The sequence below is a fragment of the Lampetra fluviatilis genome, chromosome 36, assembly GCF_964198595.1.
Source record: "Lampetra fluviatilis chromosome 36, kcLamFluv1.1, whole genome shotgun sequence".
In the NCBI taxonomy this organism is placed as follows: domain Eukaryota; kingdom Metazoa; phylum Chordata; class Hyperoartia; order Petromyzontiformes; family Petromyzontidae; genus Lampetra; species Lampetra fluviatilis.
In genome coordinates this window covers 1,801,668-1,945,846 of record NC_136310.1, presented here as the reverse complement: position 1 = coordinate 1,945,846, position 144,179 = coordinate 1,801,668, and the positions used below count along the sequence as shown (strand labels likewise).

At 48.8% G+C, this 144,179-nt stretch overlaps 3 protein-coding genes across 5 annotated transcripts in view; all 3 read left to right on the top strand.

Moving 5' to 3' along the window:
* Positions 1–11,521, top strand: part of LOC144945020 (membrane metallo-endopeptidase-like 1) — a 98,942-nt gene extending 87,421 nt beyond the window's left edge. For 2 of the 3 annotated variants that reach the window (XM_078873185.1, XM_078873184.1), the window contains 4 exons: positions 4,026–4,091; positions 5,260–5,355; positions 8,814–8,890; positions 9,472–11,520. In XM_078873185.1, coding sequence (XP_078729311.1) covers positions 4,026–4,091; positions 5,260–5,355; positions 8,814–8,890; positions 9,472–9,571 — 339 coding nt within the window. In that variant the 3' untranslated portion in view covers positions 9,572–11,520. Of the gene's footprint in view, positions 1–4,025; positions 4,092–5,259; positions 5,356–8,813; positions 8,891–9,471 lie in introns of all 3 variants that reach the window. The other variant, XM_078873183.1, reaches the window with a different exon arrangement.
* A 21,849-nt stretch (positions 11,522–33,370) lies between these two features.
* LOC144945023 (neprilysin-like) lies at positions 33,371–61,504 on the top strand. The gene is made up of 22 exons (XM_078873187.1): positions 33,371–33,531; positions 34,676–34,747; positions 37,826–37,987; positions 39,479–39,559; positions 39,967–40,062; positions 41,035–41,153; positions 41,752–41,820; positions 43,271–43,405; positions 44,936–45,025; positions 46,987–47,120; positions 49,124–49,217; positions 49,595–49,723; positions 50,673–50,771; positions 51,311–51,394; positions 52,764–52,867; positions 54,034–54,092; positions 55,234–55,353; positions 56,000–56,133; positions 57,140–57,205; positions 58,611–58,706; positions 59,096–59,172; positions 59,888–61,504. Exons 1-22 carry the CDS (start codon positions 33,429–33,431, stop codon positions 59,985–59,987), a joined length of 2,223 nt encoding a protein of 740 aa, XP_078729313.1. The 5' UTR covers positions 33,371–33,428; the 3' UTR covers positions 59,988–61,504.
* A 16,721-nt stretch (positions 61,505–78,225) lies between these two features.
* HPS3 (HPS3 biogenesis of lysosomal organelles complex 2 subunit 1) lies at positions 78,226–139,199 on the top strand. The gene is given in 19 exon segments (XM_078873186.1): positions 78,226–78,256; positions 78,259–78,672; positions 81,883–82,178; positions 82,706–82,891; positions 83,545–83,722; positions 84,343–84,496; positions 85,092–85,174; positions 85,872–86,067; positions 89,874–89,955; positions 91,094–91,239; positions 93,245–93,344; positions 94,074–94,258; positions 106,125–106,287; positions 107,392–107,661; positions 108,537–108,746; positions 109,272–109,484; positions 116,674–116,787; positions 134,868–135,174; positions 135,701–139,199. Coding segments are annotated over 19 exon segments (3,459 nt in total). The 3' UTR covers positions 135,832–139,199.
* The last annotated feature ends 4,980 nt before the right edge of the window (positions 139,200–144,179 follow it).

Below are 144,179 nucleotides of genomic sequence, written 5' to 3'. Positions count from 1 at the left end.
ACGCTTGAAAATACATGAGGTCAGCATGAAGGTCGTTGAAAGTTAAAATCTGAGGCAAAGTTTGCAATTTAGTGTTTTTATATTGAAAGACGTTAGTCGTGGGATTTGTAATTTTTTTGGCGGAGGTTATTTTGGGATTGAGAGTGAGCAGAATAAAAAGAAACATCCACACTATTTATGTACGTGATAGAAAAAAAATCATACATTTTCCCATCTGTGAGTCAGTCTGTTAATCACAGCGCTTGAGTTATTTTAACAGGGTTGATTAAAGTCGTTCTCCTCGTAAGGAACCAAGGAGCTGCGATCTTTGATGATGAGCAACGTATGAAATATGACCTTTGACCTATGTAAAAAAATAATACGGTTGAATACTTTTACCTTGTTAATCCTGCATAGCTTTATACGTTTAGACTTTCTTGATTTGAGAGTTGGGATAGATTTATAAAACGAAGAAACATCTAGGAACTCTGTGAGGAAGCAATCGAGCCTTTGCAGGAAACTTTTTAAAAGATCATCATCACCATCCAGTACGCTTCTGCCCAAAGTCTCATCTCATCGCTACATCTCCCCCAATCGTCATCCTCTGCACCTCCGATTAGCGCCGGTGGGTATGTGCAGTGTGACAAGTTCAACATACATACGTACTACCGGGCGCGTTCTTTCATTTGTCTTAAATTCATTCACCGTTATCGTCCATTGGGCCAGGATTCCTACCAGTGATGTGACCTGCCCATGGCCCCACTTGGGCCTTGGCTTATAGTTAAGGTACACGTGGGAAACACGTTCATCGATAGGAATGTCATTTGGGTGCCTTCACATTATCAGATAATGTGAACGCAATAACCTTTTGATACGTTGATTTATTCCCCCCCCCCCACACCAACAACAACACAATTGGACATCTCTGAAACGAGCTGTAATCATGAACGCATGAAAGTGCAGTGTTTTGGCCGTCGGTTCGAAGTGCTGATTTAATAAGCTGCTGAATCCAGGCTGCCACCAATTACGAGAACCAAATCCCCGCAAGCGCGAGTCGGGTCCAGCAGTGCTGTGTTCAGCTCGTGTTCGATATCAAGCCAGCAGAATGCATTCTAGATTGTACGCTGGAAGCTATATTTGCAAAATTTAGCTCGGCCTTTATGTTATTTCAAACACTGTTGGGTAAAAGAGTCGCTGAAGTCGGTTATATTTGGAAACAATTTTTTTTTTGCCGTGAACAGACTTCCCTCCTCTTGCGGCACGTCTGTCCAACATGGAAGAGTAGGCCAAGCGCCCTCTAGAGGGGCTGTAATGAGCTCGTTCTAGCGGGGGGGGACGGGGAGGCTTTCGCCAGTAGTGGTTTTAGGAGAAAGAAATTGCAGGGCTGCACCTTTACCTTGTATAGTGAGGTGATGTTTGTTAAACAACTGAATGTAAATTATCTCTAAGTAAGCTTAGTATGATTTTGTAAGGCGCTCGCAGTACAGTGGCATTAAAGTACGTTGTCTGAATCCGTTAAAACAGCCTAATGTGCGAATACGATTCCAGTCAACGTAAACAAACACTGAGCGAATCGTTGAAGTGTTGTTTCGAATGATTCCTTCCGATGCGGTCACTGAAACGTCACGTTAAGCACGCGCCACGTCACGGAGTGTATCGCCGCGTTTACACAACCGGTGTGGGGCAGAAGCGGATATCAGTGGACCCGGAAAGAATGACAGTCGCTTGGTCAATGTGGTGACTCAGGTCACTCACGCAAACGAGACTCCTTTGCTGGTCTCTTGACTTCTCGCCCGGGAGTAAAACAAAAAAACAACGTCAACTTGAAACTTGGTCCTGCTTTACAGCAAGTGTAACATTGCACGTCAGATAATGTTTAAGATAAGGAGTGCGGTTATTGAAAGTGGTGGTGTAGTCATGGTCGTGGTGGTGTAGTCTCACACACAGAACCATCGACTCGCATAGAGACCCGCTGAGAGGCTGAAATGTTCTGGCAGTGGCTTCATCGTCATGGCTTTCTGCACCAGATGATGCTGGGAAAACCAGAACAGGTGGCAACCCTGCTCAGAGCCCGACTGTGTTCTTATACATGCTTCTAAGCACTATACTCTTTGTTTTTTTCGATAAAGTCACGTAGGTGAAAATAAAAATTAAATAAAAATGAAATAAAAATGAAAACAACAAAAAATGAAAACAATTAAATGTATTTGTTTTCATTTTTATTTAATTTTTATTTTCACCTACGTGACTTTACCGATTAAACCCAAAGAGTATGGAGCCTTGCAGTCACACAAACTTCAAATCTAGAATCTTCCAAGCACTGTTTACAAGTTCACAGTTTCGTGTGTATTTAACCACAACCCACGCAAGACTTCAATTAAACAAATTCCGTTTTCTCGGCGGAGGCGTTAATCCAGCAGTGGTTTGACCACGACTGATGGTGAGGAGGACTTGATCCTCTTAAGGTATTCACATGCAGTGCTCATCCTGCTTAAACTTCACAGGAACAGAATGTCTGGTGACGTTTTCAGTTGGATGACTGCCAATTCCCAGTATGTGTGTTTGTTTGTGTTGTACTTTACTTCATTTGTAAGAAAATACTGTCACTTTTAAACACTGAATAATGCATTCAGGCATGCATTGTGGCAAGCGTGCCCTGCGTGGGCTGACGTTTATTTTAATTCACGAGGATACAAATGTAATATTTATATGTATAAAGAAGGAAAGTACAAGTTGTTAAACGTCTCTCGCCTGTTAATGTAAACGTCGATGACTGTCAGTCTGGTTTTCGAGTTAAAGTGAATTTTTTTGCGGCTATTTTGAAGTCAAATAACGTCAACGTAACATTTCCCGTGAAAATAATGACCTTCAATTAATGATCATGTTCGCAAAATTTTGTCAAATATTCAAATTTATCTGCAGTGATGTTCACGGTTTACAAACTGGTCTTGCAATCCAGCGGTCTCTGCCGGTCCGAATCGGTCTCCTGGTGCGGCGGTTGACGCAATCGACAGGTCTGACCATCGTGGAAGAGTAGGCCAAATCACCGCAACGTCATGGGCTTCCCCGAGGGCCGCTCGTCGTCGAGGGCACAGTGGCGCGCAAGCGAGCGGCCGCGGGGCTAAGCCATGACCCTTGACCAGGCATTGAATTCGTTCTGTCGGGCCGCGTCCCTGGCATGTGTGGACGCTTCGTTGGCGAGAGGCGACCGCTGCTTCGTTAGATGTTGGCTCCTCAGCTCCGCCGTGTGTCCCACTCAAGCCACGGCTGAGAGGCAACGCGGAGACTTCAGATGATAATTAACATCCACGCCGATGCACTCTGCCGGTACGGTGGTGCTGGTGGTGGCGGCTGCCGCTAACCGCTGCACTACCACTCCACACTAAACGCTGCACAACCTCTGCGTGGCACATCTGTGTCGTGATGTGCGCGGCCACCACGTCGTAATTCACTTGTGTCCCTCTAGAAGTGAAGTGCGCGTTCGCGGCACGTGCCTTCCTGGACTGCACCGCGCGATGTTGTCGTCGCTTGTGCGTTTTCGTGGCAAGTTGGCACAGGCGGTGCATCTGCCAGTCATCTCAGTCAGTCGACCCATGGACACCTGGGTCTGTGGCGTGACCTCCTTCCAGCGGGCATTCGACACTTCACGTGGCCTTAAAGTGCACATAGCCTGGCACAAGCGCCGTGGTGATGTCGCCGCCACTCAGTGGCGAATGGCGTTTGTTGTTGTTGTTGGAGTGGAAGTGTAGCGGTTAGCGCACTGCGCTACGAACCCGGCAACACGAATTCGAACCGTAGGTTGACTCCGCGTCAAATGAGGACCTGGTGCGGTGTAGTAAACATCGCCACTCGGGAGACAAAGGCGGCCGGGCGTGGTGAACGCCAGCCGTCGTGTGCCTTTAATAGGCGCTCGCAAACAGCACTTGCCCAGACAGTCTGTTAAGGCTTATCCAGGAGTGGGTGGGTGTTTAGGCGGGATCTTTGTCTTTGTGTGTGTGTGTGCGCGCGTGTGGTATATGTAATGCGCGTGCGTTTGACTCCTCCAGCTCAGCGGAGTGAAGACTCTGGGAGAAAACATTGCGGACAACGGCGGCGTTCGCCATGCCTACTGGGTAATGAGAGACATTCCTCGCGCTGTCAGTCGACCGATGATTAATTTAAATGATGCCGTGGAAGGAAATGAGTGGTTAGAATAAAACATGTAAGAGCTGGCGCGGCTGTGCTCAGGCGGTTGGGGGGGTCAGCTCAGGCAGTTCTCCTGTGGAGAGAGTATTCCGACTTGGATAATGATCATCATGCTTTATGGCATTTACCGAGTTCCCTGCCTCGCGAATTATAAATGCACCTTTAAAAAATGCAAAAGGTCATCAACATGCTCAGGTTGTACGGCGTGCGATGTCGCGGATAATCTCGCCGCATTGTTGAGCGGGCGTGATTCGGACGATCGCAGTGTGGAGTATGCTCAATGCCACCGCTTCCGTGAAGCAGTGTGCATGCACATCACTCGTATGCACGTACAATGATGATTTGGATGTGTATATTATCTTCATACAGCGCCATCTCAAAATGCTCTGTCTAAACACTTCAAAAGGCAAATGAAGTTGCCCAATGGTAGAGCGAATTCATAATCCCAGTTTGGTGGTTGAACTCGGCCCATCATCATCATTCTAAGATCGATAAAACTAGTACCACTTTGCACATAAGCCAACAGTGGTTGTCCTATGGATGAACGCACCCCCACCATAGAAATGTGGAATTTCCACCGCTGGTTTGGCAGGGCTGTGCTCAGTCGATGAGCACCACGCATTAAAGCTGCCGGCAGGTGACATGCGTACGGCTACAGCGCGCGTGCGTGTGTACGTGTATGTGTGTATGTGTGTACGTGTGTATGGGTGTACGTGTGTATGGGTGTACGTGTGTATGTGTGTACGTGTGTATGTGTGTACGTGTGTATGGGTGTACGTATGTATGTGTGCGGTAGTGTAGCGGTTAGCGCGCTGCGCTACGAACCTGGCGACCCGGGTTCGATTCCCGCTCACGACCAACACCAGTGGCGATTATCTGAACCGGTCCTGGGCCTCCCCTAGGTCGACTCAGCCTCAATTGAATTCCTAGTGTGCTGTGTAAACATCGCCACTGGGGTGACAAAAGTCGACCGGGCGTGTGCCTTCCTGGGTGCTACTCACTAACAGCACTTGCCCCAACGGTCTGTTAAGGCTATACGGGAGGGGGGGAGGGGATGTTTGTCTTTGTGTGTTGTCGGCTGCTCCTGTATCGCAGGCATACAGACGCTGGGTCGAGGAGCACGGGGAAGAGGCGCGCCTCCCCGGGCTCGCGCTGAATCACAAACAGCTCTTCTTCCTCAACTTCGCCCAGGTACGCGGACGTCACCCGGGGCTCATGCGCAGGAGGTGCTCGTCGCCTCTCTAGATGGAGCGTCTTGAATGTTTGTCTGTAGCCCTGCGTGCGATAGCGTCGAGTGCAGTATTAGAGCAATCAGCAGGCCTAATTACCTGGCCTGGTATACAGGAGGTCGTGGGTTTGATCCCGACCCTGACGGCCGTATATTTGGAGTTTTAGTGTTCTCCCCATGGTAGTGTGGATTTTTATCCAGGTCCTCCAGTTGAACTATCATTTGTGCTCCTTTTGGTAAAGTCACGTAGAAAGAAAATTAATTAAATAATAGAATACGACGTTTCGATTGCAACACAAGCAATCGTCATCAGGTAGAACTAAATTTGAGAGAGAGACAAAACACAGACACGGGGACACACAGACAGACACACAAGCAGAGAGAGACAACACAGAGACTCACAGTGGGCCTTATCTGGTAAAATAAAAAATAGTTCAGCAATTTAGTTTACAACTATCCTTAACTGTCCCCCCACCCTTCCTCCAATCCAATCCAATTTGATCACGGTCGCTTACATACGGTGCGAACGAAATTCGACACACGCACATACTTGTGTGGCAGAGTTCACGGTCAAAAAATTGCGGAGTTGTAAAAAGATCGGGTAAAACCACATTGCAGCAACATTGCCCCCCTACCGGGAGATTAGATAAATAATCGCGCATGCAACGTTGTGTGTGGATACCAAATGTACTCATTATTATTACTACTACAATTGCTTACTCAGGAAAATCCTCTCCGAGTTCAAAGACTCCTTTCCAGGAGGGTACTGCGAAGGTTTTTGCTCAGTACAAGGCGATGTTGATTTGTGTAAATCCCAATTTCAGTCACTTATTAATTGGCACTGGAATGTGTGTCCAATTCCAATTACATTGTGGCTTTGTTTATTTTTTTAAACAATGGAAGGGAACTGGAAAACCCGGAGAAAACCCATTGCCATACAGGGGGAGAGAACATCCAAACTCCACACAGAAAGGTTTCCTGAGTCAGGATTCCAACCCAGGCCCTTCTTGCTGTAACGCGCAAGCGTTACCATTGCTCCACCCTGCGCCCACATAATTGCTGAGAATCATGATAATAACCCTAACCTTGACCGCCACTTTTTCAATCGCCTATTTTCTACCCATTATCCTTGCTTCCTGGGCCTCAAAACCCATTTTTTTTACACAGCAGCTCTTTTTTTTACAGAGCAGCTGTTTTTTTTTCTTCTTATCGCACCATCGTGCTGATAAACTCAAATCGCCGTTCAAGTAGCAACAAAACGACAGAGTGAACTGCACTGGCCAGTAGAGGGCGTGTGACCTCCTGACAATTTGGGGTTCAAGGCATTATAATTCAGTCACGATCTTCCTCAGAAAAAATTAAAGGCACATTTTAATTTATTTATTTTAATTTACTTTACTATTTTATTTTTTAACCAGGTAAGGACCACTGAGCTAAATAGCCATTTTTCTCGAAACGACCAGGCCACAAATGAGAGCTCAACGAAGTGGCTTATCATCATGTGGAAATGTATTGCAGCAGCAAAATACTCTAAAACTCATGTGTCTCAATGTGGAGGGAATAACTGGAGGACCCGGAGAAAAATTCACACGACCACGGGGAGAGAGACACGCAAACTCCAAATATACAGCAGGCGTCAGGGTCGGGATCGAACCCATAACCTTCTCTACACCAGGCGAGGTAGTTAACATCTCCTAGCCACCATGATGATGATGAGCGAGAAAACACGCAAACTCCAAATATACAGCAGCAGGCGTCAGGGTCGGGATCGGGATCGGGATCGAACCCACGACCTCCTGTATATCAGGCGAGGTAGTTAACACCTCGCCACCACATTCGCGACTAAACGTCCGCTTTCAACGCCTCCACAGTTGTCGTGTCCACAGTTGTATCCACCGTTGTGTCCACCCATCAAAACACAATTGCGAACGAATCCGCGTGCAAAATCTTTGCCGCAAACGCTGCATGGAGCCCTCGCCGTGCATTCATCCTCCCAGCCGCTCCACCACACCCCCACCCATCACCAACTCCCGTCACACTCAGTGGAGAAGCACGGTGGTAAAGATGTCCAGAGTCGATTCGAAAATAGGTGCTCATTAAAGCGTGGCTAAAATGTCCACTTACAAATTGTTGACACTCAAAAATATCTATGAAGTATGTGGTTGTGTTTTAAGAAAAATCGCAGAGTGGCAGCGAATGTTACAGGAATTATACAATCTCAGAAGGCCGTGTGGCCGACGTTTTGTATTTATTACGTGGAGGGACAGATGTGTCACGGAGGCTTATCATTTAGCTTATTCTTGTGTTTTACACTTAACTTATTTTGTTGGTTAAACGTGTTGGTTAAACGTGTGTATGCATAGAGGGTGTTCTGACAGCCGCTCGAATGAGTTCAAGCAATAGAATGTTGATCGAGTTTCTCTTTGAAAAACAGGCTTATGTAATGTAGTGGCCTTCGACCTCTCAGTTATTTGCTTATCGTTATATATTTTTGTCTGCTTATTGTTCGCATATGTGGGGATAATCTCCATCTGTTCCATTCGTATGGGAGAGAGTATTGCGTGGGGTTTCTCCGGGAACTGCAGCTTCCTCCCAGATGTGTGAACACTCATTGATTGGCCGATAACGCCTGAATAAAGAGAGGGGCTGCAGAGCTTGGGAAATCGTTGGCAGCACCGCCTGGCCGTTGCCTTCCAGCTTGTTCGTGGCTTCTTCTCTCGCTTCCGAGTCTTTCTCTATCGTTAGTTCGAGAGCGAGCGGACACTGTGCAGTGCGTTACAAGTTGAATTTATCATTCGCATTTTTATCATCATCATCATGTTTTTACGCTCGTGTTGCGCGTTTTCATTCACGACCACTGTTAAAGTAAAAATTGTAATAACGTAAGCAATTCCGATAAGTTACAGTGGCTTACTGAATGTACGAACAAAAAATGCGTTGGACAGAGATGGCAACACTGTGTACTTGGGTGACTCCGCTGCTTCTCGTGGTTGCTCTCTCCAATGCGCTTCCGGGTCGCACCGCGTGTTGTCCGGCGCGATGTCCGACGTTTAATTCCACGTGCCGGGAGCATCTTCACTGTTCCTGTATATATGTACGTTGAACTTCTTTCGCACCGTACGTAGCAAACCGTTCTCTTCGGAGGTGCGGGGGGAAGGACAACAAACTGAACACAAAAAGCGGTCCTGAAGAATGAGTGTTTCTATTTCGATAACTTCAAAGTGCATAGCTCCAGTGGCTTCCTAACATCTAATGTAGGAAGTAAGAGCGTTCCAGACGGCCGCAGAAGAAGCCGTCCACAGCGAGTGAACCTTCGTTGTCACTTGAAAGCAAACTAATCGATTAATTAAATAAGCTAAGCTAAAATTAATACACCAATTGTGTGCAAATGGCTTGCTCATCTTTCACTCACCGCTCCCAGGTTTGGTGTGGGTTGCATCGGCCAGAGTTTGCGAGCAGCATGATAAAGGCAGATGTCCACAGTCCGGGCTTGTTCAGGTGAGCAAAAAAAAAGTGTGTGCATGTATCTTTCAGGTATTGATAGTACAGTTCTTTGCAAAGTGTACTATTATGCTGTATTCTATGATTTAAAAAAACAAAAAAAGGTCAAAACTACTGACCCCACAGATGCAGGCCATGAAAATCTGTCATATTTCACTTGACCTGACATACCTGCGCCGAGAAGAATCGTCTACGGTAATACTTGCCCCTAACCACGGCCCCCTAACCCTAAACCATAACTTTAAACCACAAATTCTATCCCTTGCTCCGAAAGCCCAAACACTAAAACCCAACCCGACATAATTCACCCTCAACGATGATTAAAGAAGCGTCAAACCCAACATATTTCATCGGCAGAAACCCAAGGGGGCTCAGAGATTGGATGAGACCCTTTGTCTACGATTGGATAAACATAGGTGGGGACAATGGTGCCACGTACACAGTTTGTTTCCCATGCATTTACCTGGGATGGTAGTAGTCACTTCCTAAACAGAAATATAGACTGTGTGCTATTCAGCCGCTTGTTTTTTTTTGTAATATATGTACGTGTTTTCTTTTCTTTTTTCTCACCTTTCCAGAGTCATTGGGACCTTGCAAAACTTTCAGGAATTTTCCGACGCCTTTCAGTGCAAGCACGGCGATTACATGCACCCAGCTCAAAAATGCCGCGTTTGGTGACAAGGCAAGATAAAGATGCCCTGTATAGCCTCAACAGACTTTTGGGGGAAACGCTATTGGCGGGCACCTATGAAGGCCAGCATCGGCACACGAGGGGTGGGTGGCCAGCACTGCACCCGGTGGCGATGTTTACACACCGCACTGGGTACTCATTTGTGGCTGAGTCGACCTAGGGGAGGCCCAAGACCAGTTCACATAATTTCCACATGCATTGCTTTTTTGATCGTGAGCTGGAATCGAACTCGGGTCGCTGGGTTCGTTGCGCAGTGCGTTAACCACTGTGGGGTTAGTGGTCTGGTGACCAGACCCCACACACACACTGTGTAAAAATAAAACAAGTAGTTGTTTTATTTTGCAATGATTGAGCAATATGTTGTTTTCGTGTATGTGTCAGTATCTTTCCAGAATTACTTTCCTTTAAACGTTGTCACATCCAGCAAACAACTTGAAACTGTGGAACAGTAACTGCACATTCCCGGGCAATTGAAAAAAAATGTATATATTATGTGCCCAACGTTTGCTTAAGTTATTGTCGAACACCTGCTACTCCGATTGTATATACAATACATATATATGTACCAGCAATGATGTACGATCCTCACCCTTTAGATCTCGTTAATAATAATAATAGCAAAGATAATCAAAACTCCAGTGCCTTTTAACAAAGTTAAAGTTGGTTCCTGTTCAGGTGACATAGGGCGACTCTCGTACGAATATGTAAACGGTCAGGAACAGATTTCAAATGCAATGGTGTGATCCATGAGACAGGTTTTTTTTTCGGTCGCGAAAGGCCTACGTGTTAAGCAATGGTGTGACTTCACGGGAAAGCTAGACTATGGTACGGGCTCGTTTTACTTGCGCGCCATATGCACGCACCCTCTGTCTTATTAGCATCGGTGTGTACACGCATCGTTACTTTGCTCCATGGGGAACGGTTGTGTCCTGAATACTTGTATGCACTGCTTTGAATGTGCAGTCTTGCAACGTGAGCAACGTATGTACATGGCTAACTTTGTTGAACTTCTTTCGCACCGTACGTAAGCAACCGCGCTAATCAGAGGTGCAGGGGAAGGACAACAAACTTAACACAAAAAGCAGTTGTAAAGGAATGAGTTTCAATTCCAGATTTTAAAGTGCATAGCTCCAGTGATGTCCTACTATTGGTTGGCTACGTATGGTGCAAAATAAGTTCAACACACATATATAACTCTTTCTTGCGAGCATATGTAGTTGTTGCCGTACATTATATTTTCATACTCAATTTTGTAAATGTAAACCAAGACAAATTTAACACGAGGATTTCACCGCAAGCATCTCGGGATTACGGTGTGACTACCCATGACCGCGTTTCAAAAGAGAAAATTAGATGGCATTAAAAGTATAACAATAATCGCGCCTGCTCGTGTCAGTGTGTTAGCCCTGAGCATTCCTGGCAATATGTGTTTCACGAACAGCGAGGCCTGTGTTGTAACGGCGAATAACAAGACGCATCAAATGAAACGGCGATTACCTTGAATGAGAATTGGCGTCGCTGCTCACTTCCTTTGGCACCACTGGGGCAGGGGTGGACATTTCGCATTACTACACCGGGAGTGAATATTTCCACAGAATGTTAACTTGTGACTTCTCACAAAGTGGTTACCCATTCTAGCTTCATTGGGTCGACGCTCGAGCGAGATTTGAACTCGGTGAGTTGGAGGGATGACGCAATCACCCAACATCGTGTCGATGGGTGCACGTTGGACGAGCGCACAGATCACGACGCGGCTCTCAATGACACCGCCGTACGCCCACGTCGCTGAAAAGTACAATTAAGAAAACAAATATTCCACGGCTTCTTCAGGAACTGAGGGCGGAACGTCGAACAGCAACTCTCGGCACAACGCGAAAACTCACCGGAGGAGAGCCGCAAGGCACGACTGCTAAAAACCAACACCATGAGGTCTAACGAGATCAGGCACAATCGTGTCGATACAGGATTAGGTAGGATTTGAGTTCCCGTAATGCAGACGCTACTGATTGAACTTTGACCGCAACTGTGTCAATGTTGGCAATGAAACGGGCGTGGAGATGCGTTTCTCTGCACGATCGTCGAAGCGTGTTCATCCGCGACGGGGGCGTTCGTCGCCCCCTTGAATCGCCGCGACAGGCTGCAATCAGCGGCGCGAGTGTCTGCGCACGCGAATGCTCGCACCCATTTGGGCAACTTCCAGTGGCTCTGTGTGGGCGGCGAGGGGAGACACGCTTTGTGTTCACCTGGGGATATTTACACGAGCGAGTAGAGGGGGAGCGGCTAATCATCTGCGGCGCGGTGAATGTCAAAATAAAAAAGGCCGGCTACATTTGCGCAATGTTTGCCACAATTATCGGAGATCAAAAGGCCTTCAATTTCATAGGAACTTCGTGTAGCCTGGCTGAAAAAAAATATATTAATGCTCAATTCCAAATCTTATCCACGGCACCTCTCTGGCCTCCCTGTGCCATATGAAGAAGGACCATTACCTGAAACGTCACCTATTATATACTTTTAGCATTTTCGGCCACAGTGTTGTTGCTGAATGTGTTGCGTGTATTTGTGGTTATGCACTACTGTCAATGTCGGTGGCGCCAAATAATTTGTATCTAACAGAGAGAACCCTGCATAGTTTTAAGGGGGTGTGGTGGGAGTAATGCTCATTCAGGCTCTGGTTGATTGGTGGAGAATAAACAAAGTAATGTCAATGTTGAGTGGTTGCAGAAAGCCCTCTACTTGCATTGGCATGCACACTGTGCATGCTCAAGTAAAATAAGAATGGTTTGTTTGTCATAGTGCTGCCCTCCTTTACGCCGGGACACATCGGAGCGCTTCACACGCGATGGGGAACTGGCATCGCAGCTCGAATATACGACAGGGCACCCTCAGGGTCAGCTGTCCATGTGCAGCACTGACTGAATCAGCGCCTGGCCTGCAAGCTGGGCGCTCATCTGTCAGTAGGGCGAAGGGTGTTGAAGGGGGGGGGGGGGGTTGCTGCTGTTTGTATTTCCAAGCGAATAATGTTCCGGTTGTTGCTGAATTTGGACCATGATGCTGGCACGCAATGGCCCGCTCGATGTGGTCCAAATGCCCGCGTTTCCGTGACCACTCGGAAGGGTGATGCCGACTCGGATCGCGAACCCGGGGCTTGTCAGCCCCGGCTCACGTGAGGAAGGGGCCCAATTTGGGGCCAGGCCGATGCCACGTCTGGGTTTGGAAAGTTAGGGCCGGGAGGGGAGCAGTGGACCTGGCCGTTTGGGTGCCCTGAAACAGAAATGTGTTACATGTTGAGGCACAGATCCCCAGGGCCGCGTTGCTGACCCTGAAACACAAACGGAGGTCATTCCTGGCCCGCCAAGCTGGGTTGCCAATGATGGGGTGAATGTCACACAGCAAGACTAGGATACCACTGGATATGTGCCACAGCCTCGTGTGAGACTCATCTTCAGTGCTTCTGTTCCTGATGTATATCTCATCAGGAAAATCACATGTGTCGGTGTTGGGAGTTACGTAATTACAGTGATTAGTAGGTGTGGGTGTATGCATCGATTAATCTGTAAATATTGATCCTGTAGGTAACTAAACATGTGTCATTGTGCCTGTGAATATTTATATTTAAATGGGGTTATGTCATGCCTCCAGCTACTAAAGGAGCTCCCACTCATCAGTATCCAAAAAAAACAAATCCTCAACAGCATTAGAACCTCTGAATCATTAATATCATTCTGTGGTTCTTTCGGTAAAGCCACGTAGAAATAAATGAAATAAGAATAGAATATGACGTTTCCATTGCAACACAAGCATCCTTCATCAGGTACAAATGAATGAGAAAACAACCATAGTAAACTTGGAAATATAATGCAATACAACACAGAGAGTCGGCCAACAAAACAGTCAACACCCCACCTGGTTGGTTAAGTTCTTCCAAAGATTAATACATTTGTTGTATTGCATTATATTTATAATTTGACTATGTTTGTTTTATTTTGATTTAAAGCTTTCGTGACTGCAGGGATTCATATTCTTGGTTCTTTCGGTAAAGTCACGTAGAAGGGAAATAATAAAAGAATACAAATATAAAACAATTTATATATTTTTTATTGTTTTATCTTTCTATTACTTTATTATTTCCCTTCTACGTGACTTTACCGAAAGAACCAAGAAAATGTTGGTTTTCTCATTCATTTGTACCTGATGATGGTTGCTTGTGTTGCAATCGAAACGTCGTATTCTATTATTTAATTTAATTTATTTCTCCGTGACTTTACCGAAAGAACCAAAGACTAATTCCTGCAGTCACGAAAGCTTCGAATCTAGTTCCATCCCTATCATTTTCATCCCTGGGGTCAAATATTTACACCCTCCGTAATCTCGGTGACGATTGTAACTGCGTTGCGTGAAAATATACCCTTTCTAAAAAATAAAAAACCCCACCTCAAACTCACGGTCCCATCTACTGGGCATCCTCGCTGACATGCCACAACACCCTGAGTTCCTCCTCACCGCCTCGTGCCACAGTTGAGCCTTGTGTGACCTTCTCGCTACCCACACGACCTCTGCGTGAGCCGCGCGTCACGGTGTCGCACAGCGTTGGAGTGCCGTACTCGCAAGGCGTAGCAGTCAAAGATGCAACAACGTCTCACGGCCGCAGCGTCATTCTCTCGTCGTGGCTCTGGCCGTGACTTTTCAGCGCGGTTGATAAGGTTTTTTTTTTAATTTTTACCTTCCTCAAATGTACGTGCGTAACCCTCATCGCAAGATAATGTCTCGATTTATTGGACGGTAACAGCAAAACACCTGGCGTTGCTGATGCGATGCAACGTTTCCCTGTAAATGGTTGAGCTTTTAAAATTTTCATCGCCAATGTTGATTGCGTCACAAGCCATCGCTCATTGTTGAAGTCGTTTTTTTTACTTTCTCATTGATTCCAAAGGTTGCTTTAGCCACAATATCCATTTTAAAGTAACAGATTGGTTAGAAAAAAAACCAGACGAGGGAGTGTTTGTACTCGACCTCTTCGAAGTTGTTATGGTCAGTGTGGAAGAGTAGGCCAAAATATGTCCAAAATTTGGTTCTCTTAATCTCCCTCTAGCGAGGGCAATCATTTAAGCAGTCGAAATAGCAGGGCTGCACCTTTACCTGCATATAAGTTTACTGAATGTATGTGTGTCGAACTTCTTTCGCACCATACGTAGCCAACCGTGCTGATCGGAGGTGCGGGAGAAGATCCTAAACAAAAACGAAGTTTTTTAAAAATCTAGATTAAAAAGTGCATAGCTCCGGTGGCTTCCTAATATCAGAAGGAAGAGCGTTCCAGACGGCCGCAGAAGCTCATCTGAAAGCGCGCGATGCAGTGACCGTCTTTGTTCGATGGCCAGCCAAAAGCCGCTGCTGTGGCAAGGATGAGCGGAGTTCGTGCGATGGTTTGTGCTCATTGACGAGATCAAACTGTTACTGAAGAAAACTCTCTGATGCCATCGATTGAACAGTTTTATAGATAGCCCCTGTAAAGTCAATTTTCAATTAAAAATAGCTACAATTTGCTCATTTTGATCAGGTATATCATTGCATAGACAATATATATTATGACGTAATGTTACAATACAGCAGGAACTTTTATGTGTGTGTTGTTTAGCTTTGTTGGGATCTTTTTACTACACGTTTCATAATGCAGTTGTAAATCATGAAAAGGGAGAAAATTGACTTCTAAAACTTCGATCGCCGGGGAAATCTATCACAAGAAAACCACGAACCAAACCGCCACAAACTCCACATTCTCTCGGTGCCGTTGTCCACGTGTTCGCATTGTCCAGGACAAATCCCAGGCCGACGATTGCCTTTTGTTCTTACTCAACCTCGCCACTGCAGAGAATGCTAACGCTCGTGGCACATAGCAAGTAGGCACCCGGTTCGATTCCTGCCTGCGGGCGCCTCCTTTCTCCGCGTGGTGTTTGTGCGTTCTCTTCCTGTTCTGCGTGGTTTTCCTCCAGGCTGTCCGGTTTCCTGTCATGGTTACTACGCCTGTTGTTGCGTACGATGGCGAAATGTTCCGGAGCTAAATGCTGGTCACGACGAGAGGGCTTCAGAAGAGAGGGAGTCAGTCGTGGAGCTTTTCTGCTTCTCCTCCGCCTTTGAAGGAGTGCCGACTACAGAGGTTCGCTACGTGGCCCACAGTGTGTGCTGCATGGCCACTACCCCAATAACTAAAAACATACAATTTAGTTGGTCTCCTGAAAATCAACGTCTTCCGACTCAGCGTGGCATTCCTGAGTGAATAAGTAATTGTGATTACTGTGGTTTGATTGTAAAAGTGATCTGTGTTTCATTAAGTGCCATTCTGTTTGCTGACACACGTTCGCCAGGGAAGTATGGTCCGTTCTCCTTCAGCGATGCGGTAATAGTTGCGTTCCTGAAGAACACAGCGGTATGGAAAAATCGCGTCATGATAAATAATATTGGGGGTAAATCACAGTCCGCGATAACACGTGAGATGCGTACGCAGGCTGAACAAAGATTTCAGGCGCAGTTGTAGCATCTGGAAACATCCAGCAGCATCCCAATGCCTTGTGTAATGCTACGCCGAGGCAGCCGTACAACGACTTATTCCTTCCAGCAATACGTAGTTCCGTTCGCTCGATGGCGTTGTATCCAATTCGCATCTGCATTATAACAAAAATGTGTTCCCTAATACATTCATCGCGTTATATCCAATTCGCGTCGTGAAAACCGCACGTGTTATAGGAGACCAGACTGTACTCAAACGATTCGGTATTTTCTGAACAGCGTTAGAGCCTGGTTGATGAGTCTATTAAGTCAATTAATTTAGCAACAAAAGTGAGTCATTATTTATTTTTTGTGGAATCGATTATTTTGGGTCCCTTTAACAAATGGCGAGTCCCACCACGCTGCCCCTCCCTGAAGGCGGGAAATCCCCTGAAAAGCCACGCCCAGCGTGACGCGACTGATGACCTTTATGATGGTGTCAACAGTTCCGCCCATCACCTCCCGTCCAGCGGCACACGTGAGAACAGAGGTGAAACCTATTTTTCCAGCCATTTTTGTGTAATCCGAGTTGAACAAACCAAATCAGAAGATTAACTGAACACATTCCTGCGGAGGGAGCTGGTAGGAACGTTGGGTTGCTCGGTCAATGGCCAGGGTGAGGGCGGGCACAAGCCAGCGTGAGTAGGTTAAACGTTGAGTTTTTAAAGGGCACCACGGGGTGACCAGCCTTTCCCTACCCAGCCCCACCCCTCCCACCCCCCACCCAGCCCCACCCTCCCCACCCAGCCCCTCCCCACCCTCCCCACCCAGCCCCTCCCCACCCTCTCCTCTCCACCGAGCCCCACCCCTCCCATTTTTAGATGCACGACGGACGGACACAATAATCCCCTGTGGGTTGGTGGAACCAGGTGGTTCCTACCAGTATTAATTTAATAATAAGAGAGCTCAGCTCTAAACAATGCCCTTCTCCGCACACATTTTGTGAACACGTATCCATGATTAAAAAAAATGGACTCAGTGAGAACGTCTTCTTTGAAGTCGTAAAAAAACACATTTTAAGAGGCAATCGTTTATTTTGATAGCGCAAGAAAAATCTTTCAAACCATTGCACTGTTTTCCGATTTTTAGAGGTCTTAAATGCTTATTTCACGAAGCCATAAAATGCCTAAGTTCAAAGGTCAATTGATACTGCCACCATTATCTCTTGATGACGTCAAGACGGCTTATCACTAGTCACACATTTGAGCCACTAAGACATTTTTGCAAAGAATGTGTGTGCAATATACTTTATAGGCGGCGTGGAAGCTGACTGGTTCAACTTTGTAATCTAGAAGAGCAATTGTGAATTAAGTTATTGTTAAAATTCGTTCATATATTTGGGGCCCTGTTCTCACGTAACCGGTCTGTGGAACATTGCAGAGTTATGAAATGTCCATGGAAGGGAGGATGCCACTCACGTATTACACGCCTGACTTTGCTGATGAAGCCCACGAGGTTTAAAACCGGTCCAGAGTATGCTTGCTTTAACACAGGCTGCGGGATAAGATCGGTTTTGAAATCTTTACTTTGTTCAACCACCACACTGTAGATCAAAGCTCTTCTCTTTCTGCTTCGACCCTCGCACTACTCCACTTGGGAATTCATTCCCATTGGCTATTTTCCCCCCAAAGCTCTAACAATAATAATGAAAGTAACCTTGTTCAATTCAAGAGACGCCTTACACCATAATCTTTTACAACGTTGATGGTTGCTCTTTGCTGCTGGCCTTCAGACATTTTGGGCCTTTGGGCACATCGTTCAGCAGTCATATTAAACAAAAGTTATTATATAAGTGCAGGTGTTACACCACTATCACTGAATTCTTCAAAACCTGCCATGCCAGGAGAAGATCGTATTGTACCGGTGACCTCTGGGTAGCAAGCCCAGCGTGCTAACCATTGCGCCACTGCAGCATCTGTCTGGACGTGGTGATCCATGCCGGTATTTCAATCGTGTGGGAGGGTGTTGGTGGATCGAACGGGCATGGTCTGCCTACCCTGCAAGGGATCCCCTCGCTCACTTAAGACACTCGATCAGCATGGGGCCGTAGTAGCGCCCTCCTCAACGCCCACAGATCTGCCACAACTGTCTAAGCGCCTTCAATCGAGGTTCCAGAATTTCTACTAAACTGAATACAATTTGAATTTTACCAGGTAAGGTCCATTGAGCGATATACCTGTTTTTTTCAGAAGTGATCCTGGCCACAAATGATAGCTCAATTAAGCGGCATTACCATGTTTAAATTTCTAGCAGCCAAATACTCTTAAACGCATGTTGATTCTAAATGTGGAGGGAAAAACCGGAGGACTCGGAGAAAAGTCCACACGACCACGGGGTGAGAGAGACACGCAAATTCCAAATGTACAGCAGTTGTCAGCGTCAGGATCGAACCTACAACCCCCTGCATACCAGGCGAGGGAGTTAACATCTCCTAGCCACCGCCGTGTCTCGACCTACAGCCACAACAGCCGGGTTGTATATGTAATGACGACTTGGATGCACTTGTCTTGAGATTGTTTCTTTATTAAGGAGCCACGTGCTCACACTCCACAGGCAGAGGACCCCACTGCAACAGCCCCCAGTCTCCCGCGCATCTCCCTGATATACGGTCCGAGGCCACGCCCCCATTCCCGAACCTTCTCGCTGGTTCTAGACACTCGCTCTACCAGCAGACTCCAACGTCCTCTTCGGTCACCTGGCCACGCTCCAATTCTCGATCATTCCCGCAGCCACCAGTCCACTCGTACTGCGGGCTGACTCCCCTGGTATTACCTCCCGTGGCCACTAGTCAATTCGCACTGTAGGCTGACTCCCCTGTTATTACTTCCCGTGGCCACTAGTCAATTCGCACTGTAGGCCGACTCTACTGCCATTACGTATGTATGTACGTATGTATGTTGAAATTCTTTCGCACCGTATATAACCAACCATGTCAATCGGAGGTGCGGGTGGTGTCTGGGTTGACCTGGGAGCCAATTCCCGTCACTACCCCCCAGGTCTTGTGCAATGCGGGGGGGTGGCAGTGCAGGCGATGGCCGATTCATGACAGCGGAGGAAGAGTCTTTTTGATCAACCAGCTTGGATTGTTTACTCCGTGTTGTTCTCCCATGCGCATCGGTCTGTTTTACCGCATCGCCAATTATTGTGAAATTATAGCAATTAGGTCGATCAGACATAAAAATGCCAATGTTTCCCAACAAGATAAGTTTAAGCAGGCAAGCCCCCCACTGAACCAGTTTGGACTTATCCGAGTCTCGTCAGCAGGGTGTGTCCCGCGCCTTCGTTTATCACGGTTGGCTACGTACGGCGCGAAAGAAGTTCAACCAATACATACGTTCAATTAAGCAAATGTTGGTTTGCCCGGTGCTTTTTTAAAGGCACAATTTGCTCCACAACTAACATCAGGGCCGTTCAGCGAGTGCAGTACAACAAAATCATACACACGTAATCTACACCAGCTCGACAAATTTCGTATACTCGTCTCAGAAATGCCCCACGGCAGGGAGACCATAATGCAGTTCTGTAAAATGCGACTTGGGGAGCTGGAGTTATCCATGATGTAACATATTATTGAATGCAAAGGCAGTGATGATTTAATGCAACATTTGTACTCTGGCTTTAGTGAGCAACATGGTACGTGCAGTATGTGTTTGTACAGTTAAGCTCTTTTGAAGAGAGCCTGACACTAATTATGGGATTTAACGTTCGGCGATTTATCACAGAATGGGGGGGGGGGGGTCGGTGATTGGCACCGACAATTTGGAATAAACTCCGCGGAGTAGACTCACGACAAGAATAGGTTGTGGCTTTGAGGATTATCAGCATTCTCTTGGGGCGGGCACGTTAGAGACGCATTGGCTGAGCAGTGATAATGAGTTGGATTTGAGTGTTCACGCCCAGTCAGGAATTTCTATTGTGCCCGTTTAAAAGTTGTCGCCTATGGCCTAGGACAGGGGTCGGCAACCTACGGCTCCGGAGCCGCATGCGGCTCTTTACGGGCTGCTTCTTGACGATATGTACGTATGTACATAGATGCATTGCGGCTCTTGAAATACTGAATTTTGTACCGAATTGGAAAGAAATGGCTCTTCTTGTTATTTTGGTTGCCGACCCCTGGCCTAGGAAGACCGTTCAGGGGCGATGGTGTCCGCTGTCGTACGCGCGTGCTCAACCGGATTGTTTGAATCGTTTGTGTTTGTGTGTGTGTCTACATTTGATTTTACGCTTTCGTGACCGCAGGAATTCTTTCGATAAATTAAATAAATTAAATAATATTATTTAATTCGTTTTCTTTCCACGTGACTTTACCGAAAGAACCAAAGAGTATGCCTCCATTATTTCGCGGCGCACGTAACCAACCGTGCTAATCAGAGGTGCGGAATCAATGTTTGTTTGGTAAAGTAAACCCATTTTTTTCCACTCTACAAACAAACCATGCCGGGGCCGTGCTGAGCCAGACTTTTTATTTGCCCCCCCCCCATCCCTCTTTCAGTCTATAAATTCCTCGTGAGATGACATAAGATATATAGGCATGAGGTAGAGATGGAACGAGACGAGAGCAGAGAGTTGCTAGCAAGATTAATTATTATCGTACAGTCAAAACAAGTCTTGCTATGGCTCTGTATGCTTACAACGATCTGCATTCGAGAGACGACTGTTTGGGACGTTCCAGTCCATTCTTTTTCATCACATCACGAATGCGATTCCCCTCGACCTTCTCGGCCCCCTCCCCCCCCCCCAATCGTTTGCCGCGTTTGCTTTATAACGGAGAGCCACCGGTGCCTCCGGATTACCCCAGGCCATTTCCGTTTCCTCCGGCATGCAAAACCGTTTGTTACAAAGGAATTATCCGAACGTGCCAAATGCAAGAAACCCCTCTGAAAGTAAAACAAAAACTAGCAACACAATTTTTAGACTTCATCATTGTTGTCGCTGTCGTCCTGAAATGTCACAGTCTTGAGCTTGATGCATATTAAAGAAACGCTCTTTCCCCCCTTTCTACTTGATTTAATTTCAAAACCACTTTTATTCGAACAAGACACACCTATGAGAGAAAAGGGGATAATTGGAAAACCAGAGACTGATGCCAGCGTGAAGTATGCACTTGAGTTTAATCATGAGTGACTCCGAAAAAGTTAATCTAATTTACAACAGCTGTTCTTCTTTTGCCATCAAATTAATAGCAGGTTTAGCATTTTTGATGGGGTGCCACAAGCGGTTAAAATGAACCCTGGGGATTACTCATGCGTGCTGATGGCAATAGAGCGATAGTTCGGTTTGATGGAGCATTTCCGCCCACCCCGTGTCATCCGAGTCATTTCCTCTATCATGTGCTTGTGTATCTGCCCCCGTATATTTAATATTTTATTTCACAAAATGTAATTATGGTAATTAGTGCACTAAGCGATAACCACCCGTAATAGAATATGGACATGCTGATTACCAAACCACCATAAATGTGCTCAGCCTCGTGAAATAGTAGAAGCTCATCGGGTGTTGAGCCTGGTTAGTACTTTGTATGGGTGACTACTTGGGCTGCTTGCCAGGTGTTATAGGCATCGGGCTGCGAGGAGATGTCAGTGCTTGAGTGTCACGCCCATGTAATATGTGGGGGTGGTGGTTTATTTTATGTTCCCCTCTGGGTACTCTGGTTTCTTCCCACATCAGGTCAAGCACCCAGGAGTGAAATTGACCAAATATCCCAGCGCAGGCCCCGCATGGGCATTTTCATCAACATTCCAACATACCTCCAACAAGAATACTTTACAAGGAGAGGCGGGGCCGTTTTTTTATTTCTTATAATAGAACACTAACAACCTAACGTACGCATGTCAGATGCAATAGGCGTTCGTGCGTAAGCCTGGGCCCTCCCTGTTTTAGTATGAACCGAAAATGCGTCAGTTCTTAGAAATGACAAGACAAAGGTAACTATTAACACCCTTGACCCCAGCAATCTAAACACCATCACAGGTGGAAAGATACAGATGCTTTTAGGTGTGTACGCGCGTGTGGGGAGTGGGAGCCGAGCGGTAAGCGTGCCGCATTACGAACTCGGTCACCTGGGTTCGATCCCCAACCAATGCCAACACCGGCGACGATTATCTGAACCGATCCTGGGCCTCCCCTAGGTCGACTCAGCTTCAAATTAGTACCTGGTGTAGTGTGTAAACATCAAAACCCGGCGGCCGGGTTTGGTGCTAGTCACCCACTCTTCGTGTACCGTGCCGGTCTTCATAGGTGCTGCTCGCTAACAGTACTTGCCCCAACAATCTGGTAAGGCTAGACGGGCGATCTTTATCTTTGGAGCGGTAATATGGGGCATTTATCTCAAAGCACTCCCAATCATCACGCCTACGGTTCATTGCTTAACCAAGCATATCGTCAGCAGCAACGGGTGTCTGAATTCGTGTTGGACGGAAATGACGCAGGCCACGCGTATTGTGGCTTTAATACCCTCATTGTGTAGACGTCATCGGTGCCATCTCCCGTGCAGTGCGTTGTGACTATGCCCAGGGCATGTTTAATCATTATGCTCGTGAGCTTCGTCATTGAGAAGTCAGGTTCTGTTTTTGTTGCGGAATGCTTTGACCACAGATATGAAGTGGAAGTAGCTGGAGAGTCGTCACAGTTTCACTGGTGCGATGTTGTTGTTGTTTCAGCCAATCTCGCAAATTGCAATGTTATTCCATGACGCATTTTTTTTCTCGCGCGAAACTTGACGATGATGCAAAGAGGGCGCTTGGCCGTTTTGAAGGCCACTCGCAGCATGAAAGGAAGTTTGGAAATATTGATATTTGCAATACATAATTTTTTTATTGCCTATAAATAACTCTTGCAGTGGTTGATTACATCATTGTGTTCGTTCCATGACAACTCACAGTATTGTCCTGGTAAACGCTGAGCCAAAAATACATTTCAAATATTTAAAGCGGATTGAAATGCGCGTGAAAGTCAGTGATCCCCCAAAAAATACACATACTGTTTGATAATTAAGGTCCGTCCATCACAGTGTAACAGCCGTCAATATGCAGTTAGACGAAGGCCCTCCCCATGACCACATTTCACCGCCGCAATTTTCAGGATTCACAGCTGATGTGCTGTGGACCGCAGCCCTGATGGACTCAGTGGCAGAGTCACTGCACTCCAGCCTGGTCCGAGGGGCACGTGCACACAGCTGCGACGAGCTCTGTGCAGATGCAAGGGAATGCTTTTAGCTCTGGAGCTCGGCGCTCACCCCAACACCGCTCAACATCTTATCGCCGCGGTGCCGAGATGTTGTCTACCTCGCCTGGTATACAGGGGCGCGTGGGTTCGCTCCCGACCCAGACGCCTGCTGTATATTTGGAGTTTGCATGTCTCTCTCCCTGTGGTCGCGTGGATATTTGCAAGGGCCCTCCGGTTTTCCCTTCACATTTAGAAAACATGTGTTTAGAGTATTTAGCTGCTTTAAAATTCCACCTGATAAGCCACTTCGTTGAGGTAGCATTTGTGGCACGGTCGAATCTGAAAAGAGCTCGATAGCTCAGTGGGGCTTTACATGGTAATATATAAAATAGTTGAATTTTCATAATAAAGGTTTTTGGGTTAGAGCGCGTTATTTATAAATGTGTCGTAACCCTCCGCCTATTATTTGTTTTTTCCTTTTAAGGTCACAGTATTATTGACACATGTGTTGGCGTTTTTTTGTTATTTGTGCCTTCACGCCACTCTCAATGCAGCGGTATTACCAAGTCATTTGCTCTGCGCGGGCTGCATAGGAGTGGTGGGATGCCACTCGCCAATCCTCTTAGCCATGGCCGAGCATCGCTGGGTTAGTTGCGCAGTGCCCCAACCACTGTGCCACTGCTCCACCACACTACTCGTGGATTTGTATACAGTAATGGATCATTTATATAGGTTTAGGTAATTTGTGTGCAGTAGGTGAAAACAATTCATTTCGCCTTGGCTTCGTGCTTCACATTTTGAGCCCCGTTTGTCGGGAGTAACTCGCACTGTCCGCGGCATCGGCGTGGGTTCTACGGGCAGGGTAGAAGGAGGAGGTGGGCCAGGGGGTCGTGGCGGCGTCCACGCGATGCACAAATTCGGCTCAACGTCGTGGCACGCGGGTGACGTCACCACGCACAGATGAGCGCGATGACGTCAACACCGCGCACGTTACAATCCACGTGGCAGCCAGTCAGCTAGAAAGCCAGCCAGCAAAACTTTTTTAGTTTTGATAACGTACTTTAGTTTATTATAGTACGATACTTAAACTCGTAGTATGTTCTCTGGGTGCCACTATAACGCACCATGAAAGCCGCAGTGCAAAAATGTGTATAACACATTGGCATGCATGGAAGGCATGTGAGTGTGACGTCCACCGATGAGATAGAGCGATGAAATCGCCTCGAGTACAGGTGCTAGGTAGATTATTACATCGCAGATTTCCCAAGAGATGGCAATGGCTTGGAGAGGCCTTCATCCAGCAGTGGATTTGTATTGATGATGGTGATGCATGTATAGATGCTTCATAGCGTGAAAGTATAAGCACTTTGTCAAATATGTATCTTCTCATCACTAATGAAATGGAGTTACAACTGGTTTTATATGAACATTCAAATTATTCTAAGGTATTGATTGAGGGCCCTTCACGTAATAAAGGCACGTGTAAGGAATGCCCTTAAACGCGAGGTCTCCTTCTTGAGTTAATTTAAAATGAACTGAGATAACAAAACAAAATGTTGATTCTGATTTGTGGCAATGTCACGAACATTTGCCTCGTTCCAACATCGGCCTCCATACGTCGCTATGCACTTATACCAACGTGAACCAGGGACAGCATCTCATTAAGTTGAAAGCCTCTGAACAATGTCACCATTTGCGAACCTCCTCCTGTACAGGGAGTGTGTCATTTTAAAATGTTCACCCAAAATAGGCCATCCTTCAACTGGCTGAGCGGATTAAATATAAGTGTGCCAGATCTAGCCTGTGTTTGTCGTATGGGACACCACCGTTCACTGACAATATTTGACGCGTTCAAAGTTAACATACGGATCAATTTTAGTTTGTCTACATTCCTCGTGGATGTGTTATCAGCTGGGTGGTACTGGAAGGCAACGTTAATGTGATACAGGGCAGGTGGCCAGGAAGCTCAGAGGTCAGAACATTAGGTGAACACCGCCGAAATCTTGGATTCGGACACGCATTTCACCCGTCCGTGATTCTCAGTCGTGTGTTCTCAGATGCTTTGAGTTGATTGTTTCAGCCTCGTCAACCTATGATTTTACAACAAAACATTCCCAGTGTATTAAATACGGCGATTGACTGAAATTCGGTTAAATGTCAACTCTTGAGGATTGCAAAAGAAGAGTGCTTGCAGGACTCTGCAGTAGTTCGATGATACCTCCGTCTGCGTTCTCTCTAACACGTGACGCACCTCTGCCCGGGGATTCCGAATGGACGATTCTCCCTCTCGTCATATCACTCGGAGTAAAGACCCGACGATGGGACAGCCATTGTTTCTCTTCGGGCCACCCCAACGATATCGAGAAGCACTCTCAACCGCGTCCCAGCAACGCGTGGAAGAAGTTGCGGATATTTCCTACACAAATGGAAGATCACGGACTCACCATACTGCGAATACGGTGAGATTGTCCTCCCCCCCCGCACCTCTGATGAGCACGGCTGGCTACGTGCGGTGCGAGAGACTTTCAGCAAACATGCACACGAGGTGCAAAGCCACCACCAGCTCTAACACTTGAATGCCCAACACACCCACGTGCACTCCGGTGGAGCAAGCAGACTCCACTCACCTACCCCGAATACCGTTGAATGGCGTACAGTAATCCCTTGTTATTCACGAACTTTCTATCCGCGATTTTGGCCATCCGAGAGAGGGAGAAAGAAAGACAGTGATGAGATAAAGTGACGAGAGAGAACGTGATGAGGGAGAAGGTAATAATATAAATAGATGACAGAGATAGACGGAGAGATGACTTCACGAAGTTTTAGAAGCATCTGCAGACGTTGAGCATGCGATATTCGTCGTCCAATATCATTATCCGCAAAATGTTCCTTTCACGAGCATCTCCGGAACTTATCCCACGCGAATCACGAGGGAGTACTGTGCAATTTTGCCAACATCAAATTATGAAAAATAGAGAAAAGATTTTACCCTTTCTTGCAATAAAAAAGGTCTCAAGATGTTCAAACACCAAACGGATTCCTTTTTGCAAGGAATCAGCTGCACACTCCGAGCTGTGTATGCTCTGATAGTGCATTGTCCTTGTGCTGTTCATCTTTTCGCGTCGTTCTGTGGTCTGACACTGGTGGTGAGACTAGGCCGTGAAGAAGGCTGCTGTCTCTGGTGTAGGCCAATCGGTTTCAAACACCATGCCCAAATCTAATTATCAGAGCACGAGTGTTTGCATGTTCACCACAAGGACGGGTGGTTAATGCAGACTTGATTCCTTGCGAAAGGTTTCTATTTCATGTTTGAACATCTTCACGCAACTGTTTTATTGCCGGGAGGGGTAAGCCTATCCTTGTTTTTCAGTACTGTAACAAAATGTAAAATACAACTTTAGCCCTCTTGTTTGTGTTTCAAACGCCGCACGAAAGAGAGAGACGACAAATTGGGCAACAGACGGAAGATTGTCGTGATGACGAAAAAAATGATGTTGAGTCGGAGGCGAAATGCAGCAAAGCGGCGAAGATAAATAGATTACGTCACCCACACTCCGTCGTCCTCAGAATGAGCCCCAAACAACGCTTGCGACTCAAGCTATGATTAATGTGCCGAGGGCTTCACTGGCAAGACTTCCCCAGGTGTGTTTGTGCTGCCAGACACAACTTGTTCTTTACATCTGGGCCACCGAAGCGTGGTTATCATAACCAGTATTTTATGCGTAAGAGGGCCGAACAGTTACTTCATAATGTGGGTCGGTATTTGTTTGCCTTCTATTGAGCTGAAGGACCCCGAGTTTAGTTATATAACTATTTGAATCGCCACTATTGCCTGCCATGTTTTAGACAAATTTGAATCCAAGTTGTCAATATTCAGGGTCAAATACATAGATTGTATGTATGTATGTAAAGAGGGAGTCGTGACGCAGCAATTAGTACGCAGTGTTGTGATTCCGGTGGCTTGAGTTTGATTTCTGTCCTTGGCTAATTTCAAGAGTGAGTTTAATCAGAAGCAGTCCTGCCCATCATCCCTCCACAGCCCACACTGGTCAGCGTTACTTCACTGGACACCTGTGAAAAGAGCTTTATAGCTCATTAGATTTATACCGAATAAAAATTCTGATTTTGTATTGTTATTACTATTTTTGATGTTAATTTCTGAGATTTTTATTTGAGAGCCTTTCAGTGAGCAGTACATCACCTTGTTTTCGTGAATGATGCAAGAAGACGACCTGACAGAACTACTACTGAATTTCCTTCAGTACAAGGCCACTGGCACCAACGATGTTATTGCACCTTTCTTGTACGTTTCAAAGTCTGCGTTAATCGCGTGGCAATCAACCCAACACGTTTTCGCGGATCTGGATATAAACCGCATTAAGTGATGAGGCACTGCATGTTGAAATTGCTCGGGATTGTTTATTGTACTTGAATCAATGCTGCAAAAAATATGCAATTCCCACAAGGCCGTGTTGCCGCTGGGTTGCAGAAAAATGCTTTTTTTTTATTAAAAAGTCATTGTTTTATCTAGGGGCCCAGATATACGAAGGAGGCGTATTGTCTGCTTATCTATTTTCTCGCGTACATTCTGCACAACGACGCAAATGATAATTTCGTGCTGCAAATTAATTGGCAAAATATCTAACAATCACTGTGAAAAATGAAGAAAATTGCGTGCGGTCATTGGCAACCGATCCACCGCCGGCCACGCTTGGGAATTCCGTCTCACCAGTGGTGGCCAAAAAAGCCCACATCCTCGGCCATCTCAGCCACGCTTGGCTCAGCGTCCCCTTACACCGCTGAAGCTCTCTCCGTGCGCGGTGGAGAGCATCAAAAGTTTACCTGGCAGCGTCCCCCTACTTGCTATGCTGCACGCACGCTCCTCACCGGGAGTGAGGCTGCTCAGGAGACAAACGCCCCGGCAGCATTAGGATGCGGTGAGCGTCAGGAGCGCAGGTGCAACTGTCCCACTCCGGGGTGCGGAGTTCACCGCGCTTCAAGCGCCCGTGGCGGATGGGGTTGCGTTGCGGCTCTAATCGCACTCTAAGAATAGCCGCGAGCCGTCGTCCTGATAGCGGCAGCAGCGGCAGCTCCATGCGTCCCCGTCCGGAGAAGTCTCACCCCCTCCCCCCACCCCGAGGCTGTGAAAGAACCCCCCGAGGCAACTCGCTACGAGAAGGAGCATTCCGCCTGTGATGTTTAACGGTCCAACGCCATCAGCGATTGCAAAGGAGCAGCAGCTTCGTGAACGTAATGACATCGATGATCGTCCATAATAACACGCTGACCTCCTTCTACATTTCTATGTTGGGTGTGTTTTTTGTTTCCTTATTATAAATTTGAGTAATACATTTACAGTTTGTGTTGTAAATCCAACGCTGTCCGCCACCGGAGGTTGTTAACCATACTTCACCACGCCGGTAGGTGCATTGGTGAAATGGCCGAGCCCGAGATGTGTTCAGATAGAGCACGCAGCTGTTGTTAGCCATGGCTGGGAATCGATCGTAGGTTTCCAGGTTCATAACGCAGCGTGCTAGCCACTACACCACCGCTCCTGCCCAATCTCTCTTACAATGTCAGGAATCTCAGCGTGCCTTGGATGTCCAAATGACAATCGCCATTGTTGTGCATAATCTGCAGACAGCTTTGTGATGGCTGCAAGTCCAAAGCAGCTGAGATCGAAGCATATTTCTATTTTCGAGAACAGCAACAAGTCTATTGTTTTCCAGTTTCATGATTATTAGCACTCATCAGTGCGTTTATTCCTTACAAATATAGCAGTACTGCTGTTGTATTAATGTCTGATCCCGGTCAGAGCATTGGTACAATGAGAACTACTGTCGTGGTAAGTCAACAGTGGTCGTTCTGTGGATGCGCTGGCCTCGCCATCAGAACGTGGAATTGTGTACCAATGGGCCTCAAGGAGTGCCGACAGAGATAAGAGCTGCGCGGGGTCACCACTCGGCGTACGCGCGCTGAATTCACAAGGTCACTCGCCTCGTCCTGGTCAGCCCGCCAGAGTACAGCACTTCCCAGTTGGCATCTTGCTTCAAAATTCCTTGCTTTGAATGTACGCGAATTTACGCATGCATGTATGTATGTATTTACAGACAAGGCAGTGGACCAGAGATATCAGTCATTCCACTGCTCTCCTTCTACACACATTGCTTTTCATTGTTTCAGTTCTCTGGGTAACATTACTTCGCAAGATCACGATAGATGCCCGCGGCGTGGCCTTCGCAAGCAGCCGCCATCATCCAGCAGTGGATTGAGCATGGCTGCTGCTGCTTATGATGATGGCAGCGATTTAAATAAACCTATTCAAAGTTGCAGCTCTGTATCACAACTACATCCCCGATGAGTCTGAAGAGGCGTACGCGATACGGTGGCCTGACCACAGAACGATGAGCCAACCTATTGCACCGACTCACCTGCTTGGCTGCGGCTGTTTTGTTGCAGTGCTTGTTACACACACACATGCCATGACACGCGTGTTAGCAAACAGCTAGGAAAGCACCAAGCCCCATTAACAGTGGGCTACACTTCAATGAGCAAAGCAACCCGATGTCTGTGTCACACAAAGCACTGCGCACTACACGGGCGCACACCTACGGACGGATTCGGTCATGGTTTTGTACCGTGTCGTGTTTACAGATCGAGTTTTGTGTGTGTTTTTTTTTTCTTCCTGTGCCGAGCCAATTCTCAATGTCAACGTGACACATTCGAATTGCAGCGGAAGAGCGAGGTGTAAAGAGAACGTTGGAGCAGGCTGAAAGGTAATGTTTTTAGCGACTGATTGCTGTTCGTTTCAGGTTCCGTTGTAAAATGTTTTCTAAAGGAATGCCGAGTCCTACCCAGACGTATAGTGGGGGGAGGGGGGAGAAATATATTCGCGAATGGCGTTCGTGTGCTTTGACATTAAAATGTGCGCTGGCTTCTACTGCGAGCGGTGCAATGACACGATCCAGACCTTGCAAATGAAGGGCCTGTCTTGCTGAAAAGGGCATTCATATCCCGCTCCCTCTTCATCCAAGGCTGGTTTCAAGAGGTTAAGGTACCCACATTTTACCCCACCACCACCAGCGAGTCATCAATACCCTTGCTGTCTAATGAAAGCGGCGATGTCACTTACTCGCGCATTCATGCTCATAAGTCTAGCCTTCTCGCGGTAACAATTTACGCGTGATTGACATGCTGCCGATATTTACCCGAGCCGCGGTGTAATGGTCAGCAGCATGGACTTGCAGTCCAGGGGTCACCGGTTCGCTCTCTCGCGCGGCAGTTGAAGTAATGATGGAAGATTCCTAAATCTCTGAGCCTCTGTCCACTCAGGAGTATAGATGGTGTACGCCACACTTGCCTGGGTCAGCAGGGAAGAGTAGGCATAACACCCTCGAGATGAGCTCTCGAGAGTGCCCTCCATTGAGAGTCCCATCGGCCAGCAGCTGCTCAAGCGATCAATTGCAGGGCTGCGCCTTTACCATCATTACATATTTACTAAAACCGATTAAACCACGTTTGCGGTATATTCTAATATTCTAAGCCAAGCTTTCTTGTTGTGACACGTCAGCATACTCGACATGCAAAACCCACGCAGCAAACGGACAGAATGCGTGTCACGCTCCCCGCTTAAAGCACGCCGTTGACGTAAACATAGTGATTGCTGTCCTTTATCTATCCACTGCTGCTTTGGGTCCTCCAGCTTGCCATGTGGGTCATGGAGAGTTGGGGAGGGGGGGTTGCCATATTTCACCACCCTGGTCAGTGAGAGATGGTGAAGTGGAGGGGCCCAAATCGCCGCCCGGCTATCAGAAAATTTGTTTCATAATCAGAATATTTATTGAAATTGCAGGAGAATTCCGATGAGCTCTAAAGCTCTTTTTCACAGATGTTAGTAGGTGCGGGTAAGATCGTTACAACAACGAACAGCATACAAACATCGTAGCAAATAGCTAATGTCGCGCGAACAGCGGTGTGAGCCGTGGCCTAAAATGGAACTCGGATTCGCCAAGTTTGCTGACCACCCCCCGCCACTCCCTCCCCTCCGCCACCCGCCCCCCCACCCCCCCATACATTTCCCCATAAAAATATAATATTGTTGAGCATTTCTGTGTCAAAGTTAAGAATTGGCCACGAGCATGTGACGAGAGGCACACAAAGCAGCCCCTCACGTTTCACAATCGGCTCTTTTGACCGAGAAACACTTCAACAGGCAAGCGTTGGTGATTCATCCTGAGATAAGATGACAACAGAGAAGCAGCAGCAGCAGTAGCTATTTCACCACGAGAATTGTCGAACGGCGATGTCACTCCACCTCGTGTTACATTGAAGGTGGGGGGGGAGCGGGAGTAGGAAAAGGGTGCACTTACAAAACAACATAAATTGCCGCCCGTTTGACAAGAGGAAGTGAACCGCGGGAGTGCAGTGGAAAGGTTGCGATATCCTGCACACCGCCACCGATTTGGCCAAACGCCGCGTGTCGGGCAGCGCAGGAACGAGTGCCGGTGGAGGTAAGGTTGGAACACCGGCGCGGCTTTGTTGACTCGACGGAGGGAGCCGCGCGCGCGCGAGAGAGAGACAGAGAGAGAGAGGAGGGATTTTGCGGGTTGCCGGTTTTGACGGAGCGTTGGAGGGAAGATGTGGGCGTTTTGGAAAATGACGAAAGTGCGTGTCGCACACAGGAAGGTGATCTCACGCTGCCCACCGTGAAGTGAACTTCGATCAGACCCGGCCTTATAAAGTTGGCCACGCAGCAGCCCAAAGTGCTTAAAGACTCCCTCCCAAACGGTACGGGCAGGTGATCTCGATAAGGTGAGTTGATTCTCTGTGTGTGTGTGTGTTTGGGTGGGTTTTTTTTTTGGTACAGAGATTCAGAACAACAAGGCAGCAATGTGGTGTGCAGGCATGTTCCAATTGGGAGAGAAGCGTTATTCATTGTCTCGCACACGTGAATATCTTGTTTCCACTTGTACACGTTGTTCAATGTTGAGACTAATATACTCTCGTAAATCATAATTATATTCTGGGTATTCTGTAAAAAAAATACATATTTTATTAACCAAGCACCACAAAAACAGGCGTGTGGTTACAGTTGGCTTTTTATAATTAGTTTTGTTCATGCAATGGACAACCCCTTTTTGTAACAGTTCACCCAAAAAGCGCGTAGATCATTTACTTTATTTTACAAACAATTTTGGTCCGACGTAAATCAGTGTGGGATTAGTAGGTTTGTACCTCGCCATCTTTATCATAACGTGCTAATCATTCTCATAGTGCTCATTTGATAATTTAGAAAACATTTTTTAGATATAAATTCACGCAATTTTTTTCTCCATTCACCCTTTTACCGAAGCATAGAACAATTTCCAACCCGAAAAAAAACACCGCTGCCCTAACCCCCAAATCACAGGCCGCACGCATCCGTAATTACGACGATGGCTGGCATATGCCTGGGATGGCTGGTCTTTTACAAATCACGAGAGGGGTGTTTGTGATCGGAGAGGCACGAGGGAGGGTGAAGATCCGCACATATTGTTCGAGGTGGGAGTATAATTTATACTTTACATAGCACGATTATAGCGTGCAATAGATATACTCAATTGAACGTTCAATATGCATTTTCTCGATCCGGTCACGGTTTCATATCTAGTATTAAAACACAGATTTCGTTCAATGTGTAAACAATTAAAATTGTACGCAAATATAGCTAACGGCTCATCATTATTCCAGCTAAACGGTTAACCATTCACACGTTGCTCTCAACTAAATAAACAGGCAATGCTCGACGGGATTTCTAAGCGGTTCCACTTACACAGATCAATCATTCATCCCTTTAGCCTGCGCCTAAGAAATGTTATTCAAATTAACGAAAAAAAAAGAAACGTCAAAACGTGAGAGCCCAAGCGGCTTGGACCCTGTGTTTTAGACACACGGCTGTAGCAAAAAAAAGTGCAAGGAGGGCACCTGGACACTTTGAATAACATTGGAATGTGTGAGCGACCTTCGATTTGTGGTTTTTGTTTGTCGCGTGTTCACGCGCGCGTCCGTACTCCAAACTCGCGTGGTTTGCTCGCAGTGCTCGGTCTCGCGTAAAGGTCAAGACAAGGGGTTAAAGGGCAGCGATCGTGAGCAGCAAGCATGTCCAAGAAGAGGGCTGACCCCAAGGTGATCGGCCTGTCCGTCACCGTGGGACTTCTGGCCATCGCCCTGATCGTGTTCATCGTCCTCTTTGCCACCAAGGGTTCGTTGCTTTCATGACCTTTCGCACTCACACTCGCGCGGGCATCCCCCCCCCCACCATCGCGCCCCCGCCGCCGCCCTGCTCACCCCTGCGTCGCGCATCGAACGGGCTGATTGCTGCCCCGGGGGACACGGTCCGGTAAACGTCCCCCCCCCCCCACCCGGGGATTGTGTGGAAGCAATGGAGAGAGCGTCCGCCGGGTGCCCCCCGTGGACGCACACGCACGGCAGTGGAACACCGTAGTAGGAAGGGCACAACAGGAAAATGAAGGAGTGCTCGATTTTGTTTCTGCGATGTTTTTTCGCCCAGCGCCAACACGTTTGTTTTATTTGCCACACCAATGACCCCGTTAGGCCAGCTGCGCCCGGATGTTTTACGAAGGGAGATCCCCGTGGTGCCGTGATCACAGCAACACACAAAAGACACAAACACTCGAACGAGGGTTTCGCTCGCCCTACGCGGAGTTCGGTTTGTGCGATTTGGCGCATATGCGGGCACACCTATTTCTACTCAAATTTCGCAATGCGCGGTTAGAATTCACTCATATGCTGCAACGCGGACAGACGTGAGATATTGTTTCTTCTACTCTGCAGGCAGCTTTCTCCACGCGCGGTTTCGCTTTTGGACCATTTTTTTGGAATGCATCTACTACTCCCACCGCATAGAGCGAGGGAAACGTGTACAGGGCCCTTAAGGAGCGTTTCATCATGAACAAACGGGTTTGTTTCATGGTCGTAAATGAAAGGAGCGCGAATAAGTAAATGAAAACTGTGCAAATATAGCATGAGAGCAAGAGGCACCAGAGAACGTGAGGTGCAGGTGCAAGTAAGCTCGGTATTTGAGTGTAACAGCGAAGTAAACGCACGTTCATTGAAAAGGACAGTTAAAACAGACTCCCAGGCAACATTGTGTATCCATTATTGATTTGAAGCTTCCGTGACTGCAGCAATCCATACACTTTGGTTATTTCGGTAAAGTCACGTAGGTGGCTTTACAGAAAGAATCAGAGTATTATGCATCCAATATTAGTTCCTTCAAATTAGGTCTGCACGCCTGCAAGATTAACAGTCTTACCGAATACTTCATCATCATCGATGTATCGTTTGCATCAATATTGCGTGTTTTTTTTGTGCGTTTGCTGCAGAGACGTCAACTGCAGAGCCGTCAACTCCCCCGGCTCTGAGCGTCTGCACGAGCCCAGACTGCACCGTCTCAGGTGAGTTTGCGACGGCCTTCTTGTGCCCCAGGCCCTACGCCTGCGTTGATAATAATATAATAATAGTTACATTTATAACGCGCGCAAATTTGCAGACGTAGTGGCCGCAACTCAGAGGCGCGGAGCCAAGCTCAGAGTCGCTCGAAAGCATGATTGTAGAGGTGAGTTTTTAAGTCTCTCTTGAAGGAGGCGATTGAGGTGATGCTGCGAATGTGCAGAGGGATAGCGTTCCAGAACTGTTGGGGCTGCCACCGAGAAGCGGCGCATAGACGTGACCATCCTTGATCTTGGTATCAAGAGGAGGTCGTGAGTCGCGCTGCGCAGGCATCAGCGTTAACTTATCACTCTTTCTCACCCTCGCCTTGTGGCAAGAGCGTGCTACCCGCCCGCACCCCACTTGTCCCCGATCAGAATTTCCGTTCGCCCAAAGTGATGAGACAAACAGATCCCAATGCGCATTCCTTGAAATACAGTAGAGGCAAGCCGCTCGCCACAATGGAAGGACCCGTTTACTGGCCTCCAACCACCAGTGCGCATTGTTACACATGGACGTATTGCTGTGGATTTTGAATTGTGCTCCAAAGTACAATTCGGTCCCATTTCATATCGCGTTTGAATTCTCGATTGTTTTATTCAGGGGGGACGAGTGGAGGGGGGGTGCAGTTTGTTTTGCATCCAGCAGCTCTGGAGTATTAAATTCAGAATCAGAATCTTTATCGAGACTGGCGGAATCCGATGAACTATGACGCTCTTTTTCACAGATGTCCAGTAGTGGGGCACACGGTCAGAAAGTTCCAACGAGTGGCGCGCCCCGCAGACAATCCTCCCACGTGATTGTATTTATCAGCCGGATGCATTGATGACGAAGCAAACGTTCAATAAATGAGAAGTTACAGAGAGATAAAAAAGAAATGTGTTTGCGTGGCGTTAACGCGATCCTGTCAGGTGCAAAAATGACATGGGGATTATTTGAATGATTTCTAAATAGTTTTTTTGGTGCTAGATCATGGTAGGTGTAATGGAAAATCGAGCAATACACTTAAAATGTCAATTCGAACTCTTCCAGACATGCACAGGACGAGGTTCGTGAGAGTTACAGAGTGCTCCCTGGTTGACAGACGGACGGAACTAATGCGTGGACACTTTCATCCTTTGTTCGGAAGAGTGAACAAGTGGAGCCGTGTTTTAGTCAGATGTTGATCAGAAGTGCCCGGAATGAAAAAGCGATGTTGAGTGAGCTGTTGTCAAACTATCGTCAGTGCCTGCACCTTGCCTCGTATTTATTTGAAACCAGCTAAGGGCCACACTGAGCTATGAGCAGTTTTTTTAGTGGGCACACATGATGGCCCATTAAAGTGACTTCTTCATCATCATCATCAGTTATGGGACTTTAATGTTGCAGCCACATAATCTCGTCAGATTCAGATTATAATAATTTCACAGCCCTTTGTCAATCCACTGTTGGATGAAGGAAAACCATCCACCCAAATCCCATGTCGGCCATAATAATTAGTTGACCAAACTTCACAATGCTGTGGGATGCCATGTCGCACACCCGCATTGCGATACGCTCAGTCGAGGGACGATGTCGCACACCCACATTGTGGCACGCTCGATCGAGGGACGATGTCGCACACCCACATTGTGGCACGCTCGATCGAGGGACGATGTCGCACACCCACATTGTGGCACGCTCGATCGAGGGACGATGTCGCACACCCACATTGTGGCACGCTCGATCGAGGGACGATGTCGCACACCCACATTGTGGTACGCTCCGTCGAGGGACGATGTCACTGAGTGCGGTTGTTCTTATGTAACTCGTGACAAGTACAATTCTGTGTGTGTCACTATTCGTCGTTCTGAAGCAAGTGGCAATTACCCTCCCAGCGTGATTGCTGTTAGTTTTGTCTGTCCACATGACTACGCATGTAGCCGTCCACGTTGTTGATGACACAATCCATTCACTGCTCACTTGACAGCCACAAACGAGAGTTAATATTTGCTCTCATTGGGTTCTTAAAATTCAACGCGATTTCCTTCGCAAACGAGCATTCACGCCGCGCTCATCGCCTCTTTGCAGCCCTGAGCCAGGGGTGACGATTCCACATTCCTATGACGGGGGATGAGTCTATCCACAGGACAACCACTGTTGACTTCCCCACTGTGGTACTCATTTTATCGACGCCCAGAGGGATGATGGTCTGAATCAACCCCCATCCAGTATTTTAACTCAGAACCGTACGATTGATTGCGAGCCGCTCACTCGACTGCTGGCAATTGGGCTCCCAGTTGCTTATCCATCAAATGATGGAGTGATTGATGTTGCAAGCTTTAGCGATATATATTGATCAAGAGTCTCCTCTTGTGTGTGTGTGTGTTATATATATATGGGGAGCGGTAGTGTAGTGGTTATCGTGCTGTGCTACGAACCTGGCGACCTGAGTTCGAATCCCACTCACGGCCACAACCAGTGACGATTATCTGAACCGTCCTGGGCCTCCCTAAGTTGATGCGGTGTGTAGTAAACATCGCCACTGGGGAGACAAAGGTGGCCGTGCATGGTGTTGGCCATCCACCACCTTGTGTGCCACTCTGGTCTTGCCCTAACAGCATGTTAAGGCTACACGGGGGATATTTCTCTTTGTTATGTTTCGACATCTTTAAGTTGATGGTGAGCCCGCTTGCCACTGCCGTGACGGAGCGTGGTGGGGCTTGGCTGTTGGGATTCCACCAATGGCTGCCAACACTTTGGGCCACTCTAAGAAGTGGCTCCGCCTGCTGCTTATTAAACGCCTAACGAGCACGCGACAGTATTCACACGAGTCAGCCATTCCGGGCCGCGGTGGTATTTGTGAAAATGTAGCCAATATTTATTTTTGTTATTCCAAATGACGGGGAAAAAATTAAAGTAGCATTCACAATGCTCTCCTGGGATGCATCGCACGCCAGTTGTGGCTCATTGCTGAGCAGCGGATGGCTTTGGGATGATGATGATTTTAATGATGATGATGATAATGACGATTATTTTCACACCGATAATGATGCTGATGGTGGTGATGATTCTCGTTTTCTTAGCGGCACGAATTCTGGAGAACATGGACCCGAGCGCGGACCCCTGCAAGGATTTCTACAAGTACGCTTGCGGAGGATGGCTCAAAAAGAACATCATCCCAGAAACCAGCTCTCGTTACGGTGTCTTTGACATCCTGAGAGATGAATTGGAAGTTGTCCTGAAAGGTAAAAAAACGATCGCCAAGCGGTGTTCAAACTGTGCGTGTTACACGGCCGCTGCTCCTAACCCGCTTGCTCAAAGATTGTCCGCAGTAGTGGGTGGCGTGAGCTCTGGAGAAGGCACAGTTTCACTACCACAGCTCACTGTGGCAAATTAGACTAAGTCCTAGTCACTTGAGTTTTCACCGGGGCATGCAACATCAACTCGAGATGCTCAACGCGCAGCCCAAACCATAACGACCTCGCTCGAAGCGACCGTTGATTAATTTATTGTGTCCAAATACACTAACAAAAATATGTTTTTATTATTTTACCAGGTAAGGCCAACTGAGCTACATAGATCTTTTTTAGAAGCGACCGGGCCACAAATGATAAGCTCAACGAAGTGGCTTATCATCACGTGGAAATGTATAGCAGCCAAATACTCGAAACGCATGTTTCTAAATATGGAGGGAAAAACCGAAGGACCGGGAGAAAAATCCACAAGACCACAGGGAGAGAGAGACACGCAACCTCCAACTATACAGCAGGCGTCAGTGTCGGGACCGAACCCACAACCTCCTGTATACCAGGCGACGTAGTTAACATCTCTGTCTCCTGTTGCCTGGGTGAAAGGTGGTGAGGCTATGATCCTTACCCAATCCTTGCCAGCTGACTCAAAAGCTCAATAAATTAAACTAAATGTACGGATTAGAATGTATATCCCGTTCATGTAAAACGTAGGTGGTGATTCTCAGTTGACGAAAATCCCTACAATGTGGCATCTACACCACTGCTTCAAGCATTGCGTTTTAGTACTCTGCTTGGAGAGTTTAATCAAGGAAGAGAACACGTCTTCTCAAGATAAAACATTTTTACCAGTCTTTCAATAGCATTTTTATTTCGGCAAATATTTATTCATCTAAACGTTACAGTTGTATGATGATTATTATTATAAGATGCACTTTCCTCGCTCGCCCCTCTGTATATTTCATGCAAAAGTCGGGGTTGGTCGGTGTGTGTGTGTGATCAGATTTGTATTTGTGGGGAGCGGTGGCGCAGCGGTTAGCGTGCTGCACTTACGAACCCGACCACCCAAATTCAATTACCCGCTCCATGGCCAACATCAGTGACTAATATCTGGACCCCTTCTCAGGCCTCCCCTGGGCTGACTCGGCCATACATGAATACCCGGTGTGGTGTGTAAACATCGCCAATGGGGAGACAAAGGTGATCAGGCGTGGTGCTGGCCACCCACCCCCTCGTGTGTTGTCCCGGCCTTCATAGATGATCGCTAACAGCACTTGCCCCGACAGTCTGTTAAACGCTATATGGGCGATCTTTGTCTTTGAATTGTTTTACCAGACTTGTGTGACCTTATTGGCATTGAGTATATGCTTGGCATGCGTCCTCGCATTGTAAAGTCCGGATAATAAGGCAACACATTCTGTTTAATTATTCTGGCTGACCGTTAAAATATCACAGTTCACGTGACTTGGTGGATGTCTGCTCTGACAGCTGTTCTGGAGAAGTCTGATGATACAGCACGTGATGCTTTCAAGAAATCAAGGACACTCTACGCCTCTTGCATCGATCAAGGTGAAAGCTCGATGTGATTCCCTCTTCCATACAATGGGAATACTTTGTAGCCTTGTGATACATCAAGAGGCACGTGTTAATATCAAGGCTCCGTAGATAATATAAGAATGGTGGTGGACGGTCGGCTGGGGTGGTCAGCTGTCTCTTGAGTTTGAACTTAAACTTGGACTCCATAAGTCTTCAGGCGATTGGTCAAGGGAAGGAGTTACAGACAGTGAGGACAGCAGAGGAGAAGGAGTGACCTCCCACTTGGTATTATTTTACGACGAGGAGAATGAGCGACGAGCTAACCTTGGTCTGAGAGGCATGAATGAGACGCAATAATGGCAGAGTTTGCATCGATAAATGCCGCAGCGTTCCTTGCGGTGAACAAAATAAATGAAGATGCCCTTGTCTGTGTGTGGCAGAAAAAATCGAAGCCCTCAATTCCCAGCCACTGCTCGAACTTCTTGGAAATGTGAATGAATGGCCGATCGCAACCGTGGACTGGAATACGACCCAAGGTAATGTGGACGTCACTTCCTCTCGGGCGCGTGCCACACGAGGCATACCTTCACAGCGGACTGGCACATGGCTGTTAGCGCGCTGCACTATTAATGAACCCCACGTTCTGAGTTCGATTCTCGGCAACAGCTCACGCCAGTTACTGAGCGATATATGAACCGGTTGAGGGCTCTCAATTCACCACCAACCCCACACCAGCAAGGGGTGGTGAAGTATGGTCAACGGATGTTGCCTAGAGGGAGACGTCATCCAGCAGTGGATTGACACAGGGGTGCAAATTATTGAAAATATAAGTTGTGTGCTGTACTAGTAACGAATTGGCATGTTATGTTTACGTGAAAAACCTTAATTGTCTGTGTCGGGTGGTGGCGGGTTTAACGACACATTTATATATTTACACAATCTAACCCAAAAAAGTCGTTTTGCTTGTTTAATAGTGTATGCTCTTACAATTACTCTTCAAAAATGTACCTCTTGCAAATCAATCGAATGGATTACGGTCAAAAGGCACTTAACAAACACGTGGTTGCCCCCTCCCTCCCCCCCCGACTAGAACTGAGTAAACGGATTTGACCTTCGCTAAACGCCTGGGTAGCTTGTCGTTAAGATACCGTATCTCATTCGCGGCGGAGCCCAGATACGACGTGCGCGTTGGAATTTAGACTCGGAAAAAAAAATCTGCTGAGCTCTGGACGATGCCGCGTGTGATCGAGTGGACGCTGAACCATTTCGAAACGCAGGACGCTTACAGTGTTGTGCAGCAATTAAATTAAATAAACGTCTAATGTCATGTACGTGTCCCTTTTTGGAAGTTCACACGCGTAGTGTTTGCTGACGAACGTGTTGAGTGTACATTCGTCAGGCATGCTCGAACACCACTGCCAACGCAGGAGCACCAGCATTTCCAGCACAAGATATGTTTTTCTACAGTCGGGATTGTTTGGGATTTTTATTTTTCTCACACCCCACAGGACCCACGTGGATCTTGGAGAAAAACCTTGCAAATCTGGCCAAGAAGTACAGGGTGCGACCGATCGTCAACACCTACGTCGGGATCGATGACAAAAACTCAACCTCCTACATCATCCACGTGAGTGACGCACGCATGCGTGTGTGTGTGTGTGTGGGAGGAGTTGTGGTGCTGCAGTGGTGGCCGCATTTGCGCTAATAACCCAGCAAACCGATTTCAATTCCCGTTCACAACCAACGCCAGTGACTCAGCCTCGAATGAGTACCTGGTGCAGTGTGTAATTATCTCCACTATGGAGACAAAGGCGGCCGGGCGTGGTGCTGGCCACCCGACCCCCGAGTGTGCCATTCCAGCCTTCATTGGTGCTCGCTAACAGCACTTGCCCCAACAGTCTGCTAAGGCTACACTGGGGATCTTTGCCTTTGGCGCGAGAGCATAGTGCTCGACGCGTTACCATTCAAGCCATTCCACAGCTGATGTACAGGCAGATATGTGAACAAGTCAGATATGTGAACGTCTGCAGAACATTCCAATTACAGCTACTGCACTGGGTGCACGTGCAGGCAGTTAATTGGTCAGGGTGGATAAGTCACTGTCGGATATGCGACCTTGTAATGTATTTTCTTTTGAGCCCGAAGCATTATATGATGAATGTGGTGTGTGTCGTGTGTGTGTGCGTGGTGTGACACGAACTTTCTCTTCGCATTGCTCATTCCAGATCGACCAGCCAGGCTTTGGTCTGCCCTCCAGAGACTATTACTTCTCACCGACAGCAAGCTACGTCAAGGTACAACTTACAGCAAAAAGAACAAAGCCAACAAAGCCCTCTCGACCTCGCCCGGCGCGTCTTTTGGAGTCGCTTCGCACGCCGTTTGCCGCGACGTCCGACGTTTCGCTCAACGTGCCTGGAGCTTCGTTCTGGGGGAACCGTGGATTCATGTCTCCGTGAATCCGCGTCAGAGAAACCATACGGCAGCCCCCTTCCCCCGCACCTCCGATTAGCACGGTTGGCAACGTACAATGCAATACAACTTCTGAAGGCCTCGCTAAACTCTGTGATCGCTACGAGTCCATTACGCTGCCCTCCGTGCCATCTATTTCCAGGGAACTCATCGCGGGGTCAGTGTGCTCGGCTCGCAATTGAAAGTTGGTCCCAAGATTAAATTCGATTGGTGGTCCACTTAGTCCATCAATTCGCATTTGCTTGGCGTGGTGCTGCAAAGTGGGACACGAGTTAACTTTGAGAGAAACAAAAGTCACGTGCAGACAGTTCTCTAAGCAACTGGAGGTGTCTGTCGGAGGGAGGCAACTGGGGAAACATGTCAGAGTTTCTACGCCGAGTGCTGCGATTGGTCAGGACCGTTTACGAGTGTTCGGCATGTGGGAAGGGAGCAGAGTAACCAGAGAAAAGTCCATGCTCATAGCAGGGAGATAACTCGAAGCTCCACACAGATGGATCCAAGCCCATTGCTGTACTGCCAATCCACTTGCCACCTAGCAACGCAGGCCTGCCACACCTTTGTGTTTCTAAGCAGTCTCCCATCCAAGTAGTAACCAGGCCAGGCTTATGCCCCTTTAGCTTGCACAATCGGCGCAGGCTGTATTGGTAATAGGCATTTGGTCATCCAGACCCTGACGCCTGCTGCTGTATATTTGGAGTTTGCATGTTCTCCCCGTGGTCACGTGGATCTTTTTCCAGATCATCCGGTTTCCCCCTCCACATTTAAAAACATGCGTTTAGAGTATTCAACTGCTATCATTTCCACGCGATAAGCCACTTCGTTGAGCTATCATTTGTGATAGCTAGATCGCTTCTGAAAAAAGAGCTATTTAGCTCAGTGGGGTTTACCTGGTAAGATAAAAAATTGTTTATTTTTATAGCTTATTGTAATCACGCTGACCTGACCTCGACTGTTAGACAATACCGAATTGCGGACCGGTGCTGCATACACCGTGTGCCTCACAGCGATGGCTTCTGCTAGGCGGGGTTCCCTAGCCTAGACCACTCCAGGTCAATGGAATTGTTGATATGAGATAATGTGATAAGGCGCGTTGAGATGCTGGGGAATTTTCTTGGCCTGCGAATGCGAATCGTCGCGTGACATCAACGACGTCAATGACATTTCGACAAGGATTTTGCACCTAACTCTGATTTCATCATCATCATCATCGTGATTGTGCACATTTATGATTATAAATATGATTATGAATAATAATGATCGCGTTTTGATGTTTAGGCTCGGGAGGCATACAAAGATTTCATCGTGTCGATCGCCAACATCGTGCGGAGAGACAAGGCGATTCCTGACGATGATGTGTTCGTGCGGGAACAAATGGAGGGGCTCTTCAACTTCGAGAAAAAACTGGCCGAAGTAAGTTTGCGTCAACTTGCAAATCAGGCGGTCCCGATTGTTTTTACCGCCTTGTTCCTTTACGTAAGTGGTTCTTAACCTGGGTTGCACGCACCACCCTGGGGGTGCCAGATGCCCTCTCAGAGGGCCAAAGGGGTGCAGGGCTGCAAGGAAGGTTAAGAAGCACGGCTCTGCGTCAACAGGATGCGTCTCATCTGTGAGCGCAAAACGGGTCTGTGGCAACGGTGTGTTGAACAAAATACACGTTACCCCGACTACACTAGACCTCGACTACGCGTTACCCTGACAACACGTTACTGTGATTACGCGTTACCCCGACCGCGACGGTTAAGGGACGAGTTTGCGATGCCGTGCGCTTAAATATTTTTTTGTCATTTTGAGTTTGCCCCGTAAACTTGAGCTCTCGTTAAAGGAGGCAAATTTTATTTCGTTTTGTTGACTTTGTCTTGAGAATGTAAACACTGCGGTTCTTGCTGGTGGGGAAGAAAGTGAGAATCAAAGGCCACCACCGGTGAGACGAAACGTGCCCTGATTGTTGACGCACTTGTGTGCACGCTGGTAGTGGATTATTTCAATGGCTTTCTCATTTTCTCTGCGTGTTCAACATCAACGCAATCTCCTTCTGGTCGTGTAGAAAATGGCAACTTTTTTCCGAGCGTGGATCAAGTCTGTGCAGCCAGCCAAGAACATCATCGGATGCGGGATTTACCATTATAAGTGCGATGATATCCGTGTATGCCAATTGGCTCGTTGAACGTGTCCTCCGTTAAATTGTGCAAACCAATGAAGGAACCCCAGCATAAATTGGTTGTCAGATAAGAGGACCGGAGACTACATTTTTAAAATAGATATAATTTGTAATTTTCTTTTAAAAATTTATTTTCCCGAGTATTATTCCAATTGGGCTGTTGGTGCCAACGTCGTGACACGGATGAGCAACTCCGTGCTTGAGAATCGCCCGTGGAAGGAGCTGTCGCAGAACTACTTCTGATATCCCTTCACATTCGCCTCTCTCTATCAACACATTAGGGTTGCACTTTCTCGAATGGTCTGTTACAGGAAAACAATTTTGCGGAATAACGGCTAAACCGATTTTTTTACTTTTTGTCACGATTAACAATTAAGGTAACAAACCAACATTTTAGCGAATGTTTTTTTGTTGTTGTGCGTGCAGTTATTGATGACGGGGTTTGGTAGATATCAACTAAAATCCTTCATAGCCCGGTTTTTATTCATGGGCGTCTGAAACTTCACGACAAAACTCAGCTCTGATCCCCGGACCATCTGTTCACCTTGTTTACAGATCATTTCACGTCCACAGACACACACTGGTACTGAGCGCACACAAATACCATATATGTAAAATCTGACACTTAAAAAAAATTTACATTTGGCAACCATGGTCTTAACGATCGTGTGACTCCTGAATGACCGATAACTCCATCGCGTAGCCCTGTGTGTCAATGTATCGGAGTGAATTTCTCATAATAGCAATCATAATAATGATGTGTGCCTGTTTTGTTTCACTAGGCATCTACCCCAGATGAGAACAGGACCGATATCACATTGCTCTACCACAAGATGAGTATATCAGAGCTCAGCACCAACTACAGCATTGGCGTAAGTAGTACGGAGCCCCACGATGTAAACTGGCTTTGCACTCCACGCGTGGTCATCATATACCCGCTGCTGTGGTGCAACCTCCAGTGGTACGCACTGGACTTGCAGCACCAAAGGTTGCCACTTCAATTCCATCTCCTCCCACTGCTGCCTGCAGTTGAAACAACTGACAGCGCCTCACCCACCTTGCCACCCACCCACCGTGCCCCCCCCTACTCACCTCCGTCCACCCGGCAGTATATATTTTTTTTAACCACAGTCAGTTGATCGGCAGGCCATGTCTGGTGGGGTAAAGTGTGGGCACTCCCACATCTTCAAAGGTGTCTGTGGCCAGCGTGGGTCGAGGGGTTAAAAGAAGATAATCTCAGGAGGGTCCTTTCTCATCACGGATGTAGCGTCTCACGGCCACAAGAAGGTGAATTGCTTAGACCACCGCTGACGATTCAGATTGAACGTCTTTAGAATTAGACTTCAAGCAATTCAGAAGTTTCGGCAGAGACAACCCTGAGAGCAAAACCAGTCAATCAACTGTAATGTAATTAGGCGGGTTAGAAATGCGTCCCTTTTTTGTGATCCGATTTTCGTGTTATTGGCATCGACTTGGCTGTGGTTGCAACGCATTTTAACTTTCTCACTCTTGTCGAACATCATTGCAATTTACGTCAGTCACTCGTTCAGACAGTCAGTCATTGTCGTCTATGGGTAAGTGAAATACTACATGATTAACTGGGAAATAATTATGCATTGATTTAAATATGCTCATAGTTAAAATATATATGCGCGAGCTGTATAGATATCCAGCAAAAGGGACATTGTCGTTCAAGCACTCAACTCACGGTCAGAAGATTATGAGATCAGTTTGGTCAAAAGTCGACTTGGCCAATCATTACTTTACGCATATTATAATATGTACCACTTACACTGCAGCTTAAGCGCTGACAAAGGAGATTAACGCCACCTAAGTTCTTGTTTCAGTACAGATACACTTCAGTTTGACTTTGTGCCATTGTATAGCCTTGCTAATTTTAGAACGCAAAGCCAAAACCGCAAACATTTGAAGTTACTCCAGTTCCCAAAAAGTCACGAGATACACGAGATATCGTGGGATTCCGAAATCTCAAACATAATTTCTCTACATCTGAATAGCTGTAAACAACAATTAATTCCTACCGCCTGAAACTGACATTTCTGACTTTAAATTTGTATTTTTTCTTATATGTATACATACCGGGAAAATCCCTTGCGATGGAAACATTTCATTTGCAAGGGTTGGCCCAGGGTGTCAAATGACACACGCATAGCAAACGCGTAACTGGAACGTGTATGCACGAACGTCTGATGGTCTGCCAACGTATTACGACGTACGTTTACGTGGCAAAGAAGTGTACACACGGAGAGTCGAGAAGAGGGGATGCGGCAGCCAGCGTGGCGCTTGCCCATCGCAGCGCAGTCGCCCGCACACACAGATAAACGCAGCGCGCCACCAGTTCGTACAGAAGGTCCTCTCGCAGGCGTGTGTGTGTTGCACTTCTTTCACACCGCGGTACGTAGCCAACCGTGCTCAACGGAGGTAATGGGGGAAGTACAACAGACTAAACACAGAAGGCAGTTGTAAAGAAACGAGTTTGTCAATCTAGATGATTTAAGAGTGTATAGCTTCAATGGCTTCCTAATATCGGAAGGAAAAGCGTTCCAGACGCCCGCAGAAGCGCATCTGCAAGTGTGGTTAAATTAAGCATTTAAATAAATCGAGACTCGTGGCATATTTTAGGTTTTATGAGAGACTTGCTAAAATTCCCCAATCCTTCATTACCCTGATTGCTTTTGCATGGAGCCTAAATTCCCCAAAGTTGCCTGGTGGTTCATGTGCAACAACTTTACGTTGCATACTTATTTTCTACTTTGATTGAAGGTTGACTATATGTATTATAATGTCGCAACTTACTCTTTGATACTTTCAGAATTTTTCCTGGCTCGCCTACATGAAAGAAATGTTTATTGGTATCAAAGATATTGGTAATGCCGAAAACATCGTGGTCTATGCACCCGAATACCTGATCAAACTGAAAACCATCCTGGAAGACGAATCACCGAGGTAATTACATCTCATATTTACGCAATATAACTTGATCGTGTTATCGTTTGCCTGCGTGATGTGCACACGACAATCTTGCAACCTTACTTGATTTCTGTTAACGATACAACACACTCTTGATTTGAAGCTTTCGTCACTGCAGGAATCCATACTCTTTGCTTCTTTCCGTAAAGTCACGTAGGTAGGAAAATAAAATAAAAAATAATGTATCACGACGTTTCGATCGCAACACAAGCGGTCGTCCTCTGGCGAAAAAACAATCCAGCAGTGGAACTGCTGAACCAGCGAGAGAGCTGTTACAACAAGAGGTTATTTACGTGGCGATGGGCAAGCACGTCAGTTGTGTTAATGGGAGAGATTAGGGAGAGAGAGATTAGGGAGATGAATTAGCATGAAATGAGCTTTCGTCGCCGCATAAGAGTATCGTCCCCGCATATGCGCACAACAGCAGTGTTAATGGGAGATTAGCACTATGTTGATGGGAGAGATTAGGCAGGGAGATTAGGGGGATTAGCAAGTTAAAGTCATGTCAATGTGTAACACAAGCTGCGGTGCTGCCAACTGCGCTGTGAGAGGCAAGCGCGTCAACGCAAGAGAACCACCGAAACGGTGGTCACGCCAGTGAGATACAAAGCCCATCACACAGCCAGAACCATGGATACATCGAGGCTAAGGGAGCAGAGGTGGCCATGTTAGTGAGACCCCAGCCCGTTAATGCAGAGGCACCTAACAGGGCAATGCAACTCAGAGAGTCGGAGACAACAGCCAAACGGCAGGGAAAAAGGAAGCACCACAGCAACTTACGACTTTGCTTGGTTAATAACGTCCTTCCAGTGATTGCTCAGCTTATACCCATCTTCTCGGATGAAATTGTCTATGTGTTTATATATCTGGATGGCTTCATGAACAAATCTTTGATGGTAGCCCGAATGTTTGCAGAGTACCTTGGTCTTGGAAAAAACAATATCGTGCGAGCCCACAGCGTTATAACAATGATCAGCCACTGCAGAGGTATTGCTTCTGCCGTGTTCCAAATCTGCCTTGTGTTCGCGAACACGGTCCGAGACATGTCGTTTGGTTTCCCCAATGTCACTACTGCCGCAGACACAACTTAGTTTGTAGACAGCCGGGTATCGTTCTGCGGTCTCGTTTCGCGAACCGGTCGCCCTAATTTTGTTCAACGTTCTTCGTCAGTTTCCACGTCTCCGAGCCGCAAAGTCAACGCGCAGCATGCCAGGGTTAAACACGTCAGCTGGTTGGCTTATCGCAATCAAATTCAAGCCTTCCCAGGAGCACTCCGATCGGCTCTCATCAGCCTCTTTGTTTTCGAGGTTAACAACAATGACAATCACGTGGCTTTGTAAACACGTCCACGTCCAACGGCATCTCAAGATGCCGAACGCAGCGTAGGCAACAACACTGAGAAGTGGGTGAGGGCAGTGAGGCATCGACGAGTGAGAGAGATCACAGGGCTACACGATGGGGTCCTAGACGCCTACATAAGGTCCAGGGGCTGCGTTATATAATCATAACTTAGAGCCCTTTTGTCAATCCACAGCTGGATGAATGCCTCCCCAAACGTCACACCGTGTTGGTCATGGGAGTTGCCTGAACATAATTCACCGCGCTAAGTCGGTGCCGGGTTGGTGAAGGGGTGGGGAGGAGGGCAGAACCGGTTTTGATATCACTCGCCACCGATGTTACTTAGCCATGGGCAGGAGTCAAACTTGGTTGGCTGGGTTCATAGCGCTGTGTATTAACCGCTGTGCCATTGCCTCCACCCTTAGCATTGTACATCTATATTCAAAACTGAAATGGGCTCTGAATAGAAACTTTAAGTGGCTTCCATTGAGTTTTCCCCATCCTCCACCAAATCCTCTTGATGTATCACCGCGGCCTTCTGGTTTTCCTCCTGTCACTGAGAAGGTCGATGGGCAAGTATGGTGTAGGCACTTATTGATTGTTGATGATTATGGTTGCTTTTGTTTGTGTGTTTGGTTTAGCACGATTCAAAACTACATCGTCTGGATGCTCACCGTGGAACACGTAGAATCCCTCAGTCAAAAGTTCAAGGATGCCAGAGCTGAATTTCGCAAGGTACTTCGCATTGGTGTGACGATGTATTTTAAGCTTGCGATGAAAGCATGCATACATATTTACGTGCATGATATCGCATGTATCAATACATGGGGCAAGCTATGGCAAGAATTATCAAGCCGCTAAAAGTGACGCCTCAATTCCAAGTGAACGCAGCTGGACTTGTATATGTGTGTCACTACGTCTATGCCTAGTGAGTGTTTGTATGTTTATATATATATGTTGAACTTATTTTGCACCATGCTTATCAAAGGTGTGGGGGAAGGACAACAAACTAAACACAAAAAGCAGTTCTAAAGAATGTACGTTCCATCTAGAGATGGAGGACCGGGGCCCTGTGAGTTGCAGGTGACCCATTCCCTGCCTCTCTCTCTTAGGCTCTGTACGGAACAACGTCGGACAAGGCTCGCTGGAGGAGCTGCAGCAGCTACGTCAACAACATCCTCTCCAACGCTGTGGGAGCTCTCTACGTGGAGGAAGCATTCGCTGGAGACAGCAAAAAAGTGGTGAGTAGTAGTAGTACTAGTAGTATGCGTTATTTGTGTTTCATATTCGAGTAGAAGGGCAGCTACCGTGGGGACGATGGTTTCCACACTCGACCTCGAATCCAGAGGTCGCCGGTTAGATTCAGTGTCCCAGCAGCGTAGGTGGGTACACCACACCAGGTTTATGTGGGGTGGTGGGGTGAAGTATGGGTGCCCCCCTCCCCCCCACTCTTTTCCAGGATGTTTAGCTAGCGTGGAAGAGTAGGCCAAGTGCCCTCTGGAGGAGCAAATCCAACCAATGGCTGCTTTAATTAACTAAATGCCCATTAGAGAAATATTAAACGCGATGGTCCATAGGCGGAGGAGTTAAAACGTTCAACTCCGCTGTCGTTCTTGGCCATCGGTCCGGGCTTCTGTTCTTTCGTGTGATGGCGATGCGTTCAGGAGCTCAATGTCAATGTCGAGGTCTGCTCGCCATGGCGAGAGGGCTGCAGGAGAGAGTTTGTGTATTCTCGCTTATTCCTCTTTCATTGAAAGAGCGCAGACGACAGTGGTTCACTAAAAAAATGGTCGATCGTTTTGGTTGCATAGCCACAATCGCACTGTGGCCTGTCTTTACTTTTCCATTCATGAAGGAGATGTGCGCATCAGACTGTTGACGTTCTGATGTGGTTGATGGTTTCCACCACCACCACCACCACCACGGCTAGTATCTTGGAGGTGGGAGGAATGTCAAAGCCAGGAGGTGCATCCGATGTTTTGGATGTCGAACGAGGTGTTTATTGCCGGACGGCCAAATTCGTTGTTCCCCCTCTGTTCGCCGGCATTATTCTGGAATCTGGGAGAGATTCTAGGAGGGTGACAGCACGATCTCAGTGGTGTGACCGACCTGGGTAAACAATGGGTGTCGACTTATGCACCGCCACTCCTCCTGCTTGCCCGTCTAATGCCCGTCGTTCATTGCTCAAAGGTGCAAGAGCTTGTGAAGTGGATTCGCGAAGTGTTCATTGCAAATCTGGACGAAATTACCTGGATGGACGAGGCGACAAAGGGAAGGGCACGCGACAAGGTGAGCGACGCTTGTCACAGTCGCCGGCACGCCGCCGGTGAACCTCGGAGTGGGTAAATTATCGGATGATATATTGTTGCATTCGAAAACACAACTTTGATTGAAGACCAATGCCAGAGAAATATATGTGTTTGCTATTAAACCGGTCGGATGACTCAGTGGTCAAACAACTGGCTTCACCATCGGAAGTTCCACGAGTTCAAATCTCGGTTGGCGGTTGAATCAGCCCATCATCTTTCTGGTCGATAAAATAAAGTAACCACCTTGTGGGGAGGTCAACGCTGGTTGTCGTCCTATAGATGGACTTAGCCCCGTGAGAGGAAGGTGTAATTTCCACCACTGGCTCCGAGCTGTGAAGAGGAGAGGAGCAACCACCTCATTGCTCATTTGAGCAGAAAATCACTTTGGCTTTTGAGTTAAAGCCGTATTTATTTAGATTATTTTATTTTTATAATGACATCATTAAGCATATTCAACCTCTGTGCACGTGATTACCATCGGATGGCCAAGAGATAATCTAAGTTATTGTTCTATTGCAGGCTCTTGCTATCGTCGATCGGATCGGATATCCCGAGTTCATCGTGGACAAAGACGATCCCAAAATCGACCAAGAATACGATGAAGTGAGTCGAGTACATCAACTGTGCCTCCTGACAACATCGGATCGCGTGTGTTCGCCACGTTACCACGGCCCCATTCACTCGGTGCCGATCACACCGTTACGGGGTGCGAGGGCACGTAGTGTGGCATTGCAAGGGTTAAAAGATCGCGAGGTCAAAGTGTCGCGTGAGGAAGAGGCAGGTGCGCGCACAGCCACGCGTCAGAGGTCGAGGAGTGCCCCCTTAGCGAGTGGTTGTTCCTTAAATTTACTGCGCCGCAGGTTTAGTGTTGCGCTGTACTGTACTACGATTGTGCAAAAAAAAATCTACGCAACTACTGGGCCAGGCGGCTCAGTGGCAGGGTTCTAATCCTGACTCGGGCCCGTCGCTTTTCTGGTTACCTTGTTTAATAAGCAGCAAGCGGAGCCACTCTTAGAGTGGCCCAAAGTGTTGGTAGCCAGTGGTGGAATTCCAACCGCCAAGCCCCATGGCAGTGGCAAACGGGCAAACCATCAACTTGTCTATATATAACAAAGACAAATATCCCCCGTGTAGCCTTAACAGACTGTTGGGGCAAGTGCTGTAAGCAAGTAGCACCTATGAAGGCTGCAAAAGCGCACGAGGGGGTGTGCCGCCAGCAGCACGCCCGGCTGCCTTTGTCTCCCTAGCGGCTGCGTTTACACGCTGCACCAGGTACTCATTTGAGGCTGAGTTGACCTAGGGGAGGCCCATCACCGGTTCAGATAATCGCCACTGGTGTTGGCCGTGAGTGGGACTCGAACTTGGGTCTCCGAGTTCGTAGCGCAGCGCGCTACCCGCTACATCACCCATACAGGCAACTCCATATCAATATCTGTTGCTACAGTGTGCACATCAATCACGCCATCACGTGATGTATAAGCAACTGAGATCCCAATGGCCAGGTACACTCTTAGTTGGCCAGCGGTTCGCAATTGGTTGTTTAAGAGTTCAAATCTTGGCTTGCGGTTGACTCAGCCCATCATCTCTTCTGGGGGTCAATAAAACGAGTGCCATTTGTGGGAAGTAACACTTGCACTGCTATGGATAGACTCTCCCCCGACATAGGAATAAGGAATTAACTCAGGGCTGTAAACGCGAGATTTCTCCAGACTCGGTGCATCTCCTACTGTTCGTGCCGCTCCCTTGCGACCGAAGGTTCCATCATCGGCATTATGTCACCTTGGGATCTAAAATATGATTTTTATTGTCCAAAATGTCGTGGGTGTCTTTTAGCCACATCGCAACATTGCCGGGACGTCACGACACTCACCCACAGTGCCCATGGTAAGAGGGCAGGGGGGGAGGGGGGGTTGGAAGGTTATGCGTGTGGAGGTAATTATCGATATGCTTTGTTTGTGTTCTGATGTTGTAGCTGGCGTACACCACCGATAAGTACTTTGCGAACACGCTGGCATCACTGGCGTTCGACTCTAAAAGAAGACTCGCAAGAATCAACACCGCAGTGGACAAGAATGAGTGAGGGCTTTTTTAAATTCATCACGCTCACGGAATATTCTTCACCTGCACATGTGAAACACTGTGATCGGTGAAATGTGGAGGTGCAGTCCCGCAGTTGCTTCCTCACTTTACTGCTGGCACAAGGGAGGTAACTCTCGAGAATCTCTCTCAAGGATACTTTGGTCTACACTTCCATGCTGGCCAAATGTGCTGGAAGAGGTGGGTGTACCCACCACTTCCACCACGCACGAACCTGTCCATCGACGGAAGTGTGTACCGATCTAAAGTGCTGGCTGGACAAGAGGCCGGGCGATTTAAGTCAATTGCCCATTGTGTCAACTACCGCACCGGGAGGTCGAACCGGCGGCGTCTGGCTTGAGGAGCTTCCTCTCGTAGAGGCCCTTCTGCCAGCGGCTGTGTGAGCGAGCAGTTTGCATGGCCGCACCTTTACCTTGACCTCGTTCTATTAGACACTTCAAGTATGAAATATATAGTGGAATAGGTTTTACCCTTTCTGGCAATAAAACAGGTCTTCGGATGCTCAAACACCTTTGACTTGCTTTGTCTTTTGCCATTCTCTGGTCTGACACCGGTGAGACTAGGCCACGAAGAAGGCTGCCTCTGGTGTCGGCCAATGAGTTTCAACGACAATGCGAATATCATCAGAGCCTGTTTGTTTGCATGTTTTGCCACAAGTGCTTGCAGTGAATGCAGACTTGATGCCTTGCAGAAACGTATCTATTTGTTGTTTGAACAACACGTGTTTTATTTGCCAGAGAGGATATTATTTTCCATCCTTTGCTGCTGCCAAGAAGGGAGACACGTAAATGCACCCTTGCGCCCGGCTTACCAGCGACACCGTCATTATATGTCCTCGATATGTTGTGTGCGTTATAAATTGTGCTGTCGTTATTATTAGAAATAATTCTACTCTTGTATCGCGTAAGATGGAAATACGGTTCAGGAGTTACAATGCCAATGTCCATGTCTGCTGCTGGCCACGAGGAGAGGGCATCAAGAGAGAGTTTGAGTAGTTTTGCACTCATACAACGAATGAATGAATGCAGACTACAGTGGCTTACTATACGGCCCACCACGATTTAATCGTTACGCGATAAATTAATTACAACAATCACACGATAAGCCACGCGCCCAATGCCCGTTGCAATTTCTTCTCATTTCAGATGGATCTCAGGAGCAGCTGTGGTCAACGCTTTCTACAGCTCCAGCTACAATCAGATAGGTACAGAGCACAAACACAAAGTACAACACGCGAGCAAATGCAAAGCAGTTCACGAAACAGACATATTCGTACGCAAAAAAAAATTCAATCTCATTCCGTCAAGGTGTCGAGCATAGTGAATTGAAATAAATTGAACTTAGGGGCCGTCCATAAATGACGTCACGCGATTTTGGACGATTTTTGACCCCCCCCCCCTTCGTCACACGGCGTCACAAAAAGTCAGACCGCCCCTCAAATATGACGTCATAAAGCTCTGCCCCCCCCAAAAAAAAATATATAAAACATGCTTCAAATCGCTTTAAACTATTGTCATTGTAGTGCGTATTTAATGTGGCGCTGCACTCTGATGTTGTAGGAGAAAACATTTATTAAAAAGTATATTTAATTAAGTAGAACGTGTTGTCCATATTTATTTAAAGTTGCGCATTTTTACGTGACGTCATCCCCCCCCCCCCCTCCTAGGTGCGTGACGTCATTTATGTACGGCCCCTTAGATCACTGGATTTACAGCATAGTGAATTAACCACTGTACCATCACTCCTCCTTGCAGTCAATATGATGCAATTCTACATATTTTTTTGGAATGTGCAAATAATTGACAACATTTACCGTGTGAATGTATGAAGTGCATCATTGTTTCCTGTCAATGCCTTGTTGAATGTCTGTCGGAGAATGGAAATGTATCATTAATCTCTTATTTATAATACTGTTGACATCTGTGGACCCGATAACCTCCCTGTTAAATTTACAGCACCCATATAACCAGCTGTGTTGTTGGGTGGCACCGCGCTTTCATCGGCACGATGTCCTGCCAAACGGCGTGGCGGCACGACCCAAACACACACCAGCACACTTTACGGCATAACCGCAAAGACATAAGCGGTTGCACGTTGCCTTATCCCCCTGTTGTAAATTCCCTGCAAATGTACCCCAGTCTCATTGTCCATTCCCCCCATCCCCCGGTTCTGTTTAAAATCTCCATACGTCCACATTGTTTTGCGTTAATGGGTTCTATTTTAAAAGCGTAATCATTGTCGGCGTTTTCCAATCTGCCTTGAAGGAGGAGGAGAGTGTGCGTGGGCGTGCATGTGGCTGTTCACGATCTGCTGAATGTGTTCCAATCCACTCCCCACCAACGCAGTGTTCCCAGCGGGGATCTTGCAACCGCCCTTCTTCGGCCTGGATCAGGCCATGTCCTTGAACTTCGGCGGCATCGGCATGGTGATCGGGCACGAGATAATCCACGGCTTTGACGACAGCGGTGAGAGAAGAAGAATAATAACCAGTTCACGAAGCCTGTCTTCGGCAGGCAAAAGTTTTCTATAAATGTAACACGTAACCTGATATTATTATTTTTTTACAATTTTTATCTACAGTCAAATATCTAAACGAAACATATAAAAGATAGAGCAATCATTCTCGCTTAAACTTTATGCTCTTGAATGGTCTATCAAACGAAAAAACCCGCAATCTTATATTTTGAACGGTTTCTGAATGACACCAGGCACAAACGTGTTTATGGGGCACATAAAATCAAGATTTGGGGGCCTTAAAATAAAAAATCTCGGATTTCCGGAATGTTCTGTTATTTGTGTCCTAAAGCTACCTGGTTAGCAAATTTCAGCTTTTTGCCTTGTCGGTGAAGTACCCGAGAGGTTTTTGAGACATACAGATGAACGTCTTTATTTATATGGATAACAAAAAAATCATTGCAACCCTCGCACCAAAGTGATTGTGCCAGCGTAAATGTGGCAAAATAGTCGACCCCGATTGCATGTGCGGCATGTAACGTTGAACTTCTTTCGCACCGTACATAGCCAAGCGTGGCTCGTCGGAGATGCAATGATCCACACATGTGGGCCGTTATCGAATACCTTTATGTGAACGCGGGCGTTGTGCTTCGGTAGGTCGTAATTTCGACAAGGACGGCAACCTCGTGGACTGGTGGTCGGCCGAATCGGCTAGAAACTTCAAGCAGAAGTCGCAGTGCATCATCGATCAGTACGGAAACTTCCAGTGGGACCTTGCTGGAGGACAGAACGTAAGGAGTTTGGAATAACTGTGTGTGTTTTGGAATCGAGGCTGCTGCAGCATGAGTGGTTAGGACACGGGGCTTGCGATCCGGAGGTCCGTCAGCTCAATTCGATCTCCCAGGCGTGGCAGTTGAAGCAATGGGAGAGCTGCCCACCCAGCCGTGTGGATGGGGTTGCACCGCAGTTAGTTGATCGGCAAGGTCACGTGCTGTGGGGCGACGCGCGGGGACTGGCGGCCCGCCTCTTCGAACATGTTCTTGGTTCTTTCGGTAAAGTCACGGAAATAGAAAAAAAATTCTAAAAATATCAATCTTTTATCATGTTCAATTTATTTTTTTATTGAATTTGTATTATTTTTATTTACACTTTATTTAATTATCTTTATTTAGTTCACTTTTTTTTTTTTTTTATTAACGTGGCTTTACCGAAAGAAACAAAAATACGAATTCCTGCAGTCACGAAAGTTTTAAGTCAAAAGTCTTCGAACATGCTTGCCCAGCGCGGAAGAGTCGGGCATCACACCCGCTTAGAGGAGGAGGGGTGTCTTTAAAATCGAATGTACGACGATGCCGCGTCGTGAAAATTCATCAACGAGTGGAGTCGGTGGGGAGGGTGTAAATTATAAAACACGCTGAGCGACTGATGGCGGAACGGTGCACGTTTGTGAAAGAAAGAGAAAACCGCGGTTTAATTTTGTTTCTGGATGTGGAAACGCGTCGGAGAGCCCATGAATGCAGCGGTACTGCGATAATTTTCAACAACAAAAAAAGAGACTGCGCTCCTTGTAATGTTTATGAACTTTTTAATGCACCCACTGTGAAATTCTCAAAATACTTTGCGAAATTTACACCCGGGCGCGATTGTTCGCACGTTCACTGCAGCGTCAACCTGGCGACAGCGAGTCCTGACTCGTGGCCACGGCGAGCACGAGTGACGAAGTGAACAGCTCATTTGTGGTTGCTGTGTTTTTCTTCTTGTTGTTGTTGTTGTCGTGACGTGTAAAAAAACCTGCAGCTGAGTGGCATCAACACGCTGGGAGAGAACATCGCTGACAACGGAGGCATCCGTCAGGCTTACGAGGTGAGCACGTGTTCTCACGGTGACCTTCCACGCACCATCACAACAGCACTGTCCCCCACGTCTCACCTCCCCACCTTTCATTGCGATAGTGACCCCCCTTTCATTGCGCGTGCCGACACGTGTCTACAGCGCCACATGGACGTACCCTAAGAAACACGCACGTGGAGCGCGTGCGCCCCGTTCCTTGAAAAATATTTTAAATTTTTCATTTTGACGCCAAGCGGCTGATGACGCCGAGCCGAGCGAGTTGGTAGAAAGCGCCGAGCTCGCCAGCGAAGCCAGCTGACGCTCGAGTCAGCGATGCCATCCAGTGCCGGATTGTTCCGGTAGCACAAGTAGCTACGCATGCTACGGGCCCCGCACTTTCAAGTTGCCCCGCGCTAAATGCTTTCAAGCTATCAATTCCGGTTCAGTGAGTCTGCACTTGCTCTATTACTATAGTACTATACCGCCTTCAACTTTTACGAACGACTGGGTGTTTAAGGTTAGAGATGTGTCGTATTATCTGTCTGTATAGCAAATGAAAAAATACAATTACTTTACAATGCAATAATTTTTTTTTGTGTTTTAATATTTATGTTTTTTATATATATTTTAGGGCCCCTTTATAAAATATGCTACAGGCCCCGCACTAGCTTAATCCGGCACTGATACGATCCCAGAAGCAGCAGCAGCAACAACCCCCCCCCCTCGCGCGTATGTATGTTGAACTTGTAAATGTTGTGGATTTGCTCTTCAACACACCGGTGTACTGTCCAAGTGTAGTGACTGACTCTGAGACACTAAGAGTAGGAGGCACTCTGTTTATTAAACGGCCTTAACCGTTAACACTGGGTAACTACGGCTCCCAGTCAGGGCAGCTGGTAGACTGCCTGACTGGCGACGCCGAGACGGTGAAGACTCCAGCGGCAGCACGACGGGGACCCCACTCCACACGACAGCCCCGAGCTCCCCTCCCGGGTCCCCTCTTATCCTGCCAGCGTGGCCTGGCTCCGCCCCTGGCCACGCCCCTCTTCTGGAACCTACTAGCGGGTTCTCGATGTGCCCCTTCCGTAACCTTTCCCTGAGATCCCTCTCTGGTCTATCACGTGGCCTGCTGCCAGTCAGGGCTGCTGTGAGCTGCAGATGCCAATCCTTGCCAGCAGCCAGCGCTATGCTGCTATGTGACCCATTCTATGTCACTACACAAGTAACGAATTGCCAGTTTCTGTTACCGTGACAAACCTTACTAATTGGCTGTGTCGGGTGGTGGCCGGTTTAACGATACATTTATATCTACGCAATCTAACCCCTAAAAAAACCTGTATTATGAATGTTGAGCTTCTCTCGCGCCGCACGTCGCTAACCGCATGTCGCGTTCTGCTGCTGCCCTTGTGTCGTCGACACATGGCCGCGTTGTGTGCAGGCTTACATGGCATGGGTCAAGGACAATGGCGAAGAACTGCCACTGCCCGGGCTCAAACTCAGCCACCAACAGCTCTTCTTCTTGAACTTTGCTCAGGTAAAATATAAACAACACTCATATCATCGCCGCAAAGCGAATTCAGCCTTTGCAATTTTGGTATCGTCATCAACATCACTAACATCATGAGGCAGGATTAATAAACTGCTGGATCAAGCTGACGTCCCGCTTTTTTACTTTGTCTGAATTTAATTTAAAGGCATCAATTGCTGAACAATAAACACGATCATTGTGTGCGCTCCGTGATGCATCCATCACCCATCGTTACCATCGTGGCTTCCACCTATGTATGATTCACCAAACACATTTTGCAACGTGCTAGATTCGTGTGGTGTGTGCCCTATCACCTAGCTACACAGGAGCCACCTATCCTAGCTACACAAGTCACCTACCCACCCTAATTATTCTTGTCATGTGTTGGTTTTCAGGTGTGGTGCGGCGATTACAGACCCGAGTATGCCAGCAACTCGATTAAAACAGACGTGCACAGCCCTGGGAAGTTCAGGTTAGTCACACAAATGCACGTCACTTCACCTCGTAGCCCTATGATGCGGTTGTGCTCTACAGCTTTCCCCTGGCGTGCGCAGTGAAATGTCGGACGTCAATCAAAACGACTCGGCAATCAAACCAAAAAGACATCGGAGAGCTGTGCACACTCCTTGACAATGCAACTCACTCACCCTTTGCATCATGATGAAGTAACAATAACTCAGCCCTGCACCGATCCACTGCTGGATGAAGGCCTCCCCAAGTCATGTTGGCGATGGGGGGGCTGTTTGACCATACCTCACCACGCAGGTAGGAGGAGATGCCCAAGTTCGGTTTGGATATCATTCTCCGCGACTAATGTCAGTTGTAGCCAGGAACCAAATGGAGGTCACTGCGGGTTCATAACGCAGCGCGCTAACCACTGTACCACCACTGTGGCCTCTTGTCATTGGCATGAGCACTATCGTCAACATTATCAGCAACAGCTATGGTCGATCCACTGCTGGATAAAGCCTCCCCCCCCCCCCCCCCAAGTCACCGCCATCTCTCGCAACACCTACGATGCCACGGTGTGCAACATGCCCATGTTCGGTGATCTCCAAGCTAATTACCAAATGTCTCCATGCCCCTTGCCCACTATTTAGTTGCGATTTGGTTCTTCGTGCCGTTCATTGTTGTCGTCGTTGTTCGACAACTTACCGCGTGCGAACGCGGTCGTCTCTCTTTTGCAGGGTCATCGGATCCCTGCAGAACTTCGAGAAGTTTTCCGAGGCCTATAAGTGCAAGGCCTCTGACGCCATGAACCCCATAAGCAAGTGCCACGTTTGGTGAAACCGAGTGACGACTCTTCCCCAAATAACTCGTGCGTGCCGTCGCGAACCATCATCAGCCACGCGACAACGCATCGACTCGTCGAGGAAAATCTGTTTTTTCTACTTACCGCCCTTCGACAACGACGATGCTCGCACGGAATCACGTTGCTGGGAATAGTTTTTGCTTTGTCTCGACTCGTGTACAATGCAGGTACTCGGCTCAAGAGGTCCCTGCCTGCAGCCACCACAATTGGCGGTTGCTTACATTCGCCACAATGCCATTGATTTTTTAATTGATTCTTGAATCGGATTGGGTTCCCCGAATTGTCACAGTTGATTGAATAGCAAGGCAAGGCGGTGGGTGTGTGGGGGTTAATGATCACATGCACGCAGTGTTGATGCACTTGGGTGAGGGATTGCCAGGATGTCGTCAACAAAGGGAAGTCAGACCGACTTAGGAACGGCAGCAAATGGGTGAAATCGTGAATGTGTAGCGGCACGGTCGTGCGGATGTTAACAGTGACACAGTGTGGTAGATTGTTGTGCAGCAGCAGCAGCAGCATGAATGCGAGAGGCAGGGACAAGCAATGGAACGTCAGTCTCATCGTAATCACCCCCCTCCGCCGTGACATTTCACGGGAGTTTGAAGTGAACGGGCCAGATCCACACATCTCTGAGGTGTTGTGATGCTTGTCCACACCACAGCAGGCTGCTTTGGCCTAGGGGAGGCGTCGGAATCGGTCCAGATACCGGCCACTGATGTTCGGCGTACACTGGAATCGAATTCGTTTGGCCCGGTCCGTAGCGCAATGAGCTATTCGCTGTGCTACTGCTCCCCAGAGTCAGCACACCACACACACACACGCGCGCACGTGCGGACGTTTGCACGGTCAACAATTGCTTCTCGCAAATGCAAACGACACGCGTGCACCTTGCACGACTGGTTATTTGCATTTTCTTTTCGGACACTCCAATCCTCGAAAGTGAGCTCTGGCCCATGTGTCTGGTTAATGCTGCTGAAATGTAATACTTGAAGACAAAAGTATTGCAATTAAAGAGCTATCGATAGAAAAACTCATCTTGCAAAAAATAATGATGGCAAACATCCAATGCTCGGACCTTTTCGAATAGGAAATGGGCATAAATGAACGAGTCACTTTTTATTTCTGGATAAACAACATGAGTTTTAAGACATACATAATGTAGATGCGTCCAAGAAAGACGTTCACGAAGAAATAGCTTCAACTTCAAATGAAAGCCTGGATTATTAGAATCAGTGTGAATGTATTCCTCAAGGACTGATTCGATAGTGAACGACATATCATTTAGATTGGACGTCATGGACTCGTCTCCCATACACAGCATCACAGTGGTTGGATACACAAACTACGGCAAAGCATGTATGCACAATTAGGAAAAAGGCACAGTGAAATCTTAATATAAGCATAGCTTGTATAATCAGAGTTCTAATTAGCACGGTTGACTTTGTACGGTGCAAAATAAGTTGAACACACATAATACAAAAGGCAACCTCTGATATAAGCACACGTTGGTATAAAAATTAACCCGTAAAAACAACGTTTTTCACTATAAAACCTTTATATGCGTGGCGGCTAGAGTCCTCTCGTCCTCTGGTTTGAGATGGCTGCCACCTATGGGTCAGATGATTGCCTGCCACCATTAAGCAATTGGTAATTAAATATAACAAAAAATTTCCTAAAAAGTGTAAAAATTTGGAGAAAAAAAATTCTCGAAAATTAATTGTCACGCACAACGAGTCTGTGTGCAAAATGTCAGCTCGATTGGATCACGGGAAGTGGGTTAAAAAACGACCGAAAGATTTGCACGGTCGTAAGCGCGCAAGCAAGCAAGCAAGTGAACTTAATATATAGGATTTTAAAAAAGCACGGCTGGATTTGCTCCGAAGGGGGTGTGGGTCATATCCAGCAGCTGCTGCTGCTGCTGTAGGTTTATTGTGAAGTGACGTGCTTGACAATCGTGACATCCTGTGTGGGTAACGGGGCTTACATGGACCAACATCTAAACACAAACAGAGGCTGGGTGAAGATAAACAGCTTCGCGTGTATTGGTGCTTTATTAAATGAGCAAACGTGATACGTTTTCAATCAACACATTACTCAACGAATACTAACAGAATGTACATTATTTTGTTTTGTATTAATGGGTGAATAGAATTAAGGGAAACGGCAGATGTGTTGTGCAGGCAGCTTTTGGGAAGTTGCATTCAAAGGCTCAAAGCGTATTCGCGAGTCTCAGCTTAAGCCACCCCCTGCTGACTTCTCACACCGTGGTACTCGTTTTATCGACCACCCTGGAATGATGGTGAGCCGAGTCCAAGCCCCTGACCGGGATTTGAACTCTAACCGCAGTACCGTCGAGCCAACTGGAATCCCATTGCCTCAACTTCCATCTCAAAACGTTTCCATTTGATTTGAACAGTCCACACAGCTGTACAAAGACAAAGATCCCCCGTATAGCCTTAACAGACTGTTGGGGCAAGTGCTGTTAGCGAGCACCTATGAAGGCCGGCACGGTACACGAGGGGGTGGGTGGCCAGCACCACGCCCGGCCACCTTTGTCTTCCCAGCGGCGATGTTTTTACACACCACACCAGGTACTCATTTGAGACTGAGTCGACCTAGGGGAGGCCCAGGACCAGTTCAGATAATCGTCTCCGCTGTTAGCCGGGTTCGTAGTGCAGTGCACTGACTACCACACTACAGCTACACTCCAGATGTACACACACACACACTCGCATTAAGTGATTTGCCAACCGTGATCGTGAGCTGTGGAAGTCGTTACCGATTTCATGTTGGCGTGGAGGTGCGTGGCATGAGAGCTGGAAGTAACAAGTAAACTGTAGAGCAGCATGATTTGAAAAGCATCCTTTGCCATTTAGAGAGGCTGGGGAAATGCGAAAGCCTTAAAAATTTTAATCGAGTAGCAACGCGTATCTTCATTTTACGATTCGTTTTTGTTACTTCAATCACTAGAGGCCCCCTCGTCGACAGTAAAACTGCACTAAAAAAAAACATTCTGGTTCGTAAAAGTTGCCGGGGTTTTCGGTGGCCAGGGGCTGCCAGCTCACCACGTGTCTTGGTTGAGCCTTCCGGAAATGTGGAGTAGGTTTTGGGTTAATGGCAATCGATGATTCAATCGTGCTAACAGTGTCCCTTTATAACCTGTCACATTCAATGGGACCCTTTCGATGTTCCACTTTCAAAGGAGGGGGGGGGGGCTGCTGATTTCAAAAGCAAGACGAGCAATATTTACCTTTAGTTACTTCCATCTCCCACAGGAGGCATGCGCAGGTGCGTTGAGCCATTCCGCCGCGTGCTTCTTCTGTCGTACGGACGGGAAGATTGGCAACGTTCCTTGCCGACGTCGACGTTTTGAAGGCTGGCGTCGTGAACGTTCGAGGCGTCGCGAGCGGACGAGCGACGCGCCACTTGGGTGGACGACGCGTGCCACGGTGTGTCTGTGATAGCCGCGGTCGCAGTGCGGGCCCGGTGTGGCTGTCTTGCACCGCTCGCCGTGCGGTTCGCGTGCGCTCGCTCGCTCGTGCCGTGCGGCACCGCGCCGCCTTTCTGAATTGTCATGTTTGCGACAGGCAATAGAAGTGGGCCACGATTTTGGTAAACGGAATTCACACGGCTCCAGAATCGCAACGGGAGATTAGTCACAGATTGAATGCAATCGTGTTTACGCGATGGACGTTTCGTTTATTAAAGTATATTTTTTTTCTGAAAAATAAACTACTTTTTTTTTCCATGGGTAACAAATGTGTAAACATTTAACGGTAATAAAATTGAAAAAAAATAACGTAAAGTTTTGTTTTGGTATTTAAACTAATACCGTGGGTTTTTGTAGATATTTGAATACATTAAAACAATATTCAGAAACAGTTTCACCATATCACCCACTGCATTTTGTCAAAACCAAATCTGTGTTGCCAACCATAACACATATAACCGTGATCGCATTTTATTTCTTCTTCATAATCATCATCATTCATGAGCAATCTTGTGTTAAATGAAAGCCTTCCCAAGCTACCGCCCACCCTCTTACAAAGTGGCAATGTAATAAATCCACATAGCACCTGCACAACACGAAACTGATTCCATCACTCCATCTCCTTGTTGGACGATGGTGAAGCCAGTTGCTTGACCACTGAGCCGTCCGGCCGGTTTCATTGGAAACAAAATGATATGACGTCTCTGTCATTGGTGTTTATTAAGAGTTGTTTGTTCTCGTGTGACAACGTCATCCACTGAATTTTCCACTCCGAGGTTCACCGAGTCTAATTTTCAAGAGGATCTTGATTCAGATATTTGACCAAATCATAACCGGATATCCTAATCGGGCCACCGCGGTGGCGAGATGATAACTACCTCACCTGGTATACAGGAGGTCGCGGGTTAGATCCCGACCCTGACGCCTGCTGTATATTTGGAGTTTGCATGTTCTTTCCGTTGCTCGTGTGGATTTTTCTCTGGGTTCTCCGGGTAATCCCTCTACATTTAGAAACATGCGTTTCGAGTAATTGACTGCTATACATTTCCGCGTGATAAGCCACTTCGTTGAGCTATCATTTGTGGCCAGGTCGTTTGTGAAAAATAACTGTACAGCTTAGTGGGTCTTACCTGGTGAAAAAAAACAACAACAGTGATAAAGAGTAAAAAAAACATTTCCTCTCTTTGTGGGCGATCCTCTAACACGAGGGGTTACACTGCTTTATGAGCGATTCAGGTGGAAGCTTTGTCTCGTGACATAACACAACTTGGATAAAAAAGACTCATTTTTGTATATGAAGTAAAGCATGCGTGACCCCATCCTCCCCCCGCATACCGATGGGGGCCCCGACGATGGTGGAGACACATTATACTCGTGGCAACACACACCTGCAGCGATTGCTATGTTAACGTGGTCTTAGCCTTCCCTAGGGCAACTCGGCCTCAAATGAGTGGCAGATGCTACGTGTGAACATTCGCGCTTTGGGAGGGAGGGTGAACAAATAATGCTCTTAGCCAAACCGCTGTCTCGCGAGCCGTGGCGGCATTCAATGGGTGGCTCATAACCAGCGCGTGAGCCGAGCGTCTATTATAATTGACACACTGACACCCTCGACGTGCGCGCGACACACACCACGTGGCACAACCACAATCGCACGCACACGATGAACACTCCGCGAAGAAAGTGGCTCTTGATACCGAGCGCAGAGGAAAGCTCGAGACGACGTGAGCGCACGTACCGTGTCGCGCACATGGAACGGGACACGGTATATACACCCTGTTAAAAACAAAAAAAATAAGCAACATTTCTTTTTTAAATCGCACTACCACAGTAGGCGCGCAGAGCATCGCTGACTCGCTGCGAGCCGCGTGTCCACGCTGAGCCATCGCAGACCCAACTTAGTCCTGGACTGAGCAGTCATTGACGTGCCATCGGATTAGTCGTTCCACAATTGGAATTAGATTTTCGGTGGTTTCAGTGGAATGAAGTTTATATATCTTTAGAAATGTTTTATCATTTGAAAAGCGAGATGAAGTAACGGGCTTTAAATTGGGGCCGAATTCGTTATGAATGGAAATCACAGAGTTTTAATAATGAAACGGATCTTCCCCGGGGCACCCCACCTCTGAATTATTCCGGTATTTCGAGCGCACAGTGTCCCTGGTAATGAACAGAATCGTTACATTAAAGTGACAAAAATCTGAACGGACAAATGTTATAAAATATATTCACTTTACTTAGTTTTGCACCATTATTAATTTACTTTTTATACTTACTCCCACACTGCATCTCTCCCCTACAAAACAATAACAACAACAACAAACCTCGCAATTGCTATGCGGTTGAGGTTTTTACTATTTTGAATTATATATCGCTCCTTGTAGGTGTATCGGTTCCATAAAGTACAAAAAAACCACAAGACTCGTAAAGAAATAAATAAAACACACTGGGATGTGTTCTTGGTAAATAACTACGTCTGAGAATAGCCTAGAGCCATTGGGACCGGGGAATAGGCAGAGGTATGTTGGGGCTTTTTGTACAATTACGGGTGATTTATGCTCCCAGGATGGAAAAGTGAATATCAACACGTGGTCAGTCAAAAAAAACACATTAAGAGCCAGAAGGGATTACTGTACTTATGTGGAGTTGGTTGTTTGCTTAGTTTCAAACGTAAAAGGTGCGATCTGTAACCTAGAAGCAAACAGGGGGAAATTATTGCGTGTTCTTTATATCATGGATTTTTATTTTCCTTTCAAAACATTTTCCCTGGGTAATCCCCATGAGATGGAACACCTCGTTTGCAAGTGTCCCAAGGGTATCGAGTGGCGCACACACATGCAATGACACGGAAACAAACATTTAATATAAGTATAATTTGCACAAGTCAAATAGATATGTTGTAAACATATATAAATTCCAGCCATGTCTCAATCTGACAATGGATGAAGACACCCCCATGTCAGTCGTGGATGTTTCTTTTATATATATATCATACTTCACCACGCTGGTCCGTGCGGGTTGGTGACGGATGGAGGAAGCAAAGGACAAATTACAATATCACTCGCTGCTGCAGATGGGAATCAAACTCGAGATAGCCGGATTCAAAGGGCAACGCTCGAACCATTGCCCCACTAAAACGCATCCACACAAGTAGGGGCCAAGTCCGCATTCACGGACACAGAAGTTGCCCATCACAGGGCGCAGCAAGAGCCTCGTTGAGGCTTGAGTCTACGAATGGTTTTACACACCCTATGCATGTGATGCGTAATGGAGTTTCATCCTGGCACCCTGTAGAACACACTGCACTACCGTAATTCTCTTCACCGTGCACATCGCCAACAAGGGAATTTGCAGATCATTTTGAGAATTAGTGTCGGTGAAAAAAAAGCTGTCTGGTTCACAAATGTAGATAGGAAGGGTCTGTAAACATCGCCCGTCTTGCGCTGAAAAGCGTTCCCCCTTTCATTATCCTCGTTTCAGTAAATTTGCAGGATTCTGTCGGTGGACGTCGTTCCATCGCCCGGAGTGCAAATATTGAGCTGATCAATTTTTACATGGCCTCTGCGAGAAGGCACCAAGAGAGGTCTCATTGATTAGCTGTTTTTTTTCTTCTTCTTTTGTCACAACCTTCTCTTGGGGGTGTGTGTGGGTGTGCGTGATTCGGTGGAGAGCAGCGACCCGCGAATCGTGCACCGCGCTACGAACCCAACCAACCGAATAACAATGAAACACGTGTTAAGATGTTCAAACACCAAATAGAAACCTTTTTCAAGGAATCATGTCTGCATTGACCATTCGTAGTTGTGGTGAGCATGCAAACAAAAACATGCTCCGTTAATTATATGTATTGTCCGTGAAACTGATTGTTCTGCACCAAAGACAGCCTTTTAAAATCCTTTATATTAAGTTCACTTGCTTGCTTGCTTGCGCGCTTACGACCGTGCAAATCTTTCGGTCGTTTTTTAACCCACTTCCCGTGATCCAATCGAGCTGACATTTTGCACACAGACTCGTTGTGCGTGACAATTAATTTTCGGGAAATTTTTTTCTCCAAATTTTTTCACTTTTTAGGAAAAAAAAATTATATTTAATTACCAATTGCTTAATGGTGGCAGGCAATCATCTGACCCATAGGTGGCAGCCATCTCAAGGCAGAGGACGAGAGGACTCTAGCCGCCACGCATATAAAGGATTTATAGTGAAAAACTTTGTTTTTACGGGTTAATTTTTAGGGCCTAGTATCACCAGTGTCAGACCAGAAAACGCCAAAAGGCCTTTCCAGGACAATTCATGTATTATCAGATCATGTTTTGTTTTCATGTTCACCACAAGTTCGTGTGGTTAATGCAGACATGGTTCTTTGCAAAAGGTTTCTATCTGGTGTTTGAACATCTTAACACCTTTTTTATTGCCAGAAAGGGTACCATTTATTATTTTTTTCATACTTTGACACTGCCAGAAAAGGTCCCATTTTTTTTCTCCAAACAACCGAGTTTTATTTCTGACCATGGCTAGCTTAATTAGTAAGTGATATCCGAGCCAATCTCGGGTCTCCGCTTGGTTGACTCAGCCTTAATTTAGCACAAAGGTTGCCTAACCAGGTGTGGTGCTGGGTACTCCACGCCTCGTGTGTGCCGTGGCGGCCTTAGAAGGCGCTCACTAGCAGCACTTGACTCAGCAGCCTGTTAAAGGCTATCCTGGGGATCTTTGTCTTGATATGTGTTTGTTCATATGCGGTGTTGCGGAGCCTTTGAGAGGGCTCTAATTGCTAATGTGCACGGTCATCGTGTAATTACGCTTTTGTTTACTCTTAAATCGCACATTTTCCAAAATCAAGTCATTACGAAGCGTAACGAATGAATACAGCTTAGTAGTGATGAAAGTACACTAATTTACAAGGACAATAAAGCCTTGCGCACATGTCTTTGCAGCCCCAATATAACGAACATTTGCATCTGTGCGTGGCCTTTTTGAATTAATTAAAGGCCATTACGTTTTTTTTACATATAAATCTCCTCAACAAAATGTGCTTATTAATTTGACGAAAGTGTACGCTCTCACAAAAGGGACAAGCTAAGCTGCCTTGACCCACACGTGTGACACTGGAGCGGTTATAATGGCAGCAACAAATTCAATTCAGTTCATCCGTAAGTTCAACAGATAATCCAGCAGAGCCATTCACTTGGCGTGACGCCTATGACATTGACAATGAGCCCAAATGTCAGTATCCATGCCCAGCTGTCTCCTTACAGGATTACAATTGTAAGCGGATTAAATAAATAAAAACATTGAAAGTTGACAAGTGACGTGTTTTGTCAAATAAAACTTATAAAATACATTCAGGTAATGCAAACAAATCGTGCGATAGAGAATATTACATTTACGATTATGATGTTTTGTATGATCATGTCACTGATAAAACCCTGATAGTAATTTTCTTCATAAACCTGGTAACAGACAACGATGCTATCTAATTATATCATTATTTTTCGATTTAAAGCTTTCGTGACTGCAGGGATTCATCTTCTTGGTTCTTTCGGTAAAGTCACGTAGAAGGGAAGTAATAAAATAATAAAAATAAAACATAATAAAACAATTGTGGCCGAAACGTCGTGAGAATTGTTTTATTATGTTTTATTTTTATTATTTTATTACTTCCCTTCTACGTGACTTTACCGAAAGAACCAAGAAGATATATCATTATTATTTTTCTTGATAGTTATCGGGAAAACAAATTTAAATGGTAGAAATTGTTTTGCTCACTCAAACTGCAGAATAGTGCACATCATTTCAACTCATCTAGAATTGTAAATTTGTTTGACATATGCTGTACAGTTCTGTAATTCATTGTTTATTTTAGATCGTAGTAGGTACGATGTCAAAGCATGAACTGTAATTCTCCAACACCAGAGAGAGCTATTCAATTTTTGATTTAAAGCTTTCGTGACTGCAGGGATTCATCTTCTTGGTTCTTTCGGTAAAGTCACGTAGAAGGGAAATAATAAAATAATACAAATTATACATAATAAAATAAAATTCTCACGATGTTTCGGCCACAACGCAAGCAGCCGTCCTCAGGTGAAGAACAGAGCTGTTGGAAAGACAGCGTTTTTCACCTGTCGGAAAGACAGCGTTCTTCACCTGAGGACGGCTGCTTGCGTTGTGGCCGAAACGTCGTGATAATTTTAGAGCTGTCAGAAAGACAGCGTTCTTCACCTGAGGACGGCTGCTTGCGTTGTGGCCGAAACGTCGTGAGAATTTTATTATGTTTTATTTTTATTTTGTATTATTTCCCTTCTACGTGACTTTACCGAAAGAACCAAGAAGAAGAGATATTCAAATCAAAGTTGGCAAGTTGTCAAATATACTATATGTGATGATATTTTTTCCGCAAACCGGATAAATGTTGAATATTGTGCAAAATTTCGGCAATTTTGTTAAAATGTATTTTTAAAAAAGAGTTGTGCGCACTTTGCAACGTTACCGTTATCCCAGCTCCCTTGGTTGGGCTCAGTCAGGCCGATCTGGTGGTGGGAATTAGATCCAGAAACCTGTATTTTCTGACAGAGCAACAACACACACTCTGTGCTCTGTTTAACCACGTGGAAACGTTAATATAAATTCTACCCTGAGGCCAAATGCTCGTAAAATACCATTTATGTAACATGGAAATAAGAGTTATCTATTTTGTAAAGCAGAGCTTTTAACATATATATGAAAGTGTATTCTGTGTTCTGGCCCATATGGTGATTATGTTGAAACTACTTTAATGGCACGGTAATAACCAAGGTCACTCAGCAGGAACATTAATTTCGTATCTTCCTTTTTTTAACCCAACCTAAATTAGACGCATCACACACTCAGCTGAAGATAGCGCATTGCCAGTAATTTGCCAACCAGCATTTAATGAAAAGTGACAATCTCCATTATAATCTTATGAACTTAAAAGGTCAAGAGTAATTTTCAATTGTATCGCTGCAGATTTTCATCATCACCTTGCATTAGTCTCCGCCACTTTAGGTGCAAATGATTTTCTCATGAACCCAGAGAAGCTCTTTTTTATGGAACGGTTGATCACTTTATTTATTTATTAATGACGTTGCAACATTTAATTTCCTTTGCACATCTGGGCACGCAGGGCCATTTTAGGGCTGCATGCAACTGCACAATCTGTTTCAGTTGAACGTAATAATATACAAAGCAAGTCGTGGCCAGTATTTTGATTGTAGGGATGAATTTCACATTTAAAAGATTTCAGATTATAGATTTTTTAGGACAATTATGGATAACTTTTCAAATGTTTTGATAGATTTTTTACACGATGCACAGTACTAGTTTAACGTCTATCTTCGTGCCAACAAAAGTGACCTCAGCTTATGGATGCCGCCACTTGCGTGGACATCACGTGATGGAAGTGATGTCACTTCATGTGATGTCATATTTTCGGAGCAGTCCGAAATCATTTTTTTAATCATTAAAACGCGTCCAATTTAGGCTTTTGAGGATTAATAAAAAACGTGGAATCACATCCTTAGTTTCTAGAGATCTGTTTGCCACGTCATTCACCGAGCAGTGGATTGACAAAGAGCTGTACATTGTTGCATGCTGTTATATTGTACCATATATACAGTATCATCACCGTAGTAATGGAGTACGTAGGGAAATGTTATTTCACCAGGGTGTCCCAGATTAAATAATGAGCTTGATTTCAATGCCATACAGGTAAAACACAAGCACCAATAACAGCACAAATCATGGGACCTCCTTTGCAAGTACCAACATATGATAATATGTTTTCCCCTTTTTTATGGCAACAAAACAGGTGTTAAGATGCTAAAAGACCACACTGAAACCGTTTGCAAGGAATCATGTCTGCATTCACCACAATTCTTGTGGTCAGAATGCAAACAAAAACATCCTCTGATATTATATGCATTGTCCTTGAAACTGATTGGTCCACACCAGAGACAGCTTTCTTTTGAGCCTCGTCTCAAACGGTGGTAGACCAGAGGACGCCTTTTGGTGTTTTAACATCTTAACACCTGTATATTATTGGTTCTTTCGGTAAAGTCACGTAGAAGGGAAATAATAAGATATTTTATTATTTTATTATTTCCCTTCTACGTGACTTTACCGAAAGAACCAAGAATATGAATCCCTGCAGTCACGAAAGCTTTAAATCAAAATCTTAACACCTGTTTTGTTGCCAGAAAAAAGTGGAAACCCCTATTATCACAACGACACAAATTTGAACAACTACAGACGTCTATTGCTGCATTGGAGTGGACACGTTTCGCTATGGCCCAGCACGTGTTCTACATCACCAGGTTCAAGACAGCTGCTACGGCATTGCCCCATTCATCTGCTGCCACCTGCTGTGCAGAATAAGACTTTCTAGCATTCGTGTTCAGCAATACGGGTTAAACCACGCATGGCTTGGCCTTCTCTAAAGTCGATTTGCTCGTTATTCATCGAAATATTTCACGTGGGAAACCCCATATATACGAAACGCCGCGTTGGCCAAAAAAATCGACCAATGGAATGATGTATCATGTTTAAACATCGATACGAACGTTCACAGGCACAGACAGGCTGTTGTTGCATGGTACATACTCAACCGACAGCAGCAAACTCACGTCTGCTTTACATAACTTTCACGATCACCCAATCTATGGTACATTCTTTATTTATATGAAAGACTTGCCAACCACGCTCTGAATAAAATCATCAAAGAGCTTCAGGATTTTTTGCCATGTTATGTCGGAATGGAAAATTACGTGACGTCGAAAGCAAAAAAAGCATCGATGTTATCCCTCCAGTGAAAGCCACTTCTGCCAGAAATATCGTGATCAAGAAATTGACGAGTTACACTTTTACCAGTTTACCTTATCATCGAATCCCTATCAATGCAGATACGCATCTCTCTTTCACTGTGTGCCATGTCATTTCTCAAAAAAGACCACGGTGTTTCTTCCGTTTAGATCTGTCCGTGATATTTAATCAATAACTTGTATTCGATGCAGTACTCCCAATTGCGTCCAACCGTTCAAATAGCTTGTGCAGATCTTGTGCTGTCTTTCCTGGCTTATTGTTCCAATCGTTTGCTCAGTCAAAGCATCACGTCCAGTCTCTTGCCTTATCTCCAGGATGAACACAGTTTCTGATTAATTACATTTCCAAGAACTCAAAATGTAATTCTATAATTACTGTAATATAAATAATTCTACTAGAACTCTGCTGTTACTGGTTTAAAAAAAAAGTGTGTTCGTGCACAGCGCTTTCCAACACCCAGGTGATAGACATGTCACGTCAACATTACCCATTTTATCTCTTCCCTTTTCAATATGTCGCAAATGTTTTAAGTTAGCGTGTACTTAAAAACGAATAATTAACGTTTAAATGCACACCCCACCGTCTCGTGCCCGCCTCAGCGTTTGTGTAGCTTTGTTAAAAAGATAATAATGCGAGTATTATTATGATTCTGTGGAACTGAGGGCTATTACTACTCCGCCATCAATGTGTCATAGAGGTTAGCGTGCTACGTGCCTCGCTGTGCGCAGGGCGAGTTGACCTGTCAGTTTGCACCCGTTGTTCTCTCTCCATCCTGCTCAGCACACCTATACCCTGCTCGCAAAACGTCTTGTCTCCTCTCACCGTTAGGCAACAGTGTGACAAATAAACGTGAGTTGAAAGTTAGTGGAGATGAGCGCACTCATGGTGGGCCCACTACGCTGGCCTCGCGAGAGATGGCAGTGGCTTGCGGGAGGACTTCATGCAGAGTGGGTTGAACATGGCTACTACTGCTGCTGCTGATGATGATGACACTGGTGTACAATGGGGCATTGTCGCAGGTGAAATGAAGCAGGGTGGCACAGTTGGGTCATGGTGGCATATGCATGTGACCCAGAACTTTGGATGCAAGGGTTGGTGGATCATGCTGGTTCATGAGACGTGTAAACCCGCTTGCAATCTGAGGTTGGCAGATGGCAGGACAGCAAATTGGTTATGAACCCACCTGTTCAGACCCGTGAGTGGTATGTCCCTTGTGTATTGGGGTTTTCTCGCAATACTTAGGTTTCATCTCACATGCCATTCAAATTGGCCAACCATCCCAGGGCCAGATAATTGAAACAAATATTGAGACTCAGTGAGGATTTCCTGGAGGCAAGGTTTGGTGTGAAAATCCCAAATTCAATGGGCTGTGGGGTCACCGGGAAATTGCAGTACATTAGAACAGCAATGGATTCTTAAATCTACCTGCGTGGAACTTTTTGAGCGTTTTACCCCTTAAAGCACGAGAGTTGTCTCTATGTTGTACATTCCAAAATGGAGAGATGAGCTCAACATCGATGGCAAGACATTCATTCTAAATCTCTATAAATTGGAACAATATTTACATCACACTGTGCAGGTCTGCATCAGGCCTCCATTATCCATATGGTTGGTGTACCAAATAAGGTCGCTACTCAGGAACCACGCCAGCCACCCACTGACCGGGAATCTAGACTGACTGCCCGTGTAAATACACGTGTTTGCTGAAACCTTTAGCAAATAGGGACCTTACAAACAAACCCGACTGACACTTGCTTGAAAGAGAAATAATTTGCGCGGGGTGCCCATTTCATGTTGTGCAACGCTTGGGTTTCTCTCATATGAAGCCCAGAATCCCAAAGAGAGAACCCTACAAAAATATATGATTGAGGCACAGAGAGGCTTCTACTGGTCGTGTGTGGCCAGCGTGGAAGAGTAGGCCAAATACCGTCTGGCGCGTGGGGGGGCTCTCAAGGTCCGTCGAGTCGAGGCGCTTCTGCCAACAATGGCATCAGCAAGCCAAAGCAGCGCTGCACCTTTGCATTTTCCCAAGCAAAGTTTGTAATTCATTTAGAATAATCTGGAACACAGTTTTGTTACGCATCGGGGAAGTGACAGCTGGATTAGGATATTTTCATTGTGAGTTTCATCTTTCCGAAAGTAAAATGTAGAGCACTGAAATTCCATCACAAGAACGTCGCTTATTCTTTTCGCCGAGTCCCACAGGAGATTAGATTCTGCAAGAAGCAAATTGTGGGAAATGCATACCAAATGTTTGAATATATTTTGGCGTTTGCATGATTTGTTCTTTCAAAGAGTATATTGCTTCACCAAACCCACTTCAGTTTATGTCGAAATTGAAAAGTCATTTCTTTAGAGTTGCTTTTTGTGTTTAGTTTATTGTCCTTCCGCCGCGACTCCGAGCATGGTTGGCTACGTAGGGTGCGAAAGAAGCTCGACATTCATACTCAGAAACCAGAGGTGTGGACTCGAGTCATGTGACTTGGACTCGAGTCAGACTCGAGTCATGAATTTGATGACTTGCGACTCGACTTGGACTTGCATAACAATGACTTTGTCCCACCTATGAGATGTGGACTCGAGTCATGTGACTTGGACTCGAGTCAGACTCGAGCCAGACTCGAGTCATGAATTTGATGACTTGCGACTCGACTTGGACTTGCATAACAATGACTTTGTCCCACCTCTGAGATGTGGACTCGAGTCATGTGACTTGGACTCGAGTCAGACTCGAGTCATGAATTTGATGACTTGCGACTCGACTTGGACTTGCATAACAATGACTTTGTCCCACCTCTGTCAGAAACCCACGTGTTTCATTTGCGTGGAATAACGTACAAGTAACCTGTACAGCTTAAAAAGTCTGCAATCAGAAATACATTTGTATATGTTTTTTTTTTTACAATGTGTCACATGCGGGGAAATAATAGGCGTCTGAATATAGATTCTACTCTATATATACACTCGAGATGAGTAATGTATTACGTTTTCGTTTTATTGCGTTATTAGATTTTCTGATTTTTCTGATTTATATTTGTATTTTCAAATTAGAACTTTCATAATTTACAGGTGAACTTAAAATAAATATGGATCTAAATATTTTTTCTATAATTGTAATATTCATCATTGCTTTTATTTATTTGTACCTAAATTTCCATCCGCTATACAAATAACTCGTTAACATTGTTCACGCCGAGCACGTGACACCACGCCGTCCCCCCCCCCCGTGCACAATAGGGGCCATACACCAGTGGCGGCAGGCAGGTGAGGCGATGAGCTAATGCCATTGCTCTACTCAATCATACCCCTATTGTCCCGAGGTAAGGCTATTCACACATAAGCCAGTTTTACCACTTTGTTTATTATCAGGAAAACAAAAGGCAGCGGTTAGAGCTCCCAATTCCAAGCCCTGGGGGGTTTAATTAGTCCAAAAGCAGCGCTGTCAAGACGAGCTATTGCCAGAAGCGTTGCTTTACTGTTGTGATAAAATATTCATCTTCATGGCAGCTATTCGCGAATTCATTGTTGAGTCGTATCGATATTTGTGCTGCTGCCCACCGCTTACGTAGTGCGTGGTTCATCACAACGTTGTCTTTATATATTTGCATCGCGTTATATTCGATTGTAAACAAAATATACAGTGCATTTTTATTTCTGATTGCTTAGAATCTTGCTAATGTTATTTTGCATTTGTGTTTAAAATGTGATGATGGAGCTTTGTGCCAGAAAGGCGTCACGTGTGTAAAACTAACGTAACATTGACTTACGACAACGTTGCAATGCTGTGGTGTTTCACATCATGATAGCCATTGCATTGCGATTGACATCACTCTTGCATAGCTAATTATTGTTACTATTATTAGGTAATGCTCATTGCTACGAAAGAGGTTTATTGTTCTTTGTTTTATAATAAATTGAATAGTTCACTGGGAGTCTTGCACACAGCGTGGGTGTACGGTGTTTATTCTGCAATATTTTGCTGTCTTTTTTTGGATTTTCTGCTTGCACTTAGTCACATATTCACTTTAAGATGTTTTCTTGTTCATGTTTTTGTTTTTTGTTTGTTGCGGTTGCACCCGATTCAAGAGCCAAATGGCTCACAGGGCTATACCCAATAAATGAACTTGAACTTGAAGTATCGATGATGGGCACCACTCCGCTGGGCGAGTGGGAAGGGCCTCGTGACGTCACTGGAGCGCTGCTGAGTGGGAGGAGCTGAGCGCGGACTCGCGGAAGTGAGTGGATGAGTCCCACTCCCCCCACCCACTCTCTCCACTCACTCTCCTCTTACTCTCCCCACTGACTCCCTACCCACTTCCCCACTCACTCTCCTCTTATTCTCCCCACCCACTCTCCTCCCACTCTCCTTACTCCGGTGCGAGGCCCACCCGGCGTGTACAGACGCGCCTTGCGCATCGCGCACAGCGAGAAGCCGGGCACCGCCTCGGGGCTGCAGCGACCAGCGACTGCTCGTGGAGCTGAGAGTGGGAGTCTGCTGGTGGAGGTGAGAGTGGGAGTCTGCTGGTGGAGGTGAGAGTGGGAGTCTGCTGGTGGAGGTGAGAGTGGGAGACTGCTGGTGGAGCTGAGTGGGAGTCTGCTCGTGGAGCTGAGAGTGGGAGTCTGCTGGTGGAGGTGAGAGTGGGAGTCTGCTGGTGGAGGTGAGAGTGGGAGACTGCTGGTGGAGCTGAGTGGGAGTCTGCTGGTGGAGCTGAGAGTGGGAGTCTGCTGGTGGAGGTGAGAGTGGGAGGCTGCTGGTGGAGGTGAGAGTGGGAGGCTGCTCGTGGAGCTGAGAGTGGGAGTCTGCTGGTGGAGCTGAGAGTGGGAGGCTGCTGGTGGAGGTGAGAGTGGGAGGCTGCTGGTGGAGCTGAGTGGGAGACTGCTGGTGGAGCTGAGTGGGAGACTGCTGGTGGAGCTGAGTGGGAGTCTGCTGGTGGAGCTGAGAGTGGGAGGCTGCTGGTGGAGCTGAGAGTGGGAGGCTGCTGGTGGAGCTGAGACTGGGAGTCTGCTGGTGGAGGTGAGAGTGGGAGTCTGCTGGTGGAGCTGAGAGTGGGAGTCTGCTGGTGGAGGTGAGAGTGGGAGGCTGCTGGTGGAGCTGAGACTGGGAGTCTGCTGGTGGAGGTGAGAGTGGGAGTCTGCTGGTGGAGCTGAGAGTGGGAGTCTGCTGGTGGAGGTGAGAGTGGGAGTCTGCTGGTGGAGCTGAGACTGGGAGTCTGCTGGTGGAGGTGAGAGTGGGAGTCTGCTGGTGGAGCTGAGAGTGGGAGTCTGCTGGTGGAGGTGAGAGTGGGAGTCTGCTGGTGGAGCTGAGAGTGGGAGTCTGCTGGTGGAGGTGAGAGTGGGAGTCTGCTGGTGGAGCTGAGAGTGGGAGTCTGCTGGTGGAGCTGAGACTGGGAGTCTGCTGGTGGAGGTGAGAGTGGGAGTCTGCTGGTGGAGCTGAGTGGGAGGCTGCTGGTGAAACTGAACCTGGTCGTGGAGGTATAAATAATATTGGCTGTGGAGGTGGGCAGGTGGTGGAGGCATTGACATCCAAATTGATCCAGTAAAACCCGGTTAGCCGGTCCCTAGCTATTCAGATTTTGCATTTAGCCAGACCAGGGGCTGCGAGATGCCTCGAAACACAAATTAAGCACTGGCACGTCAGTACAACTACTTTGTTTCATCAAACCCTCTGCATGTGTTAAGATTTTAAATGTTTTAAAGATTGAGAACCAAAGGGGGAGGGGGGGGGGGTGCAGGCTGCAGTAAAGGTTATAAATGTGTGTTTTGTAATATTGGGTCCTATTACAAACTTTGGCATTTTGGAATCTCCCCTCCCTTGCCCACCTGGGAAGTTTCTAGATCCACCTCTGGGTGCAGGTGAGCGTGGTGGTAGTGCGTGAGTGGTGGAAGTGATTATGGTGGTGGTTGTGGTGGTGGAGAGCCTGGTGATAGACGTGGACGCGTTGATGGAGGTTTGCTGACCGTGTTTGACGCGTCTCGTTTAGTTATTTCCAGGTCACTCGTCCAAACGATTGAACAAACTCAACTTGTCAGCTGTCGCCAATGTTGTCATTTACTCTCGTCGTCTTCGCTCATCGTCGTTGTCTTGTCATCATCGTTGTCTCGTCGAGAGCAGACTGTGGCCATGGTGCGCGTGTACGGCTGCCACCCGTTCTGCGGGCAGGAAGTGCTGCCCGTGTGCGAGGAGCCGTCGCTGCTGGCGAGCGGCTCGCGCACCGTGCTGGCGCTCGCCGCCACCAGGGCCCTGCTGCTGCCCGTGCAGCTCGGCCCCACCGCACGTGCCCTGAGGCCCTTCCCGGCCGCGGGAGACTGTGTCACCGCCATGGCCTACAGCGAGACCGGTACGGGCCTAGCACCCCCACCGCCCCCCCCGGCGAAACTCTACGGTGCCATGTGACTTGCAGTCATTTGGTCATTGGCAATGCCCATCGTGGCGAAGCATGATCAAACGACTCCCATGACTGACGAAGCCATGGGGGGAGGCCTTCGTCCAGCAATGGATGAGCAACAGGGCGTTGTGACTTACACTTCGTTATACTAGCCACTAGCCATCGCATTTCTACCATGAACTATTCTCATCATGAGGACTAACGCAGCTGCACAAATGTGTCCATTGCGCATTGTTGCAAGCAGTAGACTTCTCTGCTGGTGTTAAAATTGTGCATTTTTCCCGCCTCTGCCTGCGGTTTTTCCACTTCCTAAAAATAGTGTCCCATTGCGTTGCACTGAACACACACACGGCCTCTGCTTGTTGCTCTCCCGACCTGCGGTCACATCTAGGGAAAAACCGCGTGTGACATGCGCCGAGTCAGAGCGCCGGAACCCCCCCCCACCCGCTGAGATCATGAGTTCAAATCCAGGCAGTTTGCACGTGATTTAGACCAGTTGATCACGTGTGGTGAGTCTGTTATGAATGAATGCACAGGGAGGGGGGGGGTAACCCCCATCACGTAAACGTTGTTTTCACACTTTATTTTGGCTACATTACAGCTCTGTAAATATAACAAATCTCGGTTTGAATCGACTGTCATGCCACGGACATTACTCACGGCGAGATGCTGCTTTTTGTTCTGGGAGTTGAACTCCTCCTTGGGGAGAGCCCGTTCTTCATCACGCAGGGCTTGCGAGAGATCCGATTGGGTCCCTCATCTCACAACGTCGCCGGGTGCACAATCGGGACAATATAGTTGAGTTGGAAAGGCAAAAGGGGATAATTGTGCCTTTTGAAGGTTGTTAGATTTGTGCCATTTCAAGTGGGGGTCCGTTCATGCGAAGTTCTAAAAGATACATTTTTGAATGGCTGTTTAAGGTTTTAGCATAAATCTAATTGGCATAGTAAGCTTTGAGAACATAAACATCAAAGAGACATGGTCACGGTGGAAGAACATAAATCTAGTTGATAATTTACTCTGCATAATAGATGCAGGGTTGTTTCATGTATTCTCAGTATTTAACTAAATAAATGGACATACTTTCCTCCACCATAAAAAATAAAATAAAAAATTAAACTTCCCTTCAACCGCAATGGCGATGTATTTTGCTATTCATATTCTCCGCAGTGATGCTAATGATCTATTTTGTGAATTCAGTATAAGATGTGTGCAGTTAATCACTTGTGACAATGTTTAATCTCATACCCTTTCCACATGAAATTCACCCTCTTGAACAGCAGACAAACGTAGCATGTTTAACAGTTTCCTATAACAATGATGTAATTTGCAGCGCGTTGTCAATCCGCTGCTGGATAGAGGCCTCCTAATGTTATATCGTCCACGGTAGTTCGATCATAATTCATTTAAGTGAATCGGTGCGGACTGACAAACGGTGGGCCCCGGAATAGTTCAGATATCGCTCGCCACCGATGGAAGCCGCCACGGTCAACGTACGAACTGAGGTCGTCGGATTAACAGCACATTGCGGTACCACCTGCGTCACCACTGCCCCAACGCAGTATGTTTTCGCGAGCTTTATTTCCCGTTGAGGTTCTGATACTGCGTAGGTTTTCCCATCCGCGTTGGAGAGTGTGCGGTGTGAGTTTAGCTCTTCTTTGAACCCGACGGCAACTTCAACTGTTGGCAAGCGGCTTCGTGCCCTCTCCAAAAACCATAAACGAGCGCGGTACAGTAAATGTATGTACAGTAAAAATTGCGGCTGTTTTTAGAGCCCCGGCGGGGAAGTCTCAGCAGTGATGCATATTGAAACTCCTTAAAGAACAACAGATTACATGCACTGCACAGTTTATTTTCGACCACAGAAAGGGGAAGTTTGAGTGTGTGAGTTGGTGTTTTGTAGTTGGGGATAAGTCACCATAGTGGCGGGTTTCTTAAGGACAAGGTGGTGACAAGCCGTGAAAAACATTGTGAAGCAAGCGCGGGACTTGCTACTTAGGGCAGGGTTGATTGCAGGCACGTGATGCGCCCTCAGCTCCCGCTGGGTAAATATCCCTGACCGTCTCTCCGCGCTGGAACACCTCCGCTACGAATCCGTAAACAAAATTCCAGACTTATCGGCGCATCTTGTTAACGCACAAGTCTCCCTCGCCACGCTCACCTCCTTGGAGTGATCATCCCCCCCCTCCTCCTTCCCGTTGTTCCGCCCCTTCCCACGTAAAAAGCATCACGTGTCAAAAAAGGCTTCGCTTGACAATGATTATATGGAGGCATTTACTTTGAATACCTCCGTGCACACCGCATTTTGAAGTTCAGTCCCCTTGCACGGCTCGCATGTGAACTGGTCATTGGCTGGCACCCCCTCTTCACCAACCCGAGCGGATTAAAGGCACAAAAGTGCGATCGTGGCCACGCAAACCGTGGACCCTGTATTAAACCCGTAGAGACACACGTATGATCGATAAAACGATTCATTAACACATTCCTGCGGAGGGAGCTGGTAGGAACGTTGGGTTGCTCGGTCAATAGCCAGGGTCAACGGCGGCATGGTGCATTCCGCAAATATGCCCGACTGTGAGGGCGGGCACAAGCCGGCGTGAGTAGGTTAAGCGTTGAGTTTTATAAGGGCACCACGGGGTGACCAGCCCCTCCCCACCCAGCCCCACCTCTCCCACCCCCCACCCAGCCCCTCTCCACCCTCCCCACCCAGCCCCTTCCCACCCTCCCCTCCCCACCCAGCCCCTCCCTCCCCACCCAGCCCCTTCCTGCACGACGGACACAATAATCCCCTGTGGCGTGGTGTAACCAGGAGGTTCCTACCAGTATTAGGTTGTTTGGGGTTAGATCGTGGAGGTGTACAGTAATAACCCGACACCACCGGAGAGCCGCTCAAATAAATTTGTCACGTGGGCATTTGTGCCGTTTGATTTGGCATATTTTAACGCTATAATTTATTTGGCTCTCTCATTATGTGTTTGTATGTTGAACTTGGCACCGTACATAGCCAGCCGTGCTAATCGTAGGGTGGTTGATTGGTTATATTTTAGAAAATGACTTTATATACCAACACGGCGATCTCGCCCAAAATTAACTAACTGCGAAATAGCACGTCGGCCGTGAAAGCCCGCGTGTACAGAACTGGGGCACGCGTTTCCCTTGCAGGCGACTACGTGGCCACGATCGAGAACAGCAAGAGGAGCCCGCCGACGGTGCGAGTGTACGTCAACTGGCGCCAAACCTCGCCGCAGCACTCCCAGAGAGCCGGCACGTCCGCCGCCGGGCAGCGGCCACCAAACGGCGACGACTTTGCCGGCGTGACGCCAGTCGGCCAGGCGGCGGCGGCGACGCCGCGGTACCGCGTGCGCATGGCCGGCCACGCGCTGTCGCGGCAGAAGCACGGGGCCCAGAGGTCGCCCGCGCACGAGTCGGCCACCCACGTCATCGAGATCAGCATGCAGGTGGAGCAACCATGCCCCAGCGTGCCCCAGCGCGTCGCAGAGCCGCGTGGAGCCGTGTGGAGCCGCGGTCGCGAGATGTGGCGGCAGTTGAAGGGCTGCGTTTTATTTTACTCCGAGGTCACGGCGGCGCTTCAGGCGTAATTGTGTATTCGAACAAAGTCCCCGTGAATTAGAAAACTGCGTAGAATGAATGCTTAGCATGTCCCCTTCTTGCGTTTCAAAATTCTGTGGTGGTTCCCCCCCCCCCCCCCAATATTCCAGCTCCTCTCCGTGAATCATTGTTTTTCCTCAGCCTTGAATTCTACTAAAGATTACTCCGCCAAAATTGTAATCGATGTTGGCCGTGAGCGGGAATCGAACTCGGCTCGCCGCGTTCGTGTAGCGCAGCGCTCTAACCCTCTCCGCCACCGCTCCCCGCACACAACAATACACAACAACCACAGCCAGAGTCGCCTCTGTGAGTCGGCGCAGTACAACGACGGTCGGATTTTGTGAAGTTTCCTCCTGTTGGGAATTGTTTCGTGCAGGAGCAGCCGTTGTGCCTGGCGTGCTGTCCGACCACCGGCAACCTCCTGGTGGGAGCGGCAGGCAAGCGCCTCGGTCTGTTCTGCCGCGTTTCTCACGTCCAGCGCAAGCTGCCGGCGCACGGCGCCAGCTCGGAAACGGACGAGTCCGGCTCCGAGCACGAGTCCTCCGAAGGCATCGACGACCCGGTAAAGAGTTGGCGAGCGAGCGGTTAAGTTGGTTCGTTTAGTCGGTTTAGTTCAGCGGTCGGTGCTGTTTGCGAGTGTTCCGAATGTGGGAAGGGGCGACAGTGCTCAGAGAAATGTCATGCTCGGAGCAGGGAGGTAACTCGAAGATCCACGTGAGTAGTTCTGAACCCCTGGGGGTAGGCGAACCTCTGGGGGTACGTGCCAATGTGCCAGGGAGGTGCGCGAGGTGATTTTGTAAACGTGTGAAATTATATCGTACGTGAGAGTCATTGGTGAATTATCATGCGTGAATCTGCCAATGTAAAATAAACTACGATAATGTTTAAATCCACGTGGTAACCTAAAACGATATTAAAGACCTCTATAAACTCGTTGATCGTACACAATGTAGTTTCCAAGATTAACCAGCGAGCGCAACCAATCGCCTTGTGCATGCAGAGCATCCATTGAATGTTTGTTTTGTTCGCTTGCAGTTACGAGCTCGATAGGGTAGCTCGCAGAATGGGCGAGCTCCGTGCACGTCTGTAAGTGGGCCCCCCCCCACCCCCCCCTTCATCGACCCTCGCTGAACCAGAGTGGTGAAGTGTGGTCCAAGCGACCCTCGCCCCATTTGACCGACCGAGCACTGTTGTGTTGCTGCTGCCGTTCCGCAGAACCTCGTCGACTTTGAGCGATTCGCCGTGCTCACGGTCGCGTTCTCGCCGCTGGAGGTGGCCCTGTGCGAGAACTACCTGGCCTTCCGCTCGGAGATCGACATCCAGGTCCTGCAAGTGGACATGGGGGCCTTTGCCGGCAAGGGCCTTCGCCAAGATGGCAGTCCCTCGGCGAGACGTGAGTGAGGCCCCGAATTCGGCTGGTGTGAGATGGTGACTAACTGGTTGGAGGCCAAGCGGCTACCTGTATACACGAAATCATTGGGCACGTAGTGACGTGTTGGTCCGTCGATTTTAAAAGGTCTTCTTACACTCGCACCGCGTTCAAGATTGAACGTGGGCTGCTGGATCGTATTGGGCTGGGCAGCCGGTAGGACAACGGACAAAAGCACGTTTTAATGTTTTTTTTATGGAAGCGCAAACGGAGCACTGCTTATTCGCCCATAATGCTCCATGGCAATGCATTTTGTGTTTGTTCCCAATATTAGCCCAATAGGGTTCGTTTTATGGTTTCATCTTGGGACGTGGGTGTGACTACTCGACAAAAAAAAACATGAATTTTCCAGCATCTTCCCATATGTTTGAGGTATAATTTTGTATAAACGGTACGTCATGCTAGTAAGTTTTAGTGCAGTCTTGACTCGTTACCACGATCAGCACTGGACGAGGATTGCTCATAATCCTCGACGGCAAAATTGCCGACACGCGTGTCAAAGTGAAGCTGCGGTGTTCAAAGTTGAAGCCCTTGCCGGTGTCCCCTCTCTCTCACTCTCTCGGCATCGGTCGGTCTCCTCGCAGCCGCGTCTACGCCCGGCATGGCGATCGGCTCGCGCGAGGTTCCCTACCGCTGCACCCAGCTGCCCGAGGCCCCCTTCCAAGTGGAGTGGGCCGGCATGCCAACCCTCATGCACAACCTGGGCAACTCCCTGCATTTCTCCTCCATCCTCTACAGGTGCTGCGCTGGTGTCGCTGGCTTTTCGCGGTCGTGCCCCCCAATTTGTTTTCACGGAGTTTGTGATTTTTTTTACTAAACCAAAACGTCGGATGTCCGAAAAGCCATGTGGTGCTCGTTTGTTCACTCCGATGATGGCGATTGTGGTCAGGCGTGAAATGGATTCTTCCGCTGACCAACGCGTGAATCGACGCATGCGTATAGGAAATGATTTGTATATGGTCCGTGCAAATGCTCTAATTAGGCTAACACAATCGTTGCAAACACTTGATGCTGAACCCCAAAATCGTGACTGGTGGTCAATTCACAGCGAGCCTAAATATTCCGTACTAGCTCACCGCTTTTATTTTTAATATCAAATTCTGCAAAGGTAGGTCACACCTGTATATTTTTATTATACAAATGATAGACATTTATAAACATAAAATTGAAAGTTTTTTTGTATTTTTTGTCCATCCTCTCTCACACACCCGCACTGTGTTTACACATGTACATTGTATATCTTTGTTGTTGTTGTTATATGAGGCATGCCCGTGTGCATTTCACCCACGTGGTTTTGCGTGCGCTCTGCCCTTGGCCATACGTCCGTGCGTAGGAAGTTCGTGCCCAGCTTGTCCCCCCAGGGAGCAAGGGAAGATCTCCTCCACTCTTTGCAGCTCGTCCCCATCTACGTGCATAGTAAGCCGGGTTGCTCCCTGAGTTTAAACGCGCGCGCACGCACATATGCACACACGCTTGTATACGGGGGGGGAGTCACCAGACTGACTGGTGACCAACATCGCGCTCTCAAAGTTCACCGTGGGTTTGATGTGCTGCCATCGATTGGCCACTGTTTGTCGCGTGTCATGTGTTTTTTTTCGCGCACGTGGTGTGATCGCTTCACGATCCACCTACCCCCTCTCTAAATTGACGGGTTACAGGCCTACGCCGTCAAACAAAGTAGTGCTACCGCCCTCTGCTTGGCCTGGAAAGTCGTGCTGAGTCTTAGAGACTTTGGCTTTTAGGAGGATTGTAGGAAACAGGCATGTACGAGCTGGGGGTGGGGGGTAGTGCTCAACGCTCCACACAGATCGGCCAGGAGGTGAAGCCAGGCTCAGCCTCGCTCGGCTTCCGAGAACGGTGTCACCCAGTCGTCTTGAACTTGTCACTTCGCGTTTTCCGCACGCGAAATCGGCGCGGACAAAGCCAAGCTCGGCCCCGACCCTGTCCCGAGCGTTACCGCGTCTCTCTCCCTGCGCCGCAGACCGGTTCGAGGCACGGATGAAGCCGCACTTGGCCGCCCCCCCCCCCTTCCTCCTCCCGCTTGGCTTCCGAGATCGATGCCCCCGACCCTGTCCCGAGCGTGACCGCGTATTTTGTCTCTCCGCGCCCGCAGACTGGCACGAGGCGCGGACGAAGCCGCCGCTGGGTGGCGAGCGGCAGATGGCCGCCCTCAGCTGCTTCTTCAGCCAGTCGCGCGAGGGCTTCCTCTACGACGTGCTGGACGGCGCGAGGCTCGTCTCGCGCTACCAGTACTCGGCCGTGTCCCTGCAGGCCGCGCTTGGGACCCACCTCCTCTACGTCGTCACGCGGTAAAACCGCGCACGATGCGTCGTTTGGGATCTACGGATGAAATGCGCCGTACAAGCGGAAACTATTATTATTATTAGCACGGTTGGCTACGTACGGTGTGACGTGTGGCTCATTCGAACGAACATAAATGCGCATGCGTCTGGCAAACCAAAAATATGTATTATTTATTTTAGCATGAATTTCCATTCGATTATCGGTAACAATAAAATGAACCACAAATACGATTATTTAAATTTACGTAGCGTCAAAATGCAACCGCATTTCCTTTGATGCTGTGTGGAAATAGTAGCTGTGTTTGTATTAATCGGACGGTCAAGTCATAGGCAAAGGAAAAAAAAGAGAGGGCCTTCAGAACGTGGTTGTGAACATTGGCAGCGAGTCGACAGCGGAGGGAAGAGACTAATTCCAGACTCCAGTGGGGGGGGGGGTGCAGCAGATGAGAATGAGCAACTTCCCACTGAGCAAAGTTTGACCGAGGACGCAAGCGGCAAAGCCTCGGTTGCTGGAGCGGGCAGGGAAAAAGGAACGCAGTGAGCCTCGACTTGAACAATCGACAAAGAGTCGCCAGCACGGATGGCTGGGGGATAGAGAGAGAACCCTTCGGTTATCGATTGCGCCTTCTTTCATACCGCGCTGCAGCTCTGCTACCTGGACCACTCTGCACGTTCCCCCGCATCTCCGATGTAGCACGGTTGGCTTCGTACGGTGCGATTTGAAGCTCTGCATGCATACGTGCATTCGACAGTCTCTGCCCTGCTATAAATACGATCCAGCAACGGCTTGGCGGTGTGGGTGGGGGGGTGCGGACTAGATTGAGAGGGGGGGAGCAGAGTTGTTGGGGAGTTCGGCCCGTGGTGGACCTGCCTTCCAAACATGTGAAATCAATACACATTAGTTTCCCCCCCCCCCCCCTTCTCAGCTGCTTATTGCACTTGTGACCCGAGACTCTCGCGGGAACGCGCGCAAATCGGCACATCCATCACCATCACAACGGCGTGGCACCGCTCGCTGGGCGTTCCCCGCCACGTCTAATATTTCCAGGTTGTCTGGGCAACCTCACTATTAACGGGGGGGGGGGGGGGTGATGCCTGTCCGTTAGTTCTGTGAACGCGATGACGGCCGAGGGGGAGAATATCGAGCACGTTCCGTGGCCGCGTTACGTTGTCGTCGGCGGCGTTGTTGTTGATGTTGTTTGTCGGTTTTTATTACCGAGTATTTTTAGTTCCCCCTCCCAGCGAGATATTAATAGTAATTTTAACGAATCAGAACGTGTAACGCTCGCAGGATTCGTTCGGTCCCGGAGAGAGAGAGAGATTCAGAGGCACGGGAAACCACAGACAAAGCGGGAAGGCAGCCAGAAGCGGTGCTGACAATTGCCCAAGCTCTGAGGTTCTATATTGGGATGTTTAACCAACCCCCTTTCGTAAGTGTTGATGCACGTGGAAGAAAGTCGAAGTACCCTCGAGAAAACATATCCCTCGTACAGATGGAGTGCAGATGGCAATTGATCCACTTGCTATGCTGCCATACCCGGGCACACTAGGAGATGGCGTCCTCGACGCCCACCGGTCGGGATTTGCGTGATCCGCCAACCGTCGCCGTGCACCCCAGTGCTGCGTTTACCAGCCATGTGCGCGGCATGGCCACCAGGGCCCGGCGCCGTGCCATCGGTATTGAGAAATGGGATGAAAGAGACATGTTTGTTCGGAGAGCTGCTTTCCCAGTGAGCAATGTCCCGCTCGTATGTCAGACAACATCGGTGCCGGTGCCAACTTTTCTCACTGGAGGGCACACTTCCATTTGTATGTTACCTGGCATGTTGGACGACCTGCGTTCGACTCCCCCGGCATGGCTAATGTCGGTCGCGAGTGATATCTAAAGCGGTACCTGGTTCTCCTGTTCACCAACCCGCGTTGACAGGCGTGGGCAAGTAAGGTCACACAATCTCACGTGGCCGGTATGATGCGGGGGGGGGGGTCACTGTTCAATTCAAGAATCGATTCACGCCGGCCATAGATGCCTTTACCACACGACGCCACGACCTGTCGATCGATCAAACGTCATTCAATATAGAGCGCCATCCAATAATATCGTTTCGTGGCCCTACACATGCTAGACTCGTTTATACTGCTGACTAACTCGCATTAGGATAAAATTCCTTGCGTATTTGCTTTGCTCGAAGTAAAAAAAACGCCGCCGCAGCGGCAGCACCGTTAACTCTGCATTCCTGGCGCAACGGGCGACTCGGGAGAGCAGTGGGGGCTCGTTTCGGGGCTCTCGTGAGACAACCGGCAGAGCCTTTGTGCGGAGAAATAGCGGTTCACGGAACCCCGTCTCATTTTAGCTGGAGGGGTGCAACCAACCGATCTCCATCGGCTTTGGCAGCTCTCCAGCCGTTGTCCGCAGTTTGATTGGGGGGGGGGGGGGCGGGTGGGTTGGGGGTGCTTCACAAATATGCCCAACGTTTTGTTTTTACTGCCCCGAAATGGGTTTATTTGTGAATGCGAAAAAATAATTTGACCACCCCGTTGCGTCGATATTGCGTGATGGGCGAGGTTTCCAGAGACGTGGCGAGTCGAGTCTGAACCTGTCCTGGTCCTCTGCTAGGTAGGTTCAGCCTTTGAATTAGAGAATAAGGTGGCCATGTGTGGTCCTGACCATTCCCCCCAGCCACTTCTGCATCTTGCCGGGCTTAATAGGTGCTCGCTAAAAATGGCCTTTGACTCAACACTTTAGTCTAAAGTTGGTAAAGTTACAGCCCTGCAATTGCATTACTCACTCCACTGCTGGCCAAAGTTCTCCTCTCGAAAGGAACTTGATGGAGCCCCACTTAGAGAGGGTATGCTTGGCCTACTCTTCCACGTTGGCCAGACGTCTTGTAAGAGGTGGCAGTAACCACACTTTACCCAACCACACGTGACTTTCCAATCAACTGATTGTGGTTATAGCCACTCTTAATGTTGGGTGGATAGTGGCGTGGGAGGGCTGGGAGGGATTTCAATCTTTGTCCTCGTTATTTCAACTGCCTCGCCGGGAGATGGAGTTGAACCAACGGCCTCTGCATTGCACAAAAAACCCTCCCATTATATACTTTTCCTTTTAAGAACACAAGTGTTATTGACGAATCTACGATGTCATTAATATTTGTAGATGCTGCTGCCGATGCAGCAGCATCTCCAAATATGTAAATCTGGATTGCAAGTCCAGTGGGCACACTTATTACACCCAGCAGCTTCACTCCAAATCGTTTGCAGCTGTGAATGTATTTCCACAGTTATTTATTAGCTCGGTGGTTGTCAGAACTCGGGGTGCTTTTGTAAATGATTCTAATCGATAGTTTTACGTTTTAAAAATACTGTAAACATTCACAGTAGTTTTTTTGGGTCAAAGCGCGCAAGTAAAATATTCCTGTCGTAAATCCTCCACTAACAGGGTGATTTTGAATCCTGCATAACTGCCTGATGATGCTAGTTGTAACTACCAGAAAAACGTCGAAGCAGATTGCACAATGTGTGTGTGTAGATTGCTCTTCAACGCCACACCAGTGGCGCTGCTGAAGCAGTAATACGTTGGCCACGTTTGGTCCGGCGACAACGTTATTAATTGGCTGTCGGGTGGAGGAGGGTGTACGACACACATTTTACTTCCACGATCTGACCCACGAATAGATTTGCCCATTGTAACATTAGTCGCGGAAGCTTGCGTGCTTAAATATACCGCACACACTTTGCAGTGTGTGTGTGCTTTGAGCGGGCACGAGAGAGATAGAGAAATACAAATGTACGTTTTAATTTTGTCTTTTCAGAGAGAACCTGGAATGCTACACTGTTCACAGTGTGACCCTGGCAACCAGAAGATCAGACCCCGAAGTAGACGGAGAGAGAAAGGTACAGCCCTTAACTCTTCACACGCTGGATGCAGCACACGCACGCGATTTAACCCTTTTCCGTTCTAAGACGTCTGCAGTTTGCAGGGTGGCGGGCGTCCCGTTCGGCGCCGGATCTCGGAACCCGCAAGCGGCTCGGCGTTAATTTTATTTATAGAGGCGTAGCGCCGTTGCTTTTTAAAGACATTGTACTCACCGCAGAGAACCGTAGCGACACGACCGCACTCTATAAAGCTGCCGCCAAACTGTGCCACACGCCATCCCGCATAGCCTTGTGGGAGCCTCGGTTCCGATCGAGTTGTTTTATTTTAGTTTTTATTTTAGTTTTCCCGATTTCGTTCCAATGACGTACGTATGCGATTCCGTTCTGATGACGTACATGCACGTACGTCATCGGAATGGGAAAGGGTTAAACCAGAATTTCAAGTGCAGCAGGTCGAGAGACTCAGCCCGATCACCACTAACTGCGCTCATCACATTCATGTTTCACTTACTTTTGGTAAGATTTTTAGGTCTTGCAAATGAAACGAAAGTCGGTTCATTGGACAAAATTTGATGACTGAAAATTGAAAAATATTTGTTCGGCCATGATGTAACGAACATTTCTCATTTAACAAGGCGTATAGAAAAGAACTTCGCCAGCCTGATGTCGATAAGTGGTCACTGGAAAGGATATCGGATGTATTACTGCGATATATGCTTCTGCGATAGATGCTAGGCTGTCTTATTTGCCTCTGTGTTCAAACAAGTAGCAGCTTCATCTGTGGATGTTCGGTGATCGTATAAATAACTGAACATTTGAAACAAGAGGCTTGTGTTGCGTTAATCGGTGGGTACCTGCGCGAATGACTCTTGGCCTGAATTATCTATATATATTTGTTTTTACCAAAAAATATTTGTTATCTTACACATGTATAACAAATGTAAGAGAATCCTTTGACCCGAATGAAAACATAATTGTTTAAATTCGGGTCAACCGATGTTAAAAGTTTAACAAATATATTTCTGCCTTGGCACGAGTCGCATTGCACTCGAGCAAGCAATTGCAGGGCTGCTCCTCTCTACCTGACAGGAGGCCAGCTGATTGTGTTTCTGGGCCGCGCGTCTCCCTCTGCCTCTCTGTCTGTCTCCCCCGCCAGGCCTGTCCGCCGCCCAGCCTGGAGGTGTGCTCGCTGCGCATGCAGCACTTCATCGGGCTGCAGCGCGTGTGCGTGTCACGTGACCACGCCATCCTGTTCACACGCGCCGGCCTCAGAGGCACCAGGACACCCAGACGGCCGCAGCGGTGAGGAGGGGGGGGCGATTGTTGCTTTTACCGCTCTTACATACGGCCGTCGGGCGCCGACGGATGATCGTCTCCTCTGTTTCCAGACCCCTGCCGAGCCGGTGGTGTAAATTCCACATTGCTGTGGTGGGGGTGGGTCTATTAAACTCATAGCACAACTGCCGTTAACTTTCTCACAGAGTTGTACTCATTTTATTGACCCCGGAGGGATGATAGGATGAGTTAACCCCCCCCACCCTCCCAACCAGAAATTGGACTTGCAACCTTCCACTTATCAGTCGCTCGCCCTTCGGCCAAGCCACCTGGCCAAGGACAGCTCTGTGAATCGTCACCGTTTACGATGAGACCTCTCCTGATGAACACTCGGTGCAGATCTTCGCGCGACTGTGAATCGGAACATCGGCTGCGAAAAACCTAGCACACACATGTGGAGATAAGAGATGCGTCTGGGGGGGGGGCGGGTGGCTGCGTCGCCCTTTGATGGCCGCTGAGAAGTCGCCGTTACGGGAACTCGTGCGTCCCGTGTTGTGTCGGTGTCTGCACTCGCAGGCAGTGACCGCACGGGGGCAGCAGAGCTGCACCCTGGGAAACACGTCCCATGTGGGCGAGCCGAGATGCCCGTGATTCCTGCAAAACACCGATAACAATAAAGTTGAAATGCCCATGCATGCATACCCGTCAACCCATGCGGTTTATCCCGTATTGCTGTTCAGGGAAATTTAGTTTTCGGGTCCATACGGCGTACAGCCGTTTCAATACGGGCAACAACAACAATTGTCTGTTTGTGTCTCTCCCTCGTGATGGGGACTTTGTCCGATGAACGTTGAGATTTGTAAGGGGCACGGGGTGACCAATAAGGTCTGAATTGGTCTGTAACGAGGTATGTGCATGTGCCGTGAAGAAGGCCCTGTCACCTTCTTTAAACGCCATATAACGTGTTAGTTTAACACGCAGGCTTTGTGTTACTGATGAAACGTGTGCTTTGATGTTGTTCATTGTGCTTGTGCACCACTGCCAATGCAGCTGCAGCAGCAGCATCAACAAATAATGTTTAATAACAAAGTTGTGGTGCCAAATGGTGTTTTTTATATATTAGGGATGTGCTCCCAGTTTTTTTTTTTGGCATAAACCCAAAATCGGGAGCTAGATGTGAAATTTCGGATGATAAACAAAAAAATTGGATTCTTTAGAAAACCGTGACATCATTATTAATTCAATCGATGACTCGATTGATATATTAGTGCCCCCTGTACCTACACCTTCAATCATCTATTGAACACTAAATAATATTCCGTCTTGGTACGCAATTAAATCATAAATGACAATGCCCTTAGTTTGACCAAGAGAGCCTCACTGGGCCGACATTGGCAAGTTTGGTGGACGCCATTGATGAGTGATTGGCATGTGGGAGTCAAACCGGCGTACTCGGAGGAATGGACCTCTCGACACGAGGGTCGTAACACTCAAAGCTCCGCACAGATGAATTTAAGAATCCATTGCTTGGCTGCTGTCTCGGCGCCACTTTCAAACGCAAGCATACATCGCCTGGCATTTGCAGGCAGGTCTTCTCCTGCCATCGTATGAGTATTTGGCTGTTCTAAATTTCCACATGGTAAGCCACTCCGTTGAGCTGTCATTTGTGGCCAGATTGCTTCTGAAAAAGAGTTATATAACTCAGTGGGCTTGGTAAAAAAAAATATATATATAGTACGAATATTCATGTCCCTCATGCTTGCGTATCTTGTGAGATCTGACGGGATCGGACACATTAATGGCAGTCTGTTGGAAGACTTGTACATCAAGTCCATTGCCCGTCTGTTAACACGTGAACACACGCGTGTGTACGTAACGCGCGCGCACACTCTGAGAGAGTCTGCGCCGTAGCTGCTCAAGTGCGGTCTGCTCATTGCACCCCGCTGCCAACCCGCCATCTCACCCACGCCCCTCCCCCTGTCCCCCCCTCCCGCTCCCCGTGCGTGTGTTTGTATTTTGGTTTGATTGACAGGCCGAAGATGAGGCCAGACGGGGGCGCAGGGGATAATAACACGGGCTGGAATCTCTACGCCCTGCACCTCACCCCGCTGATACAGCTCTACAATGAGATGGTAGCGTTGGCTCTTTATGATCACTGTGAATGGGCCAGCTGGAATGGCCCAGGCCGTGTGACCCAGTTGGGGGTGCTGGGCTCGTCCTGGCATTGATAGAACATCCCTCAAAATGCCAATTAGTGCCCTGTGGCAGCGTGGCCCAAATATGGACCCCCCCCCCCTCCCTGGCCACCCCCTCCACGTCTTGGTCCATAACAGGGACTTCTTAACCTGTCGAGCGTAAGGGGGGAAGGAGCGCGCGCTGCTCTTATCATTGTTGGAAGTACGTCATAAAAACCCCAGCGCCTGTGTTTTATGGAGTTTCGGGTTTCACGGGCCCGTTGCGATATAAAGGATGCTTTACGTTGCCGAGCCGTTGCAACGTGACGTGGCTGGGCCGTAGATCGTGTGGAACGTGAGCGGAGCGCCCGCGTTTTGAGATTAGAGTTCACATCCTGACCAAGGTCGGCTTATTCGCATCATCATTATCATCATCGTCGTCGTTGTTTTTATCATTGTCTTGTTTATGACTTCAAAGAGCGACCGGTGCAGTGTGTGATCATAAGCGGTGGGGGAGACAAAGGCGGTCGGGCGTGGTGCTGGCCACCCACCCCTGCCTGTACCACGTGCCCGGGCCTTCATAGGTGCTGCTCTCTTAACAGCGCTTGTCCTCAACAGTCTCTTCAGGCTCCACGGGGTGGGGGGAGGAGGATCTTTGTCGTCGTCTGCGTGCGTGCGTGCGTGCAGGTGGAGTACGGGCAGCAGTACGAGAGCACCTGCCCGGAGTCGCGCTTGCACCTTCTGTGCGAGGGCCACCTCCTGCTGCGGGCGGCCGCCCTCGCCGGAGGCCCCGGCTGGACCGAGGCGTCTGCCGCCGAGTTTGCGGCCGCGTTTCGCGAGAGCTGCGCGCTGCTCGGGGACCAGTACAGCCGGTGAGAGGCGCGGGCCACAACCGCACGCACGCACGCACGCACGCAGTCACCTCCTTGTCACTCTTCCATCGCTGTTACCGCTCCTGTGATGTATGTCTGCACGTGCAACTTTTTTTGCACCGTACGTAGCCATCTGAGTCGGAGGTGCGATCTTCGCTCGTCCACTTCCCCCGCCCCCCCTCAATCCGCGTTGGAGACTGCATCAAAGCCGACAGTTTCAGAATCCGTCTTTATCCTAGAGGAGTCCCATGTGCTATGAAGCGCTCCTTCGCACAGATGTCCAGCTCAGTCCGGGGAAACGTGCTCCAAATACCGCGCGTGAGATGGCGTGTCGGGTGCAATGGGGTCACATGAGCCACCACCGGCCGCCAGAGGCCGCTGCGTTCACCTCGTGAAAAGAAAATAAAAAGAATCAATAATTTAATTGTGTCGTGACGGCTCGCCGGATGGCGCAGGGGGTGATTCCTTGTGCCGCTATTGAGAAGCGCCGACTCTAAAGAGCTCCGCGTCATTCATAGCCCCATTCGGCCGTTTGCTGTGGTGTCTGTTGCTCCAAGTCCTTCAGTATTTCTCGCCGCAGAAGATACGTGGAGGGGTGCACACAGAGGGAGCGCGCGCGAGAGAGCCGCGACTGACTGAGAAGGTCGGTTTTGTAATCGCACGCCACCGCTTCAGCTTTCATTGCGGCTCCTTTATTTGGGTTTCTGAACGAGAAAAATAAAAAGCCTAAAGGGCTCGTGGCAGACCGTGGCACGTAATAGGAACCACATGCCGGCGTGTACATGTCCCGCGCTAATAACTTTCAAATGTGCGGCCGTAATTGGGGCTAGAAATTGACGGCGTCATGCACGGCACGGAAAAGCAAGAGCCCATAACATTTTATTTCAACTTGGTTTACCGTGCTTTTTTTTTTATTTAAGACAATATTTCAACTTGCATTAAAAACCGGCCGTGTGACTCGCAGCATTAGTTATCGTGTACGTTTTAGCTTTCTAGATAAATCAGTGTTTAAAATGCTTGGAGTGTGTATGTGTGCAGGGAGCGGTAGCGTAGCGGTTAGTGCGCTACGCTACAAACCCGGCGACCAGAGTCCGATGGCTGCCGACTGCGAACACCATTGACAAATATCTGAACCGGTCCTGGGCCTCCCCTAGGTCGATTCTGCCTCAAATGGTGTGTAAACATCGCCACTGGGGAGACCAAGGCCACCTACCCCCTCGTGTGCCGTTCCGGCCTTCATGGGTTTTCGCTAAGAGCACTTTCCCCAACAGTCTGTACAGGCTATAGGAGGGATCTTTGTATATATAGTATCGTTTTTTTCGTCGCGCTCTTAACATGTAAAGTCTTCGTGTAACATGTCAGTTGGTCGTTGACGAAGTTCGTCATTAGTCTCCACGTCTTTGCTTAATTTTTGAATAATAGGAGGGAGGTGGCCGGGTGGCACAGGAGGTCCGGGAAACTGAGCCGGCACCGCTGACATGCCGGGGTTCGAATCCCGGCAGGCGCCGGTGATTAAACCGGTGACTCAACCACGGCAGGTTGATGGTCTCAGCCTGGTCACTGGTGACTGCTTAGCAAAAGAAGAATAAATTAACATTAAGAAAATTCCATCTTGGAGCCTTTACAAATGCGACCGAAACTCTTTGCAGGACATTTTTCAAGGCTTGTCCCCGAGTGTGCTTAAAGAAACCAACTCAAGTGACCTTGGAGGTAGTTCTGTGATGTCGTCTTCTACGGCACCGTCTCTGACACAGGGTGATGCACTGCTGGCTGTGAGAATTACAAATGGAATGTTTTAGGAAGTAGGTCTATAAAGAATCTCCTGTGCAGCTGTTCTCACAAAATACGGTGAGATTCCCTGCTCTGGGAGATTTCCCGATTTTTCGATTCTCCATCTCATCACTTGATGCCAATAGTGCACGAGGAACAACTTTGAGAGAAGACCAAAATATATAAATATACATGACAAATATTGTGTAATGTTTCGATTCAAAGCTTTCGTGACTGCAGGGATTTATATTATTGGATCTTTCGGTAAAGTCACGTAGAAGGAAAATAATAAAAATAAAACATAATAAAATTCTCACGACGTTTCGGCCACAACACAAGCAGCCGTCCTCAGATGAAGAACAGAGCTGTTGGAAAGACAGCATCCTAGTCAACACTGTGTTCATTAGGACGCTGTGACTTTACCGAAAGATCCAAGAATATTGCGTAATGTATCGAGAATGTGTTTGTTTTAGGTATGTTTTCACACAATCTGTGGTCCAAATCTGAATTTTACCATGAACTTTTGCCAGCATTTCGCAAGTAGAGTTAGCTAATAATATTCATCGCCCTCATCAGTCGTAGTCTGTCCACTGCTGGATGAAGGCCTCCCCCACTCTGTCGCCATCCCACGCGGATTTGCGACGCCGCGACCCTTACACAGGAGCCGATCCCGTTTGTTCCGTCTCCACCACGGGAATCGTCGTCTTGGCTGCCACTGACCAGTCTCTTCCATCGGCCATCATTCCTTCTGGCGAAGTATCCTGCCCGCTTTCGCGACCAGTATTATTCATTATCAAGGTTTTACTTGGTTAAATCGCGTTATTACAAATGTGTCGCAAGCCTCCACCACCCGACACGGCCAATCAGTCCTTGCCAGTCAATATGATGACTCTTAATTTGCATATTAATAATTCAGATTTTTTTTTCGAGTGGAGTGATGGTGCAGCGGTTTGTCGTGTTTCACCACGAACCCAACGGGCCTTGGTTTTATTCGCTGGCCACGGCCAACATGAGTGGCGAGTGAGATCCGATCCGATTCTGAGCCTGTTCCTTATCAACTGTCGCTGACCAACGTGGTCAAGTATGGTCAAACAACCACCATGATTGACACGGCGGTGAGGGAGGCCCTTCATCCGAAACGGTGGATTTGTAAAAGAGCTTATAATTGTTTCATTATTTAGTATGTTTTTCACCAATTGTTATGGATGAGCATCTCCGATCTGCAGCTTTCGCCTCGCACCACTGCAGCGGGCGCTTTCGGGAGTTGAAATTAGGTGAAACCCACACTTTGGAATAACAGCGCGGGGGCTGCGAGAGCGTGATGTTTAACCTCACGCCCCCCCCCCCCCCCCTGTAATCTTGGTGACTAGATTATATCGGCTGTCGTTCGGTAAGCGGGCCGGAGAAAGCGTGACACAACGCGCTGCGAGGTTTTGTTTTCCAGGCCCCCCCCCCACCTCATTCGGGCGCAAATGCGCCGTGACAAACTTGTCCATTTATTTATCCGTCGGCTCCATTTTGTGTTATTCTACACCATAATTGGTGCTTTTCCATGTTCAACTCTCGTGTTGGGGGGGACGCGCTTTGGTGAATGGGCGAGTTTGTTTAAGGAGAGGAAATGGAAGGGATGGACCGGAGAGCCGTGCCGTATTAATCACTGTCTCCACGTGCGTGCACAGATGGCCTCGCTTCTCAGTGCGCCACTTGTTTGTGGAGACGGCAATTTATAGATGACCGGCTTCCTGTTTTGGGCAAAACTTCACTTGTGGCAGGTCCCGAGTGGCCGGGAATTATTTTTATTTTTAAATTAAGTCTCGTGAGTTTACAAGGTACGTGTGGTTTGGTTTTCTCTCTCTCTGTACAGAAGGCGGTTCCATTGCTGTCTTTTATTTTGCAGATTTCAATGATTTAAGTTAAAACGAGAGCCCTCTTTGATATCCGTACGAACATGTGTCTCCTTCTGAGCTTCGAATATCCCACTATAGTTATATTCTCGTCTGCATCGCGCAACTGCCATTGTTTCTTAGTTAAAGTTGAATTGTTTATTAAATATTCATAAGCCGATTGCTTTAGTCTACTGCTTAAGCCACGTACAGTTCAATATCTATACCAATATTATGATACTGATTCTTATTTATCAAAAATATTCACTTTTTCCAAATTTGTAAAAACAATTACAAATGTTTACCTCTACTCTGGCAGTGTTTCACAGGACATTTATAGCAGGTTGATGTTTCGGGCAATGGGCCTTCTTCAGAGCGGAGAGCAGGCTTGTCAGTTGCCCTGGGTTACACAGTCATTAACGACTAATTTTAAAGTAGTGGGAACAACTTAATTGCAGCTTAAACCACGAAATCATTATAAATGGACCAAGCCCTGTAAACTAAACTATTTTTATTTCACCAGGTAAGGCCTGCTGTACTATATAGCTCCTTTTCAGAAGCGACCTGACCACAAATGATAGCCCAATGATCGCGTGATGTTAATTCTAAAATGTGGAGGGAAAAAAACGGAGGACCCGGTGATAAATCCACGCGACCTCGGGGAGAGAGACACACGCAACCTCCAAATATACAACAGGCGTCAGGGTCGCAATCGAACCCGCAACCTCCCGCATACAAGGCGAGGGAGTTAATATCTCGCCACGGCAAAATCAGCAGACTTTAAACAACCGTTTACCATACTGAGATAGGAATCAAAAACGCGTCAAAGTTCCGACATTTCTCCTGCATTTCGGTTAACAGTTTCGGCGCTTGCGGCAGCACGTTCAGAGACGTCCTGAGGAACGTAACGAAAAAAATTACGAATTAAAAAATAAATAACTGACCCTTCCATGCTTGGCTGACCTTTGAGGCCTGCTTATAATCACAGCATTTGTAGTCATTTACATCCGGAAATTTAATCCACAGCTTGAGAGAATGTATGAGCGAATGTGTTTAAGTTGAGCCATTGCTGTACAAATAAACTGGGCCTTGTCGTAATTGCCTTGCTGCCTCTGCTTTCTAGCAGGCTTTTGACAAGGCAATCGCTGTTGCCTTTAATTTAGAAAAAAAAAAATCCCTGGAATGGTGGGGTTATGTTAAGGGGTGGTGAAGGGGGGGCGATCTGAATTATTTAAGGTGGTTGTCCTCAACCACACACGGATGATATTAGTGACCGACTCATCTTGAAAAGTCGTTGTTTTCGTTGTAATTTCTCCCCCTCAACATAATCTCAACCGCGCTATCGGCGTCGCATCGTCACGAGACCGAAATATCCCTTCTGATCTCCCGCAGGGAAGCGCGATCCTTTGCGTGAGGGGAGCAGACCGCCGTCGCGGATTTTCGTAGAGCTGCCTCCGAAAGATCCCTTCAAAGCGGCCTCCGGTCCGCACCGTAGAGGGGGTAGCACTCCGCTCCGAGAGTGAGCTTCGTTGTTGCAACGGTCAAACCGACAAATGAAGCGCAGAAGTGAATGTAACATTACCGTTTCATTTTATTTTGCGCAGTCATTGGCGGCCGAGCTGGGAGGTGTGGGGCATCGATTCACGGCTTTAGCTAAAGATTGTTTCGGCTTCTGTGAGGCCCTCTCCCATTTTGTGAATAGCGGCCTTCCGTTCGTTGTTCGCTTATGGGCCCGGCCACGGAATTCCTGCAGCCGTGCAAACGGCGGCAGCTTTTATTTTCACGGCGAATGCCAGCGCAGTAAATAAAAACCAGCTCGGAGGGGGGGAGGCGGATACCACTGTATTATATATTCGCCTTGCGGTTCAAATGCATTCTCCTGTGACCGCTCCTCCTCCGTGGCGTCGTGCCACCACGGAGGGGCGACCGGCGCTCGTGGCGGCGGCTTACGCAAGATGCGGAGAGTCGGGGGAGAGAGAGCCCGGCAGCCATTGTGGTTTGCGTTGAGTGGACGTTACCATCGCTTGCCCACCCTCCCTCCCCCATGCCTCCCCCGCCCCACCCCCACCCCTCTCTATTGCGACAGGTAATGAGCAGCGTTAGAAACTAATGGAATGCCTATTGTGCCCAGTAATTGAATAACTGCGTTTTGTTGTATTACTGCCCGCAAATGAGCCTTTGGGCAGGGCGTAATTATTTCCACATGTACGCATCTTTAGTTAAAGGTGCTGGCTGCGGTCTTGAAAACATAAAACGAAATACATTATTATAATGGCTGTTATTTTTATAATAATAATAAAAATAATAATATAATAACGGCGATTATTTTGCTCCGGAAAGCCTCGCTGGGACCCTAAATACTTTGGGATGTTTGGCCAATCGCATTTAATGAGAGTTTGGCTTCACGTGGAGAGGAGAGCGGAGCACCCGGAGGCAACCCACCACGCGTGTCCGCGAGGGGGTGACGCCCGGCACTGCCATCTCCCGTCGACACCTCGCAGTCGCACGCCTACAGCACCTGGCAAGCCCCGGTGTTCGCTAACAAAGCCAAACAAAACTCGCTTGGCTTTCGATATCCGATGAGATTTGGGTGAACTTTTATAGCGGTGTTAAATATTTGTGGGTGAAATAACGTTTTGGATAAGATGCCGTGTTCGCTTGTGCTCCTCTTAAACGCGAGCACAGAGGGCCAGAGCTCTCGTTCTCCTCCCACATCTCGCAAACTCTGCGGGGCCCGCCACGTACAATTGCGCAACATCTCCCACGTGCGTCACTTTATTGCCTCATCCGCCGCTGCTGCTGCCGAGGACCCTCGAGCGTGAATCCGAACTCCAGATGATCCAAAATGCCGCTTGCTGCCAAACTCCCTCGACCGCACCCAACCACAAATGAGACCCCCATCGGCGCAATCCTCCGATCTCTGCAACGGCTCCCGATCTAATCCAACTGCAGGATCACACTCCTCCATGAACTCACTCCTGCCGACCTCTCCCCTCTCATCTCACTCTACTCCCCTGCGTGCAATCTCCTACATCTCTGCTCTCATCTCACTCTACTCTCCTCCACACACTCCCCCACCTCTCCAGTCTCATCTCACTCTACTCCCCTGCGTGCAATCCCCCACCTCTCCGCTCTCATCTCACTCTACTCTCCTCCACACACTCGGCTCTCATCTCACTCTACTCCAGTTTAGCAACACGGGCCTCTGTCAAAACTCTTGGTCAACTTCTGATAAGTTGATGGTCGCTTCTTCTCGGCTGCCGCCCCCGTTGTCTGAAATAACTTTTCTCGAGCCATTCTGCGTACAACCGACCTGTTTCCGTGAAGCGTCTTTGTTAGCCGCTGTGCCCTAACGTAATCTCTGGCTCCGAGCATTCTCTACCTCTCCCTGCAAAAAGAAAAAAACAATCCCTAACGAACCCCCGACGCATTCAAACTTTCCAACTCGTGCACGGTCCACCCTCTGTGTGCAGGGCATCTCAACGCGCGATCGCAGTCAGTTGCTTCATGAACTCAAATTCGCTTTGTGTCGTATATTCATCCCTGCAAAGCCGTTTGAACGTCTCGCCAAGCGGAGCACTTCAAAACGACGTTTATTTTCCCTGCGTTTAAAAAATTTGCTCCGCGTGTTTAATTTTTTCTTTATTTAGCGAGTGGTGAAAGAGTCGGGCAGGAGGGAAAAAATAATAACACATTCCAGCGAAGTCGACGCGAATTGTACGTGAAATCGATCGAGGGAGGGGGGCAGCCACGGGTGAGCAATTTTACGTCGTCGGAACCGGTCGCACGTCGGCGCAGTTGGCCGGGTTTTACGGCGGACGTTTAATGGCTCGCGCGGCGAGGCTCATCGGCTCTTTAGCTCACTGGCTGCCCGGCTCTCCGGCTCTCTCACGTGGGCGGCGCAGCAGAGAGAGAGAGAGAGCCGCCCTTCGTTGAAATTCGGAGCACGGCGTGCGGCCCGGGCGCTCCGCGCTAATTGGAAGCAGCATTGCGGCCGCGCCGGGGGCCAAATAAATAGCGAAGCCGCTGCCACGGGCACGATGACGGCGGCGACGGCGGTGACGGCGGCGGCGGTGGTGGTGCCGAGCGGGGGGGGGGGGGAGACCCCCGAACATGAGATGAGAATTACTCCACCAGTTCCTAAAAAACCCGGCAATCCGAGATGATCATTTTTTCTGTCCCGTACCACTGCGCCCCCCCCCCCCAGCAATGGGTATCGGATGTGATGACCAGTAAGGAGGTTGTTGGTGGTTTGTATGCGCCCGGCGTGTGTGTGTGTCCTCGGCAGCATCGTAATAATATATATTTTTAAGAAGCGCGATGAAACGTACAAACATGCAGCAAGGCAACCACACGGTGAGCCAGCGCCAAAGCTTGCCCGAGCTCTGCGTTCCTCTCTATATAAAGGTGTTATCACCCAAGTAATGTGGGAGAACACCGGAGCAGCTGGAGGAAAGCGACGCGTGCGTGGCGGAAACGCTCGGTCCCATTTTAGACGAAACCGGTGGAGTGCACGGTTTTTCTGCGCCGCCTTCTCCTGGCGAGCCAGGGTACGGCCACCTCCGTCGACACCCACGGGAAGGGAGTTTCCCAACATCTGTGCGATCCACCAACCCTCGTGTGGAAGTCCTCCTGTCACAATGTTGTGTGTTCAATTAGTTTTTCACTTGATTTTTATCCGGGTGGATGTAACTTCGTCTGATTGGCGTGACACGATTGAGCGGCATAACAATAAAATAGTTGCGAGAAAAAATATATATATACGTACAGACACAAACAACTGTAAGTAAAAAAAAGAAAGTAAGAATAACTTCTCGACAAAATTACTTGCTAATACGTTCGCTATTTTGTTTCCCTTCCTGCCATCGCCTTCCTCCTCTCGGTTAATCGTTTGGGTTTCTTGTTTTGCCATCACTTCCCGTCACGGCTAAACTGCGTCATAAATCAATCTCCCTGCTCGTTGCTTTGGAGATTCTAAACTCGGACGTAGCAGGGGCTGAGGGGGGGGCACAGTTAAAGCTTTGCTTTTTTTTCTCCCCCCAGCAAAGAGAGAAGGGGGGGTACACGAGGGGGGGAGGGGGGGGAGGTCGCAGAACTGAGCCTCGGTCGCCCCGTGTGCAGGCAGAGCAAATTAGCTGCGCGTCCGAATTTCGCGTGCACTGCAAACGAGATTCCGTCGCCGATGATAACGATCCGTTTCAACCTCGCGACGCCCCCACACAGTGTTCTCTCGCTCCCTGAGAGAGAGCGGGAGGGAGAAGAAACTCGGGAGGCGGGAAGGCAGCATCAAGGCGGTGAGCCGGCACCGACGGTTGCTCAAGCTCTGCGATCCCCTACATGTTAAGATGTTTTCTGCCATGTGGGAGGAAACCGATGCACCATGTGTGCAATGGGGCAACACTATCTCGTACATAGAGAACAGGCGGAGTCGTCCACAGTTTTGCCATCCCACCTTCTCCTTGCACCTCCTCGACACCCACGGGAAGGGAGTTTCGCACCATCCGTGCGGCGATCCACCAACCCCTCGCTGCTGCCTCCGCAGCGCTGGATGACGGGCCACGCGCGTAGTGACGCCGGCTTGAACCGCACGGAGCTCGCCGATGTCGGGCGAGCGAGCGATCGTCCGTGCCGACAAATGCCCGCAAGTTCAAAAGCTCCGGCAGGTGGTTTACCGCGTGGTCAGTTCTCAACGTCCGATTCGCACGCTTGGCTACGTACGGTGCGAAATAATTTTTACACACAACAGGGTAGGGATCGAACCCACGGCCTCTTGCATACCAGACGTAGGAGATAACATCTCGCCACCGCGGCGAGGCAACGATGTCGGGCAGTGGTCCTTGTTGGCATCGCATGACGGGAGGCCGGTGCGCCGACTGGGTTCGGGACTCCTGAGTGAGCGCGTTGATACATCCGGAGTCCGGAATGCGTGCTCGATCTGGACCCCGGGTGCGTGCAGTGCGCTGTGCTTTCTTCACGCGCACCGGTTTTTTCGGCGATGACCTTTGGCAGTCTAATGCGGTATTTTAATTGGTTTGGATTTTATTCAGAACTTTCCTTTGGGGGGGGGGGGGCATTGTGTGCGTGTGTGTGCGTGCGCGTGTCTGTGCGTACGTGTGGGGGATCGGTGGCGCAGCGGTTAGCACGCTGTGCTTGAAAACCCGGCGACCCGGGTTCGATTCCTGCTCGCGACCAATAACAATGGCAAAATACTTGAACTGGTCCTGGGCCTCCCCTAGGTTGACTCGGCCTCAAATGAGTACCTGGGGTGACGTGCGAATGTCCCTACTCGGGAGAAAAACGCGTGGTGCTGGCCACCCACCCCTCGTGTGCCGTGCCGGCCTTGATAGGTGCTCGCGAACAGCACTTCCCCCAACAGTTTGTTGCAGGCTATACAGGGCATCTTTGTATTTGGGTATGTGGTAATTTTTGATGGTTTGAGCTTTAAATACACTTAACGTAGCTTTTAGTAGGCCAGTACAATGATCCATGTTTTTTTTTTGTGTTCTATATCTATCCTTGCATATGATGGTTATAAGTTTAGGAACTAAATTGCCAATGTCGTGGTCTGCTGGCTTTAGCAGACAGTTTGTGTAGTTTTGCCGTTCCTCAAATGCTGTAGTCCATAGATCGGGTTTCATGGCCAAAGTTGCGCTGCTTTGGCTTACATCTTTAATTTTATTTCTGTACGAAGGATATGTTCTGATGCGGTTGATCGTTCCACATCGGTGTCTTGGAGGAGGAATGTTAAAGACAGGAGGTGCGGTGATGTTTGGGTCTCGAATGAGGAGGTGTTTATTCTGGACGTCCGCGTTTGTGCCACTCTGCTCGCCAGCTTTCTTCCGGATCTGGGTGAGATTCTCGGATGGGTTGTGCCGTGGTAACAACTTTTTGACGTATTATGGCGGTGAATGCTTTACAAGGAACGTACATATGCTGGTGTCTCGTGCTTTATATCGCTGAACAGAACAATGTGCCTTGTAAAACTCGGCTTATATTCCTACAATAACACTGGCCTTAAAAATAGATTTTTTTATATTCTACGTAGCACACAAACAAAGCACGAACCTCTGATGCAAGAATTTTGAACGACGCTACTGCACAACCACGTCACCGCTACAATTTAGCAAATCGTATGCTAACGGTACGTTAGTATCGTAGGTGTCTCTATTTGGCGTTTGAACATCTTAACACGTGCTTTTATTGCTTGAAAGGGTGAAGCATTTTCTCTCTCTTTATCCTCTTGATCCTTGCAAAAGGGTCCCCGTAGATATGATGCCTTTTTAGTGTTACATTTAAATCTGTAGATGCAAACAAAACAATATAAATGGGATGTTTAGAATGAGTCAATCAAATCGTGACCCTCCCCTTCCCCTCCCCTCCCCCCAAACTGACAGTTGACTATGGCCGGCTGCAGAAGGGGGTGGGGGGAGGGTGTGTGTCGAGTGATTCACTGCCCGACCGTTGAAAGGCATTCACAGGAGGTGTACCCGCGAGGCCAATCAGGCCACACACCTCTGCCCCCACCGAGCCAGCAGCTGATGAGCAATCCCGTTCGAGGGTTGCGGAGAGAAAAATGAGAGGTCTTGACCTCCCGAACTTACGCCAGTAGGCCCCTGTAATGGTACCCAATTTACTGGCCAAGATCAAAGGTTGATAAGTGGTTTCGGATGATTGAATCGCTATCATGTGTGCGCTCGAGTGCGCGGTTTGTTCCCGCGGAGGGGTTGTTGCTATCGGCGGGGTTGTGCTAGTGGGCGCGTGCGCCCATGTTTGTGCCGCGTGTGTTGCAAGGGCAAAGTGGGGAGCGGTGGCGCTGTGGTCGGCGCACTACGCCGCTAACCTCGAGGTGCGATCCGTGCTCTGGGCCGACGTCGGTGACGAATCCTCTTGACCTGAGCCCTCCGCTCGGTCGACTCGGCCTTAAATGAGTACCTGGTCCGGTGTGTAAACATCGGCATTGGGGAGGCGAAGGCGGTCGCACGCGGTGCTGGCCACCCAACCCCTTTGCATGTCGTGTCGGAGGCGCACGCTGACGTGACTGTGGGCTTCTCGGCCAATGAGAAGCTGACGATGTATGTGTGTTGAACTTCTTTCGCCATGTACGTAACAAACCGTACTAAATGGAGGTGCGGGTGATGACTGCGACGACGACAATGATGATGGTGATGCCCGTGTAAGCAATGTGGTGGTATGAACTGTGCGCGTGACTGTAGCCTCACCGTGGACGACTGGCGGCTGGCGTTGCCGTATTACCGCATGGCCGGCCTCAACGCCGCCGCCGTCCTGAGCCGGCACGCGACGTCCACGAGGGCGTACGGCAGGGGCCTCCTGCACTGCCTGTACGGCATGGCCTGCGAGCGCGAACTCCTCCAGCAGGTGACTCCGTCGATGGGCCTCGTGCTTCTTCCGTAATTTGTGCTTTGTGTCGGGACGCTCTCCGACTGAGGTTTGAAACGCATCGAATGCGTTTTAGTGGTCGACTGGACCACGCTGAACCGCGCTCGAACACAAACACTGCAGATGCGCGTACACATTCCATAAATGGGATGAATGCTCCGTCCATGCACATCCTGGCGGTGTCGCTGAAAATCCACACTGCGTCAACCACGTCATTGGACTGGATGAGGAACCTTTGCATTAATTTATGACGATCATTAAGACAAAATAAAAACTTGCTTTTCACAATGGCATACGAAAGAAGAGCGCACAAATCGATGATTCGTGTGCGACTGTGGTCATCCAGAACAGAGATCGTACAGCATATAATAGTAATACACAAATACGAAGGAGACACTGCAGCGATTCACTCGGCCGCTCCTGACGTGGTTGTCTGGCTTGACCACCTGCATGTTAAATTGTCGTTGTTGCTCTGCATTGACATCAGCAGCGATGGGTAACAAGAAGAACCATCGGAAATTCCGGTCATCCTCTCAGCAGCGGTTGTTGGCTCGCCATGGAACAAAGACCTTCACCGCAAGCCACAGGAGCTATACACTTTTCAATCTGGATTGGAAACTCGTTTATTTAGAGCTGATGTTTGTGTTTAGTTTGTTGTCCTTCCCCCCCAACCTCAACCTCCGTTTAGCGCGTTTGGCTATGTACGGTGCGAAAGAGGTCCTACACACTTGCATAGGACACGGGGTCACGGTAACTCTCGTAACGTCGATCCAGTACACGAGTGAACCGTTTCGTCTAAAGTTGTGGAGCCCTTGGATCAAACAAGGTGGAGCAAAACCAGACGGATTACTCGGGATAAAAAATACGAATGAGACGGCACAAATTTTTATCATATCTGGAATCCCATCGTGACCCTGAATTGTGATAATTCATAAAATTGCTGACGAGTGCGGTGGGGATGAAGGTGGGAGGGGGGGTGGGTAATGGAGATGAAGGTGGGGGAGGGGGCGGGCAGGTGCGATCGTTACTCCGCTACTACGGACGCCCGTTTAACAAGCGGGCTGCTGTCGCGCGAAACCGCAGGAGACGGCCGACCGGGTACTGCAGGTGTTCAGCACGGTGGAGCCGGCGCGCGTGCCGCACCTGGTGGCCTGCCCCGGCATGGCGCTCGTCTCCCCGGCGCTCGCGCGCCAAGCCCTCGTGCCCCCCGCCGACGATGACGACGCCGCCGCCGCCGCGACGAAGAGGGCCCCGACGTCACCTCTCTGCAGCCTCGCGGCGGCGTTCGTTTCGCTGCGCGTGGACGACGACGACGCCGCGGAGGCGGAGGCGATCCTGTCGGGGATGCGCCAGGCGAGTGCGGTGCCTGCGCTCGTTCCGCTTGGGCAGCCCGGCGAAACCGTCGCCCGAGATTCGGGCGAGTTTTGGCCAGCCGGGTAGGAGGGGCTGCCGTGGGTTGTTGGTGGGCAGGGAGAGCAGGAGGGCAGGTGGGCAGGAGGTAAGGATAGCAGGGTGGCAGTAGGTTAAGTTGGCAGGTGGCCAGGAGGGAAGAGAAGTCTGGAGGGCAACGAGGGCGGGATAGAAGGAGAGCCCGAGGGCAGTGGAGCGTGCTGCTTGGGAGCGTCTCTCGTTTGTGGCGTCCCTTTGACACCTGTACTCACCCCACTACCGCACACATCGGTAGAGAATCTTGGACGTCCCGGAAGCGTAATGTCACGCCGGGGCCCCCCTTATTCCACCGTCCAAATGCCCTATTGGGGGGGGGGGGGTAGGGAGGCCTCGCTTTTGTGCGAGGCCCGGAGATAATGTCCCCTTTCGCCCTTTCCCCATCCCTGAGTGGCTCTGCATGCCACAGCCACTGAAGAACACTGATTGGAAGTGAGGCCTCCATTGCCCAGGTAGAGGTACTCCGCCACTCAATTAAAACTAGACTAGTTTAATTTTATTTGTCCAGTGGAGCGGGTCAGAACGTTACAACAACAAACAACACAAAAACACGATCAGAGAGCAAAGTACTGTGTAGGAAAGGTAAACCACTTCAAAAAATATACAAATACCAGATGAAGCCCACAGCTCTTTTTCAGAACCGACCTGGCTGTCACAAATGTCAGCTCAACCAAAGTGGCTTGTCACGTGGAAATGTATAGCAGCCAAATACTTTCAACTGCTCTATTCGTCAACATCACTCGCACGTGTTCCCCACGCCCCCCTCCTCCCCCGCTCCACAGGACCAGGTGGTGCAAGCTGCCCTGCAGGAGCCCCGGCTGGTGGTGCGCGTCGGCACGGAGGCCCCCGGGCAGGGCGGCGAGACGGGCGCCACGGCCACGGCGCTGGGGCGGCTGCTGGCGCGCGGCCACGTGGCGCTCATGGTCTCCACGCTCGTGTCGCTGCACGAGAGCGACGCGCTGAGCCTGACGGACATCGAGGACCTGCTCGTGGTGGGCGAGCCCGCGCGTCGCGTTAGTTGCGCGGTCATGATAATAAGAACAACGGCCGCGATTTGCAACGCGCGCATATTTCGCGAATCGCACGGCAGTGTTCGATCGAGAATTCGGAGGTGCAGAGCCGGTGGGTGCTCAAAGTCGCTCGTGTGCCGCCCTGCATAGGTGGGTGCCGCGTGTCTCTCTCCTACCGCCCCCGCGTCACATCACTCCGCTCGTGCCGTGTCTCTAAACTAAAAAACGTAATATTTTACCAGGTAAGGCCCACTGGGCTATCTTGGTGTTTTTTTCAGAAGCGACCTCGCCAGAAATGTACAGCAACCAAAATACTCGCGTGATTCTCAATGTGGAGGGAGGACCCAGAGAAAAATCCACGAGACCATATAAGAGAGAGAGAGACGTGCAAACTCCAAATTGAACCCACGACCTCCTGTATACCAGGCAAGGCAGTTAACATCTTGCCACCGCGATTCACCATCGCTCCGCTCGTGCCGTGCTTCTCGCCTCCGTCGCTGCGCGCAGACTCTGGGGCCCGAGAGCGAGGAACCGTGCTCCGGGGTGGAGAGGGAGGCCGTGCCGTCCATCCTGCTCGACCTGTGGGAGCACCTGACCCTCGTGTGCACTAAGCCCGCCGTGAAGGCCCTGCTGCCGGAGAAGCTGGCGCGCGCCTACCTGCAGCGCATCGCGTCGGGCGACACCCAGAGCCGGCCCGCGCTGCTCTCCGCCCAGGAGCTGGTACGGAGTCGCCGCGTCCGCGCCACGCGTGTCCCCGTGCGTGTCCTCGTGCGTGTCCCCGTGCGTGTCCTCGTGCGTGTCCCCGTGCGTGCGCGCGGCGAGGCCCTCGCTGGGAACTGCGAGTCCAGCCGAGCGCAGACTCTGAGCAATACGGCAGACCGACGTGCGGCCTTGGTGAACACCTTGACTTCTGTTGGTACGCGGCCACTGCCACACTGCTCGTGCTGCAACTCGCCACTATGAGCAGCTTGGGTATGAAGCCGGCTTGCAGCTGCCATTAGAGTCTAACCTGCCCTCCTCCTCCATCGAGCACACGGGCGGCACCCATCGCGAGCTCCTTGTTTCGATTTAAAATCTACAGCTTTTTCTTGCCATGTTCTATCCCAGACTTTGAAGGGGACTCACCTGATTAAGTCACCTTGTTGTAACTTAAAACTCAACAAGTTCCTCAAAAAAACTGCCTTAACATGAAAATACATAATTTATCTATTGCCCTAAACGTCGCCGATTATGCATTTTAAGGTCACAGTGTTATTGTTCATTGTGCTTCTGCACCACTGCCAATGCAGCAGCAACATCACCAAATAATGAGCTATTTAAACTTCTCTTTTTTTTTTTTAGAAGCGACCTTGCCACAAATGTTAGTTCAATGAAGTGGCTTTTCACGTGTAGATTTATAGCAGCCAAATACTCCAAACGCGTGATGTTGATTCTAATTAAGGATGGAAAAACTGGAGGACCCTGAAAAGAAATCCACGTGACCACGGGGAAAGAGACAGATAAATATATCCAGCAGGCGTCGGGGTCGGGATGGAATCCACAACCCCCTGTATACCAGGCGAGGTGGTTAACATCTCGTTACGTCTTCGCTGTCGCGTGTCTTTTCCTGCCCACCGTACCGGACCCGTTGACCCTCGGCAACCGGATGCCCAGCGTGCCTTGTGTAGAGGGGCTGGTGTCACTCGCTGTTTTACACAGTTTTTGAAACGGCTTTGTGATCCGCAGAAAAAAAAATCCGCTTGCTTTCCATCGCTTATTTGAACGCCTTTGGCCCGCCACCGCCGCCAGTGAGATTGTTTTAATGGAAGGCCCTGGGAGGTTATTTCATGCGAGGAAGATTGACGTAAGTGTTCTACGGGGAGCTCAAATCGGACGGTGAATAAACACAAGGGCTGGCCTTTTGAGGACGTGTGTGTGTGTGTGTGCGTGTGCGTGCGTGCGTGAAATGCCTCGCGATGTTAATTTAATAATTATTATTTTATTTCCTCGGCTCCGACGGACCGACCGGACCGCCGCCACGCCGACGTTGCTAACTCTGTCAATCACGGATGGCCACCGAGCGTGCGTTGTTTGGGGTTCCGCGGAAAACCGGCAGAAATCTCGCTCGGCCGTGGGGGACGCAACCTGTAGCACTACCGCCGCCCCCCTTCGGCGCTCTGATCCAACTCCCAATCTCGGGGTTTGTAGCTTGAAGGCAGAGCGAAATAACTGATGATGATGATGACCACGATTGTGGTCTAGTGACGGTACGAGGCGGCGAGGTATTGCCGCTCTCGCCACTCGAATCGCGCCGTCGATTGCGATCTCCCCGGTGCGACTGCGCCGGTGAAACCGCCCAAGGGGCCCGCCCGCCGGCTCGCAAGCGGTTAATGCCCGTGTTTCTTCGCTGGTTGTTTTTTTGTTGTTGTTACGTACCCTTGAATTTTTTTTATTTTACAAAAATTGTGCATGCCGCAGCAATAAATAAGTCGTGGTTAAAGATGACTTGGTGGGGGTGGGGGTTGCTAGATGGATTTTAAATAGTTTGGATAAACAGACCTGGGAATGCTTCTTTGCACTGATAACATCTCGTGCACACGTTTATAGTTTATTTGTGTCATTGAGATGTTGTGGGTGTCATTCGAACGTGGACGTTTAAAGGACATTACAATTGGCAACTATGATCATGTAATGGTTATGGACTCGCATCCGTCAAATTTAGGCGGTCCATCCCTTCTTGTACTTCACAGACGCATGTATGATCTGTCATCATCCACGTGGACACTAGATGTGCACGTGTGTCATTTGAACATGCATGTTCAGGAGTGTATTTACGAGGGAAGCAAATCAATAATGGCCCTAATAGTAAGAATATATCCAGCCGTGTCCAATCCACTGCTGGATCGAGAACCCCCGTGCTGTCAGTCATGGGGGATTGCTTGACCATACTTCACCACGCTGGTCATTGCGGGTTGGTAACTTGAGGGCAGGGAGCTAAGAATCGGTTCTACTGCCGTTTCGAGTATTTGGCTGATATAAATGTCCACGTGAAAAGCCACTTCGTTGACCTGGCTAACATTTGTGATATCATTTGCGATAGCCAGGTCGCTTATGATAAAGAGCTACGTAGCGCAAGTGGGGGCCTTGCATTGTAAAATAAAAAATAGTTCAGATAAGTTTGAATAGATTCGTTTTGCACCACGAGGTGTGGGGGTGGGGGGGAAGCTTGTCCAAGTTGGGATGTGGCACCCAACAACGCACGTGGTACAACCCGGAGAGCAACGCCGCCGATCTTCGTGAAACCTCACGCGGCTGGGCTACTCGCGGCGGACTCCCTCGCAAAGGGGCGAGCTGTGGAAACGTGCCGCCGGGTTTTTTGTTTTCATCTTAAAGCAACGCACTGGGCAGCAGTCGCGTCCAATAGCACCGGATGCTGAAAGAAACAAAAATTGAGCATCGCCGCTCATCGGATTTCTCCAGGATAAATAATCAGATTTTGATCCCAAATAAAGTGCCGCCTCATCCGCCGCCATCGCAGCAGCAGCGAGCCTTTAGGCACCGTCGTAAGAATGTCCCCCCGCCCACCCGCTCGCCCTCATTGTAAAACCGGGGAAATGCGGGAACGAACAACGAGCAGAAAACCTGAAAACAAAAGGAGAGTAATGATGCGTGACCCACCACTGCTCCTGGCCATTTAACTCCGCACCATTTCCGTACTCGTGCATTTATTTATTTCCCCCCCCCCACCCACCCACCTCAGTCGCCAGGTTATATTGGAACGCCTTCCTCCTATTGAGCCTGGGCTTTAATTACCTGATCCCATCATCCAGAAAATTGCTAAAAAAAAAAGAAACCTCAAGGACGTCCTGAGGGGGGTCCCCTTCTCGTGCCACAGAAGCCACAAATCTCCCCTTGCCGCCCGCTGTGTGATTGCTTTAAGTTGCTTGTTTTGAGGAGTTTGTTTTCGCGAAAGAAATTGGCCTCCAGTTGCCCCGGGCGACTAATGTGCGTGCGTGCGTGCGTTTGCGCGCGTGGGGAGCGGTGGCGCAGTGGTCGCGCGCGCTCTGCGCTACAAATCCGGCGACCCGAGTTCGATTCCCGCTCACGACCGATTTTTCAATAGTGGTGAATATTTGAACCGGTCCTGGGCCTCCTCTCGTTCGACACAGCCTTAAATGAGCACCTGGGGCAGTGTGCATTTAAACATCGCTGCTGGGGAAACAAAGATGGCCGGGTGTAGCGGTGGGTCACCCTACCCCCCTCGTGTGCCATGCTAGCCTTCATAGGTGCTCGCGAACAGCACTTGCCCCAATAGTCTGCTAAGCTATACGCGGAATTCTTGTCTTTGTGTGTGTGTCGCGGTGGAAATTGTGGTGAATGCAGCTGCGCAGACATGATCTTGAGAGAGTGCAGTTTTTATGAATTCACATTAAGATGCCAGCAGATGTACCATTTCCATGAACGCGATGACTTGAGTTTGATTACCAGCTCACGTAAATGGTGAAAAATCTGAAGCTATGAGCGAACCATTGGTTTACGAGGCCTTAAATGAGCACCTGGTGCAGTGTGTAAATAACCAGCACTGGGGAGACAAAGGTGGTCCAGACGTATAGCCCATGAGGCTATACGGGGAATCTTTGTCTTTTTGAGGAGTGGCGGCGCAGCGGTTCACGCTCTGCGCGACGATCCTAGCGGCTTGGGTTCGATTCCTAGCCGTGCGCAGAATCGACGAAAAGTGGCACCCGAACCTGTTGTGGGCCTCATCTAGGTTGACCCAGCCCTAAGTGAGCACCTGGTGTGATGTAATTAACGTCAACGCTCTGGAGACGTAATCCCGAATGGTACGATGGTGGGGGCTCCAAGACAGCCTTCTCGTTTGCCATGAAGGCCGCAGCAGATGCTCACCAAAGAGCGCTTGCAGTCCACACGATGCTCTTTACACAGAGTGCAGGTACGAGGCAGGCTGCGTCAGTGAACAACGCTTTGGAGCAGAGTCGAAGATTTGCTGCTGTGTACGGGGGAGGAGGAATACCCAGCTAGTTGCACAGGAAAAGCCATTAAATGTCAAGGGCATTCTTGCATGCGCCGCCAAATTAAATAATAAACACTATCGAGTTCTATTTCATAATGTTCCGTTGTACGTGGAGAGGACGAACAATGGTCCTTCTGTTCATCTCTCACGGCTCTACCGAGTGTAACGGTTACTCTCCAAACCGACAGAAAAAAATATACGCTGCGTGCCGACCTCGCTTTAAGAAAGGGGGGGGGGGGGGTAGAAAAAGAAAATCCACAGTGGCGCTCAGCGATAGAAACTAAAAGTGCTTAACTTATTACGCCTCCGCTAATAGTGAAAGTTGTTGGTAAAATCGTTACGCGCGCAACAGCTGACGCGAAACAAAATGATAAATGACTCCTTGCAGGTAAAAATCACGGTTAGAAAGTGAGCCGAGCGGAGAGAGAGAGAGAGAGGATGGGAGGAGGAGAATTCTTTTTCTCGTTTTCTTGTAATGCCCGAGGGCGAATGTAGCACTAGCGGAAAGTTACGGGCTGACCCAGAGGTCATCGTAATTTTGAAAACATCTCGGTCGCCGCTCTTACCGTGTGGAAGGTGATTTATGATGGAGGCAACAGTGGGTGGTGGGACTCTGCCTGGTTTTTTTTGGCCCGGTCTCCCCTCCACCCCCACAGTCAACCCCACCGCCGCTGCCGCCTACTTCCCAGCCCACAACTGGCCGGTCCCTCTTTGTCTGTGCCTTTTTGGTGCAGCAGGGTCTTCGGTGCGCTTGGGTCGCGGAATTAAATTGTCAACAAAGCCTTGCCCCAGTGAGCTACGAGCGACACGGCGCCCCCGTGGTCTCGCTCGCTCCCTCGTTTCTCCACCGTATCCGCACGCTCGGCTTGTTAATAATCATCATCGTCGTCGTCATTGGCCACGATCAATCCGCTTCTAGATGCAGGCTATCCAAAGCCAGCGGCCACTCCAGACATTGCGATGCAGCGACTCCCCCCCCCCCCCCACCGCACCGCCACGCATCCTGCCCTCGTCGTCGCTCCATCTCCACGGTCGACGTGCTCTCGGAAGCGTTCCGTGTTGATCATCATAATTTAGCACGTTTGCTATTCGCGTCTCTCTGATAACAACACAAGGCTAATCACGAGGTGCACTGTATTTCACAGACAGAATCAGAATATTTATTTCTACTGGAGGAATTTGATGTGCCATGAAGCTTTTTCACGGATGTCCAGTAGTTCACCGATGTCCAGTCACTGGGTATGGGCTGCCAGTATGGGGGGAGGGCCGTGTTGTGGTTTTTGCCACCTCTGTAAATTGGTAATTTATCAACTTGCGGACCGTGGCGCCCGGCACGCCGTGGCCTACTCTTCTTTCAAATAACGTCACGGGATCTTTGAACGTCCACTGTGAAGCAGAAGGTGCACGTGAGAGAGTTGGGTGAGAGGTCGAGCATGGTGAAGTATGGTCGAGCAACGAGCCTGTTTCGTCCTTCATCCAGCAGTGGGATGTTACAAAGGCCCGCTGATGTGAATGAGCATGGACCTGGCATCTTCTCAACACGCGCGTTTGGCTGCATCCTCTTGAATGGTGATTTTTGCAATCGTCCTCGGATGTTGCGATTCGGGGATAAACCCAGTTTTTCCATCGAGTCTGGCGGACTTTATTTGGATTTCACCACAGTAGGGCACAGGAATGTGGGAACGGTACCGCGTTGGCACGGCGTTCGAGCCACTTTGTGCACCTATGTTTTCCGCCCTCGTAAATCTCCCCCGACCGGTAACCTCCCGAGGGCAACGTCTCCGTGCCCACGTCTCCACGTCTCCTGCACGCACCTCCTCGCGCGCTCATTCACCATTAATTCCACCCCGGTCGAGTGACACCGCGACCGTGATGGAATGGCGCTGAGAGACGGGACAGGCGGACGGGTGTAAGCCTTCGGATAGGAGACAGACTGTCCAGACGGAGACACAAGGTCAGGGCTAATCAAATTTCGTTGCGCACTTGAACGGTAATTTTAATGAGAAAAATATTTTCGTCCTGTCTGAATAACTCAAATCACTCCACTGGTTGCCAATCCAATCCCAGATTCATTTCAAGATCGCACTCGCTCACCTTCAAGATTTGTTCGTGGCCTCACCCCTGCCCTATACCGCTCCCTCTCGATCTGTTCTCCCCTACGCACTCCACTCCACGTGCACTCTGCCTCAGACTGAGAGTTTCTATTGAAGTGCTGAGACAACCTTCGCTACTGCCCCCCCTCCATCGCCTTCATCTCCCTTCCCCCAGCCATCCATGTTATCGACTCCCTGGCCCCCCCTGTTTAAGTAACGGCTCAAGACAATACCTTTTTAACACAAATCTGGCTGTCGCCTGATGAAGCTAGTTGTAATCGCTGGCGAAACGTCGTATTCAGATTGTAAATGTCGTGGCTTGGCTCTCCAACACACCGGTGGTGCTGTACTAGTGACGAATCGACATTTTCTGTTTACATGACAACCCTTACTAGTTGGCTGTGTCGTGTGGTGGCGGGTTTTAACGACATTTGTAAATTTACGCAATCTAACCCAAATAAACCTCTATGGACAATACCTTTTTTCCCCCCCTCCACACACATGATATATCTGACCACCTCTCTCTGTAAAAGAAACACGCCCGCTGGCAATTTGTGTGTCCGTCGTCGTGAGATGCGGTGGCGTCACGGAGACACCTTGACGGTTGTGAAGCGTCGTGATGTTCGAGGAAGACGCAGCCCAGGGGAGGAAATATCTCACGCCGGGCCATGTGCCGCAGTCCATGCCAGGGCCTTCGCAGGCCTCTTCTACCATTTGCTGCTGATGCGTCTCGTCAACATCGAGTAGTAACACAACACTATAGTCGCCCGCCTGCGAGTGACTCGTGTTTTTTTTTGTTTTGCAGAGGGAGCTCTCGAAGGCTCACTTTGGGAAGGTGTTCCCGTGGGTGGCGCTGGTGATGAAGGAGGGAGGGCTGCAGATGGACGACCAACGCACCCAGCACCTGGAGAAGCTGCAGGTACCAGCAATGTCCCTCCAGACTCTCCTGCCCCTCCCCTCTCATCTCGCTCAACTCCCCTCCACACTCTCTCCTGCCCCTCCCCTCTCATCTCGCTCAATTCCCATCCACACACTTTCCTACTTCTCCCCTCTCTTGTCACTTTACTCTGCACCACGCTCTCTCCTATAATGTTGATTATCATCATTGTTAGTTTCATTATTGTCAACATCATCTATCCCATCATCACGATTGTCATTTCCCAAGAGCACAACATAGTGGAAGGTCAACAACGGGACTTCTTTCGGACGAACCTATTTCTGCCATAGCAATGTGGAACTTCCACCGCCGGTGGCATCGCACCACCACCACCGCTGCCACCGACCGCTCGTTTTGGACCATTGGCAACGATCTCGGCTGCCGGCCGAGCCCATCGCGGACTGGCGCAAGGAGAGCGGTCAGAGCGATCTGCCGCTCCTCTTCCCCGCGCCTGTCAGGGCCCCCCCCCTCTCCCCCCCCCCCCCGCACGTCGGACGGTCCCAAGCCGCTCCCTGACGAGCACGGTGATGTGACGGCAGATCCGTGGCGCTGGGAGGGGATGACTTTTCGGCCCCGTTGTAAGTAAGTGACGGTTAGCGCTGCGAGCAACGGTTACAGGCCCTTGGGTAGCCCCGAGTCGCTGATAATGGAGCTGTCATCCAGCAAGTTCGCGTTTTTTTTCTGCTTCTTCTTCCCATCCCCTCCCCCCCACCCCACCGATCTCGCTCGGTTCTCCACTGGGACGTGGAGCGGGAGGCGGGGGGTCTCAGCTCCCCAATTCAGCCCCCCCCCCACCTCCCGCCCGCACCCCTCCCCCCTCCACGACACGTTCTTAAACCGGGTGATTCTGACCATGATGAATGTGAGGGCACGAGACTTCATTACTCCGCTAAATGACACGCGCAGAGTTCACAGCCATGCTTTGCTCTCCTTTTTTTTCCCTTCCATGCGTGTTGGTCCGTCCGACAAGATCAGAAAAACGTTGATGCCCTTTTTCCATCCCCCCCGCCCCCCCAGCTGCCCCCCCTGCCCTGAGCTGGCGATGTGGCTGAACGCTCGGTTAGTAGCTCTTGCTAATCTCTGGGTGGTGCGCACAACGTCGTGATTTTTTTTGGTGTTATGAGCTCGTTAAATGTTTTTTTTTTGCTTGTTAAGCGACCTTTTTTGTCCACGCTCAGCGTGGCGGTGTTGCGCCAGCAGAGATATCGATTGAATTATTTAGGCGTTTTTGAAGAACGCGAAGGGGACTTACAAAAAAAGTATTGATCTTGAGAGTCACTTCTCGGCTTGCTCTGTTTATTCAGATTTTGAGCCAAGCTGGGCCAAGATTTGGCAAGGATATAGCGGCCACCGCTGTTCACTCAGGGCAACCAGTGAGCACAGACATATGATAGTTCTTGACTTATCCCTATACCAACAAGAAATTACATGTATTTAAGAACGCTCGATAAAAAAAAATAACAAATACACAACTAAAGAAGGAAAATTGTTTACTTCAAATCTTATCAATGCTTCTCATACAGCCTGGGAAACGTATTCCAATATGGATGAAGGCTATTTAAACAAATAACTTCCATAAATTCACATATGATCTTCCTGCAGGGCTCTTACATTGATTTGTTACAATGACTGCAATGTGCGTGGAAAGCCGGATCAAGAGATTACATACGAAAGTTAGAGACACCGTATGGACCGTTAAATGTGAGCACGTATGTTGAACTTCATTCGCGCGTACCGTACGTGAGCCAACGGTGCTCACGAGCTTCAGACTGGCGTATGGAGGCCATTATTCGTAGTCACGTGACTGTGTCGCTGTGCGTATGCTGCCCCCACCTCGCGGTGCGTGCGTGCGGTACCGCTTGGGGGCGCTAAAGTTACAAAAAGTACACCGAGACCCAGCAGGCCGTTTGCCCAAAACGTTGCCTAATTTTGTTTTATAATTTTAATGCCACGGTGTCATTGGCGAGCGTGTCAAGGTTTCTGTTGTTGTGAGTTGTGCCCCACTGCCAACGCAGCAGCATCACTACCAGATGATGTGTTCTATACCCATCACGCTTTGCCCTCACGAACATTTCCTTCTGTTATTTTCATAGAAGCAAAGCCGACTACTCTTCATAGACGTACAAATCGAATCGTGTTCCAGTCCGTCGGCTCGTCGTTTTTTCCAGACCGGTGTTATCCGTTAGACGCAAGCGTTACTCTCAACCGGTTTCCACCTTCTGGGTCTCATCAGCAGCGTGAGGCTCTGTGAAACAAAGCAACTTGAATGTGGCATCGTGTACTGTGCGTCGTTCTTTCAAGTCTGTTGCATTCTAGCCGCGCTACGTAAGGGTCGGTCTATACTTTGAGCCGTGTGTGGCAACTAGTAAATTTGTTCGGGTTTTTTGTGTGTGTGTGTGTGTATATATAAGCGTACAGTCGTGTCAAGCCGACGGAGGGGGGTCACGTTTGCTCGATCTTTGAGCCTGGCTTGACAAACCCACCCTGTACACAAATTAGCCGAGGTGGGCGAGGTCTTTCTTTGAAGGTAGTAGGAGTTCCCCTGAGTTCAATTCCTTCCACATGTCCAACAATGAAATGAGAGTTGTAATCGTCCACACTCGCTTGGAACACCTCGCCCGAGGCGCGGGGCTCGTTTTAAGGAGGGAGGGGGTCCTGCATCGGGATGTTTGGCAATTTCTTTGATGGGCATCGACATAATGACCCTCATTGAGACATCACGATGCGTGAGCCAACACGGTCAGAATGGCACTTGCTTCATTTGTCCTTCGTGAATCTTTTCAAGTAGATGCGTGGATGGGGTTGTTGTTGTCGTCGTCGTCGTTGTAAACCGGTAACTTCCCACTGCACGGCAAAGGCCTCTTCCCCCATTTTCTTCGTCTCCTTCCTTTCCTCAGCTGCTCCTGTCCCATCCGTGGCCGCCCCCTGACCAGGTCGTGACCTGCCGTCTGCGTTGTGACCTCCCGAGCGTCGTGGTTTCTTCTCACTGCTGCCGTCTTCTTCCACCGACTGCCTCTGATCCTACTCCCCTCTCTCAGTCTCCACCCCCCCCCCCCGTAGTTCGTTTTGTCTCTCATCTCAAGTCATGTGTTCTTGTGATGGCGTCTTGCCTCATTTCCACTTGCTTTCATTTTCCTTTAACAGCAGCATCCTCATCGGCGTGACCCCCCCCCCTCTCCTTATCTTTCTTTCTTGACTTCTTTGTCCCTTTCATTCCTTAACCAACCCCCCCCCCCCTTCGACTTTCTCGCGTTAGATTGACGTCCCCGACTGCACCCGTTTTGCCGTAGCGAGACCTTGGCCGTGTGCGAGCCCCTCCCGTACAAGTTCACGGAGATTCCTCGCCCCCCAATTGGCATGGTTGGCTACGTACGGTGCGAAAGAAGTTCTACATCCATACATACATCCATACATACATTGCTCGGATACAGAAGCAGCCGCAAGCGAAATGCGTGCAGCCAGTTTAAGGAAACGTGCATTTTTTTTGTTGTGTTTTTTTTTTCCGGAGAAATCTGAAGGCACGGCGAAGCCAGCTTCCCACGACCGCACGCTGCTCCTCGATAACATCTTTCCCGAGGCATTAGCGTCATATCCCGAGAATCTTACAGATGCCTTCGTTTGCCTCTGCGAGCCCTTTGCAAACGGCAACGGAAGCCTGAGAATCTTAGCGGCGCCTTAATTGGAGGTCTGAGCCTCGAAGCGCATCGGCGAAGTGAGAGAATCTCAAACGGTCCCTTGGTTTGACTCGGAGGAGCCTTGGGAGAGAACGTGATATCCGCCAATGCCGACCAGCCTGGACTCTGGACACCTGGGAACAAAAAAAAGCTCCGTGGCGCAGCGGGGATCTTCCCGCCGAAACAAAGTGTCCGAACCTTGGACAATAACATTGAAGCCTGTGAATCCTGAAGGTGCAAACATGCCTTCGCCTGGCTCAATGAGCCTCGGCGGATAATAACGCAGAAACATAATGCCAGTAAAACAAACTGGTTGTCGGAAAAGTCTTTTGGAAATTCAGCTCTCATCAACTCGTATTATCCACTCTGTTGTCTCTCTCTGGCTTCATAATTTACATTCCGTGAAGAAGGGCCATTGCCAGAAACGTTAACTATTTATATTTTGTCCCTCTTAAAGCCACGGTGTGACTGACGAACGCGAGTTTCCTTGTTAAGAATTCCAAAGGCACTCAGTGTATGGCGCTCTGCGTGTAATGTCGCGCTTGAGTTGCTTGTGTGTTTACACGGTTTGTGTGTACCAACTGCTGGCGGTCCATATACTTGGTTTAATCGTGGCCATCTTGGTGGCCACTGGCACCGAATTGTTCACGAGAGCTTTGTAGGAATCCTCCCCCGTGCAGGGAACCACGACGTGTAAAACTCCCACGCGCCGGTGTCACGGCCCGCATTTGAGAGCCGCCAGCGTGCGCGATATACGTAACAACAAGTCTCGGATGCTGGAGGAGCCGGAGGAAAAGAGTCGTTTTTGGGAATGAAGAGGAAGGGCAGAGAACAGGGGGGAGGATGGAGAAAGTGGAAGCTCTGGGACCTTCTGCAAGTGCAGAGCACCAAAGCAGCAGAAGAAGAAGACGCATTCCGTGGAGGCGACTGACCTATTGCAAACGGATCGAACAGAATTCTACAAACGTGACGCGAATGTGGAGGGAGGAAAGAAGTGGGCGATGGTCGACACACGACTGTCAAGGTTTTTGGGGTGGCGCTGTGGAGCCCGCGGACGAGTTCTCGGGTCGTCGCCGCGTGCTGTCGGGCGGCATGATGTCCGACGTTTCGCGCCCACCGTGCTGGGAGCTTCGTCGGTTCAAAATTCTGATCGCCGAAGTAGGCCCGCGCAGCGAAGTCCGGACGCTGTGCTGGAAAACGCGCGGCACGACCCGAAAACACGCCGAGAGAGCCTGGGACAGATGGTAAAAATTAGGCACCAAAAAAAAGAGAAGGATCGATTTCTTTCGATCGGATCGTAACCCCGGAATCGTTTCATTCCATCGCCGAGGAGTGGCAGAGTCGTCGTGACCACGCAGCGTAGTCCATCATCATCATCCGCAGAGTAAATCAACACTTGCGCTGATAAGTGCTCATCGGGGGCATTCGTGGCCGGGTCGGGCGATGGGAACGGGGGGCAGACAGCTGGCGGGGGCCGCGTTGCGGTGCGCAAAAAACACTTCGCTCTCCAGCGCACACTCCCCGGGGAGGTGACACGGGGGTGATTGAGGCTGTGTGGGATATGAGACCCAAGTTGTGTCTCCACTCAGCCCAGACAAAACAAAGAGGCCGAGAGCTCAATTAGGATGGGGCTTGCTCGAGAGGATAAGCTGTGTCAAATTCACAAAGCGGTGGATTTTTGTACGAATTATTTTTTTGATGATGATCATGGAATTTTTTACGTGTGGGGAGATGTTTGCTCATTCATATATCTTGCTACCAGTTTGGCATAATTCAATATTTGGTTGAATCCAATGGTTAGAACATTTTTAGGTCAGCGTTTTAGACGAGCGGTAGCCCGGTAGCGTGGCGTTTGAAACCCCTGAGCCAGCGCCACTGGGAAACCTGGGTTCGAACCCAGGTTTCAGCTGTCTGTGATTAAACGGGCTTCTCAGATGTAGTGAGTTGATGATGCCCGCATGGCTACCAGCACAGACGTCATTGTACGCTGTGGGGCTGGCCGCAATGTGGCAGTACAGCAAATAGGGATTCCTGACCTGCCTCTGCAGATGGTAGCTGTTATCGCATAGCAGTGCGCACAGTTTTCGACTGGAACTTCAGTTTCCTCCCACGTGAAAATATTCATTCATTATCGCGACGCCGAACTCGACTGGAGAGAGCCGTAATACTCCTGGAGGCTTTCTTGGGTAAATAAATGACGAACGGCAATCTCGTGGGTAAACATTTTCCCAAGCCTCAAGCCTCATTAGGGTTTACGCTTTCCTTCGCATCACCGCCAATTTTGGCGACAAAGCCTCGAGTAGCCAAGGTTATTGGAAAACCCTCATCCCGGCTGACGAGGCGCCGTCTCGAAAAACCAACGTAAGGACACAATAGGACACGGCGTTTGGCGTGCTGAACCGCGGTCACCGTTGCAGCGATCGTGCCGCCACTGCCGTGCCGTCGTGAACACCGCGGTGGGAGTGGAGTCGGGGCCCCTCGGCCGGTGACCTCGGCCGGCCGACTCTGAGACCGACGATGCCTACCAGGCCACCAATACGGCGTGTCTGTGCGTGTCTGTGTGTGTGTCTGTGTGCGTGTCTGTCCGTGTCTGTGTGTGTGTCTGTGTGTGTGCACATGTGTAGCTGTAGTGTAGCGGCAGTGTAGCGGTCAGCGCGCTGGGCCTCCCCTAAGTCGACTCGGCCTGAAATGAGTACGTGGTGCAATGTGTAACATCCCCGCTGGGGAAACCAGGTGTGGTGCTGGCCACCCATCCCCTCCGTGTGCCATGCCGGCCTTCATAGGTGCTCGCTAACAGCACTCGTCCCTACAGTCTGTTAAAGCTATGTATATATTAATAGTAGGGATGAGTTTCTGATTAAACCATTTTGGATTTTAAGGACGGTTTAAGATGTGTTTTCACATTTTCGGGTGATCTTAATTGCGTAATTATTTAATTTGTCTGCGTGCTTACAAAAGTGACGTAATTCAACGCCACCTGACACCGCTATTGGCTGGGAAAGTGACGTCATACTTTCAGATCAATCTGCAAAAAAAATTACCGTCGCATCTTGACCAAGTTTTTTTTTCTTTTTTAGTTTGGGGGGGGGGGGATCAACCAGAAAATCAGAAGCACATACATTTATGATTATATATTTATACAATTAAAACGTTTAACCACTGTAGCATTATGCCACGGACCCCACACCAGTTGATAGGCCCAGGTTTCTCTGCCTTTTTTGACCTTTACAGCCGTTAACTCCCAGGGAAGTGATGAACACATTTCTTTGCGAGGACGTTTGTGCCTCAACATTTACCTCCAAAAACTTTTCATTCACGGAAAATAATTCCACGACATTTCGCGTGAATAATGAACGGATTTTTATTCTTATTTTAACTTAATAGGCCATCTTTTACTGGAGGGAGAACACGTCTGCAAACCCGACGTGGGGAAAAAAAGTAATGCGGAAAGAGCGTGTTAAATAAAACGCGGTGAAAAATGAATACGTCAAAGGTAGGCATTGCCTAGCTCTGCGCAAAGCCATTACCTTTTAAGCCAAAAGCACACACATACACACACTCTCTCTCTCCCCCGCCTGCTCCAAAATTAAATACGGTTGTCACAAACTAATCGCAGAAAAACATACTGCATTTAATCTCCCGTGTTCTCTGGGGGCCAAACTGTTAGAGCGGCTTATAATGAATGCATTGCTTGGGGTGCTTGTGGTTTGCCATAAATACACTCGCAAATTGCTGTAACAACACCGAGATTCGCATGGGGTTGCGACTTTTGTATAATTAATGCAGGGAAAGGGGGGGGGGGCGGCCTTTGGGGAAACTGCCACGGCACGGCGTCGATGCCGGAGATATTCTCCAGCAGGAAGATTATTTGGGGGGGGGTCCCTTCTAACACGGGCAAGGGAGGCGATTCTAATCTTGGCATTATCTCTCCAGCCCCCTAATTGCAACCTCGTTGGAATGTTGAACATTACATCACAGAAAAAAAATATCACTTGCTCTATTTAACAAATCTATTCCAGGGGCAGACAATCTCATCAATCTGTCTGGCCTACTTTGAGATTCGTTCTTTTTCGGTTTATTTTCATACTTCTACCCCCAAAAATGCCTCCACTTCAGCGGCGGTTTTCATATCCTGAATCCTCTCATTTGGGAGCGCTGAAATTTGTACCCGATGCGTAAAAAAACGCGGAGAAGGGGACGCTGGACCCAAAACTCCGCTTAAAGTCAACGTCAGTTTTTGCATTCATATGAATTAATAGGGCAACTTATTATGCTTCTCTGGCAATAAAAAAAAACTTACAGTAGACCATATACACACACAACATTTGTCAATAACACCGTGGCCTTAAAATAAAAAAATAAAGATACATTTCTTAGTAATGATAATGAAAAAAACATAATAGGCGACGTTTCGGGCAATGACCCCTCTTCATAGCACAATGAAGAAGGGCCAAAGCCTGAAACGTCGCCTGTTGTGTTATTCCTGTTGTGTGTTTTCCTTTCAAGGCCACACAGGTGGGATTGACGGATGTGAGCTTTGTTGTTGTTCGTGCTTGTGCACCAATGCAGCAGCAGCATCGCCAAATTATTTCCTTAAACTTTCACAGGTCCAGTTGTATTGTTATCATTATCCATTAACGTCATCATGGCATTTCCGAAAGAAACGGTGAGATTTTTTTAATTTTCTGATGAATCCAAGAATTTGCTTCGCATTCCGAATCCATATATAACCCACACAACCCCGAATGACTGCTGTTTGCGTTGTCAGCTCTAGCGCGGCAATTCCACGTTTCCATGGCAGCATCCGGTAAACCATTGTAACAACCACAGTTAATAACTTCCTCATAGTGGGTGAAATTAAAATGAGGTTGTTATTGCGTTTATCATGGGTGCACACATACCTCGACAATTTACTCGTGTGTTTTACTGCTATTGTCCGTACAGCCCTTTGTCAATCCACTGCTGGATGACAGACTAAGACTGCGTGTCGGTCGTGATGGTTACTTGACCACACCTCACCACGCGCCGATCGGTGCGAGTCGGTGACATGGTGTCAAGCCCAAGGGACAGGTTTTTAGACGTAACTCCGCCACCACAGGTTGCCGAGTCCGGGACTATAACTCGGCTCACCAGGTTCATGGTGCAGTACGGTAAAAGCCCCACGGTTTCTCTGACGCAACACAAAATCTCGACACTAAACAACGTGCACATCGCGAGTGGCACACTGCTTCGGACACTGTCACCTGTTTAGCACGTTATGTTATCGTTATGTTATAATTCCTACTCTTGAACCGAGCAGAGTGATTCATAACGGCAACAACGCCACCGCGTAGAGTGTAGCTTCAATAATAATAACAACAACAACAACGCCTTTACATTTAATTTACGAAACATTAACGACATACGACGTCGCAAAATGACGAAGTGGAATTAAAACAAAGCGTACGACCGAGCAATTTGGTTTTGCACAGGCTCACAAACTCGCGACGGTTAATTCTCACATAAAATAGTGATATTTAAAATGGAGCCGGGTCGAAGATTAAGCTATGCATACACAATAACAACCGGAGCGGTGTGGAGGTGGGGGGGGGGCAGCATCGAAAAATAAGAGATTTACTGTTATTCGAGTTGATGTCTCAAAGGGTGAATGCATTTAACCAATGCATTGGGCATGTTTGCATTTTTATGAGCTCCTCGCATGCATGCAGGCCCCGGGGCAGCCTTTCACGGCTCTTAAGGCTGTAAATCCACACCGGCGGAGGAAATGGGGTCAAGAGAATGGGAGTGGCCGGGTTGTACAATAATATATTTTACAAAAAGCCAGTCATGAGCATGACTGCTGGCATTCACAGCGGTAGTGGCATTGAGATATATATAAATAAATATATTTATAGGGGTTTTTTTTATCCCGCTCCCGATTTTTTTTTGCCTCTGTGTGTGAGAGAGAGAGCACCATCTTGCTCGTTGTGTGCAACACAGCTTGAATCTGCATTTAATTTGCGAGTTTCACGTTTATGGGATTTCGGTGCCAGGACGGTGGTGCAGGGGGAAGCGTGTTATAGGTGCGCGCATGCGCCCGATTTGGCTGCCGCCCGACTGGCGTAGCGTGCCAGCCATCTCACCACCACCGCCGCCGCTGCCCTGCTCCACTCGCTGTGCCAGCGCAAATAAAATATAAATAAATAGTCCCCTTTGTGTAACCAACTTGGCCTCTCTTGGGGTATCAAAACTCCTATTATATATATGTTTTAACCAAGAAGGTTTTGCGTCCGGATGTTTTGGGCGGTGTGTGCTTGTGTTCAGTGTTGTGTTCATGCGCAAGGGGAAACGGGAGTAACCTCCTCGTGACAACTCTCACACACCGTTGGAGGAGACTTCGCTTCAAATTAAATACAAATAAGAAGGTCATAAACCGACTCGCTGTGCAGGCCCCCTACTGGACAACTCATTGCCCTGCGGATTGTGAGTCTCGTGTACTGGATGATGTCTGCATGATCCACAAACGCTACCGCCCCAAAACACCGCGTTGTGTGTAACAATGCCTGACATAAATACACCTTTTTTTAAGATGTGGTAGTATTCTTTTGACATGCGCTCGTATTTTTTTTACCAAATGATGTATGTGTATTAGTGTGCACATACTCTCTGGTTTACATTTTCATAGGGAGTGGTGGCATCGTGGTCACGGTTCTATGAACCCCGAATGAGTCTGGTTCATCTCCTGGTCACGTGGATTGTAGGTAACTTACATCTTAACCGGACTTGGGCTTCCGGAAGGTAAACTAAAATATCACCGTAATCCACTGCTGGATGAAGGCTTCCCCAACCCCGTGTTGGTCGTAAGGGAGTTGGACCGTCCTTCATCATGTGGGTCAGTGCGGATTGTTGAAGGGGAGGATGGCCCAGGTCCAATTGTAGCCACCGTCTGAAATCGAAGTTGGGGTCACCAGCTTCCCAGTGCAATGTGCCAACAACGGCACCACCACCCCCCATATACCTTTTTAGATCTCCTAGGTTGACGCAGCCTAAAATAAGTCCCTTGAATCAAGCGTGGTCAAACATTAGACACGGTGTTGACCACACCGCTAACCTTGTTGCTGTGAGTGGCAAATACGAAAATGGAAGCATAAAAAGATATTGAAAAGTATCGCAGTGAGCATGGCGATATTGTACAGTGTCAATCTTGCGAGGTGCGCGTATGGGATGATGTGAACGCGCTTCAAAACGTTCGGTAGGAACACTCCGCATAGAAGATGCTCCGTGCGCAGGAGCGGTTACAAAATAATTCCTCTCGTTTCGACATTTCCCCCCCCCCCGTCTCCCATGAGCCCCGAGCGTGAAAACACCCAAGATGGCACAACTTGTGCAGCCCTTTAAGGAGTGTTTTTTTTTTTAAATAGCACACTTGACAAAGAGGGGCCCCTGGAAGTATGTGTGATATTTAATCTGAGCGAACTTCACGCAGTGAATTGCAAAGGGGGGGGGGGGGGGCACGTGGGATTGTTTTTCTTCCTCTCTTTTCGTTTCGTGGACATTAATGGAGACGTTAATGCTGCGACACATCTCTCTTAACCCTTTCCAGTTCCGAGACGTACTGCAAGTTGCAGGGTAGCGGGTGTCCCGTTCGTCACACCTAATCTCGGAACGCATGAGCGGTTCGCGTTAATTTAATTTAGAGAGGCGTAGCGCCGTTGTTTAAAAAAAAAAAATTGTATTGGACTTACCGCAAAGAACTGTAGCGATATGACCGCACTGATCGCTGGAGCCAAACTGTCCCACAAGCCCTCCCGCATGGCCTTGCGGGAGCCTCTGTCCCGATAGTTATTTTAGTTTTTCTCCCGGTTCAGTTCCGATGACGTACACATACTTACACGTACGTTAGCAGAATGGACACGTACGTCATCAAAACGGAATCCGAAAAAAACTGATGACGTTACACATACGTACACACGTGCACACGTACGTCATCGGAACGTGAAAGGGTTAACAAGGAACTGGCCGAACATCCCAATGTGTGACGCCTTGCCGAAAATAAGTCTTGACACTTGGTGAAGCTTTCTCGGATGAATAAACCTGCTTTCCTCGTTAGATCGCGAGCCATGGCAAGTTTAAGATAAAATAAATCGCCTTCTTGGCATAACCAAGAGCAACATCGCCCCCACACTGGCACACCAAAGCCCACGATTGGGCTCGCATCAACTTCGTTCCGCACAGGTGGAGTTGCCACCGGCGGGGGGGGGGGGGGGTCCCGAGGCTAACAAATAAAAAAAATAAGAAGTTACAATTGGTCCTTCGAATGATTGACGTGCAATTGTTTGGTGCTTTGACATGCTGGAGCGCCCTGGGTCGTGGAGAGATTTTGTTTTCACACATTTTCTGAAATCGTAGAAAGATCAGTCCCCGCCCCAGGAATGTGTAATGTCCACGTTGTTCCTGGGGTCTCCGTTGGAAATGACTTGCCCCCCCCTCTCCGCAAGAGAGACGCGCGTTGGTTCTCGCCTCTAATGCTGCAGCGCCGTGTTGCGTGGGTCCACGCACACACACACACACGCACGCACGCGGCGCTGTTTGGGTTTTATAAAGCGTGATTGTATATGATCGGAAAACAAAGAGCGGAGCCGGATTTTTTTTCTCTCTCTTTCTCCTTTCCCGACAGCGGTGTCGCACGTGGCGCGCTGCTTATTTATAAACGCAGACGCAAAATTGCCTTTATAGCCCCGGGGCGTGGAGACAAGAGAGTCATTATTCCGACCCAACTTGGCTGGCCATTGGCGCTGTACCGGGAGGGCACTTTTGACTATTAACCGTCTCTACCTTGGGCGCTGTGAGACGTGGGGGAAGAGGCTGGCCGCGATTTGACGGCCGAGGAAAAGCCAACGAGCACATTTCACTTCGCTGCCCTCTCCTCTCTTTTTACGCAAACAAGGAGAACAAAGATCTCCCGTGTAGCCTTTGACGGACCGCGCGGCAAGTGCTGTTGGCGAGTAGCAGCACCTATGAAGGCCGGCACGGCACATGACGGGGGTGGGTGGGTGGGTGGTCAGCACCACGCCCGACCGCACACGCACACTCAAACACGCTCACTCGCGGTAGAATGAAGTATGCGGCATAAACTGACTGCAGCGTTTCGTTAGGCAAATTATTGCGCGAATTCAGATTGTTAATTTGTTGGAATTTACCATTTGATTATTTGGTATTTGTGCCTAGTCGTGAAGCGCAAGGCTGTCACGAAGGCACGTAGTTTCACAGACAATCGGAATCTCACAGTTGGGGGTAAAGTTGCTATGTCTCTTTACCGAATCGTGTAATAATTTGAGAGTGATTATCAAAGCTGGCAGATTTGTTCAATAGTCGCAAGCGGTTATTTTCTTGCCGCAATTCCCCATAAATCAGAATTTTTATTCGAATGTTTTACCATGGGGAAAGCATTTATAATGTTCATAGTTTATGGTAAATGCCAACAAGGGTATAAAATCATGGTTATCATCTGAAATATAATTTTCTAAAATGAACTCCAGATTTTTTTTTGGTTTAGGCGAATCAAACGCCCACCAGATCTGCCCAGTAAACATTGAATGTTGGCCCAAGACTTCCGGCCACGTCCTAACGACGGCCCAACGACGGCCCAACGTTGGGACATTTCACTGGGTACCCGTGAAATGGTTAATCGGACATTGGGGCGGATGCTCACGTGTAACGTACCACCCTGCGAACAAAATGATTTGAGGTGTTGTGGTAGTGGTGGTGGTGGTCGTTCATATCTTATTCATGTTAAAATGATCGCTGTACTGAGGCGTTGGGTGGTTTCCTGCAGGTAGGAGAAATGGATTATCAGGAATAAGTTTAACGCAAGTGCGAGTGCAAGTGGGCAGATTTTACCCTCATATATTATTCATTCAAATCTACACCGCATACCGTCGCATATATATTGTATGGTGGTAATGAAACACTTTATATGGTAAATTCTCCGTAAGATTGTGTGCAGTTTACACTGCCAATGCTAACGTACACACGCGGTTGCTTTGCTCCGCATGCACATCTCCTTTGTGGCATGCGGTCGGTCTGGCGTGAAAGATCTGTTAGTGTTAAAAAGTGTTTCGTCATCATCGTTAGCCATGATCTATCCACTGCTAGGTGAACGCCTCCCCAAGCTCTCCATCTGTCACGATCTCGTAACGTAAAAATGACCAAAGCAAGCCCACGTGTATGTGCTTGGATGGTCGACCGCCATGCCTAAGGGGTGTTATAGGCTGCGTAGTTTCGTGGACGAGCAACGGCAACATCCACCGTTGTGCTGTACTTCTATGCTCCCACACGTCTGAGCTTTCCTGCCTTAGACAAGCCATACAGAACAAATTGGTGAGGTATGATCAAACGACTCTCTCCCCCGCGAGCCCCCCCCCGTGTCCACCCTGTCGAGTTTCCCACCTCCTCGTCGCCCAGGTGAGGCCCACAAAGCTACGTTGCTCTTTGCAGAAGCGAACCTCGCCACAAATGATAGCCCAACGGAAGTGGCTTATCATCACGTGGAAATTTATTGCAGCCAAATACTGTAAACGCACGTTGATTCTAAATGTGTGGGGGGGGGGGGACTGGAGGACCCGGAGAAAGATCATTGTGACCACCGGGAGAGATAGAGGGACATTCAAACTCCTAATATACAGTTGTAGGGATCAAACCCACGACCTCTTGCGTACCAGGCGAGGTAGTTAACATCTCGTCACCGCGGCGCCCCAATTGCACCGCATGGACACTCGCTCAATAGCCACGGCACTGTCGTGGACGTCCACATGCCGATCCTTACCATGGGAACGTGGAATGTTCACACCCCGGCTTCGAGCTCCCGGCGGCGACGAGTGCCGTTCTTTGTCCGCGTGCGAGTCATTCCCTGCATTGAAGGACTCGTGCTCCTCTCCTGGGTGGGTCTCTCCTTAGGGGGACAACCACTGTTGACTTCTCCATAGTGGTACCTATTTTAGAGACCCCCCCCCCGGGAGGGATGATGGGCAAAGTCGACTCCCAACCTGAATTTGAACTCCGCGACCTTCCGATTGCGAGCCACTCGCTCTCTCCCGCTGAGCCACTGGGCCGGATTGACTTTGACGAACCGATTAAAGTATTCCCGTGTCGTTAAGGGAAACCGGTTAATACTGTGTGTGTGTGCGTGCGCACACGTGTGCGTCTGCATGTTTCGTGCGTGTGCACGCCGCGTGTGCAGAGCGCGTGTCCCCGGCCCGAGCCTTCTTGGGCTTGTTGTGCCCCCCCCCCCCCCCCCGTCCGTCCGTCGTTTGAAGGCGCACGCGATGAAAGCAACGCGTTATCGGGACGGGATGGCGCGCACAGAGCTTACCTACCGCAGTCGGGACCACATGGGACGCTGAGAAATAGCGATGCGCCCGTGGCGCATGGACCACAGACTTAAACTGACGACGCTGGCTGCCGATTCGAGACGAGACTTTTTTGTCTCGTTGTGGCATTGTCGTCCGATTCCACTTAGAGCGGAATCTTCATCTCTGCCGTTAATTACTCTGCTCGGTGGGATGCTTCATTATAATGTTGGCATTTTAAAATAGAAATCCCATCATTATTATGTTTATCGTCGCAGAAAATCAAACTAATTTTGGCGCTCTTCAAATGAGTTTTGATACTTTATCGGAATGCAATTTTACATGATGTTATTGTTTTATGCGTTGCGGAAGGCGATGTAATTCTTTAACATATCTATGCTGTCACATATAGCTTTATTCATTGTTTTCAACTGTAAAAGCAGTTAACTATTTTCACAAGAAAGATGTATTTTAAAGTTCGTAATTGTATCCATATTGTTGCAAATATCAGTCGCATTTGCAAGAAACACGAGTAAATTATTGCTTCGTTGTAGACATTACGATCGTAGCCCTTGCAACGAATCCCAACCAGAACGCTGTAGCGTTGTTGCAGAGCCGAGGTTACCGTTTGTAGCGCAAAGGCATTAATCTGTCATGTCACTGGTGCCTGACACTCAAAGGGTTAGGGCAGTTTCAAATTCTAGGTCTGGATGGCACAAAGTGTGTGTGTAGAATGCCCTGAAAAGTTGAGACTTTCACATTTACTTTCTTAAGCGATTTATGTGGCAGAATAACAAAAAGAGATATACAAGGTCGATTGTAACCTTGTTAATTTATTATGTGCAATAGAGAAGAGCCATTGGCCAAAATGTCACCTATTTTATTTGAAAAAAAATATTCTTCAGGGCCACAGTGTCACAGTTTTATTGACGAACGTATTTGGTTTTTTGTTGTTGCTTAAAATGTATTTCTGGCCGCTAATTAATCAGCGGCGTTTGCCGATCGAGCGGGTCGATAATCGCACCGCTGCATTAAACGAACCGGGGCGCGAAGACCTCCTCCGCGAAACGGCCTCGGCCAATAAACCCGCCGTCGCCGCGGTCGTCGCTCTCCGCTCCGTCGTTCGTTCATCCGCAGCGCGGGAGCTTCGTCGCCGGGGCACGTCCGGCTCCGTCGAGCATCGTGCCTCGCGTCAGACAGAGCCGATGGGGGCGCGCCCCCGGGTCCATTGCCCCCCCCCCTCCCTCCCCCACCTTTGCTGGCCAGCAAATAGGAGGCTGATGGGACACGCTAGAAGCTGTCACTCGACAAAGTTATTAGAGCACATTCCAAGGCTTAGAAGAAAAGCCACCTCTTTGGCGAGTACAAGGTTACAGCCAGCTTTGAAACTTTGCTTCCTAATTGGCTGTGCCCGGCTTTATGAGTTGGTGCCATGTCTATGTGGGCAGGTAGCCTATTGACATGTTGGGGTGGTGTGGGTAGTGACGGAGAGAGGGAGGGAGGGGCCCGACGTCCCCTGCCGTAGCTAATTACAAGTGCGTGCCTCCTTAGCGGTAGTGAGGAGGGTGCGGGGGCCGCGTGTCAAAGATCACGGCTTGAAGCTGACGTAGGCAGCAGTGGAAGTGACGGGGCATGCTGGGGGTGAGGAATCGTGGCACCGGTGCATCCCATCAAAGCCCAGTTCCTCCCAACGCGCTGTCGGGGTTGTACCGTGCGTTGTTCGGCACGATGTCCGACGTTTCGCTCCACGCGCCGGGAGCTTCTTCAGTTCACGTCTGCGTGATGTCATCGCGCAGACGTGTGCGCGATGACATCACCGCCACCACTGCATTTGCCATGCCCACGGAGCCAGGATGAGATCGGCATGCCGTAGCGAGTTTTAACGTTTACATTGTCATGACGGCATGTGTATCATGCTTTACATGCTACACATGCTACACTTCCATCACTGTACGGTATCTAATTACAATTTAGACGTGTGTGTGTGTGTGTGTGTTTCTATATTCATATGCGTCATGGTTGGCATTAATTTTCCACTGAATCACTTTGTTGATTAAACCCGACGGAGTAAATGTTACACAGGAGTAATAATTGGATGGCAGACTGCCTGGGGATAACAGTCTGTGGGCTCAGGCTGAGACCTGGACAGGAATAGGCAATACGGCGAAGTATTCCTCAATCCATCTGTGCAAATCTTTTGAGCCCTTAGCTGCTGGTCTGCCTGGTGGATTTTCTCTGGGCATTCCAGTTTCCTCCCACGCAGATGCCGAACACACGCTCGTGGACTTCGCCAATCACCCCATTGTGGCGGGTCCCTCCGGTAAACAATTCCTGCCGCCGTGAGACTTTCCTGGGGAAGGTTATTGTTGTTATTTACAGCCGGACTCGGGTTCATTGAGACCAAACGTCTCATTGAAATTTCAAGGGCGTAAACACGGATTTCTGGCGATGGCCTGATGAAGCTGGTTGTATTCGCCAGCGAAAATGTTCTACTCGATTTGTACATGTTGTGGGTTAACGCTCCAACATACAACCGGTGTGCTGTACTAGTAACGAATTGGCACGTTTTGTTTACGTGACAAACGTTACTAATTGGCGATGTCGGGTGGTGGCGGGTTTAACAACACATTCATATTTAGGCGATCTCACCCCTCAAAAAAGCCATTTTAATTTGTAAACACAGACTGAACAAGAGTATTCACTTTCATTATTGTTGCGGTTTTGTACACGATCAGTCAGGAACACATTGAATGGAAATTGCCCCGACATCCCCAGCGTAGTGTTGAGCCTCCTGAAAACGAGTGCTGAGCCTCAGTGAGGCCCTTGTCCTTAGACACTTCCATTATAGTTGGGACGGAGCCAAGCCAAGCCCAGCCGAGCATAGAAATCCGCTCGTACGCAGGTGCACGGGGAATTATTGTATTACAGGCTCGCGAGTGGCGGTGGCGGTGATGTTGGTGGCAGCTTGGAGGAGGTGGTGAGGCCTTCATCCAGCAGTGAACTGATCATGGCTGTCAACGACAATGACGACTGTTCACCGCGGCTCTTCCTGCGTCCACAGGGGCTGCTGTGCGGCGGTGGCCTGGCCTCCGGCGCCACCGACGACCTCCTGAGCGCCGCGCCGGCGTTGGGAGCGGCCGAGCCGATCGTGCGGGCGCTGGCACTGTGCCACGCCGGCAGCTACGGCCTGGTGCGCCGGCTGCTCATGGAGAGCTGCCCCTCCGCCCTCGTGCCGTTTGCCAGCCACCACTTCCCGCACACCTCGCAGGTCTCCTTCTGGTCGGAGCTCCTCGTCGAGCTGTGCGCCTACGTGAAACAGATCCCGGAGGATCACCCTCACCTAGGCGACCTGGTCGAGGCCCTCAAAGGTAAAGGGGCACCTCGACGTTGTCGTCGTCGTTGCGTTCGCGATTTTCCGACGAACGTCGAAGGTGTTTTTGAGAGCGTCGGCTCTGGCCCGTTCGTCTGCGTGGCGTCCGTCCGCCCGTTGCCGGTGGTGCCGCGCTCACTTCCCTGAAGATGATCGCCGAAGGGAACCGTGCGGTCGTCCGAAGCTGCGTTGAGATCAGGGACCTTGCGCTGTTGAAAACCGGGCCACACTTGGGGGGGGGGGGGGGAGGGGGTGGTGGGCGTTTCTTCGGGATTTATCACTCCCAATCTGCTCCAGGCACACTCAAAAGGTCGGGATATTCGATCGCATTTTTTCTTACAATTATCACGCCAGCTCTTCGTCACGAACGGCCGCTGACTGTGTACATATGTAAGTTGGACTTCTTTCGCGCCGAACGTAGCCAAACCGCACGAATCGGAGGTGCGAGGTGATCGTGCGACGAACACAGATTTATTAACCCCACCATTCTCTCTCCCCCCTCCCCCTTCTCTCTCGCTCGACAGGGGCCATGGAGGGAGCGTCGCGCCGTCTCGAGCCGCTGGCCTTGCTGGAGCTGCTGCCCGACGAGGGCCAAGCGGCGTTCTTCCTGCCGTACCTCCTCAGCTGCTGCCGCACTCATTACCAGGGCAGCTGATGCCCCCCACCCCCCCCCCACCCCGGAGAGAGGAATACGAATCGCTCCACCCCCACCGACCCCGTGGCGTGCCGCAGCGCGACCCTCGATGCGACTCGAGCCAGCAAGTCGCCCTGAACGCCCCCGCCGATCTCGTCCGATCTCAGAAGCCCCAAGCACGATTTTGAGCCTGGACTTGTCGTCGTGATCTGATGGGTGAGCGTCGGAGCTTGCCAGGTGGTTGCTGTGTAGGCTTAGGCCTGCAAGGTGTGCGAGTCTGATGCCCTGGGTTCCCTGCTCTCCTCTCACACATGGAGCCCAATCATGAATTGCTCCCCTGGCCAAACATGCACATTCAGTGAGTATGGAGACTGGGTTAGGCTTTCATGGAATGTATTGGTTTTTTTTTAAGTTTAACTTTTTTATCGCTGTAGTGTAGGTATTTTAACGAGGAGGGCTGAATGCCACATGTTGGGACCGCGTCTACCCCTGCAAAAGGTCCTTAACGACTCAACCGATTTGATGATTTGATAAATTGGCAACTATATATTTTATTATTTATGTTTTATACTCGCTCCTTGGCTGTAGGAATCGTGTACATCCATAGCGGAAAACAAGATGTAGTCCATCGGAAATACTCGGTACTCTCATCTCAATCGGTCACGTACACCGTTAGTGTAGCGATGGATTTAGGTCGACTGATCGTATTGATCGGCTTGCTACACGCCAAAACCCGCAGCCTCGATAAATGTCACGGATTAGCACGAGCAGAGAACTTTTAACGTCCCTGCTCGTAGCCTGGCGCTGCGTGACGCGTAAAGAACCTCTCAATCATCGTCATCATTTACTGTTTTGTACCGCTGCTCCTGTACGTCGCGTCTCACGGCACGGGATGCGCGCCGTCGCAAGCGGCTTCGCCGGCGTCGAGACCGCACGGAGGAGTTGGGACCTCCTCGGTGCGACGCTGAGTGAGAGACGGCGGATGTCGGGTCGATCCATCCTCGCGGTGCGCGTTTGTGAACGCGTCGCCTCGGAAAACCCGTTGAGATCCACGCCGGGATTTGGGAACCCGCCGGCGTAATCTCTCCTCTCTCTGTCGCTCTCGCTCGCTCGCTCTCTCTACACGCGGGGGCGGACACCGGAAAGCGCTTCTCCGTGCGTTCGGCATGACTTGCAAGCGGAGTGGCGGTGACTATGGACCAACGTGGTTCCCGAGCGGATGAGGAGTGGTGGTGGCGCGTACGGCTTCGTGAAGACGCCTCGATCATCATCGTTTTTGGCCATGGTCTATCCACCGCTGAATGAAGTCCTCCACGACGCCGTTGCCATTCTTCGTCGTTCAGCGCTGCCACAGTCCGTCCGGCTCCCGTGCGCGCGTGCACAAGCCGGCCTCGCCGCTCCATCTCCATGGCGGCCGATCTATGGGGCGCATTCTCAGCCTCGTCCGTTGAACATCGTACCTCTCTAGAGATGCGTCCTGCACAGGGCCCGCTCGAGCCTCGTCGACGGCCGATGCGACGCGTCTCCGATCCGCGCGTTAACCGATCCATGGGCGTTGCTCTCTCCATCTCCCCTGGTGGCTGGATAACGCAGCGTTGGTTTGGGAGCGGTCGTTAGTTCACGGTGAAGCTTACCAGGCGTATTGCAATTAAACAAACGTCGTAATTCTTACAGATTGCAATTTCTGGGTATATTAATCCCTCGTCAGGGGGGGGGGGTGGCAGGGGTAAATACGGTCCCGTATTAAATGTCATTGTAATTGCACCCAAGGTAATCTCTAATTTAGCCGAACCTAATTCCGCGTCCCCCGAGGTTAAGACAGGAGTGTAATTATTTAATGCCAGATTGTGCCACGCGGTTTTATTTAGTCGTATAAACACAAACCTGCGCAGACATTTCAATGCTTGTTGCACTTGGAAGAAGCTGCCGCACTGGGCCTGCAGTCCAGAAAATTGTCGGTTCAATCTCTGGTCGCGGCAGCCAAAACGATTGCGCGATTTTCTTAGGTTACACGCGGTGGGGGGTAAAGTGTGGGTACTCCAGACATAGGCCCTCTAGTGGGGGCCCTTCCAACAGCAGTGGCGTGAGCAAGCAGTTGCCTTTTTACCCATCAGCCCCTTGGTGTCGCTACGGCAGTGTGCACCGGAATGCCTTCGTAACACAACGTGTGCCTGGAATTTGTACATTTGCACTGCGTAATTTAACAATCAATGACTTCGTTTATTTTGCTGTGAGTGTGCCAATGTTATAGTTTGTACAGTAATCCTAACTTGCAGTTTGCCTTTTATTCAAATGAATTGTTTACCATGAACGCGAAATATGACAGCGATTGAGAATGTTGCCTTGCTTTTAGCATTTCTAGTTCAGTGAAATTTCCTCGCAAAGGATTTTTTTATGAATTTGTTGTCTTCACTTTGCCGCGAAGATGTTCTCACCCGAGATGACGACCGCGTGGCACCGCGTGACGACGTCGCCGTGTGACGTCACAGCACGGCGGTGTGACGTTCGTTCCACTCCCGAGTTATATTTCCACGTTGTTTACGATGTAAATCTGACGGGGATTGTTTGGGACGAAGCGTCCGCCCGGAAGAGCCGCGTTAGTTTTACGGGACTGTTTTAGAGATTTTGCCGCACAGGTTGATTGTGTTTTGATGTGAAGAGCTGATTCGTGGGGAGCCCTTTTAAAATAAATTGTTGACTCGTTTTAAAGAAATCATTTTATTGTTGATCCGTCCAATGAAGGTGTCCGCCTATTTTTAAGTTTTATTTTAGCGGGAGTTGACGCAACGTACCGGTGGAATAATCCAGCGCCAATTGTGATTATAGCGTTAATTACGTCAATCGATTCGCGAATCTGTTCAATTTTTTGTGTTTTATAGCAGCTTGATATGATGATAAGGTTGCATTTGGTGAACTTATTTAAGTCCGAATCGCATTGTTACAGGTGTATTGTGTGTTATTTTTTTACATTGTCGCGAATGTAAAAACCTCTCTGCGGCTGCAAGGCGTCCATGGAGGAAACCCATTTACGTACAAAATATAAGCAGTCGATAACGTTGACTGGGACGCATGCTCGTATTGCGAGCCGAGAGAGTCCGGGTTCGTCTGCCGCCGCTCCGTGCCACCAGCGAGGGAGGGTTACGTGACGATGGCAGTGCAACGTTTCTCGCTGCGCGTGAAGGCGGCGCTGGCAGTGTGAGCGAGGCCGATCGTGTCCAGTTCCTAATCGTGACGCGACACAAGACGCACACTACTCGGAGTGTAACTCAAGTGCAGTATTCTTTTTTTTTAAACCAAAGTGCAATCTGTAACCATCTATTTCAGGTACTTAATGAATGTAAAACTCCCCCCCCCCTCCCTTAAATATGCATTAAAATTGTGTTTTTTTAAAGTACATTTGCGCATGTAAACGCGTGTGCTTGTGTGTGTTTTGTGTTCTCTGGCCTTAGACGAGTCCCTGTTGCTCTCCACCACCACCACCACCTCGAGCGGCCTACTGGCCTTCACGGGCGCTCGCTGGCAGCACTCGCCCCAACAGTCTCTGCTCAGGCCATGAGGGCCGTCCCCTAGGTCGACACAGCCTTAATGAGTACCTGGTGTGATGTGTAAATATCAGCACTGGGGAGACGAAGGCGGTGGGGCGTGGTGCTGACCACCCTCGTGTGCCGTGCCGGCCTTCATAGGTGCTGCTCTGTAACAGCACTTGCCCCAACAGTCTGTTAAGGCTACACGGGCGATCTTTGTCTTTGTGGGGTATGAGGCCACAATAACTCGTGCAAATCTCAAGAGATGTTCACCAAACTCTGTAAGGGGTCTAAAGACGTGGAGGGGACGTGGTGGTGGTGGTGGCAGGGAGTCTGGGGTCTGGCATAGCGACCCATCATTATTACTACTATAAATGCCACAAACATTTCATCCCGCGAATCATCTCCCGTTATTACTCCGCGGATATCTTCTCTGGCCACAATTACAGCAGCACATGCGCTTGGGCGTATATAGGGGCGGGGGGGGCGGGGGTTGGTGGTGACCGACCCCCACATTTGTATTAGTTTTTTTTTTTAATCTGGCATTGCCCCCCCTCCCCTGCGCGCCGTGGTGGGCCGGTCCATGCGCACACACGCGGCTCCACGTGTCTTCGGGTGCGGTGTTGACAAATCGGGGGGGGGGGGGGGGGGCGCCTGTTATACCACGCGTCGCATGCGCAGCTCTGCCCGGTATTGCTGGGCTGAGTTGCCAGTAGTTGGTTGCTTGGAGTTGGGGGAGAGAGACCTCGCTCCCGGAGTCATTATTTATTAACTTTGTTCACTCGCGGGTGCATTTAATGTGCGGTCGGCTGCGAATGTGGAAATGTCAGCCCGCGACTTCGCTTGTGTTGTGTTTCAACATTCCTGCAGAGTGGCCCTCGCTCGTGACGTCACCGGGTCACACGCCCGAGCAAAATATCCCCAGCTATGGTTCGGTGAATAATGGGCAGGCCAGGGGAACATTCATTATCCATATTGCACGGTCACTCCAGAAACAGCACCCCCCCCCACCCCCGTAGCACCAGGGGTTGGGGACAGGAGGGGGTCAGACCCCTCCCGCCTCTCCCCTCCCCAACTACGGCTTAGCCCCCCCCCTCCTTTAACAACATTCTGACACTAGTTCAAATTCCCCGTAACTTAACTAATTTATTCCATTCCAGCCGTGTTGAGGTCCCCGATCTACCCAGACGCTGACTGTTTCGTCTCGTCCACACTGTGTTCAACCACCACCACCAACCACCACACCGCAGGTCACACCAACACTCACTCGCCCACTCACCTATTCGCTCACCACACTGCAGGTCACAACAACACTCACTCGCCCACTCACCTATTCACTCACCACACCGCTAGTCACACCAACACTCACTCGCCCACTCATCTATTCGCTCACCACACCGCAGGTCACACCAACACTCACTCGCCCACTCACCTATTCGCTCACCACACCGCAGGTCACCCCACTTCTCGTGCTGCGTCTTCCCTCGCACTGATCCACTTCGGAATGACCTCCTCCCGTCGTCGTTTCCCCAAGTTCGAATAACCTTGCTCGCATTCAAGGAACGTATTATTCACTGTTCTCCATGACGACTCCGCAATTGCTGCTTTGCTGCCGTCCGTTGGGTGTTCGATAAAATATGAACGCTGGCATTTGTTCATCCTCAAGCTGGGTCGATTGGCCAGTTGTTTTTTTTAAATTAAATAATTGTCAGATTTCGTGTGGTGAAGAGCCCGTGGATAGGACGCCTTGGTGGAGCGATGTTAACTGCCTCGCTCGATTTGCAGGAGGTCGTGGGTTCGACCCCAACACTGACACCTGCTGTATATTTGGAGGCTCCATGTCTCTCTCTCTGTGGTCGCGTGGATTTTTCTCCGGGTCCTCCTGTTTTTCCCTCCACATTTATAACACTATGTAACAATTTTTATTCCTGGGTACTAAGTGTTATTTTTTAATTGCTTATGCCTAAAAAGTATAGAAAATGGCTATTATTTCCCACTAACTTTTCTTGTGACCAGGACTTTATGTGAACGAAATGCACAAATGCATACCACGTTTTCTCATTGAAAATAGGTAAATTTCTAAATATCACTGTCCTGGTCACAAAATCAAAGTTTGTGGGGAATAATAGACATTTTTTGTACTTTTGAGGCATCAGTAATTCGGAAATAACACTTACTACCCAGGATCAAAATTAGTGTTTTGTTACACAGTGATAATCAACGTGCATTTAGGGTATTTGGCATTAAATATGCACGTGATAAGCGACTCCGTTGGGGTATTATCTGTAGCCAGGTCGCTTCTCAAAAAAACAGCCACAAAGCTCAGTGGGCCTAACCTGGTGAAATAAAAAAATATATAGTTTCACTATTCTAATATACCCTGGGTGCGGAGTGCGATATAATAACATTGCAAGTGTAACAGACAGCGGGGTAAAGGCGCAGCCTTGCAATTGCTGTCTCACGCACCCGCACGCAGAAGGACCTCCACCGGGGGTAGTTCTCCAAAGGGTGTTTGGCCTACTCGTCCGCACTGGGCACACTTTACCCCGCCGCATGCGAACCGCCCATCATTGAGCCATGCGACTGTGCAGCACGCAGCTGGATGGACAGGGGCGTTGTGGACGTTCTAGAAACTCCGCGCCATCGTTTCAGCTGCCGCGGCGGGAGATCGAATGAAGCCGCGAACGGGCGACCCCCTTGGATTGCGACTCCCAAGCGTGGCTCTCGATTCCAGCGCGGCAGCTTCCCAAAATGTGCATCGTAAAGTCTCCCTCGCCACAGTCCGTCTTTGCAGTGAAGGTGTCACGTGATACGGCAAACCGTGGCGTTTGTTTTATTATACACTACATTACACGGATGGGTACGATTGTTAAATGAATTACATTTACTACGAGCTGTTAAGGTGATTTATTTATTGTATCCCAACTCATTTAAACACTGTCAAAAAGAGCCGGAGCGGTGGTGCTGTGGTTAGCGCACTGCGTTATGAACATCGGCAAACCGAGCGAGGATAGTGTGCCGTGCACGGCTGACATCAGTGGCGAGTGGTAGAGCTGACCCGGGTCATAAACTCCCCTTCCTTTCACGAACAGCCTCACTAAACCAGCGCGGTGAAGCATTGTCCAGCCGTCGTAATGACCCACGCGGTGTGGAAAGGTCTTCATTCAGCAGTGGATCGGCAAAGGGCTGCAACAATAATAGGTGGTGGTGCGCACCCACGCTAATCGCCAATACAGCACAGCATCGTTCTAATTGCACCCACTACAATTCATTGTCTTTTTAAATCCTTTATATTAAGTTCACTGGCTTGCATGCTTGCTTACGACCGTGCAAATTTTTCGGTCGTTTTTTAACCCACTCCCCCTGATCCAAACGAGCTGACATTTTGCACACAGACTCGTTGTGCGTGACAATTTATTTTCGTGAAAATTTTTTCCAAAATTCTACACTTTTTAGGAAAAAATAAATTATATTTAATTACCAATTGCTTAATGGTGGCAGGCAATCATCTGACCCATAGGTGGCAGCCATCTCAAGCCAGAGGACGAGAGGACTCTAGCCGCCACGCATATAAAGGATTTATAGTGAAAAACGTTGTTTTTACGGGTTAATTTTTAAAACCTCTGGTTGTTCCAACGGGTAACTGATCCCATCATAGAAATATGGAATTTCCATGAATGAATATGACCCCTCTCCCTCCACTAAATAAATTACCACAAAAGGAGCAGGCGACCTAGGCTATGTAGGTATGTGTGGTTTCGCGATGTTAGTACCAAATGTTTTGATGTTTATTCCGAAGAAAGCACATTTTTTGCAAAAATCTGGCCAACAATGGCATTTCGGATTGATCCGAAAATGTGACGTGACGTCACAGACGTCACGTGGAGGGCTCTTCCCACCCGCTGCGTGGGGTGGCGGGGGGGGTCACGTGGCATGACGTCATTTTTTTATTTACTGTTTAATCAGAATCTGAATATTGCATTTCTACTGGAGGAATCCGATGAGCTATGAAGCTCTTTTTCGCAGATGTCCAGAAGGCGTTGGTCAGAACGTTACAACAACAAACAAATTAAAAAGACAATCGGAGTGCAAAGTATAGGAAAGGTAAACAAATCACTTACAAAACATATACAAATAAATTACATTGATCTGAAATTGTCCTTAAAAATAAAAACGAATTATCTGGTGACGTTAACAACAACAATTTCATCAATAACGTGTGGCCTTAACAAGATACAAAATATATAATAGTCGACGTTTCGGGCAGTGGTCCTTCATTCATAGCACACAAATAGAGAGTCCAGAGATATAGAGTTGAGGAATAAGAGTTGGAGACTTGCGTGGTTATTGAGTGCAGCCTCAAACTCTTACCAAACGATCTCCGTGGCCTCTCTGCGTATGCCACTACCTTAAACACCCTCACCTCATCCACACCAGTGTGCATGGAAGCACCTCCGATTCGCACGGTTGGCTACGTACGGTGCGAAAGAAAACACACACACACCTCTTACATTACAGTCAACTTACCCTGGCGTGCGCGGCTTTGAGATTAACGCATTTATGCGTTCACTTGGCCACGGAATCTGCCAGCTGTTTCTAATTTTTATTTATTGAAAGGTACATTTTTATTCTCGTTTTCTAAGAGATGTTGTCGCAATAAAACAAAGTCATAGGATTGCTCCTAAACACGTTTTTTTTTCCCTCCCCGAGAATGTGTCCGCGTTAATTATATCATAGACAGGATAACAGATCGAGGTTCATGTACTTCGAAATACGTGAGAGGAATGTGCACACATTGTGATGTAAATTACACCGATGTTGTTATAGAAACTAGCCCCGTGAAGA

Excerpts from the sequence above, each read along its gene's own strand:
- LOC144945023 (XM_078873187.1), top strand. The coding sequence starts at position 33,429 with ATGTCCAAGAAGAGGGCTGACCCCAAGGTGATCGGCCTGTCCGTCACC. Across the intron at positions 40,063-41,034 it reads GGACTGGAATACGACCCAAG|GACCCACGTGGATCTTGGAG; the intron begins GTAATGTGGACG and ends CACACCCCACAG. Across the intron at positions 54,093-55,233 it reads CTCCAGCTACAATCAGATAG|TGTTCCCAGCGGGGATCTTG; the intron begins GTACAGAGCACA and ends CCACCAACGCAG.